This window comes from Coregonus lavaretus (genome assembly GCF_964263955.1).
Source record: "Coregonus lavaretus genome assembly, chromosome: 8".
Classification (NCBI taxonomy): Eukaryota; Metazoa; Chordata; class Actinopteri; order Salmoniformes; family Salmonidae; genus Coregonus; species Coregonus lavaretus.
The window spans coordinates 19566934-19711112 of record NC_139995.1 but is presented as its reverse complement, the minus strand read 5'-3'; the positions used below and the strand labels follow the sequence as shown (position 1 = coordinate 19711112).

The window sequence follows — 144179 nt, the reverse complement described above, 5'->3', positions numbered from 1 at the left end:
CTTGTTTAAAGTTAATTTGTGGAATTTCTTTCCTTCTTAATGCGTTTTGCTAATCAGTTGTGTTGTGACAATGCATGGGGGGTATACAGAAGATAGCCCTATTTCGTAAAAGACCAAGTCCATATTATGGCAAGAACAACTCAAATAAGCAAAGAGAAACGACAGTCCATCATTACTTTAAGGCATGAAAGTCAGTCAATCCCAGAAAATGTTTGCAGTTGCAAAAACCTTCAAGCGCTATGATGAAACTGGCTCTCATGAGGACCGCCACAGGAATGGAAGACCCAGAGATACCTCCGCTTCAGAGGATAAGTTCAATAGAGTTACCAGCCTTTGAAATTGCAGCCCAAATAAATGGTTCACAGAGTTCAGGTAACAGACACATCTCAACATCAACTGTTCAGAGGAGACTGCGTGAATAAGGCCTTCATGGTCGAATTTCTGCAAAGAAACCACTACTAAAGGACACCAATAATAAGAAGAGACTTGCTTGGGCCAAGAAACACGAGCAATGGACATTAGACCGGTGGAAATCTGTCCTTTGGTCTGAGTCCAAATTTGAGATTGTTGGTTCCAACCGCCATGTCTTTGTAGGTGAATGGATGATATCTGCATGTGTGGTTCCCACCGTGAAGAATGGAGGAGGAGGTGTCATTGTATGGGGGTGCTTTGCTGGTGACACCGTCTGTGATTTGTTTAGAATTCTAGGCACACTTAACCAGCATGGCTACCACAGCATTCGGCAGTGATACGCCATCCCATCTGGTTTGCGCTTAGTGGGACCATCATTTGTTTTTCAACAGGACAATGACCCAACACACCATTAGGCTGTGTAGGGCTATTTGACCAAGAAGGAGATTGATGGAGTGCTGCATCAGATGACCTGGCCTCCACAATCATCCGACCTCAATCCAATTGAGATGGTTTGGGATGAGTTGGACCGCAGAGTGAAGGAAAAGCAGCCAACAAGTGCTCAGCATATGTGGGAACTCCTTTAAGACTGTTGGAGAAGCATTCCAGGGGAAGCTGGTTGAGAGAATGCCAAGAGTGTGCAAAGCTGCCATCAAGGCAAAGGGTGGCTACTTTGAAGAATTTGTTTAACACTGTTTTGGATTCTACATGATTCCATATGTGTTATTTCATAGTTTTGATGTCTTCACTATTATTCTACAATGTAGAAAATAGTAAAAATAAAGAAAAACCCTTGAATAAGTAGGTTTGTCCAAACTTTTGACTGGTACTGTATTTGTGATCATTGTTGAGTGGTCCCTGCAGCGTACCATCGCAAATATGTGGTTGGAACATTATCAACAGAACGTATGATGCAACAAACGCGTCCAAACAGCATTGTTATCTGAAAAGCATCCAAACAATGTTTTGTACTGATGGGAAATAAAGGTCTTTACAACTTTATTCCTCAATTTCATATTTTATTGTAAAAGAGAAATGCAAACACATTCACAGCCAAACTCATTCCATAAACCAGTCTTAATAACAGGTTGCGCTGACAAAAAAAAAAAAAAACATGAGTTAGCGACCTAACAACTAGACAATGTACCACATCTCTGGTGAGCACAAGGGAGAAATGTAATATTATTTAGAAAAGAGATGTGTGTCAGCTAAGCTAACAGCAGCTAAATTCTTTACGATGACAGCCATGTTTGTTTATGTTTGACAAGCAAAAACGTCCTAATGCCATTCACTATAAGACGCAAATAAACAAAGTCAAAGTCAAAGATGGCTGCGCCCATTGCCTGAAAAATATGAACTTAGTTTGGCCACTTTTCAGCATATCACAAATCTTCGATGTACGCGTTACAGTTCATACAATAACCGGAGCCCATTACTTTACAAGTCTTTTAGCGTTTTTGACAAATCACAAAGCAAAGAAAATGTTATCACCTCACAGATCATCACCCCAAATACAAGCCTACTGCCTAGTCTAACTGTAGCATGAAGCTAAACAGGGATAAAACCATTTTAGGGGGGTTTGTGGTAGTGTTCATTTCATTTGTTGGGGGTTTTCAAGTCCATGGGGGGTAGAAATGGGGGAAGGTATCATGGGGGATATGATGACAGATGCTTACGTGACAACCAGAATGCATTGTATGATGTCAACAAACATGGCGCCACACATAGCTGTCAAATAGCTTAGCATTAGCTCATTGTAATCAATACAACCTTCAAAAAAGTATTTTACACAGATCATATGTGTCCATTACAATCTATGCAACAATCAGAATGCATGATTTATCACCAGTACTTGAAAACATGTGAGTAAAACAGTAAATACATTATGATCCTTACATACGGTATGTTACAGTAGAAATGACAACATGATATACAGAAAATAAGGCACTTACCTTGATGGGAACGCACACATGTCCAAAGTTATTATTTGTAAGGCAATGCGAGCGCCAGCTGGATAATGTGCCAGGGGGAAAAGTTTGTGCAAGTTCTGTTCTGACTAGAGATAAACAATGTCTTCATACTTGATCTGGGGAAACACTGGGGAAGTGCTTGGGTTCTTGTTGAAGAGAGAAGTTTGTCCAGCTCACTAAAGCCTCAAACATAAATTGTCCGCAACAGGGAAATGGGCTACTTATGTGAATTAATGAGGAGGCAGAACACAGCTCAATTCAAACTGTTGTTAGAAAATAAAACTTGTTAGAAAATAATTAGAAATTGACAAGTTGAAACATAGCCTATAGATAATTAGCAGGCAGTGTGCCTTGGTTTGAGGGCAGCGTGGGTTAGCTGTCCTGTTGCGTAACAATCACATTTTGGAACAGTGAGTGCATTCTGACATCACTCACATAAAAAATCCGTTAGAGATATTTGGAACTCATGTGAAATGGTTAAAAAACATCAATTTACACATTGAACTGCAAAATGGTTTGGGAAAGTGTGGTGCAACTAGGTGTCAAAACATTGACAGCCCCCTACTTAAATTTCCATTATATTGTTTAACCAAGCTTTAAACTAATTTAAAAAGACGAGCTCCTGTAATTTCAGGGCCATTAGAAGCTTGTTCCAAGCTGAAGGGGAAGAGAACTGGAAAGCTTTTTTCCATAGCTCTGTATGGGCCTTAGGCACAATCAACAAAACACAGTCAGTCATGTGAGCGCAGGCGATAGTTTTAATCTGCTGGACAATGTAGTTACACAAGTATAAATAAAAACGTACCAATGAGTTAATCTCTGAAGAGCTAAGGAAGGCCAGCCCACTCTTGTATAGAGGGTACACTAATGAGTGAGAGCTTTGGAACTAGTGACAAACCTCAACGCCCCATGGTACACAGTGTCCAGCATACGTAATAACGTCACAGGGGCATACATGTACAAGACTTAACATATATAACATTGTCAGGTAGGCCTACCAATGCAATGCTGAACAAAGGGGAACTATTATGGAACAAGCCTATGGATCATAACAGACAGAGGCTCCATTCCATCAACTTTTTCCAATGGGTGAACATGTGTTTGCAGTGGAGAGGCTTTGGACTGGTGCTTCATGTTTGTCTGTTCCCACCCTCAGGTTCATCCCCTAGGGAGTCTTTCAGGCCCACGTTTGTATACCCTCCTATTTTCTCTCTGTACACTGGGCTTAGGCAGGGTGGAGCCATAGGAAGTGGGGTATATCCTTCCTCTCTGCTGTGGACATTACTGAGGAGTGGGTGGCCAAGCTGAGGGAGTGCTGGAGGCCCTGTGCTGGCGATAGGGATACAGATACAGTGTGGGGCCCTCAGCCTGTCTCTCTGCTCTGACAATATACCTTTATTAAACACTTCATAAACCACAGACTTGGCCAATACACTCTTAAAGGAATTGTGGGTTTTGTATCTTTCAAATGTGTGTTTCTGCAATCTAATTTCTCCCCACTTGCAGATCGGCCAAGAGGTACTGTAGCTGTAGATATCCAATTCTGAGATAATTAGTCATTTTATATGCACATATAATGGAATGGAATCCCCAATATGCACTGTAATAAAAAGAGATTTCATGTCCTGGCATTATCACTCAATTTAACAGCAGCACACCATAATCATATAATTGTTACGACTCTTGCCAGTAGTTGAGAGTACAATATGAGCTGTATCGTTCATAATGAGCATTATTTTGAGCATTAACGAATCATAAGATTGTTCACCTGTGTCTTCTCTGTGATTCTTGTTTTCTAAAATGGGATGTCCAGATGTACAGTGGGGAAAAAAAGTATTTAGTCAGCCACCAATTGTGCAAGTTCTCCCACTTAAAAAGTTGAGAGAGGCCTGTAATTTTCATCATAGGTACAAGTCAACTATGACAGACAAAATGAGAGAAAAAAATCCAGAAAATCACATTGTAGGATTTTTAATGAATTTATTTGCAAATTATGGTGGAAAATAAGTATTTGGTCAATAACAAAAGTTTCTCAATACTTTGTTATATACCCTTTGTTGGCAATGACACAGGTCAAACGTTTTCTGTAAGTCTTCACAAGGTTTTCACACACTGTTGCTGGTATTTTGGCCCATTCCTCCATGCAGATCTCCTCTAGAGCAGTGATGTTTTGGGGCTGTCGCTGGGCAACACGGACTTTCAACTCCCTCCAAAGATTTTCTATGGGGTTGAGATCTGGAGACTGGCTAGGCCACTCCAGGACCTTGAAATGCTTCTTACGAAGCCACTCCTTCGTTGCCCGGGCGGTGTGTTTGGGATCATTGTCATGCTGAAAGACCCAGCCACGTTTCATCTTCAATGCCCTTGCTGATGGAAGGAGGTTTTCACTCAAAATCTCACGATACATGGCCCCATTCATTCTTTCCTTTACACGGATCAGTCGTCCTGGTCCCTTTGCAGAAAAACAGCCCCAAAGCATAATGTTTCCACCCCCATGCTTCACAGTAGGTATGGTGTTCTTTGGATGCAACTCAGCATTCTTTGTCCTCCAAACACGACGAGTTGAGTTTTTACCAAAAAGTTATATTTTGGTTTCATCTGACCATCTGACATTCTCCCAATCATCTTCTGGATCATCCAAATGCACTCTAGCAAACTTCAGACGGGCCTGGACATGTACTGGCTTAAGCAGGGGGACACGTCTGGCACTGCAGGATTTGAGTCCCTGGCGGCGTAGTGTGTTACTGATGGTAGGCTTTGTTACTTTGGTCCCAGCTCTCTGCAGGTCATTCACTAGGTCCCCCCGTGTGGTTCTGGGATTTTTGCTCACCGTTCTTGTGATCATTTTGACCCCACGGGGTGAGATCTTGCATGGAGCCCCAGATCGAGGGAGATTATCAGTGGTCTTGTATGTCTTCCATTTCCTAATAATTGCTCCCACAGTTGATTTCTTCAAACCAAGCTGCTTACCTATTGCAGATTCAGTCTTCCCATTCTGGTGCAGGTCTACAATTTTGTTTCTGGTGTCCTTTGACAGCTCTTTGGTCTTGGCCATAGTGGAGTTTGGAGTGTGACTGTTTGAGGTTGTGGACATGTGTCTTTTATACTGATAACAAGTTCAAACAGGTGCCATTAATACAGGTAACGAGTGGAGGACAGAGGAGCCTCTTAAAGAAGAAGTTACAGGTCTGTGAGAGCCAGATATCTTGCTTGTTTGTAGGTGACCAAATACTTATTTTCCACCATAATTTGCAAATAAATTCATAAAAAATCCTACAATGTGATTTTCTGGATTTTCTTTTCTCAATTTGTCTGTCATAGTTGACGTGTACCTATGATGGAAATTACAGGCCTCTCTCATCTTTTTAAGTGGGAGAACTTGCACAATTGGTGGCTGACTAAATACTTTTTTTCCCCACTGTACATTCAGTACGTACCTACAGAAGTAGGCATAATGTATACACCTGTTTCTTTCTAGTCACACAATGACATTTACATTTGAGTCATTTAGCAGACACTTTCATCCAGTTGATTCATTCATAAGATAGCTAGGTGAGGCAACCACATATCACAGTCATGTTTCCTCAATAAAGTAGTTATCAGCAAAGTCAGTGCATTTTTAAAAAATGGTATAGTAAACACAAGGGCAGTGGGGACAGAGTTCCATGACAGTAACTTAGAATGACTCTCCTCATCCTTCAGGCACCCAGAGAGAAGACACATTATCAAATGTCTTATTTATAATGATCCTGTTGTACTTGGCCAAATGGGGAATCACAGTAACAGACTACCCACAAGAATGGAAGAACACATTTATTGTTAAATATGCTAAGTATTTTCCATAACCTATGATATTGTGTTGTGTTCATTAGCGCACAACTGAGATGGGATCTTGATTAAAAACCTGTTCTGTAACAATGTGTTCATCATTGCACACACACACACATACATACACAAACACACACACTAGTATCCTCTCTCCAACCCAGCCAGTTCGGCCTGGTCCTAATTATGTGTAGCCAGTACCGGGTGGCGGGAGGGGCAGTCTGTCTCCTGCCTGTGGTAATGATGCTGCTGTGTGTCACTGTCTCCCAGCATCGCCCTGAGTGATTGCCAATACTGACACATGCCTGCTTGTACCGCTAACAGAACCAAATGGCCAGGAAATGAAACGCTCTGCTGAGGTAATAAAGAGAGTAAATCCTGTGCCTGTGTCTACTGAGGGGGTGGGCCGTGCTGGGCCTGATATTACCACATTAGCTGGACTAGAGCAGGGGAGGTCCCATCTGTACAGCCACTCATTTGAAATCATCTAGAGGCGGTACACTGTGGATTAACTGCTACTTACATTTACATTTACGTCATTTAGCAGACGCTCTTATCCAGAGCGACTTACAAATGGAACTTCAACATAACACCTGTGGTAGTATACCTGTAGAGCTCTGAAGCGTTCCAATAATGTTGCAAAATATCCAACTAGGTACTAGATGCTCCTTGAGTATTTCTCTGTGTGTTGTATCGCAACCAATCAATCAAAGTAAGAACATTTACCCTTTGGGCTTCAACAAAAGATGGGCTATATTTACTCAGTATTCTCATTTCCTCATCTCCTCTCCCTGTGCCGCCAATGTGACAGACATCTACCAAAAACTCTTAATCTGCCCATCCACACTGCCATACGTCTACGAGCTAACTTCAAAGTATGTGATAAAACAATCCATCACTATAAGAGTGTGGAAATTAGACAATATGGAAGACAAAGCCTAATCATACTTACAGTATCTTTTCCCACTGAATGTGGCTATGACACTCCAGTGAATAGATAGTCGTCATTGCTTTTTGTGATGTGACATTTTCTTGATGCCATCATACTGATGAAAAATAATGGTACTGGTCACACTGCCAGCAGGTGTTGATCAAGCAAATAGCCTCTCAACAACAGAAGAGAGCAGAGAAGACCATTCACTTGTTCTGCACCCTTGGTCTTCTTCATAATAACAACTGCAAAGAATGGAAGGAATCACAGAGAACGAGAGATCAGATTAAGCTGAATCATTTAGTTCTCTTTAGCAGATAATGGCTCTTTAAGTGATCATAACTAACACAACAAAGTAACCAACTCATAAATTAAATTATAAAGTTGCTTTACCTGTGGAAAGAAAGTGGTTTTTCACTAATATGCTTCTAAGGCCACAACTGCATAACTCCTCAGCACCATCCAACATTTCCTATATCCAATGTGCATTGTGGTCCCATTCCACATGGGATTCAGTGTGTGAAGCTTTCAATCACCACTTGAAAGCTCAGGATTTAACATTGGTCTGGATGGAAGGTAGGTCAATATGACACCCTCACCTCAATGATCCTCTCAGCCATCTCACAAAACAATCAATTCACCGTTTCTATGATGGTATTGATGTCCAGTCCCAGTCTGAACCCAGTTTCACAGTCCAGCCAGATCGTTATAATATAGGTGATGGACAAATAGGGGAGCTATGGCAGCTCATACATTTCAGTGGGATTACTAGGATGCTAGAGCTAGAGTAGCCTTCGTTTAAGTGTTTGTTGCTCATGTTCCAAAATAGCACCACTGTTTGATGTATTGCCCAGAGCTATTCCCATTAGCTCAATTTCAATGACGTGCATCCAGTGTTTTACTGGGGTTTTGTTTTCTGTTCTGTATGTCTGTGGCTGAACTCACGTGTAACCTCTTGGCTGCGGTAACAATAAAAAAATTCCCTGTTATTATTTGATATCCTAGTAAATTAGATTGGTGGCTTTATTTGGCTGAGGGCAAGTTCCTCAGGAGCAATTTGTATCATGTACGAGAGTTCAGGCCCACATTTTGAATTATAACCAACCCTTAAGATATTGTTTGATATCAACAACATATTTTTCACAGAAATATGATTCCCTTGGTGATACTTCAGCAGAATGTTTTTGTCATATGTCATGAAAAAATGATAAATAGCAACAATTGAGGTACATATAACAACAACATAACATCTTGTATGATCTTTTTTTAAATCTTCATTTTGTCAAAGCCCATTTTGTACTATAAGTATTGGTCCCCAAGGCACAGTGGAGATGTGGTAGTTCATATAATAGACTCTCCTGTGACCCACTCTAGATTTGGTGGATTTAACCCAGTGTTTTTTTATTTTCAGAATGACGCTGCCTGTAGGTCCAGCCCCCTGGTAGATTAGAACCAGACAGGTGAAATCTACTCCTGCCCACCTGTTTCAATCCCTGCACCAGTCCATCACAACACCACAAATACAGCTCTTCCACAGCTATAGAACAAAAACAGCTTCACAGTGCTCCCCAAGAAGCCCTCTAACCAATTGTACTGTTATGTGTGTTTTTTCGCGTTATTTGTAATTTATTCTGTACATAATGTTTCCGCCACCTTATTACCAAAAAGAGCTTCTGGATATCAGGACAGCGATTACTCACCTCGTATTGGACGAAGATTTTTTATTCAACGAGTCGGACGCGAAGGATATCCTACAGACACCCGACAAGGCCCAAATCCCCGTCATTCGCATGAGAAAGAGACAGAGATATCGTGGACGTAGGTCGTGGTGCCTTGTAAGGATCCGACGGCGAGCGAGTAAATTGCCTCTTCCATCAATCCTATTAGTTCAATCATTTGAAAACAAATTGGACGACCTACGATTAAGGTTATCCTACCAACGGGACATTAAAAACTGTAATATCTTATGTTTCACCGAGTCGTGGCTGAACGACGACATTGATAACATACAGCTGGCGGGATATACGCTACATCGTCAGGATAGAACGGCTGACTCCGGTAAGACAAGGGTTGGCGGTCTGTGTATATTTGTAAACAACAGCTGGTGCATAAAATCTAATACTAAGGAAGTCTCGATGTTTTGCTCCCCGGAGGTAGAGTATATCATGATAAGCTGTACACCACACTATTTACCAAGAGAGTTTTCATAGCTGTCTATCTACCGCCACAAACCGATGCTGGAACTAAGATTGCACTCAATGAGCTGTATAAGGCCATAAGTAAACAGGAAAATGCTCATCCAGAGGCAGTGCTAGTGGCCGGGGACTTTAATGCAGGGAAACTTAAATCTGTTCTACCTCATTTCTACCAGCATGTTAAATGTGCAACCAGAGGGGAAAGAAATCTAGACCACCTTTACTCCACACACAGAGACGCATACAAAGCTCTCCCTCGCCCTCCATTTGGCAAATCTGACCATAACTCTATCCTCCTGATTCCTGCTTATAAGCAAAAACTAAAGCAGGAAGCACCAGTGACTCGGTTAATAAAAAAGTGGTCAGATTTTGCAGATGCTAAGCCACAGGACTGTTTTGCTAGCACAGACTGGAATATGTTCCGGGATTCTTCAGATAGCATTGAGGAGTACACCACATCAGTCAATGGCTTCATCAATAAGTGCATTGATGACGTCATCCCCACAGTGACCGTTTGTACATACCCCAACCAGAAGCCATGGATTACAGGCAACATCCGCACTGAGCTAAAGGGTAGAGTTGCCGCTTTCAAGGAGCGGGACTCTAACCCGGAAGCTTATAAGAAATCCCGCTATGCCCTCCGACGAACCATCAAACAGTGTCACGATCGCTGAGAGACGGGTCAGACCAAGGTGCAGTGTGGAATGCATACATGTTTATTAATAAGAATGAACACTTGACAAAATAACAAACGCAACGAACCGTGAAGTCCTATGGGCTATACTCACAACAAGCCAAACAGTAACACAAACAAGAGCCCACAACTAAGGTAGGCAACCAGGCTACTTAAGTATGATCCCCAATCAGAGACAACGAGCGACAGCTGCCTCTGATTGGGAATCACACCTAGCCAAACATAGAAATGCAATGACATAGAATGTCCACACAGAAATTCCCACACATATAATATTCACACCCTGACTCACCAACTAGCCAACTCTATGTCAAGGCGTGACAAACAGGCAAAGAGTCAAAACAGGTCTTAGATTGAATTGTACTACACCGGCTCTGACGCTCGTCGGATGTGGCAGGGCTTGAAAACTATTACAGACTACAAAGGGAAGCAAAGCCGCGAACTGCCCAGTGACACAAGCCTACCAGACGAGCCAGAGCATGTGAGCAGAGTGGAGCAGGAGCGAGCGTGGAGCGCGAGCGGGTGGATTTTGGACAAAGCGCAGACGGCATTTTTAAAAGGACGGAGTGTTTCCCTATGTCCCGCTCCAATTTCGCTCCGCTCACACCACGAGTCTGAAGCATGCTCAAGCCTGACCCAGAATCCATCTGTCTCTTGCACAGTCATCAACAGTAGACTATTTTCTGTCAAAACTCGGCTCAATAATGGAGTTCACCAAGTACTTCAAAAAGGAAAATGAGAAGTCATACAGGTGTACTATTAATATAAAACTAACTAACAATGATAATGTGGTACAAGAAAAAGAATGTGGTGACATTGTTTCAGTCAGTAAAGATTCATTTTGGAATCTAAAAAGACACATCTCTCGAAAACACGAAAGTGTGCTACGTGAACACGCTGGGAAGAAAGCAAAAGGTTAGCAAGTTGTATACGGTAACTTGTAACAAAAGTGTAAAGTAAATATAGCCTAATGTTCAAACAAATTAGTTTTGTCATTAAAAGTAGGCCTAATATATGGTTTGTTTAATTTAATTTGTGTCGTCTATGAATTTGTATTTTATAGAGCAAGAGGAGCAGCAGCAGCAACAAGAGAAAAGGGTTGAGGAATTCAAAAGTTTCTTCACTGCACACAAAGGCCCAACCATAACAAGGGAGAGAAAAAGAGAGCTGGATGTAGCATTTTTTTAAATTATTTACATGGATTATGAACCGCTGAGTAAAGGAGAACGCGAAGGGATGTAACACTTCGCCAGCGCAGCTCAACCGGGCTACACCCCCCATGCTACAACACCGTATGGGACACATGCCCTGGAAGAGATGGAAGCCAAACTGCAAGACCTACTGCAAAATGGTGATGGGCTCGTTCTGTCAGCGGACATTTGGACCAGTAGAAGAGGGCACAGCTTCCTTGGCATCGTGGCCAGTTTCATTGATGGGACGTTCCGGGGGCACACGGTTTTGTTGGGCTGTGAGCACATACAGGGGCACCATACCGCAGATCGTATTTACCAAAATAATGAAAGTGTACAGAAATATCGGAACGTGCAACGACGTGTGATTCGGGTCGTCACTGACAGTGCCAGCAACATGATCAAGGCGTTTAACCTCCTCCCTGGCACTGAAGAGGAGGCGGAGGGTGAAGTGACCGCGGATGCCAGCAGCAGCGCAGAACATGAAGATGAGGATGAGGGACCACCTGCGCCCTCGCAAGTCCATGTGGAAGTGATAACCACTAATGTAGAAACTATGATAAATCAATACTTTACTGTGTCAAATTTACATCTGAGATGCCCCATTCACATGTTTCAGCTGGCGATCAAAGACGACGTTAACGTGCACGACAACATTAATAGGCTGTTAGTGAAAGTTGGGCACCTGGTGAAAAGTGTACGCAAGAGCACCCTGAACACAGAGGAAACCGAGCAAATAGGTGTCCGCCCCACAAATGCCTGCGCCACTCGATGGAGCAGCCAGCTGCGGATGATTCAGTCGTTCATCCGGTTGTTCCAAAAATACCCGTTATGGCAAAACAAGCTCAAGTCTAATGTTGCTAACATCACCCTGAATCAAGTACGGCAGCTGACGCACCTTGTCAGTGTGCTGACACCACTGGCAGACCTCACAGACAAAATGCAGAAGGAGCTGGGGAACCTGGGGATGATCCTCCCTGCTGTCACAGAAATCAAATCCCTGCTCACCGATGACACTCATGCTGCACTTCCAATGGGCATCACTGCTTTTGCAGAAACATTGGCAAACAACGTGTCAATTTGCTATGGAATATACTATACTGATAAACATCTAATTTTAGCATCAGTGTTAGATCCCCGTTTCAAGACAGAATGGATAATCCGAGATGAGTCTGTATGCAACAAACTCGGGGAGATCCGCGACCTCCTCATAAAAGAAGCTGAGGAAATGAATGCTCCCAGCGGGACACCCGAGACCGACACCCCACCCGCCGCTGACCTGAATCCCGAGCCTGAACCAAAAAGAGCTTGCCTGTTCGGGTCATACTTCAGCGAGCAGCTGCGCATAACCGGAGACGCCAAAGGTGAAGTCGAAAATTACCTCTCATCCCCGAGACAGAACCCGGACGCAGATGTTATTCGATTTTGGAAAGAAAACTCCACGTCTTTTCCCCGCCTGGCTAAAGTAGCTCGCACTGTGTTCAGCATCCCAAGCGGGTCTGCGAGCGCAGAGAGGGTTTTCTCCGCTGCTGGCCTGCTGTCAAGAAACCACCGCATGAGTCTGAAGCCTCAGACATTGGCCAAACTTGTGTTCTTGAAGGTGAACTCAAAAGAACTGTAGATAAGGAAAGCAATTCATTTTTTAAATTTTATTTTAAAGTTTGACAATGGATATAAGCCAATTTAAATTTTAATCCACGTGCACGCTGCGCAAAAGTTCAGTTATCAGAATTTTGGCCTAATAGTTAATTTACTTTTAAAACTTTGATGTATAGCCTGTATATTTTTATTTATATATTTAGGCCCATTGATTCGTTTAATTTTACAGGACTTTTTGTGTATATTCCTTCTTACATAGGCTAGGCCTAATTTGTAATTTGAAATAAAACATTTATATTTGGAAAATGTTGTCGTTGCTCTTTAGTTCTTTGGGAGGTAAGGCTGTGGTTTAATCTAAAAGTGAAATATATGCAGATGTTTTTAATTTTTTGGAGCGAGCGGAGGGGCCATTTGAGTGGAGCGCGATGCAAACTGCGTTGAGCGCTGAGCGATAATGAGCGGACTGGCCTGATGTGGCTTTGAGCGGGGAGAGCGGAGGGGTGAACAGCTCCGTGAGCGAGGAGCTGAGATTCTCACCGCTCCACTCCGCTCATATGCTCTGAGATGAGCTAAATCACTTCCATGCTCGCTTTGAGGCAAGCAACACTGAAGCATGCATGAGAGCATCAGCTATTCCGGATGGTTATGTGTGGGCCAGACGGATTACCAGGACATGTACTCCGAGCATGTGCTGACCAACTGGCAAGACGTCTTCACTGACATTTTCAACATGTCCCTGACTAAGTCTGTAATACCGACATGTTTCAAGTAGACCACCATAGTCCCTGTGCCCAAGGACACTAAGATAACCTGCCTAAATGACTACCGACCTGTAGCACTCACGTTTGTAGCCATGCAGCACTTTGAAAGGCTGGTCATGGCTCACATTAATACCATTATCCCAGAAACCCACTCCAATTTGCATACCGCCCCAACAGATCCACAAATGATGCAATTTCTATTGCACTCCACACTGCCCTTTCCCACCTGGACAAGAGGAACACCTACGTGAGAATGCCATTCATTGACTACAGCTCAGCGTTCAACACCATAGTGCCCTCAAAGCTCATCACTAAGCTAAGAATCCTGGGACTAAACACCTCCCTCTGCAACTGGATCCTGGACTTCCTGACGGGCCGCCCCCAGGTGGTAAGGGTAGGTAACAAAACGTCTGCCACGCTGATCGTCAACACGGGGGCCCCTCAGGGGTGCGTGCTCAGTCCCCTCCTGTACTCCCTGTTCACCCATCACTGCATGGCCAGGCACGACTCCAACACTCCAGGATAACAACCTCTCCCTCAACGTGATCAAGACAAAGGAGATGATTGTGGACTACAGGAAAAAAAAAAGGACTGAGCACGCCCCCATTCTCATCGACGGGGCTGTAGTGGAACAGGTTGAGAGCTTCAAGTTCCTTGGTGTCCACATCACCAACGAACTATCATGGTCCAAACACACCAAGACAGTCGTGAAGAGGGCACGTCAAAACCTATTCCCCCTCAGGAGACTGAAAAGATTTGGCATGGGTCCTCAGATCCTCAAAAACTTATACAGCTGCACCATCGAGAGCATCCTGACTGGTTGCATCACCGCCTGGTATGGCAACTGCTCGGCCTCCGACCACAAGGCACTACAGAGGGTAGTGCGTACGGCCCAGTACATCACTGGGGCCAAGCTTCCTGCCATCCAGGACCTCTATACCAGGCGGTGTCAGAGGAAGGCCCTAAAAATTGTCAAAGACTCAAGCCACCCTAGTCATAGACTGTTCTCTCTGCTACCGCACGGCAAGCGGTACCAGAGCGCCACGTCTTTGACTCTGTACCGGTACCCCTCTGTATATAGCCTCCCTACTGTTATTTTATTTTACTGCTGCTCTTTAGTTATTTGCTTTTATTTTACATTTTTCTTAACAAAACTGCATTGTTTGTTAAGGGCTTGTAAGTAAGCATTTCACTGTAATGTGTACACCTGTTGTATTCGGCGCATGTGGCAAATAAAATTTGATTTCATTTGATTTGATTTGAGGTACAATGAGCTGTACAACACTAATGCAGAACCAGTGTGAGATGTGGTAGCTACTGTGCAGCACTTCCATTGTTCTTTAAATGTTATTTCAGAAAAGATGGCATGGTAGGTGTGTAAAGAGGTAGCTGGGCCTATATGTAGAGGGAAGAATAGGATGAAAGAGTAGCAAGAGATGGGAGGAGGAGAGAGAGATAGAGAGAGCGTTGCTAATCAGGGCAGAACATAAATCAAATATTTTCTCTGAGCTCCGCCACAGAGGGATACACTAAGTCTCAGGGGACACTGTATCACTGAACGCATACATTTTAACATATGCTCCGCTGATCACACACACATTAGATCACTTAGCCTTATGTGCTGAGACTGGATGTTCACATTAAAACCTGATGACTCAAAGGAGAGGTTGGGATTTATGCCTGTTGTGGCTGGCAGCCTGGCGCTGTCTTCAGCATTAAAGGACACAAGCACATTTAATGGCCTTCAATAGGATGCCAACCAGCCCTTCGTTATAATATAGCTTCCCTCATTCATCCTGCTTATCTCAACACACTGCCTTTATTACCATCAAGTCTGACCGTAAAACTTCATTATTTTATATGAATAATAGAGTACATACTGGGTCTTTGTAATAAACAAGTATTATTTCAGGAAGTGATATCATCAGGGAAAGAAAGAGATCAAAGGATAAGGTATAATGGTATAATGTCATAAGAGAGTGTTTTAAGTAGAAAACAGATATTAGCCGTACTAAGGCAGTGAAACATTTTAATCACAGTATTACTCTATTTATTAAGTGGTGTTCAGGGAGGTGCCGGTGTCACTTTGAATGGCGGCACAATTAAATTAACCTGCCTAGAGAATGATGTGTAAAATATGTACTGCAGGTAGATGTTTAGCTAAATATTCTGTTAATTGCATTGGTTTACAAGAAAAGCGCTGAGGGAGAATAAGTAGTGTGTCTCTAAGTTGACACATACACTATGAATCAGAGGATGGACCTTTTATATCAGCACAGTCAACATATCTGTTCCTTCCAGTGAGTATAAGTTGATTTACATTTTAGTCATTTAGCAGACGCTCTTATCCAGAGCGACTTACAGTTAGTGAATACATATTTTTATTGTTTTTATACTGGCCCCCCATGGGAATCAAACCCACAACCCTGGCGTTGCAAACACCATGCTCTATCAACTGAGCTACATCCCTGCCGGCCATTCCCTCCCCTACCCTGGGCCAATTGTGCGCCGCCCATGAGTCTCTGGATTCGAACCAGGATCTCTAGTGGCACAGTTAGCACTGCGATGCAGTGCCTTAGACCACTGCGCCACTCAGGAGCTTCTGATCTTATGATTTCTATACATTTTTATTGCTTAGTTGTTTGGCGCGTTGAGAAAGTTGCTTCAATTGAACATGCTATGGAACATGTCATTATGAAATCAAATCCAATTTTATTGGTCGTGTACACATATTTTGCAGATGTATCACAAGTGCAGCGAAATGCTCATGTTTCTAGCTCCAACAGTGCAGTAATCAGGTTGGGCTGGATATGTTTCTGTGGGTGCCCTTGCAGTGGATGATCTCTCCCATTATTCCTTGCAGTAAGTGATGCACATATCAGATGAGACGAGGCGACTAAGGCGGCTCTGTCCTTTAAGAGAGAAAAAGCAGGTTTGATCGGTCGGAAGGTCCAGGTCAACAGGTCAGGTTCCGTCTGGACTGAAGGTTCTTTTATCAAACATCTCAGAAATGTGGTTTTCATCATGTCTAATCAGACTGTCGCTATGTTTTGTTATAGGATTGATGAATAACGTAGCCTTGATTGGAATTCCTATCAAAGCTCTGCAATACATTTAGAGGTTTAGATTGTACAATGATTCTCTACACACTATACATTGTTTGTTTTGAATGTTAGCAACCAGACATATTGCACCTTAAAGGCTATTTTAGTCTCTGCTGCGTGTACTGTGGAGTCTGCTGTGCTTTTGCCCATGGAGGCCTTAATTAGCCCTCTACTGTAGTATCTGAGTGAGACATCTCCTGTTCCATCTCACCACCCACCACCGCTTCATTTCCCTGTCTGTCACATCTCACTGTCTGCTGAGGACAGAGCCACTTTAATAAAAGCGACTCCACACATGTTTCTTCTCATTTCTCCTCAGCTATAGCAGCACCATGGAAGTGTGTTCCCTCACCTCTGTTGCTCCCAACCTCTTCACCTTACCTTAGTAAGGTAATGAAAAGTGCAGTTGTGCATAAGCACAGGCCATCCCCCCATTGGCAAGAGGGGGGAACTGCTGAAACTATATAACAACCAGAGCAAAAATGTATACAGCAGAATAAGCACATATCATATTATGTCCAACCTGAAGAGAATATTTCAATAGTGAGTTTGCCCTGAGGATGATGTTTTACATGTTATGGCCCATTCACGTCTGTGTTAGCACAAATTCATAATAGGACTCATCAAATCTGCTGTAGTAGAAAGGACAGCATTCCCTCCTGTGAGAACCTTTATCAGCTGGAGTAGCACAATCGCTGAAGCTTGTCAATGCCTGCTCTTTGTTTTATTATCACTCATAGCATAGAGATCTCTACATCCTCACACTGCACCTTCAAACATAAGCGGTCAGTGGTTGTTATAAGTGCAACATAAATCACAAGCAGACATTCTGGTGGAGAGGTTGAGAAATGATGGGGTTCAATCCAATGCAGCAAGCTGCTGAAACATTGAAAATGTGTACCTGTTCTTTATACAATTTCCCAAGAGCCCTCAGAAACAGAGTAAATGTTTGATAATGGCATACACTCGACTCCACCCTCACATGGAGTGTGTGCGTGTGTGCATGCTTGTGTGAGTGTGTGTCTGTTCGGTCTACCTTGTGAATCTGTCTGCTCCGCTTCAGTGGAATCTGAGAATTTGTGTGTGTCTTGCCACAACGTTGAGATCTTATGCTAACAATGTCAAGGTCAATCCACCATGGCTTTATCAAGACTGTTAATGCCACTCGAAAAGAGAGGCGGCTGCCATAACAATTACGCTACTTAATACCACAGCTCATGAATCGGGATGCAATTTGAGTAAATCTCGTATATCTAATCAATTGTATTTGATTATGATTGAGTGAATTGTTCTCGAGTTATCACCACATCTACTGCTCATTAATAGTCAGATACATTTCAACAGTGCTCAGTGGTCTGAGGGAATTGGGCTTTACTGGAGGTGTGACAAATGGGATCTGAATGAAATAGGGTGTAAAAGCCAATTAAGGCTGTATATTAGTTTATGAGGTAAACGATAAGGACATCTGTCTGCTGCTCCAGCATCGACCCCAGCTGGGTCTCACCTTTATGTGCCACAACCTTGTTACAGGGAAATGAAACGCTACTCAAAACACACACCCACACAAACACACACACAAACACACACACAGACAGACTATACACACTTTGCACTTTCCAAAACACTTTATCAAGAGCTATTCCTTTTTATTGCCCAGTTAGTTAAAGTGGCCCGGTTAGTTGAGGTTTAATCTCTCATTTACTGCAATGGTGCCTCAACAGTGGATCCATATAATGACGACGAATGACACAACATATCCCTAATCCTTGTCAACAGACGAGCCCCTGTCTGGGCAATAACGACTGGGATCACAAAAAGACAATTGAGGGAGGGAAGTTTAACCCTAGAGAAAAGGAGAGATAATGGTTTCATTTTAAAACTGATAATAAAGGGACAAACAATATCAGTCGTCAACTGTTTACACAAGACAGTGATTAGTGACATTCAGAGGGGGGATTGTTGTGTCAAAAACAGACCTCTTTGACCCCAGTGGCAACAGCAAATTCATCACAATTCAGGTGCCCAGAGTGATAGACATCAGTTGATATGGAGGTTGGCAGGACAAAACCCAAAGTTGCAGAGAAATAATGTCACCAAACATATCCATTTGAAAAGTCCCCCTTTCATCGAATGTCCTTTTTGCTGATGTCCCATACAGCCTACGTTTATTGCGGACATGCTGATTCAAACATGCAATCACGCACAAAACCTTCCAAACATATTTTGCACTTAATAACATTGCTATTGTACTGCCATAAATGAAAATTGACTTTGCCATTTGTGCTGATCTGGTGAGAAAGGCAATAGCCTGTGCATGGAGCATCCTCCCTCCATCCCATGGGGCTTCTTGTGCATGTGAATAAAGGAGAGCTCCTGCTAAGACCACCACAGCAGAACCCTGACCAAAAACAACTCTCACAAAAGATATGTGAATGTGTGGGTTTGTGTGTGTGGAGGACACAACAGACACACAGAGATCTGACAGGAGTTAATTTAATTTAATCCTAGCTGTACCTCAGAGGACCTCAGCAGAGAATACCATTGGGTGGTATGTCCTGCTTATATCAGGAGATCGTGACAGGAGTTACCTTGAGTACACCTGAGCATCCCTGGACATAAGGTTAGACATTGGGCAGCAGGTAGTCTAGCAGTTACAGTGGGGAAAAAAAGTATTTAGTCAGCCACCAATTGTGCAAGTTCTCCCACTTAAAAAGATGAGAGAGGCCTGTAATTTTCATCATAGGTACACGTCAACTATGACAGACAAATTGAGAGAAAACAAATCCAGAAAATCACATTGTAGGATTTTTTATGAATTTATTTGCCAATTATGGTGGAAAATAAGTATTTGGTCACCTACAAACAAGCCAGATTTCTGGCTCTCACAGACCTGTAACTTCTTCTTTAAGAGGCTCCTCTGTCCTCCACTCGTTACCTGTATTAATGGCACCTGTTTGAAATTGTTATCAGTATAAAAGACACCTGTCCACAACCTCAAACAGTCACACTCCAAACTCCACTATGGCCAAGACCAAAGAGCTGTCAAAGGACACCAGAAACAAAATTGTAGACCTGCACCAGGCTGGGAAGACTGAATCTGCAATAGGTAAGCAGCTTGGTTTGAAGAAATCAACTGTGGGAGCAATTATTAGGAAATGGAAGACATACAAGACCACTGATAATCTCCCTCGATCTGGGGCTCCACGCAAGATCTCACCCCGTGGGGTCAAAATGATCACAAGAACGGTGAGCAAAAATCCCAGAACCACACAGGGGGACCTAGTGAATGACCTGCAGAGAGCTGGGACCAAAGTAACAAAGCCTACCATCAGTAACACACTACGCCGCCAGGGACTCAAATCCTGCAGTGCGAGACGTGTCCCCCTGCTTAAGCCAGTACATGTCCAGGCCCGTCTGAAGTTTGCTAGAGTGCATTTGGATGATCCAGAAGAGGATTGGGAGAATGTCATATGGTCAGATGAAACCAAAATATAACTTTTTGGTAAAAACTCAACTCGTCATGTTTGGAGGACAAAGAATGCTGAGTTGCATCCAAAGAACACCATACCTACTGTGAAGCATGGGGGTGGAAACATCATGCTTTGGGGCTGTTTTTCTGCAAAGGGACCAGGACGACTGATCCGTGTAAAGGAAAGAATGAATGGGGCCATGTATCGTGAGATTTTGAGTGAAAACCTCCTTCCATCAGCAAGGGCATTGAAGATGAAACGTGGCTGGGTCTTTCAGCATGACAATGATCCCAAACACACCGCCCGGGCAACGAAGGAGTGGCTTCGTAAGAAGCATTTCAAGGTCCTGGAGTGGCCTAGCCAGTCTCCAGATCTCAACCCCATAGAAAATCTTTGGAGGGAGTTGAAAGTCTGTGTTGCCCAGCGACAGCCCCAAAACATCACTGCTCTAGAGGAGATCTGCATGGAGGAATGGGCCAAAATACCAGCAACAGTGTGTGAAAACCTTGTGAAGACTTACAGAAAACGTTTGACCTGTGTCATTGCCAACAAAGGGTATATAACAAGGTATTGAGAAACTTTTGTTATTGACCAAATACTTATTTTCCACCATAATTTGCAAATAAATTCATTACAAATCCTACAATGTGATTTTCTGGAAAAAATGTTCTCATTTTGTCTGTCATAGTTGACGTGTAGCTATGATGAAAATTACAGGCCTCTCTCATCTTTTTAAGTGGGAGAACTTGCACAATTGGTGGCTGACTAAATACTTTTTTTCCCCACTGTAAGACATTGGGCCAGTAACTGAAAAGTTGCTGGATCGAATCCCAGAGCCGACTAGGTGAAAAACAATGTTGATGTGCCCTTGAGCAAGGCACTTAACCCTAATTGATCCTACAAGTCGCTCTAGATAAGAGCGTCTGCTAAATTACTTAAATGTAAATAAGGGATAAAGACATGAGGACAAAACTTTAAAGGCACTTCCTGTACTGTACAGGAGACGACACAACAGTGGTAGGCCTGATCACTGATGACGATGAGACCGCCTATAGCGAGGAGGTCAGTGACATGGCAGTGTGGTGACAGGACAACAACCTCTCCCTCAACGTCAGCAAGACAATGGTGCTGATCGTGGTCTACAGGAAACGGAGGGCCGAGCACGGCCCCATTCACATCGATGGGGCTGTAGTGGAGCGGGTTGAGAGCTTCAAATTTGTTGGTGTCCACATCCCTAAGGAATCACTAAGGAATTAACATGGTCCAAACACACCAACACAGTTGTGAAGAGGTCACGACAACACCTCTTCCTCCTCAGGAGGCTGAAAAGATTTGGCATGGGCCCTCAGATCTTCAAAAAGTTCTACAGCTGCACCATTAAGAGCATCTTGACTGGCTGCATCACCACTTGGTATGGCAACTGCTTGGCATCCGACCGCAAGGCGCTACAGAGGGTAATGCGTACGGCCCAGTATATCACTGGGGCTGAGCTCCCTGTCATACAGGACCTCTATACCAGGCGGGGTCAGAGGAAGGCCCTAAACATTTTACCGATGCACCAAGTCTGGAACCAACAGGACCCTGAACAGCTTCTATCCCCAAGCCATAAGACTACTAAATAGCTAACCAAATTGACCCTTTGCATTGACCCTTTTTGCCCTAACTCTTTCGACTCCACACATACGCTGCTGCTTGTGTTTATTATGTATCCTGTTTCCAAATCACTTTAACCTCATCTACAGTGCATTCGGAAAGTATTCAGACCCCTTGACTTTTTCCACATTTTGTTACGTTACAGCCTTATTCTAATGGATTAAAAAATATAAATAAAAATCTACACACAATACCCCATAATGACAAAGCGAAAACAGGTTTTTAGAAATGTTATGCAAATGTATTAAAAATAAAAAACTGAAATACCTTATTTGCGTAAGTATTCAGTCCCTTTGCTATGAGACTCAAAATTGACCTCAGGTGCATCCTGTTTCCATTGATCATCCTTGAGATATTTATACAACTTGATTGGAGTCCAACTGTGGTAAGTTCAATTGATTGGACATGATTTGGAAAGGCACACACCTGTCTATATAAGGTCCCACAGTTGACAGTGCATGTCAGAGCAAAAACCAAGCAATGAGGTTGAAGGAATTGTCGGTAGAGCTCCGAGACAGGATTGTGTCGAGGCACAGATCTGGGGAAGGGTACCAAAAAATTTCTGCAGCATTGAAGGTCCCCAAGAACACAGTGGCCTCCATCATTCTTAAATGGAAGAAGTTTGGAACCACCAAGACCTAGAGCTCACCGCCCGGCCAAACTGAGCAATCGGGGGAGAAGGGCCTTTGTCAGGGAGGTGACCAAGAACCCGATGGTTACTCTGACAGAGCTCCAGAGTTCCTCTGTGGAGATGGGAGAATCTTCCAGAAGGAAAACCATCTCTGCAGCACTCCACCAATCATGACTTTATGGTAGAGTGGCCAGACGGAAGCCACTCCTCAGTAAAAGGCACATGACAGCCTGCTTGGAGTTTGCCAAAAGGCACCTAAATACTCTCAGACCATGAGAAACAAGATTATCTGGTCTGATGAAACCAAGATTGAACTCTTTAGCCTGAATGCCAAGCGTCACGTCTGGAGGAAACCTGGCACCATCCCTACGGTGAAGCATGGTGGGGGCAGCATCATGCTGTGGAGATGTTTTTCAGCTGCAAGGACTGAGAGACTAGTCAGGGTCGAGGGAAAGATGAACGGAACAAAATACAGAGAGATCTTTTATGAAAACCTACTCCAGAGTGCTCATGACCTCAGACTGGGGCAAGGTTCACCTTCCAACAGGACAACAACCGTAAGCACACAGCCAAGACAATGCAGGAGTGGCTTCGGGACAAGTCTCTGAATGTCGTTGAGTGGCCCAGCCAGAGCCCGGACTTGAACCCCATCGAACATCTCTGGAGAGACCTGAAAATATCTGTGCAGCGACGCTCCCCATCCAACCTGACAGAGCTTGAGAGGATCTGCAGAGAAGAATGGGAGAAACTCACCAAATGCAGGTGTGCCAAGCTTATAGCGTCATTCCTAAGAAGACTCGAGGCTGTAATCGCTGCCAAAGGTGCTTCAACAAAGTACTGAGTAAAGGGTCTGAATACTTATGTAAATGTGGTATTTAAGTTTTTTTTAAATTGATAAATTAGCAAACATTTTTAATAATCTGTTTTTGCTTTGTCATTATGGGGTATTGTGTGTAGATTGATGAGGAAAACAAACAATTTAATCAATTTTATAATAAGGCTGTAACAAAACAAAATGTGGAAAAAGTCAAGGGGCCTGAATAATTTCCGAATGCACTGTATATGTACATATCTACCTCAATTATCTCGTACCCCTGCACATCGACTCGGTACTGGTACCCTGTGTATATAGCCAAGTTATCTTTACTCATTGTGTATTTATTCCTAGTGTTATTTTTTTCCTATATTTTTCTCTCTGCATTGTTGGGAAGGGCCGTTAAGTAAGCACTTAATTGATAGTCTACACCTGTTGTTTATTAAACATGTGTCAGCTGTGAATGCTAAATATGCATAGCTCATAGGCTGGTGCTCCCATATTACTTAATAACTATAATGTTATTTTGACCTAGATTTCTCATTTCCTGTCCGTCAGTAATTAGAAAATACTTAATTAATCAACAACAAAAAATGGAAGAGGAGAAAAAGTGGCGCTACTGATATTGTCCCGTCAGACAGCCCTGAGCAAGAAGGAAGTGCTCTGAGCTGCCAAGAAGCAGTGTTTTTGGGACGGTGGTGGAGATAAGAGACCACCCTGTTATCTTTGTGTAAACGTCAAACAGGTCTGGCGGAAGAACCAAAAACAACGACCTTCTGTGTTTTCCCTACTTCTGTAGTGGGCTATCTTTGACCAAACCAGTATCCAGATGTCACATTACTCACTCATATATAAACACAGGCAGCATGATGAAAGATGCATTGTCAATGCATTGTGAGAACCCCCCACATATGTTTTCATTCTTATGGTTGCGTCTGTGTGAATGCACTCCATCTTTTTTGCTGTAAAGGTTAGATGACATAGCCTCGGCCTACAAAATGACCACCGAGTTATAGTTTGTGTTGGAGTTATTGTTTCTTTTGCATAAACGTCTGAATGGACTTTCCACTTCTTGTGCAAAAATATCCACTATTGCTGTCATTTTTTGTGTGAAATCCTGGTGCAATGTAATTACATAACTTATTCCTATATAGTTACACTGGAATAATGCCTATGCAATGTATTTTTTGGGCTACATTAGTATCTGCATCTTCCCAGTCTCCTTTGGCTGAAAGATCACAGTCCACAGGAAGAGTACATTTTTTTCATTATCCTATTATTTCCTTCAGACAAAGACCTGCCCCTTAGTACCACATGCTATACTGAGCCTGATAACACAACTAGGGATTTCACATTATATCATGGGCAGAACCATGAGACATACCGTAACTGTTCAGTCCTATTACGACGATAAACAGAAACATGTTGCAGAGAATGAGGAAATATAATGCCATATACAGTATGTGCACAACCACTCTCAAAAGGATAGACCTTTACTTTACCTTTATTTTAAAGGCCATGCACAACTCTTTTTACTATGCTTCTTGAGGGGTTGTATTTCGAGCCTATAAATTGTTGTTTTTACAGTAAAGCTTGGAGGATTGTCTCTCTATGAATAGAGACAGTCGAATAACAAAGTGGTCTGTTATCAGAAGCTGACATCTTATTCTCCAGGCTTTCGGCTAATTAACAGGGATTCGACAGCCATTGTACAGTGGCACTGCTCTTTAGACAGACAGGAATAATACCTTGTTATTAACTCGGGAAACACAGCTAGAGGCATTTAATTCTTATGGAGGCTATACCTTTTTCATTGTACACAAAGATCATTACAGAGATTATAAAGAAGTGCCACATAATGAGATGTAATGTACAAACCTCTCAAGCACGGCACATCTGAGGAAAAACTCTACAATTATTATATACAGTACTAACACAAATATTACAGTGCAGTAAATAAAAGAACCAGACATACGGCTGTTGCAATATGTATTATGGAATCTGGGTTGGTTTCGGTGGCTGTGGTGATACAGGCCGGCTGTATTGATTGGTTGGAGGTTCCTGGGCCTGTGGGGAATAAAGCCTTTATTTGCTGTTTTTTGATAAAGTGCTGACTTCCCATGTCTACCTGTTTACTGCAATACTGTGCTCCAGGCTGTGTCACTGGGGGAGGTGTGAGTAGTGGTCCTTAGTTTATGCTGTTGGGAGAGCATACTGTAGTATATGCATGTTGCTGACACCAAGGTTTTTTTATTTTACTTTTGTTATAGAGAAAAATACATATGCTTCTTTGGCCAGGTCAAACAAGCAAGTCTCTAAAGGCTTTATTGGTTATCCAGGTTTGTGATCAATAAAATGTGTCAATACTCTTTCAGTGTTTCAGACGTGTGTCAAACTTAAGGATTTCTCCTTGATTGCTCTCTGAAATCACACGCATCAGTACACTACAACCCTTTCCAACTAAAGCGTAATCAAGGCTAATAATTCAATTTTATTGAACTTTACAGGTAATACATCAATGACGCACAGTAAGGACGCATTGTGCAATGTTTGGCAATGAGAATTCATACCTACCAAAACAGTGGTTTCCAGTAATTGGCTGCATTACAGAAATAATGTCTCACAACTTAAACTGGGGACAAAAACATTGAGCACATCCAGGTCCAGTGTGTAGCAGAGCAGGTGTTACGAAACATCTAGATATGTCTAGAAGGTTAGGAACAAGTTGCTGACCTCTTTCCCTGATCTCTTTCCTGTTTGGGGCAGCAGAAGGAATGGAGAGGAGGGGGGCAAGGGGGTCGGTTTGCTCTCTCGTTCTTTGACATGTTTTTCCTGATGTCTCCACTCCCTCCCTCTCCCTCTCTCTCTCTCTCTCTCTCTCTCTCTCTCTCTCTCTCTCTCTCTCGCTTTCTCTCTCTCTCTCTCTCTCTCTCTCTCTCTCTCTCTCTCTCTCTCTCTCTCTCTCTCTCTCTCTCTCTCTCTCTCTCTCTCTCTCTCTCTCTCTCTCTCTCTCTCTCTCTCTCTCTCTCTCTCTCTCTCTCTCTCTCTCTCTCTCTCTCTCTCTCTCTCTCTCTCTCTCTCTCTCTCTCTCTGTCTCTCTCTTTGCCTGTGTTCCAGGTGGTGGGACAGAGCACTGCACACACACAGACACTTATAGTCCAGGAAGTGTGTGTCCTCAATTCAAAACATGTATTTTTATGGTCTGTGCTACATCTGGAGGGCTATTTACCCCCAAACCCATTATCTTTTCTGTCCACATCTATCATGACATTACACAAGACCCGTCCTCCAGTGGCAAATCATATTTGTGAAATAATACTGAAACCAAAAAAGGTCAGATTTAGCTAGGCTGAATACAGCACACTCCAAAGAGAAACACAACCGGCAGTGTCAAAGACCAGGCCAGTGCTATCTTTCGAGTTACTTTTCCATTTGGATAACAAAAGGGCAGGCACTGCAACTGTGAATGTGATACTGACATTTAACATTGACCTGGCTGGCTTGAATAGTATGCTAATATTCCATGAAAACATTAACAAGCTCAAGCAAAACTCCACTGTGTGTAATGATTCATGTTATCATTTGAGGCTTTGCACAAGTTAATCAGCCTATGTAATACAATACAAACTCCACATACAGTAGCAGGTGCAAAACATATTTCAGGATCACCTACTGTGACCTAATAGATCTGCAACATAGAGTGCTTTCTGCACCAAGCCATCTGGATGGGGAGTTTGCTATGTGTAACACATAGCATACCGTCTGCAGTCCACAGGCCAAGTGCCCTCCAGCGATTCAAGGTGATTATTCTATTGTACTTTTCTCCATCGACTTCTGTTTTATCCCCGGGAGGATCAGCTGCGGTGTCTGACCTTCAAGTGTGAAGAAGAAAATAATAGAGAGGTAAGATTGTTCCCTCCCAACGTGTGGCCGTTTAACCAGAGATGCGAGCTGCCAAAACAGGGGCCCCAGGTGGTTGACGATCCCAGTCTCCCCATGTGTTTCAGGACATCGCTGTGTCCTTGAACAGCCCCAGTTTGAGTCTCAGTTGGAGATTACTGAAAGTTCGGCTTTCCTTGAGCCACAGCACCACTCAATCATCCAACATTAGCCTTCCTAAGGGGTTAATGTTGCCAACCTTCTCCATCTGTTGCTAGGGAAGTGTTGCCTGTAGTGCAGGAAACAGGGAGAGAGGTTTCCTGTTATGAAGAGAGGTTTTTAAAGGGTTGCTTTCCTCCAATCATTCAACCGATGCCGAGCCAGGAAGCCGGGCCAATAGCAAAAGCTTTTGGTGTCCTAAAGAAACTGTTTTTAGAAACTGTTTTGGGGGACTTTAGAGTTCATAGTATTCTGGAAATGTTTTAGGGACAAATATGTTCTGGAATATTATATTTAGGTATTACAACACAAGTTTATCATGACTCAAACATATTGGAAAATGATTAAGCTGACAGAGTTCTCAGTCCTATCTCAGATTCAAATTGTATTCATTCTATATCAATAAATATATCAATAATTAAAAGGAAAGCTAATGTTCTTATTTAAATTGACATTTGTTTTAGTCATATGTGAATAATTAGAGACACTGAAACCAGAGCTTTAAAAACTACCCTCATAATGTGAACAATGCCTCATTATGCTTATAGCCTTGGATACTTACACATCCAATGCATCCAACTCTGTACTGACGTGTCAAATACATCAAAGCTCTATCAAATCCAAATAAATCAATTTCAGGTAGGCCAATAGGTCACAAGTAATCTGTATATTTTCTTAAACTATTTGCTCATTTGAAATACATTCATTTATGGTGTAAATATATAGCTATTGTAATTCGAAATGTAACACTTTTATTGAGCTGAATGTGGATGAAGTGGGTTTGGTCAGTGTTCCTTGTCCGCGAGACAGATCTTCCTTCTCAGGATTCGCGAGAGAGCACCTCCCTTATACTTCGCGAGCGCACCAGTCGCGCATCCGCTAAACAAAAGGGATGCCGGCTCTGTGGACAAACAGCTACTACCTTGACAGAGTAATAGCCAGTACTTGGATAAACAACGAGAGCAAACGGTGAAATGTTGAATTTAGACCACTTGAATACTTTCAACATGAATTTGGGATAAGTTTCCAGAACCTGTGGACATATTGTAGCGGTTGTTTCCTGCATGTGAAAAAAATATGTGGATAACTCTCGGTTGCTATAGCGGATGATGTCCCAAAATGAACACAGGTATGTGGACTAATATTCAAGTGGCGATGCATATTCAAGAAAATAAATTGGGAGCCTGATATATGTATTTACATAAAGGATGCTCCAAGTGTGTGTGTGTGCGTGTGTGTGTGTGTGTGTGTGAGAGAGAGAGAGAGAGAGAGAGAGAGAGAGAGAGAGAGAGAGAGAGAGATAGCATTTCTCAATTTTGTGTTAAACAAATTTACTTTTTTCCTACACCACTTGAAATATCATTGGAGAACAAATTGAATATCTAAAATCACTGCAGGATCAGAGACCAAACAGGTGTAGGCTATTCGATTAGTTTGTTTCGATTCGTTTTTCTTTTTTTTAAAGGACATTTCCTTTTCTTTGATAGATAGACTAATAGCGGGTCAAATCTCACTTTGAGTGAGATAACAACTATTGCAGAATGAAAGTCAATTAACCATAATAGGTTAACCAGTTTGTGCAGTTCTGTCCTTGAGCTGTTCTTGTCTATTATTGTTCTGTATTATGTCAAGTTTTATGATCCCCCAGCTAATGGTGATCCTAATAAAATAACAAAATAACAAATTAATGATGGGTAGTGAAGGCTGTCATCAGTGTCATAACTGATGTCCTGCAGCAGCCTATATGGGGCGATTGATGTGGCATGTTATTAAGCACAATCCATACAGAAAAAGGTATATTTTGAATTCCAGCTATAGTAATCCAAATAGCGGCCGATATATTGGTTATCTGTGAATATTTCCACTCTAAAATCGAAATCCTTATCGGATTGAAAAATCCTATATCGGTCGGGCTCTAGTTGTACTGTATGATGTGAAGGTAGCTCTACTGCATTTCTACTGCACTGTGATGATTGGCCTATTCACTGAGTATTTTATAGAATTGTTGTTATTACGTGATGGGGGATATTTCGTGATTCCCTCACAGTCTGAGATCATATCCTGTGAGCTTGGCACAGTCATGGTCCTATTTTTCTACCTTTCCTTTGTTTTTCAAACTTTTGTTTTAATTGAATTCTTGTTGCATAATTCATATCCTGTTGTTTGCAGAGGGACTTTGTGGGACTGGACGTTTGTTTTTTCTCCGTTTTATTGTTATTTGACACACTGAAAGGACCTTTTCAGCAAAAGTGTGTGTGTGCGTGTGTATATGTGTGTGTGTGTGTGTCAGGGGAAGAATGACAAGAAGGAAGTCCATTTGTGTTGTGAGAATTTGTACTCCTAGAAGGGTTCATGGAGGAGTGAGGGCACGCTGTTAATGTCCTTCCCTCGTGGACTTCCTGCGTCAAGTCCTTCAATGGGAGTCTGCTGGAATAGTTCATTAGTGGTGTTGGAAAACAACAGGGAGAGAGTGAGACACATAGACAGATGGACAGTCAGGTAGAGACAGACAGACATTCAGACAGGCAGTCAGATAAGACAGACAGACAGCAGCACTGACATACAGATAAGACAGACAGAAAGAGAGGCAGAGACAAACAGACAAGACAGACAGACTGATAAGACAGGCTGATCAGACAGACAGATAAGACGTACAGAAAAGACAGATAAGACAGACAGCCAGAGAGGTGGAGACAGACAGATAAGACAGACAGACAGCTAAGACAGACAGATCAGACAGACAGATAAGACAGACAGACAGCCAGTTAAGACAGACAACCAGACACACACAGAGAGACAGAGAGAGGCAGACAGATTGACATGGAGGGAGAGTACAGAGTGCACGCAAAGTTTAATAGGATGTGCGTCAGGGCAGGTACTAAATAACAGGAAGAGACCAGTGGTGTATAAGTTTTGTTAAGTAAGGGTGTGTTTCACCAAAAGACTTGTGCCAGTCAGCTATCTTTGACAGGTTTTCCACCCTTAAATTGTACTAGTTATTCAAAGCAAGTTGGTAGAAAACACTGGACTTGACTGTAAGATACATCCTGCATACAGTATCTGATTTCCAAAACAGGGGACTTGACATAGGTGAAATACAATAAAAGTGTGTTTGTGTCTGTCTCCGCATGTAATTTTTTTATCAGTTGATTAATTGATTATCATGTCATTTAATTATGATCATGCCCTATAAGCTGTAAAGTGTAGAGCATGCAATCCGTCTCTGTATTCCAGTCAGGTAGATGTTATTATTCCTACAGTATGTTCCCTATAGATTTGTTGTTTTTCCTGTAGATACGTCCCCTCTAGCCATCTGCATGTCACAGAGTTTGAGACAAATCTGCATCCTTCCTCTTTACAAATAAAAACAAGGCTAAGGGATTGCTTGTTTTATATCCATACAACCAAAAGCCAACCAAATGTATAAAAGGTTAATGAAAGATTATTCTAGGTAGAATATTGCACCTTCAACTACTACTTCAACTACTTTTGAGGTTGAACATTGTATTTGAACTGAAATGAATCACACTTTCTCTCATTTTCTTTCCAGATTTACAGAAGCAACTCCAAGTTCCCCGACCAAAGATCCGGAGTCACTTAACGATCAAGGTGCAGTCCAAACTGATGTCAAAGCCTTGTCCCTCTACCCGGGGTCCCAAACCTCCCACCGCTCCAAAGCCCAGACCCTCCTCATCTGAGACAGAGGCAGAGGAGGAGCAATGCCCCCCTCACTGTCTGAGAAATGGAGACTTGACCTCCTCAGAGGGGGAACCTGAGGACCACCAGGAAGGGTCAGAGGACCCCATACCCCACTCCACAGATCACAGCCAGGAGGAAGCAGCACCAGAGGAAATCCTTAATGACAATGACATCACAGATTATAGTGAGAAGGAGAATGAGCAGGAGGAGAAGGGGGATGAGGTAGAGCGAGCGAGAGAGACGTTGAGCAATGCATCCGAAATGGAAAACACTAGTGCATCTGACACTCAAATTGCTGTAGAGGAGCAAAAATGTACAGCAATAGATGACTTGAACCCACCTGAGAGTGACAATGATGGCACATCTGTGGACCCTGAAAATCATCCAGAGTGTGAAAATGTGTTTCTGTGTGAGAGAGGAGATGAGGAAGGAGGGGGAATCAAAGAGGAGGAGGAAGATAATCAGAGTTTAACTGAGGAGACTGAAACATCTGAGGAACCTATAGTGTACCCAGAAGAAGATGTTGAAGAACCAGAAGATCATGGTACCACCCCTAGTCAGCCTGCTGCAGACACTGACAGTGGGCTTGAAAAGGAAGTCAGCGCCCCTGGTGGTGAATATTTGCAGTGCAAGTTACCCACTGATGAGGCTGAAGAGGAAGCCGAGGATCTCTTACTGGGAGCACGATGCTGTACACTCCCACCCGTCGGCGAGGAGTATCCCTATGATGTGATTGGCCCCTCAGATGAGCCTGTTTACACATGTGACACTGGTGAGGCCGGTGACACAGGTGTGTGGCAGCCTGAGCGTGCCACCAAGGACCCCTCTGGCCATTTCCGTTTCTCTGGCAGCACTGAGGATGTGTTTGGGCCTTACTCCGTCATCGAGGCAGTGCCTGCTAATAGGATGAGCACCGCTGACCCTGAGGTGAATCACGATGGTACATGCTGTGGTGACAAACCACAAACTGCAAAGGAGATGGACACAGCAGGCACCTCTAACCAAGAGCCTTATTATGTGTCATCGGACGATGTGGCAGAGCTAGAGGATAAACGGAGAGAGAGTGAGGTCCAGGACAGTCCTGAACAGTCCAGCCAATACAGAGAAACAGCCAAGGAGGATGTGGATGAATACGCAGACATCGATGACTCCCTCTGCCCCGAGGCCCATGACTTTCAGCAGCTGGAGGGTGCCTCATCAGAAGACTATGTGGAGATTGGGGACGATGATGAGACGGATGACACGGAGAGGAAGCAGATCAGAGGGAGGAGTGTGAAAAAGAGAACAGCCAAGCGGGAGCAGGCTTTCTTCAGCCAGCGGAACAGCTGCCAGCCCCGTCTCAGGCTGTGTAACATCACAGTGCCAGCAGACCTGGACCGGACACGGACCCCAGAGCTCACCAACAGGGTGGTGTTCGCCCACACCACAGAGGCCTTCGAGGAGGACATTGAGGAGATGGACTGCCACATCGTACCTTATCACGAGGACTCAGACTCAGACAGCGAGGAGCACATCTATGAGGAGGCCGGCTTTGACTCTGAGGGAGAGAACTTTATCTCTCTGGACCGGAAGAGCATTGTGACACGGTCACGCTCTTACTCTGGGAAGATTTCGGGTTATGTCCCTGAGACGGTTCCTGAGGAGACATCAGAGTACCAGAGTACTTATGACTACTGTACTGTGGCCTTAGACCAGAACGGAGAACCTCTGCGACGTCCTGAGCAGCCTGAGGTCAACAGACTCATCCCCTCGCTGAAGCCACGCCACTTCCTACTATACCCACACTCGTACTCCGCAGAGGGTCGAGAACTGTCATTGGGAGCTCACACAGAGGCCAACCAATCACTGAAGGAGGATCGTAGGATGAAAAGGACAGATGACACCCTCTCTCTGCCATGTGTTATCACTTCTTCCGGAAGCTTCTCTAAGCGGAGCCACCAGTCGTCCAGCGACGTTTCCACGCCAACCTCTCTGGTGGACATCCCACCTCCCTTTGAGCTGGCTTACATCACCAAGAGACCGGTCACTAAGAGCTCCCCATCCCTCCTGATCAGCGTCTCTCCTGAGTCCACAGACAACAAGCACAAGAAGAAAAAGTCCTCATTCAAGCGCTTCCTGGCCCTGAAGTTCAAGAGGAAGACGGACACTAAAGGCTTTGGTGACGGGAGCATACGCTCCTCGCGCTCCTCCTCTGAGTCCAGCCACCATGGCCCAACGAGAATCCTGGAACTGGAGCGCAGGAGCACTGGCTCCCCTCAGCCCCAGTCCCAGTCCCGTATGGTGAAGCCCCAGCAGCGCCCTCCAGACCTTCCCTCCACCTTCCTGCTCTACAAAGACCTCAGGAAAGAAGACCCTAAAGCCTATGGTAGCAGGGGCGTGTCCAGGGTGGAGTCCTTCGAGGAGCGCTCCCGCCGCCCCCTCATGCCTCTCCCCCTGACCAAACCTCGCTCAATCTCCTTCCCCAGTGCAGACACTTCTGACTATGAGAACATCCCAGCTATGAGCTCTGACTATGAGAACATCCAGATCCATCCTGGAGGGAGACCCACCAGATCCATGAAAGTCACAGATTTCTTTGAGGACCCCAAACGCATGGCGGCACCCTCCAATGAGACCGATGGCTATGTGGATATGAACAGCTTCCCTGGGATCGACAGCAAACCCCAGTCACCTGAGCAGGAGCCTGAAAGGTACATTCATTTATTATACTGTGGAACAAATTCATGATCATGGATGTTGGGCCTCTTCAGTGGTTGTCTGAACTGAAAAATAAGCCCATAGATAGTATACAGTCTGCAGTAGGGTTGCAACATTCTGGTAACTTTCCCAAAATTCCCTCGTTTTACAGAAATCCCAGTTGGATAATTCCTAGAATTCAGAGGGAATAAGCATGAAATCCTAAAATACTCTTACAGGGATTTCTGAAAACCTTGTAATTTTGATAAGTTTTGCAACCCTAGTCTGCAGAGAGGGCTCTTCCCCATAAACACTCTCCACACACTGTTCTCCAGTGGACTGGTTTGGCCAGGCTCCATCACTTCAACATTGCAATCTCCAGACCAGCTAATAGATAACTGTATCTCAAATGAACAGCGGCTCCTGGCTGTCCAGACTTCTCTTTCTTGGAGATTGTTGTGTTCTGTGAGAGATGAGCAGCCTGATTTGATGAGGCTCGTTCGGTTTGGGAAGATGGACAATGCTTGTGGAAGAGCTTATCCCACTTTCTAATTTTCTGGATTTCAAGGTCGCATCTGGTGTTAGCTTCATAGTGTGCCTGAGGGGATGGAATAGCTCACAGACACTGAACACTGTAGACAGAGCTCAGGTTTATTCACAATAGAAGTAATTATGGGTTACAATTAAAAGTGAAAGAGAGTGTGTGGGTGGGTGGGAGAGAGAGAGAGGGAGAAAGAGAGAGAGAGGGTGAGAGAGGGAGAGGTACTGTAGAAAGCAGGACAAGGAGACTGAGATTACGAAAGATGAGAGAGAAGGAGGGAAAGGTGTGATGAGCAACAGAAAGTGGATGAAGAAAGAGAGGGAGAGCCATGGAAATGAGACAGAGATGGCAGAAAACGAGAAAGAAGGGGGAAGAGTAAGAGTGGGTTGGTTTAATTGCTCTCCTGTTCCTGACATTTGTGGTTAAGTTTAGGATCGCTTTTATTAGTGCCTCTCTTTCATTGAGCCCTGGAGGGATGGAAAGATTTACAGCAGAGAGAGATAGAGATAGGAGGAGCAATCACTGGGACCTGCTAGGACCAAATGACCCTCTCTCTGGTCTCTGCCACCACTCTCTACAGCCAGCCCAGGCCACCCGCAGTCACAGTTAGACACCTGTTTGATGGCTGGTGTGTGTTCATAGGGACAGGCCATTACTACAGGCCTCTTAACAGCTTTTTAAAGAATTTTCACACCAGTTCCTGGGAAATTGCCACAGCTGCCATTTATGGTTGCTTCATGCAAAGTTGCTTATTTCCCATGCATATTTGACCCATAGTCCCGTGTAAGTGCTCTTTTAGAAGAGGCTACAGTAAGCCAGTATGTTTTCTCAGAGGGAAGCCTTTCTCACAAAACCAGGCTTATTGTCGACTTCAGAGGCACTGCGAGTCTCTGTGGATGAATTCCATTCCCTATCATGATCAATGACCTCACTGTTTATTTTGGAGTTTGTTGGAAACCAATGTGCCACACGTTTGAATCTCCTCCATTTCTCAGACAATAGACCCCCAGAGCAGGATCTTTTTCTGCTGCTGACGTTATCTATTGGGCTCATTGTTTGGTGGAGGTCTGAAATCTAACTGATCTATAGAGCCCTATATGTCCTGTCGCCTCGCCTCGGCTGCATTCTCCCTGGAGAGACTTCTGTTGCCGGGGATGCTGTGTCTGTTTTGTGTCTGTGCTGTGCATTCGTGTGTATGTGTGTGTGTTTTCCTGCTAAGCTCTTGCTGAAGGGTTGACATTGCCACTGTCCTAGCCCGGCAGACCGATGATGGCAGGGTGATTTATTGAGCATGTATTCAGAAGTTAACACTCTTCTCTCACCACCCAACAGAGAGGATCGGGACTGTTGAGGAAAGAGGGACCAAGGGACAGTGGGCTGACGTGAGACAAGGGGATAATACCCACAAAAGAAGGAAAATAGTTACCACAAAGTTAGAATGTTTCTACAGCATACAATATTTTACACCAGGTTTGATTAATGTACAGTTCAAACACTGTTTAGCAGAGAAAGGCAAAGAAAATCACATTTTATTTGTAAGTGTAAACATAGGCAGGGTAAAGAAATGCAAAGTAAGAATATATGCAGCTATTAATTAATGTGTGTGCCTGCCTGTTTAAACTAGGGTTCTGCTGGTTCAGAGCTGGAACTCATTGAGTCTGACTGAGACTGTCTTGCTAACCTAGCTGGCAAGGAAGGCGTCTTGGCGGTACTTGTGTTCGTTTCAGGGGGCAGTCAATGTGCTCTGTGATGACTCTGTATCATGCAGTACCAGTCAGATCAACAGCACCAATTAACCAATGTCATCCCACTGGAATAACCCCACAACAGACCAAACCACAATAGTCAAGACTGCCATTGTATATAATTTTGCTGCTCTTGTTATAGATATATGTAGTCATTTAACTTAGACCTGGCAATTATTCTTATTTCTTATGGTAAAAGACTTCAACTGGACCTTGGGATACAGCAGTATGATGGGTAATTCCCTACTGCAGCCTCTAGTGTATCCTCTGGTTTGTAGTTCCTCTCTGCCTCTGTGCTGTGTTGTCTTAGTTCTGCACAGAGATGTCCTGAGTGCATTGTTGTAGAGGGCGGTGGCTGTCCACTGTGGCGTGGTGGCTGGGTGGGCTCTGGGGCGGCAGGGCTGTGGGGCGGCAGGGCAGGACGTGGGGTACAGCAGGAGCCAGGCCCTCTGAGGTCATTGCCAGGTAATCCCCAGGGAGGAAGAGTCCTGCCTTATAGGCTTCCACTCCACCCTGCTGTTTACAGGAAATGCAGGACAAGGGCGGAGGGAGCGAGGGAGACAGGACTGAGGGGAAGGGGGAAGATGGAGGCGATGGGGGTCACCATGGTGGGGTGAGGTGTGAGGGGGAGGCAGGGTGGATGTTCCCATACTCCCCCAGGACTGGAACAACAAGACGAGGTGTGGTGTTGTCAGGAATGTCAGGTCCGACCTAGAACTAGAATGTGCTGTTGTTGTCTTCACTAGTAGAACAGAGGAGTGGTTACTGTAAAGAGTCAGTGGGACCCAGTCTTGACAATTTCAGCAGGATTCCTACAGTATGACAAAACCAGGCCCCACTCAATAGAGAAATAGCCTGTCAGATGCTTTCCTGTTGTTTGTGTTGATGCTCTATCATGGCAGTCACAGTCAGGGGCCAGGCTCTTAGCATTCTACCTCATACAACACTGTCAGACAACTAGCAGCACAACAGCCATAGATCACACATAATGATCAACATAAGCAGCTCAAAACAATTTAAAACAGTTCTTATGTTTTTAAATCCCCATCTGCGTTTACATTTCCCATGTCGAGTCAACTAACGACCGTATTTCAGCTTTTCCTATTTTCTTTAATAGTACTATTACAAAGACAGAAAATACCCTCCTGATTGCATCTAATACATATTTTAATACTCAATGTTTTACATATTACATGCCCCAACTAATCCTTGGAAAAGGGGGACATGTAGGTATTTTAATAGAAAATCACTTTTGAATTTGTCACAGTAGATTTAACTCCCAGGTATTAAAAAAGACACTGGTTGCAAAGGCAAAGAGATTGCTGGCATAATTATATTTCTGTGTAATGAGCATTTTAAAGTCTTTCAAGTATTGTTCGTATGAAGCAGTTTTGCTGATGGCTAAATTATATAGTGTGATTGAGGACAGATATTACATATGGAACCAGGGAAACATTTTAGAATTTTAAATGTGGTATAAATCATGATAATAAACCATTACATTTCGGCTTCCTATTATAACAGAGGTTGAGCAGGAAATCACTCTTGGTGACTCTGGTGAGAAATGACCCTCAGTGGGCACTAAAATGCTAATATTTCAATCTAACTGTTCAGTGATGGTTTATACATATTGTCACTAATGTAGCTCTCTACTACTGTATTCCTACAGTGAGGGAAAAAAATATTTGATCCCTTGCTGATTTTATATGTTTGCCCACTGACAAAGAAATGATCAGTCTATAATTTTAATGGTAGGTTTATTTGAACAGTGAGAGACAGAATAACAACAAAAAAATCCAGAAAAACGCACGTCAAAAATGTTAGAAATTGATTTGCATTTTAATGAGGGAAATAAGTATTTGACCCCCTCTCAATCAGAAAGATTTCTGGCTCCCAGGTGTCTTTTATACAGGTAACGAGCTGATTAGGAGCACACTCTTAAAGGGAGTGCTCCTAATCTCAACTTGTTACCTGTATAAAAGACACCTGTCCACAGAAGCAATCAATCAATCAGGTTCCAAACTCTCCACCATGGCCAAGCCCAAAGAGCTCTCCAAGGATGTCAGGGACAAGATTGTAGACCTACACAAGGCTGGAATGGGCTACAAGACCATCGGCAAGCAGCTTGGTGAGAAGGTGACAACAGTTGGTGCGATTATTTGCAAATGGAAGAAACACAAAATAATTGTCAATCTCCCTCGGCCTGGGGCTCCATGCAAGATCTCACCTCGTGGAGTTGTAATGATCATGAGAACGGTGAGGAATCAGCCCAGAACTACACGGGAGGATCTTGTCAATGATCTCAAGGCAGCTGGGACCATAGTCACCAAGAAAACAATTGGTAACACACTACGCCGTGAAGGACTGAAATCCTGCAGCGCCCGCAAGGTCCTCCTGCTCAAGAAAGCACATATACAGGGCCGTCTGAAGTTTGCCAATGAACATCTGAATGATTCAGAGGAGAACTGGGTGCTGTATGATCAGATGAGATCAGATGAGACCAAAATGGAGCTCTTTGGCATCAACTCAACTCGCCGTGTTTGGAGGAGGAGGAATGCTGCCTATGACGCCAAGAACACCATCCCCATTGTCAAACATGGAGGTGGAAACATTATGCTTTGGGGACAGGACAACTTCACCGCATCAAAGGGACGATGGACGGGGCCATGTACCGTCAAATCTTGGGTGAGAACCTCCTTCCCTCAGCCAGGGCATTGAAAATGGGTTGAGGAATGGTATTCCAGCATGACAATGTCCCAAAACACACGGCCAAGGCAACAAAGGAGTGGCTCAAGAAGAAGCACATTAAGGTCCTGGAGTGGCCTAGCCAGTCTCCAGACCTTAATCACATAGAAAATCTGTGGAGGGAGCTGAAGGTTCGAGTTGCCAAACGTCAGCCTCGAAACCTTTATGACTTGGAGAAGATCAGCAAAGAGGAGTGGAACAAAATCCCTCCTGAGATGTGTGCAAACCAGGTGACCAACTACAAGAAACATCTGACCTCTGTGATTGCCAACAAGGGTTTTGCCACCAAGTACTAAGTCATGTTTTGCAGAGGGGTCAAATACTTATTTCCCTCATTAAAATGCAAATACATTTATAACATTTTTGACATGCGTTTTTCTGGATTTTTTTGTTGTTATTCTGTCTCTCACTGTTCAAATAAACCTATCATTAAAATTATAGACTGATCATGTCTTTGTCAGTGGGCAAACGTACAAAATCAGCAGGGGATCAAATACTTTTTTCCCTCACTGTATATGAGACCAATTATGTCCTGTGTGCCTAGACACTGGTAGAGAAAGGATAGTACTATGAGATATTATTGGAGAAGCTGAGCATTTTGATACAGGATCAGGTGCAGAAGTTAAGCTTTTACTTATAGATGAATATGATGGTCCACATGTACAATTGGCAATATTTACAAATAATCACAAATATTTCAAACTGCTCAATAATACTTAAATGAAAAGGAAATTACTTGGAGCAGGCAAACCTGTCTATTCCATTGAGACTCAGGTTGGGGTATACCATGCTCACGTCAGCCTCCCCTCACATTTACCACACCGAATTTGCCGAAGATCAAAACAGGCGCTTATGCCCCTGCCTGGGACATACCACTGTCAAAATTACAATGAATCACTTAACTGTGGTCCTCTGTAGCTTAATTGGTAGAGCATGGCGCTTGTAATGCCAGGGTAGTGGGTTCGATCCCCGGGACCACCCATACGTAAAAAAATGTATGCACGCATGACTGTAAGTCGCTTTGGATAAAAGCGTCTGCTAAATGGCATATTTTTATATTAACTGGTAATCAATGTAAAAGGCATGTTAAAAAATCCTTCATTACATTGTATAATAATAAGCAGACATAATCTTCATCGGAACCCGTTCATAAAATAAATGTAATTTAATTCACTATTCACAGTTGACTCCTTTATAATATTGGCACCCTTTCAGGATGGCGACATGACTACAGGAATGCGCTCGCTCCCATAACTTTTTACATGTACCGGACATTTGAAACAGACAAGAGCTCCTCCAAGGACTAAACACCAAACAAGTTTCCTACACATGGGAAACTATTGAGCATGAAAATAACACAAACCGGTGCACCTACTACCATACCTGTTCAAAGGCACTTAAATACTTTGTCTTACCCATTCACCCTCTGAATGGCACACATACACTATCGGTCAAAAGTTTTAGAACACCTACTCATTCAAGGTCTTTTCTTCATTTTTACTATTTTCTACATTGTAGAATAATAGTGAAGACATCAAAACTATGAAATAACACATATGGAATCATGTAGTACCCAAAAAAGGGTTAAACAAATCAAATTATAGATTCTTCAAATAGCCACCCTTTGCCTTGATGACAGCTTTGCACACTCTTGGCATTCTCTCAACCAGCTTCCCCTGGAATGCTTCTCCAACAGTCTTAAAGGAGTTCCCACATATGCTGAGCACTTGTTGGCTGCTTTTCCTTCACTCTGCGGTCTGACTCATCCCAAGCCATCTCAATTTGGTTAAGGTCGGAGGAATGTGGAGGCCAGGTCATCTGATGCAGCACTCCATCACTCTCCTTCTTGGTAAAATAGCCCTTACACAGCCTGGAGGAGTGTTGGATCATTGTCCTGTTGAAAAACAAATGATAGTCCCACTAAGCCCAAACCAGATGGGATGGCGTATCGCTGCAGAATGCTGTGGTAGCCATGCTGGTTAAGCGTGCCTTGAATTCTAAATAAATCACAGACAGTGTCACCAGCAAAGCACCCCCACACCATAACACCTCCTCCTCAATGCTTTACGGTGGGAAAAACACATGCGGAGATCATCCGTTCACCAACACCGCGTCTCATAAAGACACGGCGGTTGGAACCAAAAATCTCAAATTTGGACTCCAGACCAAAGGACAGATTTCCACCGGTCTAATGTCCATTGCTCGTGTTTCTTGGCCCAAGCAAGTCTCTTCTTATTATTGGTGTACTTTAGTAGTGGTATCTTTGCAGCAATTCGACCATGAAGGCCTGATTCACACAGTCTCATCTGAACAGTTGATGTTGAGATGTGTCTGTTACTTGAACTCTGTGAAGCATTTATTTGGGCTGCAATTTCTGAGGCTGGTAACTCTAATGAACTTATAATATAATATAATATATTATGCCATTTAGCAGACGCTTTTATCCAAAGCGACTTACAGTCATGTGTGCATACATTTTTACGTATGGGTGGTCCTGGGGATCAAACCCACTACCCTGGCGTTACAAGTGCCATGCTCTACCAATTGAGCTACAGAGGACCACCTCTGCAGCAGAGGTAACTCAGGGTCTTCCATTCCTGTGGCGGTCCTCATGAGAGCCAGTTTCATCATAGCGCTTTATGTTTTTTGCGACTGCACTTGAAGAAACGTTCGAATTTCTTGAAATGTTCCGTACTGACTGACCTTCATGTCTTAAAGTAATGATGGACTGTCGTTTCGCTTTGCTTAATATGGACTTGGTCTTTTACCAAATAGGGCTATCTTCAGTATACCCCCCCTACCTTGTCACAACACAACTGATTGGCTCAAACACATTAAGAAGGAAAGAAATTCCACAAATTGACTTTTAAGAATTCACACCTGTTAATTGAAATGAATTCCAGGTGACTACCTCATCAAGCTGGTTGAGAGAATGCCAAGAGTGTGCAAAGCTGTCATCAAGGCAAAGGGTGGCTATTTGAAGAATCTCAAATATAAAATATATTTTGATTTGTTTAACACTTTTTTGGTTACTACATGATTCCATATGTGTTATTTCATAGTTTTGATGTCTTCACTATTATTCTGCAGTGTAGAAAATAGTACAAATAAAGATAAACCCTTGAATGAGTAGGTGTTCTAAAACTTTTGACTGGTAGTGTACACAATCCATGTCTCAATTGTTTCAAGACTTCTTTAACCTGTCTCCTCCCCTTCATCTACACTGATTGAAGTGGATTTGATAAGTGACATCAATAAGGGATCATAGCTTTCACCTGGATTCACCTGGTCAGTCTATGTCATGGAAAGAGTTCCTAATGTTTTGTACACTCAATGTATATGCCTAGCACATACTGTATGGAACCAACAAAACATATTTACACTTTAAATGTGGAATTAGATTATGAAAGGAAATCCTTTGGGTTTCCCATTATAACAGAGGTTGAGCAATAGATTACTCCTGTGCCCAGACACTGGGGGATAGAGAGGATGCCTTTAGTAGCCTAGGCCTACTATTTAAAGAGCACAATATTATTGGAGAAGCTGAGAATGGTGATGAACTATGGCGCAATGAAAAGCTGAAGCAGTTTTGATCGCAAGAAAATGTATAACTCCCTCTATTTTAGATAGCCTAGCTATACATTAACTATGAGCTCACAGGATTCAAAGGTTCATAGACCCTCCCCTCTCTGGCCCTCTCACCATCACCTGGGACCCCCAGTGTGACCTGGCCCCTCAAGAGGATAAAGGGAGGTCACAGATGAGTAATGCTCCTCCAGCCCAGCCAATAGCACCAGGGCCTGTGTGAGAGCCTACAGTGTGGTAAGGGCAAGATGAAGGATGACTGTGTCTCTGTGAATATGAAGTCCAGCTGGGAACTCCTTTAACCTTTGGTACTCAGGAGCTGAGAGGGTAGAGATGCAGTACAGGCCTGTAATAACCTCAGTCTCTACAGAGTGATCTGTTATAGTCGTCATTACAAACTGGGTGGTTTGAGCCCTGAATGCTGATTGGCTGACAGCCATGGTATATCAGACAGTATATCAGGGGATGACAAAACATTTATTTTTACTGCTCTAATTACGTTGGTAACCAGTTTATAATAGCAATAAGGTACCTCAGGGGGTTGTGGTATATTGTAAATATACCACTGCTAAGGGCTGTATTCAGGCACTCCGCATTGCGTCGTGCTTAAGAACAGCCCTTAGCCGTGGTATATTGGCCATATACCACACCCCCTCGGGCCTTATTTCTTAAATATAACATACTCATTATATCCTCTACCGCAATGTGTGTGTGTGTTTCCATCACACTGTATATGTGTGTATATTGGTACAGCACAGTACTTCAAACAGTATGTGTGTGTGTCCCTTTGGTCTGTCTTGCTGTGATGAACTTGTTCACAGCAAGACCCCAAACAAACGCTTCTACTCATGCTGTTAATGTCCCTGCAATCTGGCTCCAGTCATCCATGTTACTACTGTAGGACACACACACAGCGGAGTGGATAATACATGCAAGGGCAGGGGGATAGGTGAATCGAAAAATGAGCAGCAGGCTTGTAAGTGTATTTTTTGCACTGCAGCGTCTATAGTAAAACCTTTGCCAGTGAATGTAATGTCCCTCTTCTCTCCCTGATGTTGCAGTGCCTACACTGAGCCTTTCCCATTGAATGATACTCCAGCAGGGCTTTCAGCTGAAGAGGACCATGGACGCACCTCAGAGGAGGAGGAGGAGGAGGGAGGAGTGGAGCATGGCTTTGACAAACAGGTGATACACACAGCCAGCAGGAAACACATTAGACTATGTAACTCTATGAGCATGTATTAAGTCACAGTTTTTACAGATCTTCAAAGATTTTGGAATGAAATGCTTGTGATTAAGTATTTCTAAGATGGATGACCTTTACTTGTAATATTCACAACATAATATTTCACTTGGCTAACACATTCAATGGTGGGTATCACTTGCTGTTCAAACTCTTGGTTCATCCTTCTTTCTATTCAAGCAGCCATTTTACAGTAGCCTAGAGATGGACCCCACCCAATCCCACTGCCACAATAATATCAGCCGGGCTCCGGCCACGTGACTCACACTTCCTTGCTTTCTTCTTCTTCAAAAGAAAAACACAATAAGGAGAAAAATAGTTGAGCCATTCCCAGAAACAGCCAGTCAGCCTCTCATACATAATGCATTTGAATTTAAACCTGTGTATTTGAAAAAGCTTTCAGGTCTATGCTCCACTCTAATGAAATAATCAGTCTTATTTTGACAGTGGAGAATCAAGAACATCAGAATTTGCTTTTCCTCAATCTCCTCTTCCTGTGTAGCTGTTGCTATCAATGTTTCACAGGAATAAGTACCTAAACAGAGCATTTTAACATTAGCTCTGTTCATTCATCTCTTGCTGCTTTCGCTTCTGTCACCCAGATTGATGGACGATCCAGAGCCTTCTACGTCGCCAAAGAGCTGGTGGATTCTGAGAGACTGTGAGTATCTCTTTTAATTTATTCAGTAGCCTCCCTGCTTTAGTCAGGCCATTCTCCCTCCCTCCCTCTCTTGTTCTCGCTATCTCGCTCTCTCTCCCTCTCTTTCTCCTTCTCTCTCTCTTTCTCTCTCTCTCTCTCTCTGTCCTCTTCATCACTGCCTTCACTAATTCATTGAGTAGCATCCACAGCAACCCAAACTGACAGCCAATTAAATGAGTGTCTAGTGTAAGTTATTGAATATCAGCACAGCCTCACCAGACTATGAACTGTTCTTCTGATATACTTCGGAGAGTAAATATGACTTGTTGGAGAATGTTTTTCTATGTAAATCATGTGAGACACGTTTTGCATCTTGTTATTTTATATCTTGTAATAATCTGCTAAAGTATTTACCTGTCTGAATGGATTTGTGAATGGATTCCCGTTAAAGCTGACAATATCACTAACCTATCACTCTCTCGTTGTTTTTTAGACATGTAAAGGCCCTTAAGCTCCTTCAAGAGGTAAGATAAACAAACAGAGCAACATCACTCTCATTGAACAGAGTAGAATATATTCTGGTAAAAGCCCTCTGAATACTCAAATTATTCACCTCATAATGCCCTGTGTCACGATCGTCGTTAAGAGAGGAGGACCAAGGCGCAGCGTGATGAACGAACATGTTTATTTATCTATAGTGATAAATACTGACAATGAACAAAACAACAAACGACTCGTAACGTCCTAGGTAACATAGACCAACACGGAACAAGAACCCACAAACACAAAGGGAAAACAGACAGTTTAAATATGGCTCCCAATCAGAGACAACCAGCCACAGCTGACACTCGTTGCCTCTGATTGGGAGTCACTCAGGCCAACCTCGAAATAAACAAACTAGAACTCCCAACATAGAAATATAACACATAGAATGAACACACCCTGGCTCAACATATATAGTCCCAGAGCCAGGGTGTGACACCCTGCCCACTTGATCCAGTTCCTGATGGAACGTGACCATTTTCCTCCATTCACAAACAAGCAAAACTTTGTTTGTTAAATATGAATAAAATGTGTCTACATAACGTTCACAGAATTTGAAAGATATGTTCATTCTATGTTGATGAAAATTATTTTTCACGTAGTACAGCTCCATTCCGTTTCTTTTTTATCCTGAAAAACTCCCCAGTCCTTAATGATTACAAGCATACCCATAACATGATGCAGCCACCACTATGCTTGAAAATATGGAGAGTGGTGCTCAGTAATGGGTTGAATTGGATTTGCCCCAAACAACACACTTTGTATTCAGGACAAAAAGTGAATTGCTTTGCCACATTTTTTGTAGTATTACTTTAGTTGTTGCCAACAGGATGCATGTTTTGGAATATTTTTTATTCCCTACAGGCTTCCTTCTTTTCACTATGTCAATTAGGTTAGTATTGTGGAGTAACTACAATGATGTTGCTCAATCCTCAGTGTTCTCCTATCACAGCCATTAAACTCTGTTACTGTTTTAAAGTCACCATTGGCCTCATGGTGAAATCCCTGAGTGATTTCCTTCCTCTCCGGCAACTGAGTTAGGAAGGACGCCTCTATCTTTGTAGGGACTGGGTGTATTGATACACCATCCAAAGTGTAATGAATAACTTCACCATGCTCAAAGGGTATATTCAATGTCTGCTTTTTAAATTTTTAACCATCTACCAATAGGTGCCATTCTTTGCGAGGCAATGGAAACCTCCCTGGACTTTGTGGTTGAATATGTGTTCACTGCTCGACTGAAGGACCCTACAGATAATTGTATGTGTGGGGTACAGAGATGAGGAAGTCATTCAAAAATCATGTTAAACACTATTAATGCACACAGAGTGAGTCCATGCAATTTATTATGTGACTTGTTAAACACATTTTTACTCTTGAACTTATTTAGGCTTGCCATAACAAAGGGGTTGAATACTTATTGACTCAAGACATTTCAGCTTTTCATTAATAAATATTTTGTAAAAATTTCGAAAAACATAATTCCACTTTTACATTATGGGGAATTATGTTTACGCCAGTGACAAAATATCTCAATTTAATCCATTATACATTCAGGCTGTAACACAACAAAATGTGGAAAAAGTCAAAGGGTGTAAATACTGTATAAGCACTTGGAAGCTGACGTTCGTTAGCATTAGCATTCCCAAAGAGAATGACTGGTGGTGTTAGCTAGTTAGCATTTCAGACTATCTGATGGTCATGATCCATACCGGTTGTATCCCTTTTCAATCAAAGAACAATACTTGAAATGGCAAAAAAAAAATACACTGAATATCAATGACAAAAGACAGGAACCGTACCAAAATATTTTATGTAGATCAGTGGAAGCTGCTGAGGGGAAGAAGGCTCATAATAATGACTGGAACGGAGCAAATGGAATAGCATAAAACACATAGAAACCATGAGTTTGATACCATTCCACCTATTCCTCTCCAGCCATTACCAGGAGCCCATCCTCCCCAGTTAAGGTGTCACCAACCTCCTGTGATGTAGATTACACTGGGATATTTGCAATCTGTTGTGCCACAAAGCTAACTAGCTAACACCACACGTCATTCTATATGAGACTGGCCACCCCTCAAAGCCTGGTTCCTAGGTTTCTTCCTAAGTTCCTGCCTTTTGTAGGGAGTGCTTCTTCATCTGCATTGCTTTCCTTTGGGGTTTTAGGCTGGGTACAGTTGAAGTCGGGAGTTTACATACACCTTAGCCAAATACATTTAAACTCAGTTTTTCACAATTCCTAACATTTAAATGCCCTGTCTTAGGTCAGTTAGGATCACCACTTTATTTTAAGAATGTGAAATGTCAGAATAATAGTAGAGAGAATGATTTATTTCAGCTTTTATTTCTTTCATCACATCCCCAGTGGGTCAGAAGTTTACATACACTCAATTAGTATTTGGTAGCATTGCCTTTAAATTGTTTAACTTGGGTCAAACGTTTTGGGTAGCCTTCCACAAGCTTCCCACAATAAGTTGGGTGAATTTTGGCCCATTCCTCCTGACAGAGCTGGTGTAACTGAGTCAGGATTGTAGGCCTCCTTGCTCGCACACGCTTTTTCAGATCTGCCTACACATTTTCTATAGGATTGAGGTCAGGGCTTTGTGATGGCCACTCCAATACCTTGACTTTGTTGTCCTTAAGCCATTTTGCCACAACTTTGGAAGTATGCTTGGGGTCATTGTCCATTTGGAAGACCAATTTGCGACCAAGCTTTAACTTCCTGACTGATGTCTTGAGATCTTGCTTCAATATATCCACATAATTTTCCTTCCTCATGATGCCATCTATTTTGTGAAGTGCACCAGTCCCTCCTGCAGCAAAGCACCCCCACAGCATGATGCTGCCACCGCCGTGCTTCACGGTTGGGATGGTGTTCTTCGGCTTGCAAGAACACCCTTTTTCCTCCAAACATAACAATGGTCATTATGGCCGAACAGTTCTATTTTTGTTTCATCAGACCAGAGGACATTTCCCCAAAACGTACGATCTTTGTCCCCATGTGCAGTTGCAAACCGTAGTCTGGCTTTTTTATGGCGGTTTTGGAGCAGTGGCTTCTTCCTTGCTGAGCGGCCTTTCAGGTTATGTCGATATAGGACTCGTTTTACTGTGGATATAGATACTTTTGTACCTGTTTCCTCCAGCATCTTCACAAGGTCCTTTGCTGTTGTTCTGGGATTGATTTGCACTTTTCGCACCAAAGTACGTTCATCTCTAGGAGAAAGAACGCGTCTCCTTCCTGAGCGGTAAGACGGCTGTGTGGTCCCATGGTGTTTATACTTGAATACTATTGTTTGTACAGATGAACGTGGTACCTTCAGGTGTTTGGAAATTGCTCCCAAGGATGAACCAGACTTGTGGAGGTCTCTGGATAAGAGCGTCTGCTAAATGATGTAAATGTCTACAATTTCTTGGCTGATTTCTATTTATTTTCCCATGATGTCAAGCAAAGAGTCACTGAGTTTGAAGGTAGGCCTTGAAATACATCCACAGGTACATCTCCAATTCACTCAAATTATGTCAATTAGCCTATCAGAAGCTTCTAAAGCCATGACATCATTTTCTGGAATTTTCCAAGCTGTTTAAAGGCACAGTCATCTTAGTGTATGTAAACTTCTGACCCACTGGAATTGCGATACAGTGAATTAGAAGTGAAATAATCTGTCTGTAAACAATTGTTGGAAAAATTACTTGTGTCATGCACAAAGTAGATGTCCTAACCGACTTGCCAAAACGATAGTTTGTTAACAAGAAATTTGTGGAGTGGTATGTATACTTCCGACTTCAACTGTATCTGTGCAGCACTTTGTGACAACTGCTGATGTAAAAAGGGCTTTATAAAATACATTTGATTGATTAATTGATTAATGCTAATGAACGTTGGCTTCCGAGTGCTTATGGAGGAAGACAGGTTTAAACATTTGGTTGTGTCCCTGCCAACAGCTTCGATGCTGCCCACAAGGGGTAAAGAAAAGTGAATCTCTCATTGAAATGCATTCATTCATTTAAGTGCTGCATTAAATGGCTTAAAATATTATATTTTCATATAATCATGTATTCTATCTTTAACTGAGTTGATGTCAGACTTGTGATGTGCAAGCCATCAAGTCGAGAAATAAAAGAAGATAAAAAACTTGTACCACATATTTCAAGCTATGAAGCCATGGTGGTGAAACGTTAATTCAATAGGCTACAACAGGGATGGGCAACTGGCGTCCCTCCCCCTTTTTGTAGGCCTGTGGACCAATAAAAAAATTACATTTTTTGGGGAACTCCGTCGGGGTCTCAACTTACTGTTAATAATAGAATACACTAGGTGCAATTTCGAAATTTGATTGTGCATCAGCAGTCACTCAATTAGCCAGTGTCAGCCAAAAAAAAATAGATTGGTAAGTTAGTTTCACGGCCAGCTATCTAAACTTGTAGTAAGCATGGTCAAATTACCGACCGGGGTGGGGCCCATTGATCATTAGTCATCATATTAAAAACTGCAAACATTTGCCTCAACCCTATGACAAAACAGGTATAATTGCATAAAATTTGTTATAAAATTGCAAGATCTTCTCTCCGCCCCATGGCAAAATGTGTAGAATTGCAGCAAACTTGCTTTAGAACGGCAACATTTTCTCTATGCCCCAATAATTTGCATCTCTGTAATTTATTTGAGATAGCTAAACTAAAAAGAGGAACTTGCATGTAATGTCAAACCAGAAGCAGTCACTCTTCATCAGCATAAATCCAAAATATTGATGAGAAAATGACATCACCACATTGTGCAATTAAAAGATCCAAGCCAGCTAGTTGTCGTGGATGACAGATCAGGTTTGAATAACCTAAAATGTGTTTTGCGGTTGGGACAGACTGCAAGCCCGAATGTGAGTGATCAAGCTACTGAGCTAGCTGTTGAGCATTTAAAGCTTTAAAGCAAACCAAAGACAGCAAGCAAGCTAGTTAGCGAACTATTTTCCAATAAGGCATTAGTTTCATAACCCATCTAGCTAAGGTTGCAAGTAGCTTTCTAGCCTGCATAATACTTTTCACCTTGTTTGTCGATCTGTACTGCTAGCTAGCTATGCAGTTCCAACCTGCCTAGCTAGCTGCCTATCCAATCAGCTAGCAATGGGCAGCTAGCTAGTTAAATATTTATAGTACAGAAGAGACATTCATCAAGTCGAAGTTGGATATTAGTAGCGCTGTAGCTAGTAAAGGATATATTATACAGCCAGTTAAGATGGCATGCATACGATTTAAACCCCCAAAATAAAGCATGTTAATTTCAAGCAAAACACATTCTGAAGCTTTCTTTACCCTTTGTGGTCATTGCTAAGTTAAACAATAGCCTCACATCATCGATGACACAAACCTGTCTTCCTCCATACTACATGAAAACTAATGTTTTCATTTTTTAAATTATTTTCCTCAACATAAAATGAACATATCTTTCAAATCCTGTGCACGTTATTTAATAGTTTTGACAAATTTAATTCATATTTAGCAATGTTTTGCTTGTTTGTGAATGGGCCAGAAGGACAAAAACAATCACAACAAATTGGATGTGCTCTTGTTGTCAGGCGTCATAAAGTGAATATGTTCCAGAAGCCATTGATGACATCACTTCCTGTGTGTCAGCTCCTTGGTTTGTGGTGGTTCTCTCCAGTCGTCAGCCAGCCCTGTGCTCAGGTTTATCAGTGTTGTTCCAGCTAGGTTGACTTCCTCGCATTGACAACGTGGGCTCGTCAGCCCAGGGGTAGTCAGTCAGAGGATACGCAGAAACGTACGCACCAGGCTTTGTTTGAGGTGAATTTACACAAGCGCTGGGGCACATTGGTGCTCGTTCACACCATGGTACCTGACACAGAGAAATGTCAAGAATAGGTCAGTGTTACCTTCATTCAACATTACCAACTCAGTGGCCTTGTGGTTAGTGTCCACCCTGAGATTGGAAGGTTGTGAGTTTGATCTCCGGCCGAGTCAAACCAAAGACTGTAAAAATGGGACCTGATGCATCTCAGCATTAAGGAGATAGATTGGGGGTAAGCCCCTGTGATAGACTAGCATCCTGTCCAGGGGGAGTACTTGTACATCAAGTTGCTACAGGAGATCGGCTCCTGCCATAGGAGCTGTTTTGGCTCGTGCAAGGCTACTTACTTAGCTTTATTCAGTTATGTCCACTGTAACTTCACCTCTTCAAAAATAGATAGAGTATAAGATAGCAATGGGATTGGTTTTTTGTACAAGTTACCTTAGGCAGGAAATACAGTAAAGCAGAAGTGGACATTCTGAATGAGGGCAGTGAGGAGAACCAACTGTTGATTCCCAGAGGTCAGTGATGCATCAAATCCAGCTGTTGTCATTCCTCTCCATTATTTCTCATTTACTGCCTGTCAGAGTAAGTGTACAGTCCAGATCCCAGCAGGTTTGACTGAAAAATTGACATTTACCAGTTAGGCACCGGAGCTCGACCTTCCCATATAGGATAGATTGAATGCGGTACCCTGAGTAATTCATTTGATCCCATTTTGATCTCAGAAGAATGTTGTATGTAGAGCCCATGCACTTGAAGTAGGGAAACCCCTGACCCAGAATGTTGTGGATGGAACAAAAGCTGAATGAGAGTCTAGCCTTGAGGCCGTCATTGCAAATAAGAATGTGTTCTTAATTGACCTGCTTGGTTAAATAAAGCTAAAATAAAAAAATGTTTTGCTGAATCTGTAAACTGTTTATATTTTGTCATAGAGCTGGTGTGTGTGGTTGCTTGGATAGTTGGAACCTGACAGCTTGAATCAAGGGAACCTCATCATTCATACAGGATACCATTGAGCAAGGGCACAACCTGAATTAGGTAGTGTACACCCATGATTTATGATTGGTTCATTTGAATATAAAAGCTGTAGTCTATGCACTTTGATCCCATTAAACAAGCTGAGTAATGCAAATATTATAGTCCACTCTAATGATCGTACTATATATCATCATTATACTAGGTTTCTTATTTAGAATCTGTAGACATATCGATAGAAATGGCCTTCTTTTTGTTGCTTTGTTACTGAGTCTTTCATGTAAAGCTTATGAACATTCTTATTCATTACCTTTGTACAGTGTGTTCTTTTATGAATGTTTTATGAATTTTCTCAATCCTGCACGTTTGCCATGTTTTTGAATACTGAACGCAGGTTGTTTAACCTTGGGTTTTTTCCTTCTGAATAAGGTTATTATATCAGCTACTTGTCCCTCATACCTACCTTTCAGGCATGACATTTAACAATATTTCATTATTTTGTTGCATAATGCATAAATGCAACACTGGTTTCTTATAATTCTTAAAGCTATAACAGCAGTAGAGAGTCATCTTTAGATTGGTGTGGGATGTTCCAAAGTGGGTTCCCTCTCCAACAGACCTAACTCAGCAATCCATGATTGGAACAGACCAGACAATTCTAGACTGACACTCCTCCCTCTCTCACACACACACACAGCTGGGGGAAAAGACCACCGTCAGTGAGAGTTGGGAGAAAACACACTAGCTATTGTTTCATTGTTTGATAAGGAATAACAAAAAATAACACATTTCCAGACCCTGTCCCCAAATGGGAAGTGAAGTTCTGCTTCTGAGTGTTCTTCTCCAGGACTTTCCCAATAACAGGTTGAACATATGATACTCAGACCTAGCTTTTGATCTATTTATACGTTTGTCTCTCAGGTTTGACTAAGCTTCACTGGCTGTTCAACCAACTGTCTAATGTTGTCATTTGACCTGGTATGCTTTGATTCAATACACTGAGGGTGAATTATACACTAGATGAGAGAAGTAGAGGGTAAAGCTGCTGTACTGTGTAGGGGGGCTTAGTGAGCCGTGTGTAGGACAACAGTGTCTTTCCCAGGGGAGGGAGCTACCAGGACATAAAGTGGCAGCCAGGTCTGCTCCACAGCAGCAGTGATGAATGCTAACTCAGATGGGATCGATAGCACATGATGAACGGGAGGCGCTAAAGCACACAGTGTCACAGTATTATCTCACTGTGGTGTGTATTTCTCTACTTGTTTTGTGTATGCTGTGTTCTAAAACTGAAATTGATGAGGTCCAGACGCTTGTCCTTGTAGACACATAATGGATTTATAGTATAGATGGTATTAGCTACCAGACAGACATACCAGGAGGGACAATTGATATTGTTTAAGCATTTTGACACCTTCAATCAATTAGTGAACTTTCATATGTTTTCCCCAATTCTTGGAATAGATAAATTACCCTTCTCAAGAGCATTCCTTCTTAGAGAAGTGCCATAACTCCACTGAAGTTTTAGCCTGTGTGGTCACACTGACACAACCACATTTTAAAGTAGTTATGTGCAGTACGCGAATTATTCGTTCTTTTTTTGAATTACTTTTTACTGACTCGAGAGTCATGATTAATTTTTCTGAGTGACTTGTTCATTTTAGTCGTTTGTTTTAACTTCTGGCTGGCCACAATGAATTCTACTGCAGGATTAATACGGAATCCTCCGGCTCAGCGGCTCCGGAGACATGCGCCGACCAACAGCTGTCTCATACACTCACCGGCCAGCTTATTAGGTACACCCATCTAGTACCGGGTCGGACCCCCCATTTGCCTCCAGAATAGCCTGAATTCTTTGGGGCATTCTACAAGGTGTCGTAAATGTTCCACAGGGATGTTGGTCCATGCTGACGCTATGGCTTCACGCAGTTGCTGTAGATTGGATGGTGGTACATTCATGCTGCGAACAGCCTGTTCCATTTCATCCCAAAGATGCTGTTTTGGGTTGAGATCTGGGGACTGCGCAGGCCACTCAAGTAAACTGAACTTGCTGTAATGTTGTAGGCAATGTTTTTCCACTCCTCAATTGTCCAGTGTTGGTGATCGCGTGCCTACTGGAGCTGCTTCTTCTTGTTTTTAGCTGACAGGAGTGGAACCCGGTGTGTTCGTCTGCTTCAGTAGCCCATCTGTTACAAGGACGATGAGTTGTGCGTTCCCAGATGCCGTTCTGCACACCGCTGTTGTACTTCACCGTTATTTGCCTGTTTGTGGCCTGCCTGTTAGCTTGCATGGTTCTTGCCATTCTCCTTTGACCTCTCTGATCAACGGGCTGTTTTCGCTCACAGAACTGGATGTTTTTTGTTTGTCGCACCATTCTCAGTAAACCCTAGACACCTTTGTGTATGAAAAGCCCAGGAGGGCGGCCGTTTATGAGATACTGGATCCAGCGCGCCTGGCACCGACGATCATGCCACGCTCAAAGTCGCTTAGGTCACTCATTTTGCCCATTCTAACGTTCAATCGAACGGTAACTGAATGCCTCGATGCCTGTCTGCCTGCTTTATATTGCAAGCCACGGCCACGTGACTCACTGTCTGTAGGAGATAACCATTTTCGTGAATGGGGTGGTGTACCTAATAAACTGGCTGGTGAGTATATATGTGAGCAGGAACATAAAGCATTCTGCAGGCAGCATAGAGAAGAGAAATACATGTTTAGAACTGATAATTGATCGCATGGTGCCCCCGCACATTGACTCTGCACCGGTACCCCCATTGTATATAGCCTCCCTACTGTTATTTTATTTTACTGCTGCTCTTTAGTTATTTGCTTAAATTTTTTTTGCTTAACACTTTTTTTATTTGTTTTACTTTGCATTGTTGGTTAATTGCTTGTAAGTAAGCATTTCACTGTAATGTCTACACCTGTTGTATTCGGCGCATGTGGCAAATACAATGTTATTTTATTTTATTTTATTTAATACAAGTAATTGATTATTGAATGTTATGATGGACACAGCTTTGTAGAACCAAAACATACACACATACCCCTTTGTAGAACCAAAACATACACACATACCACTTTATGGTAAATGACATGTGAACGAGAGGCTTGTGGAATCATGACTCTTTTGAGTTTTCAGTTCATCGTTCACCGGTAGGTGGTCCTGTGTGCTCTGGGCATTACTGTCTCAAATTAACGAAATTAGTCGAAAGATTTGTTCTTTTGACAGAACGAGTAAAAAGAGCCGAACCTACCATCACTATTTTAAAGGCCTACTATGGTTATTTAAGTGATAATTCCCTCGAAGCAAGTGTTTAAATGATATCATAAGTAGGACTGGTGGAGTTATGTCGCACATGCAGCTAACAAAAACATATGGAAATGTCTGCTCTACCCAAAATTACAACCAAATAATTGCAGCATTACCGCAAAAATGGAAGAGGAAAGTGGAAGGGGGAAAAAGTAAGGAACTTGTCTGTCGGCCCTGCATTAAAGACCATAATTGGTTAAAGAAAATTGTGATAAATAAAAAAGTATACCAGTTTAATTTAAGGACCAAAGGATTGACAGCCGTCCCATATAGATTGCAAAATAGTTGGGAAGAGATTTTTGATGTACTGATTCCATGACACATGGTTTATGAACTGATACGCAAAACGACGCGGGATTCAAAACTTATAATTTTTCATTTTAAATTATTATACAAAATTCTTGCAACCAATAGAATGTTATTTATGTGGGGATACAATCTTCCCAGCTCTGCAGATTTTGCTGCGAAGAGAAATAATCATTAGATCATTTGTTTTGGTACTGTCCATTTGTAGCTTGTTTTTGGTCACAGGTCCAGGAATGGCTGAAGAATTGCAATGTTTACCTGGAGCTAACCCTGCAGATAGCACTACTGGGTGATCTGAAAAGTCATAGTCAATCGATCAATAGTATAATAATACTTTTAGCAAAAATGTTTATTTTCAATTTACAATCTATAGAAACAATGAGAATAGAAAGGTTCAGAACTTTTGTGAAACATCACAGTACAGTTGAAAAATATATGGCAAATAGAACTCCAATATGGATGGTGTTAAGAGATAGATGGGAAGGGTTGAATGGAGCTGAAGGTTGGGACTAATAACAAATAATAACTACAAAATACATGTAAAACATACTGTGTCCGTAATACGTATATAGGTTATAGGTTAAGAACTTTTGTGAAAGAGCTCAGTTTGAAAGATATGGAATATAGAAGCAAACCGGACGGACATCATGAAAATGATCGGAGAGGTTGAGGGTAGAGGAAGTTCAGGAGTAAAAACAAACAAAATAGAACTATTGTAAAATTGACTGTGTCCATAAAATGTATATAGTACAGTGGGGAAAAAAAGTATTTAGTCAGACACCAATTGTGCAAGTTCTCCCACTTAAAAAGATGAGAGAGGCCTGTAATTTTCATCATAGGTACACGTCAACTATGACAGACAAATTGAGAAAAAAAAATCCAGAAAATCACACTGTAGGATTTTTTATGAATTTATTTGCAAATTATGGTGGAAAATAAGTATTTGGTCACCTACAAAGAAGCAAGATTTCTGGCTCTCACAGACCTGTAACTTCTTGTTTAAGAGGCTCCTCTGTCCTCCACTCGTTACCTGTATTAATGGCACCAGTTTGAACTTGTTATCAGTATAAAAGACACCTGTCCACAACCTCAAACAGTCACACTCCAAACTCCACTATGGCCAAGACCAAAGAGCTGTCAAAGGACACCAGAAACAAAATTGTAGACCTGCACCAGGCTGGGAAGACTGAATCTGCAATAGGTAAGCAGCTTGGTTTGAAGAAATCAACTGTGGGAGCAATTATTAGGAAATGGAAGACATACAAGACCACTGATAATCTCCCTCGATCTGGGGCTCCACGCAAGATCTCACCCCGTGGGGTCAAAATGATCACAAGAACGGTGGGCAAAAATCCCAGAACCACATGGGGGGACCTAGTGAATGACCTGCAGAGAGCTGGGACCAAAGTAACAAAGCCTACCATCAGTAACACACTACGCCGCCAGGGACTCAAATCCTGCAGTGCCAGATGTGTCCCCCTGCTTAAGCCAGTACATGTCCAGGCCCGTCTGAAGTTTGCTAGAGTGCATTTGGATGATCCAGAAGAGGATTGGGAGAATGTCATATGGTCAGATGAAACCAAAATAGAACTTTCTGGTAAAAACTCAACTCGTCGTGTTTGGAGGACAAAGAATGCTGAGTTGCATCCAAAGAACACCATACCTACTGTGAAGCATGGGGGTGGAAACATCATGCTTTGGGGCTGTTTTTCTGCAAAGGGACCAGGACAACTGATCCGTGTAAAGGAAAGAATGAATGGGGCCATGTATCGTGAGATTTTGAGTGAAAACCTCCTTCCATCAGCAAGTTAAGAGCATGGCGTTAGAGCATGGCGTTTGCAACGCCAGGGTTGTGGGTTCGATTCCCACGGGGGGCCAGTATAAAAAATATATGTATTCACTAACTATAAGTCGCTCTGGATAAGAGCGTCTGCTAAATGACTAAAATGTAAAATGTAAATCATAGCGCTTGATGGTTTTTGCGATTGCACTTGAAGAAACGTTCAAAGTTCTTGACATTTTCAGGATTGACTGACCTTCATGTCTTAAAGTAATGATGGACTGTCATTTCTCTTTGCTTATTTGAGCTGTTCTTGCCATAATATGGACTTGGTCTTTTACCAAATAGGGCTATCTTCTGTATACCACCCCTACCTTGTCACAACACAACTGATTGGCCCACAAATTAACTTTTAACAAGGCACACCTGTTAATTGAAATGCATTCCAGGTGACTACCTCATGAAGCTGGTTGAGAGAATGCAAAGGGTGTGCAAAGCTGTCATCAAGGCAAAGGGTGGCTACTTTGAAGAATCAAAAATATTAAATATATTTTGATTTGTTTAACACTTATTTGGGTACTACATGATTCCATATGTGTTATTTCATAGTTTTGATTTCTTCATTATTATTCTACAATGTAGAAAATTGTAAAAATAAAGAAAAACCATCTGACTGCTTTCTTACAGTTTATAAATTACCTGGTTGGGCTGATGAGTCCCCTGTAGCTCAGTTGGTAGAGCATGGCGCTTGCAACGCCAGGGTTGTGGGTTTGTTTCCCATGGGGGGCCAGTTTGAAAATGTGTGCACTCACTAACTGTAAGTTGCTCTGGATAAGAGCGTCTGCTAAATGACTAAAATTTAAATTTAAATGAGACAGTGGATTGCGCAGTCAGATGGAACAGGAAATAGGCATTTCAACGTCATAGCCTTACTTGTGTAACTTGTGCAATAGACACCGGTTGGAATGTGGTTTTAACCAATCAACATCCAGGATTAGACCCATCCGTTGTATAAGAACATATAGTTCATGTCAGTATGTTGATAAATGGTAGGGTTGTGGTCAACAATGTATCAGTGACCAAGGTCATTATGCAACCCAACAGCTGGTACAGTGCCTTGCAAAAGTATTCATCCCCCTTGGCGTTTTTCCTATTTTGTTGCATTACAACCTGTAATTTGAATGGATTTTTATTTGGATTTCATGTAATGGACATATACAAAATAGTCCAAATTGGTGAAGTGAAATTAAAAAAATAACTTGTTTAAATTTATTTTATTTATTTTATAACGGAAATGTGGTGCGTGCATATGTATTCACCCCCTTTGCTATGAAGCCCCTAAATAAGATCTGGTGCAACCAATTACCTTCAGAAGTCACATAATTAGTTAAATAAAGTCCACCTGTGTGCAATCTAAGTGTCACGTGATCTGTCACATGATCTCAGTATATATACACCTTTTCTGAAAGGCCCCAGAGTCTGCAACACCACTAAGCAAGGGGCACCACCAAGCAAGCGGCATCATGAAGACCAAGGAGCTCTCCAAACAGGTCAGGGACAAAGTTGTGGAGAAGTACAGATCAGGGTTGTGTTATAAAACAATATCCAAAACTTTGAACATCCCACGGAGCACCATTAAATCCATTATTAAAAAATGGAAAGAATATGGCACCACAACAAACCTGCCAAGAGAGGGCCGCCCACCAAAACTCACAGACCAGGCAAGGAGGGCATTAATCAGAGAGGCAACAAAGAGACCAAAGATAACCCTGAAGGAGCTGCAAAGCTCCACAGCGGAGATTGGAGTACCTGTCCATAGGACCACTTTAAGCCGTACACTCCACAGAGCTGGGCTTTACAGAAGAGTGGCCAGAAAAAAAGCCATTGCTTAAAGAAAAAAATAAGCAAACACGTTTTCATCAAAAGGCATGTGGGAGACACCCAAACATATGGAAGAAGGTACTCTGGTCAGATGAGACTAAAATTGGCTTTTTGGCCATCAAGGAAAACGCTATGTCTGGCGCAAACCCAACACCTCTCATCACCCCGAGAACACCATCCCCACAGTGAAGCATGGTGGTGGCAGCATCATGCTGTAGGGATGTTTTTCATCAGCAGGGACTGGGAAACTGGTCAAAATTGAAGGAATGATGGATGGCGCTAAATACAGGGAAATTCTTGAGGGAAACCTGTTTCAGTCTTCCAGAGATTTGAGACTGGGACGGAGGTTCACCTTCCAGCAGGACAATGACCCTAAGCATACTGCTAAAGCAACACTCAAGTGGTTTAAGGGGAAACATTTAAATGTCTTGGAATGGCCTAGTCAAAGCCCAGACCTCAATCCAATTGAGAATCTGTGGGATGACTTAAAGATTGCTGTACACCAGCGGACCCATCCAACTTGAAGGAGCTGGAGCAGTTTTGCCTTGAAGTATGGGCAAAAATCCCAGTGGCTAGATATGCCAAGCTTATAGAGACATACCCCAAGAGACTTGCAGCTGTAATTGCTGCAAAAGGTGGCGCTACAAAGTATTGACTTTGGGATGAATAGTTATGCATGCTCAAAAAATTTGTTTTTGTCTTATTTCTTGTTTATTTCACAATAAAAATTATTTTGCATCTTCAAAGTGGTAGGCATGTTGTGTAAATCAAATGATACAAACCCCCCCAAAATCAATTTTAATTCCAGGTTGTAAGGCAACAAAATAAGAAAAATGCCAAGGGGGGTGAATACTTTCGCAAGCCACTGTATGTAACCCAGGTCCAGAACCCCTTTTCCTGAGTGGTTAGACAAGCAGAGACCAGGGAAGAGGAAGACAGACTGAGATGATACTGGGTTAGGGGAACAGGAAGGATGTTAAGTTCTAGGAGGATCTGACCCATCCCCCCTGTAACTCTCTCCCTCCTTCACCCTTTCCCCCTTATTCTTTTCCTCCCCTTCACCCTCTTCCCCCTCTCTTCTCTCCCCTTCTCCCTGCGTTCTTCATCCCTCTCCTGCAGGACTTCAGGGCAGCAGTGTCGGAGGCGGTGGGGGAGGATGGGGAACCTGTGGTGGAGGAACAGAGGCTGGGGGAGATACTGGGCATGCTCCCTGAGGTCTACACACTCCACAGCAACATCCTCACTGAGCTGGACTCACGCATCAGACAGTGGTGAGACATTCAGTACATTAAACACAGTGGGCATATTTATATATGCAGATTCAGTGCCTCTTTTTATATCCCTGCTGAAGACACCATTTTATAAAGATGCTTTTAATGTATGATTTCAATGTATGATTTAATTAGCTATTTTTTTTTAAATTTCTCTTTCCTCTTGTCTTTTAAAAATGATTTTATTTTATTATTTTATGATGTGAAGCACTTTGTTACTTGTATTAAAAAGTGCTATAGAAATAAAAGTATTATTATTATTATTATTATTATTATTATTATTATATGCACTCATAAATAAATCCCCACAGACTTGTAAACTCCATAGAAATGAAAAAGAATAGACAGTTCTGCATTTTAAACGCATCAAGTAGAATGATTGTAAATAGGATCCAACTGTATATTTTTGTATGCTTATTCATTCAGGAGCTCAGGAGGTATCGACAGGTTTCTCTGTCCGTAATTCAATAACTTACCTGTCAACTGTTATTCAATAACATACACTGTCTACCAATCCTCCAAACCTCAACATGATTCTATTCCCCATCACCAGGGAGGAGAGCCAGCGGGTGGTGGATGTGATCCTGTCTCGTCGGGAGGAGTTTGCTGGGTTTGCTACCTACATATCTGAGTATGACCGGAGCATGTCCCTACTGGCAGAGAGCTGCAAACTCAACCCTGCCTTTCATGACATTGTCAAGCAGTTTGAGGTAAGAGGCTATACTTAGTCTAAGCTTAGAAACTACTTATAAATGTGGAAGTCCTTTACCTAAAAACCCTATGTGAGTTTAGAGTGTGTTGATTTAAACTAACCTCTGGATATGCATGCTCAGAAGAATCAGTCCTGAGGTCATAGCCACTGTACCTGCCAGTCTGTAACAATGTCTTTATTCAGCCAGGAGTTCCCCGTTCCCTTTATATAGCAGCTTTAGTTTGTCAACCAGACTCCACTGGGAGTCAATGACCTTTCCAAACTCCTTCTATTCTGCTCTGCTCTCCTCTATGGGACTGACCTTTTCAACGTGCTACTCTCATGTTTTATACCTCTCAAAGACCAAACACAAACCTTTTTTGTAGTGTGGATCCTTTTATCTTGGCTGTCCACAGAAAGTAGTATCTGAGAGGATGTCATCCCTGGTTAAGGGGAATTGATGATGTGATCACCATATCCATCATGAAGAATACGTTACACAAACTTGTTTTGCACTACTCCATAGTAAGCAAAGGTCCCTATTGATGGTGATAGGAACCATTATTAACCAAGACAGATGATATAAAACATGCTCCTAGATAAGACCATCTGGATTCAGCCATGGATTTCTTATTTCCTCTCCAGGCCTGACTGGCCTATAGAATTGATTCAGTGCTCATTGCTCATATAGTGGAAGTCTCTCACATGCTCCAGGTCACCTTGCTTACCCTGTTAAGTCCTATTGATTGGTAATGATAGAGTTAGCAGTTTGACTTGGAAAATGATCGATAAATGCAGTATTTTAATATTAGAGTGGCCTTTGTGTTAAGTTTTTCCAATTAATCTACCAATTAGTTTCGGCTCTCATTGCTACTAAGATTGTACCCAAGACCACCCACAAATATGCATAGCACACCGTTTCTTGCATAGTCATGAGTTAGTGGTTCCTAGCCATATTTTGATGCGTAGTGATTGGTAGACAATGATTCTATGCATCTCAATAGTGATTAGGATTGCAACTGGACAAGGAAGGAACTGTCTCAGCTTATGAATATTCAGGAGCAGCTGCCCTCACCAGAGATACTGCGGCTCTACAGGACTATGATAGCACAGGCAATGTAGGTATCGCAGAGAGAAAGAGGGAGGGAGAGAGAGAGAGAGAGCAAGAGAGAGAGCAAGAGAGAGAGAGAGAGAGAGAGAGAGAGAGAGAGAGAGAGAGAGAGAGAGAGAGAGAGAGGAAGGACAAGAGAGACATTTGACTTTTATTTCAACCACTCTATAGATAAAAATTAAACATTATCACTAAATGTATTCAATTCCAGTGTGTAGCTCGAAGTTGAACACTTTGGGGAATGTTATGAATATGAATGTTATTTCTAGTTAAAAGCTTTTAACTAGGAAAAACATCCCCTCGTCCTGGCTTTGTAGTGGTTACATCAGAGACAGTAAGAGGTAATAAAGGTGTGATGTCTGCTGTGTGGTGTGAGAGGACTGCCAGGGGACTCCTTCTGTGTGACCTCCCTGTAATGAGACAGACAGGGCTCTCTGGGACAGCAGTTGGAACTCACGGGTCACAGCCAGAGTCACAGCCACACAGCTGAGAGGTACAGAAGTTTATCCTGCTATGGCAGTTTAGCCAATGATCAGTGCAGAAAGTGTTTTCCATAATGTCAGGTGACCATTTAGATGATTTCGTGACCTTGGTACTATAAGGTTCTATCTGCTCACCGTTCTGAGATATTGAACATCAAAGATCTTAGAACTGTTTTGTAGTGAATTCTTATTTCATAACCCATTAAGTTCCTCACCTTAAAGATACCTAAAAATTCGAAGTCAATTGTAAATCAGTTTTTTTAGGGGTTGCAATCGCAGCTAGAACCTTATAGTTCTGAAATGTCAATCTGGGTTTACTAATAAGGTTCTATCTGGCACAGAATGTTACAATTATTTCAATTTCAATGGAAAAGTACAGGTATTTAATTATTAAATAAAGAGAATACCTTTCCTTCTTTCTAATCACATCATCAAATCTATTAATTCATGTTCATCACACATTTGTTGAAGTGATAGTTCACTAAAATGACAAATACACTATATCCTATGGAGAACTAGCAACATTACTAAAGCTTAGCTCTGGATGACTAAACTTATATTTTTGTCTGGTCTCTGACATCCAAAGTCAGTAAACGACTTACTAGTTATCAATAAAATGTGGTACGTTTGTAATTGTAATGAAATACCACTTCTATGGAGGTTTTCTTATTGATATAGAATAAGACAAAAACAGTAATGCCTCTAAACATGTTATTTTTTACCCCTTTTCATGATACCCAATTGGTAGTTACAGCCTTGTCCCATCGCTGCAACTCCCGTGCAGACTCGGGAGAGGTGAAGTTCGAGAGCCATGCGTCCTCTGAAACATGACCCCGCCAAGCCGCACTGCTTCCTTAACCCGGAAGCCAGCCAAACCAATGTGTCGGAGGAAACACTGTACAGCTGGCGATTGAAGCCAGCATGCATGCGCCTGCCCGCCACAAGGAGTCGCTATAGCACGATGGGACAAGGACATCCCAGCCGGCCAAACCCTCCCCTAACCCGGACGATGCTGGGCCAATTGTGCGCCGCCTCATTGGTCTCCCGGTCCCGGCCGGCTGTGACACAGCCCAGGATCGAACCCAGATCTGTAGTGACGCCTCTAGCACTGATCAGTGCTTTAGACCACTGCACCACTCGGGAGGCCCTTAAACATGTTTTAAGGCACCTGTATTTATTTATTTTTACCATACGTTATGGCCATTCTTCTGAAAAAGTGGTGAAACAAATTAATGTAATTGCAAAAGAGGACCAGAACCGATATGAATAATCAAGGAGATGAGAAATGAATCGTTTTGAGAGAATTAGTATTTTTCAAGTCCTAGATCTCAGAACTATTTTGTGATGTCTTTCTCTTTCATGACTCAGTAAGTACAATACCTTACATACACATTTTATTTTATTGACCACCCAGCATTGTGTTATTGGACTGCAGATAAACCTTATAGCACCAAGTTCAAAAGTTTTTGCGCAGATAGAATTTTCTAATTTTCATTTTTTTTCATCGTGAAATGTACTTTTTCAAAAACCTGACATATCTCACATGTAAAGGACCACCTAAAGAGCAACTCTATGTGAATAACTAATTGCAGATATAACCTTATAGTACCAAGGTCTCGTACATTTTCGTATACTTTATATCTCTTCGTTAATGGTTAGATTTTTGTTCATTTTGTAAACTTAAAGGAGTTTGTCCTTAATCTTTTCCCTCTGCTCTCTTCTCTCTCTCTCTCTCTCTCTCTCTCTCTCTCTCTCTCTCTCTCTCTCTCTCTCTCTCTCTCTCTCTCTCTCTCTCTCTTTCTGTCTGTGAGGTAAGTGGAGGGTTAAGCTCTTTAAGCGTTGGTCCAGCAGTGTTGTATTGTGGGGTGTAATTTCATTGTGGATGTGGTGATGACAGTGATGAAGTAGCTATGCACTGTGATCAGATCACCATAGGACCTTAAAGGATAAAAGCCCCTCTTCAGCCAATTTGTTGTTTACTGTGCTGCTATATAGAGCGGCCAATGGTGTGTGTGTGTGTGTGTGTGTGTGTGTGTGTGTGTGTGTGTGTGTGTGTGTGTGTGTGTGTGTGTGTGTGTTTGAATGCTTGTGTGTGCCTGTGTGTGCCTGTGTGTGCCTGTGCGTGTGCCTGTGATGTTGATGTGATATTGAATGCTTGTGTTGGTGTTTGTGCCTAGGTGTTTGTGTTCCCTTGAGAAGGAAACACAGCAGGAGGAGAGTGTGTGTGTGTGTGAGATGCAGCAGGTGCACAGAGAGAGATAAAGACAGTGTGATAAATCCCAGTATAGGCAGCTGAGTAATGAGGCAGACACAAGCTAATTGGAGATGCAGCCTCCTTTACAACTGCCCAATTAGATCAGCTGTGTGTGCAGCTAGCGAATCAGCTCGCCTTGTGTGTGTGTGTGTGTGTGTGTGTGTGTGTGTGTGTGTGTGTGTGTGTGTGTGTATGCTGGCATGTGCAGGCACTGGATCACAATTTACATGAACAAGCGACACTTGAGGAGCTGGTGTTCTGTCAGGGAGAGGTTTTAATGATGGGATGTTTTTATTGAAAAGGGAGGGGAAAACTGAAGGGTAATCCAAAGCAAGAGAGAGGAAACCACACAGAGCTAATGTAAGGTGCCTTTAGAGAGACCCTTATGGAAAAACCACATGAATTTCACATGTGATTACATGTGATTTTATGTGAAGTTAATGTGATAACATGTGACATCATATAAAGCAACATGTGATAACATGAAACTACACGTGATAACATTTGAGCACATGTGAAAGCATGAGTTGCCTGTCTTACAGAACACAGAGGGTGTTCTTTAACGGAAGCCTCTCCAACATAATCCAGGTAGAATCAGGAATTCCCCAGGGCAGCTGTCTAGGCCCCTTACTTTTTTCAATCTTTACTAATGACATGCCACTGGCCTTGAGTAAAGCCAGTGTGGCTCTGTATGTGGATGACTCAACAGTATGCACGTCAGCTACTACAGCGAGTGAAATCACTGCAACACTTAACAAAGAGCTGCAATTAGTTTCAGAATGGGTGGCAAGGAAAAAATTTGTCCTAAGTATTTCAAAAACTAAGAGCATTGTATTTGGGACAAATCATTCACTAAACCCTAAACCTCAACTGAGTGTTGTAATAAATTATGTGGAAATTGAGCAAATTGAGGTGACTAAACTGCTTGGAGTAACCCTGGATTGTAAACTGTCATGGTCAAAACATGTTGATACAACAGTAGCGAAGACGGGGAGAGGTCTGTCTGTAATAAAGCGCAGCTCTGCCTTTTTAACAACACTATTAACAAGGCAGGTCCTACAGGCTCTATTTTTGTCGCACCTGGACTACTGTTCAGTCGTGTGGTCAAGTGCCACAAAGACGGACCTCTGAAAATTACAATTGGCTCAGAACAGGGCAGCACGGCTGGCCCTTAAATGTACACAGAGAGCTAACATGAATAATATGCATGTAAGTCTCTCATGGCTTAAAGTGGAGGAGAGATTGACTTCATCATTACTAGTTTTTGTAAGAAGTGTTGACGTAATGAATGCACCGAGGTTTCTGTTTAAACTACTAGCACACATCTCGGGCACCCATGTATACCCCCACAAGACATGCTACCAAATGTCTCTTCACAATACCCAAGTCAAGAACAGACTATGGGAGGCGCACAGTACTACAGTGGGGGAAAAAAGTATTTAGTCAGCCACCAATTGTGCAAGTTCTCGCACTTAAAAAGATGAGAGAGGCCTGTAATTTTCATCATAGGTACATGTCAACTATGACAGACAAATTGAGAAATAAAATTCCAGAAAATCACATTGTAGGATTTTTAATGAATTTATTTGCAAATTATGGTGGAAAATAAGTATTTGGTCACCTACAAACAAGCAAGATTTCTGGCTCTCACAGACCTGTAACTTCTTCTTTAAGAGGCTCCTCTGTCCTCCACTCGTTACCTGTATTAATGGCACCTGTTTGAACTTGTTATCAGTATAAAAGACACCTGTCCACAACCTCAAACAGTCACACTCCAAACTCCACTATGGCCAAGACCAAAGAGCTGTCAAAGGACACCAGAAACAAAATTGTAGACCTGCACCAGGCTGGGAAGACTGAATCTGCAATATGTAAGCAGCTTGGTTTGAAGAAATCAACTGTGGGAGCAATTATTAGGAAATGGAAGACATACAAGACCACTGATAATCTCCCTCGATCTGGGGCTCCACGTAAGATCTCACCCCGTGGGGTCAAAATGATCACAAGAACGGTGAGCAAAAATCCCAGAACCACACAGGGGGACCTAGTGAATGACCTGCAGAGAGCTGGGACCAAAGTAACAAAGCCTACCATCAGTAACACACTACGCCGCCAGGGACTCAAATCCTGCAGTGCCAGACGTGTCCCCCTGCTTAAGCCAGTACATGTCCAGGCCCGTCTGAAGTTTGCTAGAGTGCATTTGGATGATCCAGAAGAGGATTGGGAGAATGTCATATGGTCAGATGAAACCAAAATAGAACTTTTTGGTAAAAACTCAACTCGTCGTGTTTGGAGGACAAAGAATGCTGAGTTGCATCCAAAGAACACCATACCTACTGTGAAGCATGGGGGTGGAAACATCATGCTTTGGGGCTGTTTTTCTGCAGAGGGACCAGGACGACTGATCCGTGTAAAGGAAAGAATGAATGGGGCCATGTATCGTGAGATTTTGAGTGAAAACCTCCTTCCATCAGCAAGGGCATTGAAGATGAAACGTGGCTGGGTCTTTCAGCATGACAATGATCCCAAACACACCGCCCGGGCAACGAAGGAGTGGCTTCGTAAGAAGCATTTCAAGGTCCTGGAGTGGCCTAGCCAGTCTCCAGATCTCAACCCCATAGAAAATCTTTGGAGGGAGTTGAAAGTCCGTGTTGCCCAGCGACAGCCCCAAAACATCACTGCTCTAGAGGAGATCTGCATGGAGGAATGGGCCAAAATACCAGCAACAGTGTGTGAAAACCTTATGAAGACTTACAGAAAACGTTTGACCTGTGTCATTGCCAACAAAGGGTATATAACAAAGTATTGAGCAACTTTTGCTATTGACCAAATACTTATTTTCCACCATAATTTGCAAATAAATTCATAAAAAATCCTACAATGTGATTTTCTGGAATAAAATGTATCATTTTGTCTGTCATAGTTGACGTGTACCTATGATGAAAATTACAGGTCTCTCTCATCTTTTTAAGTGGGAGAACTTGCACAATTGGTGGCTGACTAAATACTTTTTCCCCCCACTTTATATAGAGCTATGGCTACATGGAACTCATTTCCACACCAGGTAACTGATGCAAGCAGTAGAATCAAATTTTAAAAAATGAATAAAAATACACCTTATGGAACAGTGGGGACTGTGAAGAGACACGTGCAGGCACAGACACACATACACATGATAAGACACGCACTCTACACACGTACACATGGATGTTGTATTGTAAATATGTGATAGTGTAGTAGTGGCCTGAGGGAACACACTAAATGTATTGGGTAAATTGTTATGAAATGTAATGCCATGTAATATTTTAAACTGTATATAACTGCCTTAATGTTGCTGGACCCTAGGAAGAGTAGCTGCTGCAAAATTATTATCTCATGTGAAATAAATGTGACAACATGGGGTTGCAAAATTGCAACATATGTCAAGGCGTCAGTGTAATGCGGTAGGCGAAGTCAGGCGCAGGACACAGAGCTAATCAAAAGGTGTACTTTACTCGTAGGTAAAAGAATGAACAACAACCTCCACGCAGGGAGGGAATAGGGGCAGCCTCGGCTGAATCCATGACAGTACCCCCCCCCTTGACGCGCGGCTCCAACCGTGCGCCGACCCCGGCCTCGGGGACGGCCAGGAGGACGCGGAGCAGGGCGGGTCGGATGACTCTGGTGGAAATCCCTCTAAATGGAGGGATCGAGGATGTCTCTCCTAGGGACCCAGCACCGTTCCTCCGGACCGTACCCCTCCCACTCCACGAGATACTGCAGGCCCCCCACCCGACGCCTCGAATCCAAGATGGAACGGACCGAGTACGCCGGAGCCCCCTCGATGTCCAGTGGGGGCGGAGGAACCTCCCGTACCTCAGACTCCTGGAGTGGACCAGCTGACCACTCCCCCTGCTGGTCCTGGCAATAGGACCTCAGAAACCTACCCACATCCTGGTTAACTCTTTCCACCTGCCCATTACTCTCGGGGTGAAAACCTGAGGTAAGGCTAATCGAGACCCCCAGACGTTCCATGAATGTCCTCCAGACCCTTGAGGTGAACTGGGGACCCGGATCCGACACAATATCCTCAGGTACCCCGTAGTGCCGGAAGACGTGTGTAAACAGGGGCTCAGCAGTTTGTAGGGCTGTAGGGAGACCTGGCATAGGAATGAGACGGCAGGACTTCGAAAAGCGATCCACAACGACCAGGATCGTGGTGTTCCCTTGTGAGGGGGGAAGGTCCGTCACAAAATCCACCGATAGGTGGGACCACGGCCGTTGTGGAACGGGTAGGGTTTGTAATTTCCCTCTGGGCAGGTGTCTAGGTGCCTTACACTGGGCACACACCGAGCAGGAGGAAACATAAACTCTCACGTCCTTGGCTAAAGTGGGCCACCAGTACTTCCCACTAAGACAGTGCACTGTCCGACCGATGCCAGGATGACCAGAGGAGGGTGACGTGTGAGCCCAATAGATAAATCGATCACGAACCCCGAGCGGCACGTACATCCGACCCTCTGGACACTGGGGGGGAGTGGGCTCGGTACGTAACGCCCGCTCGATGTCCGCGTCAACCTCCCACACCACCGGTGCCACCAGACACGACGCCGGGAGTATGGGAGTGGGCTCAATGGACCTCTCCTCTGTGTCATACAGTCGGGACAGGGCGTCTGCCTTAGCGTTCTGGGAACCTGGTCTGTAAGTGAGAGTAAACACAAAACGAGTGAAGAACATGGCCCACCTTGCCTGACGAGGGTTCAGCCTCCTCGCTGCCTGGATGTACTCCAGATTACGATGGTCAGTCAAAATTAGAAAAGGGTGTTTAGCCCCCTCAAGCCAATGCCTCCACACTTTCAGAGCTTGAACCACAGCTAACAGCTCCCGGTCCCCCACATCATAATTGCGCTCCGCCGGACTGAGCTTCATAGAAAAGAAAGCACAGGGGCGGAGTTTTGGTGGCGTACCCGAGCGCTGAGACAGTACAGCTCCAATCTCAGCCTCGGATGCATCCACCTCAACCTGGAATGCCAAGGAAGGATCCGGATGAGCCAGCACCGGAGCCAAAGTAAACAGGTCCTTCAGATGCCCAAAAGCCCTGTCCGCCTCAGCTGACCACTGTAGACACACCGGTCCTCCCTTTAGCAAGGAGGTAATGGGAGCTGCTACCTGACCAAAGCCCCGGATAAACCTCCGGTAGTAATTGGCAAATCCCAAGAATCGCTGCACCTCCTTCACCGTGGTTGGAGTCGGCCAATTACGCACGGCCGAAATGCGGTCAATCTCCATCTCCACACCTGACACGGACAGGCGGTGTCCGAGGAAGGAGATGGACTCTTGGAAGAACAGACATTTCTCCGCCTTCACATACAGATCATGCTCCAACAGTCTACCAAGCACCTGACACACCAGGGACACATGCTCGGCCCGTGTAGCGGAGTATATGAGAATGTCATCAATATACACCACTACACCCTGTCCATGCAGGTCCTTGAAAATCTCATCAACAAAAGATTGGAAGACTGAAGGAGCATTCATCAAACCGTATGGCATGACGAGGTACTCATAGTGCCCCGAGGTGGTACTAAATGACGTCTTCCACTCATCTCCCTCCCGGATACGCACCTGGATCTACGCGCTCCTGAGATCCAATTTCATGAAGAAGCGCGCCCCGTGCAATGACTCCATCATACTCGCAATCAGAGGTAATGGATAGCTGGATTTTACAGTGATCTGATTTAGACCACGGTAGTCAATGCACGGGCGTAAGCCACCATCCTTTTTTTGTTGTTGGGGCATATTATTCTGTTTTACTGTTACTCCTTAATCACTATAATAAATATAGTAGCTTTCTTGAGTGTATTTTTATCAAAGCTGAGATTTACTTTGAAGTCCAAAGTGTAGGCATAGCAGGAAGCTCGGAATGCCGTTAACCAACAGGTTGTGTGTTCAAATCCTGGTGAGAGATGTTAAATAATAGTTACTGTGTATATATCAACATGCACAATGTAATCATGTGTGTCAAATATGTCAGTTGAAAAAACTGCGACTGCGTGATATTCTGGGGACATCCTAACAGCTCATTTTTGTTTGCAGGGCACCACCTGGGAAATCTTGTGTGAGAAATATCCACGTGAAACTTCATGTGAAATATCATCACATGTGAAGTATTCCTAAACCACATGATTTCACATGTGAAATCATGTGGTTTTTCCATAAGAGGAGAAAATGGAATAAGAGAAAAGGAGAGTGAAACAGAGACAAAGAGAGAAAGAGAATTTAGGGAGCTGAGTTAGCTGATTAGAGGTGGGGGGGGGTTGACACTAGAATCCTGGTTCCAAGTCGTTGCTCTATTTTTACTCTGTTCCTCAAGGCTCCATCTCTGATAATGAAGACAAAGGTTGGTGTGTGTTGGCTCTTAATCCTCCCCTTTATAGGGCCAGCAATATTATCTCACCAGCCATGTGTGTGTGTCCGTACATTTGTGAGTGTGCATGCATGTGTGTGTGTGCTTGCATGCGTGTTTGAGTGTTTGTTTGCATGTGAGTGTTTGCGTGCGTACGTGTGTGTGTGCGTTCCACAGTAACCCAGTGTAAATGAAGGGATGGTTCTTTCAGTCCCGCGGGGTGTTATCTCTTCCTCTCTAATGAGGAATGGGGCTAAATTGGATTAGGAGACTCCTCAGTCAGAGCTGATGTGTGGATCTGCTCTGGTCCCTTTGTATTATAGACCCTCTCTGGGACTGGGAATACATGTCCGTCAGACACAATTAGCCCGTGATAGATTTCTTTTAGATATCGCTCTTATCCTCTTTCTCGTTTTAAGGGATTCCATAAGGCAGAAGAATAGAGACAGTTCAGGGTTTGTGTGGTGAGGAGATTTGGAGTGGTCAGGTTGGTGGTCAAACGTTCTGCCAAGGTTATCTCATTATTCCTTTTGTCATCTATGACTTTGAATTGCACAATTTCAACAGAGGTCACTCAGGTTGAGAGTGTGTATTTTCCACAGTCATGCATGCAAGTGTGTATTAACCTGACAATGTGTTTATGTGTGCAGAAGCAAGGTCCAGATGGAGTTCAGGTCCAATTGAAGCACCAGCTGCTGCAGGTCATTGTGAGAGTCCTCCAGTACCGCATGTTGCTCACAGGTATCCGACACACACCTCATAATGTACTATTACAGTATTGTAATACTAACTTTAATGTGTGTACCCTATCTTGGCTCTTGACCTTGAATAGTGTTATTTGGCATTCTACACATTATGAATCTGTTTATGTTTTTGACTAATTTGTCTGTTTGTGCCATTATTTTTTTTCTAGATTACTTAAACAACCTCTCCCCTGATTCTACAGAATATGAGGATACACAAGGTATAGTCTTTCTCTGCTTTATAAGAATTGCTGTAGTTTCTTCTATACACGCCAACAGTTGTTTCTTCAGCAGTCACACACACACACACACACACACACACACACACACACACACACACACACACACACACACACACACACACACACACACACACATACACACACGCACACACACACTGACTTAGATACAATATCATAGGTTAGTTGTTTAGGCCCAAACATGGCAGTGTTTAAACCCTGCATATTCATGGATATTAACCCTTTATATCTCTCCCTCTGTGTTCCAGCTGCCTTAGTCATCGTTTCAGAGGTGGCAGACCAGGCTAATGAAAATCTCAAGCAAGGGGTAAATCGGTGTGTCTGTATGGGTGTTTCTGTGTTTATTTCAGACTACTGTGTACATGTGCTCATACACGTGTTTGCTAGAGGTATGCATGTGCAGTATGTACAAACTTGGAGTGTGAACTTGCAAGTGTGGAGACAGCTCACATTTTCCCTGTGTAAATCCTTCTTGGTTCCGGATGACAACACTATTGGGAGTGAAACCACATCAGTGATCTTGGAGAGGCCTGTCTCTCTGCTCTCACTGGGCTCTGTTGCCTATTGATTAATGTTAGGGCGAGGAAACATGATGTCATCGAAAGAAAGGACATTACTTACATTGTAGAGCACACACACACCCTCACACAGATCATCCTAAAATACAGCATCTATCCCCTGTCTCTCACAGCCACACAGATCATCCTAAGATACAGCATCTATCCCCTGTCTCTCACAGCCACACAGATCATCCTAAGATACAGCATCTATCCCTGTCTCTCACAGCCACACAGATCATCCTAAGATACAGCATCTATCCCCTGTCTCTCACAGCCACACAGATCATCCTAAGATATAGCATCTATCCCCTGTCTCTCACAGCCACACAGATCATCCTAAAATAGAGCATATATCCCCTGTCTCTCACAGCCACACAGATCATCCTAAAATAGAGCATATATCCCCTGTCTCTCACAGCCACACAGATCATCCTAAGATATAGCATCTATCCCCTGTCTCTCACAGCCACACAGATCATCCTAAAATATAGCATATATCCCCTGTCTCTCACAGCCACACAGATCATCCTAAGATAGAGCATATATCCCCTGTCTCTCACAGCCACACAGATCATCCTAAAATAACTATAATTTATACAGTCATTTGGGGTATTATCAACAGTAAAATACTCTGAGATGTTTTACTGCAGCAAACTGTAAATTATGGTGCATTGTGGGAAAATGTTGTGGGCTCCTTTCGAAATTGCTGTATTTCGAAAGGAAAACCTTTTGACCGCTAGTGGATGCATGGTATTGTTGTTTCTGGCTCATTAACATATTTGAGGATTACCTTGTTAGAGGCTATATTTGTTGCACCTGTGAGTGAGAATGCTCTACCAATTTAACTCCTATGTGGTTATAATGCTTAATCAATAAAACATTTATAGGGGACAGATTGGAGTGGCAGAAAGTCTTAAACCTTAAATGGTTGAGCATTTTGCCATGTCTGTTTTGGTCTGTAGTCGCTGACAGTTTGGAAGCCTTTGTTAAGGCCTCTAGAAGTGCCATCAAATATTAATTAATATGCTGTAATGTGTAAACACTTTACCTAGCAGCCAACCTCCTTGCACCAATCCCTTGTAATTACAGCAAAATACTGTGAAATACAAATGCCTCCCCTCAATTAATTTTAATTAATTCATCCATTCATTCCGATTACGGTAGCATTGACCTTTTTACAGTATTATAAAGTCCATTTTAGGGTATTGTACTGTGTGTCTTTACACTGTACTTTCTTTGATACTGTATTTATATTACAGTAGTTGTACTGTAATATGAAATACAGAATTTTACTTGCCACCGAACTGCCTGTAAGCTACTGTCATACAGTCAATTTCAGGGTAACCCCTTCACACACACACACACACACAAACACACACACACTATCTCTTCCACTCCTATTCAGTTTCCAGCAGCACATCCAATTCCTCCGCCATCCCTCTCATTCACAAGAACAGTTTCTCTCTTTACCCATCTCTCATAAGAAAATCCCTCCCTTTCTCACTCTCCTCTCTTGTCCCTCTCTCTCCCTGTCTCTCTGGCACACAGGAGAACTTGCTGCGGCTGGTCCACATTGAGTACAGTGTCAGAGGCAAGAGAGATCTACTCAAGCCAGGAAGGGTGAGACCAGTCTGCCTCTCTCTCTCTCTCTCTCTCTCTCTCTCTCTCTCTCTCTCTCTCTCTCTCTCTCTCTCTCTCTCTCTCTCCCTCTCTCTTTCTCTCTCTCTCTCTCTCTCTCTCTCTCGCTCGCTCGCTCGCTCTCTCTCTCTCTCTCAACAGTGTTACTCTGTTCAACAAACATAACATCAACACTGAATAATACCAATCTCAGACCGTGGCCTTCTAGAAATCCCACACGGGATCTAAAAGCCCACTGCTAGTACAGTACAGGCAGTCCTCTTGCTAACATGTTCTCTATTTCTGTGTGTTTGCAGGTGTTTGTGAAGGAAGGCACTCTAATGAAAGTTTCGAGGAAAAGTAGACAGCCCAGACACCTGTTTCTGGTAACTATTACCTGTCTACTAACTACTATCCTCTTCTTGTGCCATTCAAACTTTCACTATCTAATATTTCAGTATCACACATGGTGGTTATTCTGATCATGGAAGGGTGGGGTCTCATCCAAGTTCTCTGGATACTGTTGTGGCTGGTAGAGGCAATCAGATGTAGATGGAAACAGGACGAGGCAGAGAGTCAAAGGGAGGAGGCAGAGGGCGGCAGAATGTAGAGGCAGGCAGAGGAAGGAGGACAAGGCCACAGGGCCACACCTAGGGTTGCAAAATTCCAGGAACTTTAAATAAATTCCCTGGTTTTCCCAAAATAACAGTTGGAGGATTCCGGATTTACTGCTTATTCCCTCCTGAGAAAACCAGGGAATGTATTAAAAGTTCAGAGAAATTGACAACCCTACCCCCACCATACACAGCCAGGTGCCTCCCTCTCTCAGGGCTTGTTTTCGAGGGCCCTGCTTCCTCACAGGATGTTTGGTGTGGGTCACTGGATGCTGGCTTCCTGTGCAGTGAGGGTACTGACATGGCTGCAAAGGCCAGACACTCTGTAGACTGGGGGAGGGACATAAAAACAAAGTCTTAAGGAAGTAGATGGTAGAAAGAAGAAAAGGGTATCATATATTATTGTGACATTTACTAGTATGTACTTTGTATTAAGTAAGTAAAACAACGTGTGTTCATTTTAGAATCTGCATTATATGAACACAACCCAGCTAGCACATTTCGTTCCTTGGAAGTTGTGGGAATGTATGTTTTTGGTTTCACATGGGTTGTGGGAACGACGCCATATGTTTCTTGGAACATTCTGAAAATATGAATTTAAATAGAACCATAAGGAAACCTGTAGGAAACTTGTGTTGAAATTCCCACAGAAGAACATTGTTTCTTAACGTTCTCTGAACTAATTGAGAACATTCCCAATGTGAAACCAGTTGGAGAATGTTCCTAGAACATTACCAACATTTTTATTAAATGTAACCATGTTTGAAATTTTAGGAAACGTTCTGTTAAAGTAATGAAATACCAAGAAAATAACATTATTTTGTCAAGTTCCTTAAATGTGCTGAGAATGTTCTAAAGCCAAGCAACTATCCTGCACTATTCCCAGAAAGTTGTGGGAAGGTTGTATGCAAAATAACCATAGGACAACCACGCTCTCACCAAGCTATAAGAAACATGGTTCTCAGAACGTTATGTGCTAGCTGGGAACACTCTCTTTGAGGAGCCATTCTCTTTCTCTGCTTCCTTTTCCAACCAGTGTCTTATCGTCTTCATGTCTCTCTCTCCCTGTGTCTCTCAACTGGGTTGTATATGAGTGATGGTTGAGAGACTGATGTGTGTGAGTAACTGGGTAGCTCCTCTGGAGTAGATGGCTGGAGAGGGGCAGCAGGTATAATGTATGGCCTTTAAGGAAAATGAGTCCAAACAGAGATGATGAAAGCCATCACTCACTTAGTGACACTGAGGAGCAGCGCTCAACAACCGTCAAAGCACTGTCATGCTAACCAGAGGAAAGTCTTAGAGAGGAGAGAGCCGTGAGTGAAGGGATTAGGGGAGGATGGAGAAGAGAGAGGGACTGTCACAGGAGGGAAGAAACAGGTTAAGTACTTGAAGCAGAAGAGAGGAAGAGAAACGTGTTGGGAAATTGAATGTGCAGTAGTTGGGCATCTAATGCATGGTTAAAATGGACTTTCTAGGTTGTACTTGGTAGACATCTCTTAGTCTGTAATGTGTGCTGCTGAGAGTGAGTGTGTGAGCCTGGGGCAGGGTGGGGTGGGCCTGCAGTGTGAACACCACTAAATCAAATCAAATCAAATTTGATTGGTCACATACACATATTTAGCAGATGTTATTGCGGTTGTAGCGAAATGCTTGTGTTCCTAGCTCCAACAGTGCAGTAGTATCTAACAATTCACAACAATACACACAAATCTAAAAGTAAAAGAATGGAATTAAGAAATACATCATTAGGACGAGCAATGTCGGAGTGGCATTGACTAGAATACAGTAGATTACAGGATATACATATGAAATTAGTAAAACAGTATGTAAACATTATTAAAGTGACTGGTGTTCCATTATTGAAGTGGCCAGTGATTATATGTCTATGTACATAGGGCAGCAGCCTCTAAGTGCAGGATTGAGTAACCGGGTGGTAGCCGGTTTAACAGTCTGATGGCCTTGAGATCGAAGCTGTTTTTCAGTCTCTCGGTCCCAGCTTTGATGCACCTGTACTGACCTCGCCTTCTGGATGATAGCGGGGTGAACAGGCCGTGACTCGGGTGGTTGATGTCCTTGATTATCTTTTTGGCCTTCCTGTAACATCGGGTGCTGTAGGTGTCCTGGAGGGCAGGCAGTGTGTCCCCGGTGATGCATTGGGCAGACCGCACCACTCTCTGGAGAGCCATGCGGTTGCGGGTGGTGCAGTTGCCATACCAGGCGGTGATACAGCCCGACAGGATGCTCTCAATTGTGCATTTGTAAAAGTTTGTGAGGGTCTTAGGGGCCAAGCCAAATTTCTTCAGCCTCTTGAGGCTGTTGCGCCTTCTTCACCACACTGTCTGTGTGGGTGGACCATTTCAGATTGTCATTGATGTGTTAGACGAGGAACTTAAAGCTTTTCATCTTCTCCACTGCGGTCCCGTCGATGTAGATGGGGGCGAGCTCCCTCTGCTGTCTCCTGAAGTCCACGATCAGCTCCTTCTTTTTGTTGATGTTGAGGGAGAGGTTATTTTCCTGGCACCACTCCGCCAGGGCCCTCACCTCCTCCCTGTAGGCTGTCTCGTTACAGTCAGGACTGGAGGGTCACATGCTGTTTTGTCCCTGTTGAGCTTGTTTTGTTGTTGTGGTGGTGGCTGGTTCCAGGGCCTCCACCCAGACCAGGCAGTTTCTCAGAGCAGCTGGGAGCTGGAAGGGACCAATGGAGAATTCCTGGATGCTGCCTTATGGGCCACGGATGTTTAGAGCACACATGATGTGTGACCAATGATGTCACTGCTTTTGTCCCACTCTAAATAAGGCCCTCCAACACAATAGGCTGAAGTATGTTCTGAGGATTACAATACATTGGGTGTGATAAGCAGATAAACTATCATATAGCCTTTGTTGTGTGTTACATGGGAATGGCTGGTTTGAGGCGTTAACGTTTGAATGTGTGAATAATATGAAACGAAATCAAAATATTTTTTGGGCGATCCAGGAGGTTCCACATTAATTGCTATAAAGTCCTCCTCCAGTCTCCTTTTCACCTCATTTAACACCTGATTTTCTTAACAAAAGGCACATCTCAATAGGTGGTCCAGGTATCCTCATGACATGGCACAAGTTCCTCATTTGTTCTCTATTACTCCTCTATTGTTTGCAGTTGTGGCTAAAAAACACTATTTTGCTTAAAACATATTTTGTTTACCCTTTAGTGTGTGTACTTTACTGTATTTATACTTGGGATGTCACTTTTCAACAGGAAAAGTTCAAAAATCACTAGAGGACGTCTTTAAGTTTATAGTGCCCCCTTGTGGCAGTTGTGTTATTCTAATGTGAAATTCCCTTTGAAGGAGATGAGGGCTGTGTTTCCAATCTCTACCCTTCTCCAGAAGTGTGTTCTTGTTCACTCCCCCTCATGCATTTAAAAGCATTGGATTGGATGCAAGCATGGCTGGAGGGAGTATTCCTCACACCAGTCCATTCCTTTCAAATCCATTAAGGAATTTATACGAGCACACACTTCAGGAGAAGGGTAGAGAACCGGAATGTAGCCATACATTTCAGGCTGGCAGTCAGGCTGTACATTCACACATACGGCTATGAGAGTAACCATACCCTTGTCCCTCTGTTTCTGTCTCCACCAGATGAATGATGTGATGTTGTACACCTATCCTCAGCAAGATGGTAAATACAGGCTGAAGAACACTCTCTATCTGTCTGGGATGAAGGTGAGTCTCTCCCTCTCCCACTGAGATGACCTTCCATGACCACCCCTCACCCCTGACCTATGGCTTTGTCAACACGTCTGTCTGTCTGTCTGTCTGTCTGTCTGTCTGTCTGTCTGTCTGTATGTCTGTCTGTATGTCTGTCTGTGTGCTGACTGCTGTGCTGTGTGTCCTGTTCTCCCAGGTCAGTATACCCGTCATAGACAACATGCTCAATGCCCTGAGGATCGAGGTATCTGATGTCAGCATCACCTTGTCAGCCAGGTAAGTCAGAGCAGAGGACATCTGTCTGGGGCTTTGTACCAGTCTTGTCCATTGGTTACATACAATATATGTATTTGAATACAGTACATATACTGCATGTGTATGTACACATGTATATGTCTAATAATGTGTACAGCCTTAACACATCTGTTTCTGTATCCCTAGCTCCTGTGGTGAGAGGGAGGACTGGTTCCACACGCTGAGTCGGGCCATAGCAGACCATGCTGCAGGCCTGTGTACCTTCGGTGGCCCCTGCAGTGAGGTAATGAGTTAACCACTGAATGACACTCATGACAGGACATACCATTAAAGCTCACTTGTATACAATTTAACATATTACATTTATAAAATGCAAAATAGGTTGTTAACGTTGTTGTAACATTGTTGTTGTGTAGTTGTAACATTGTTGTAACGTTGTAACGTTGATGTATTGTTTTATAATGTTGTTGTAACGTTGTTGTGACGTTGTGTTCCCATGCAGGCACGTGAGAAGCTGTGGATGGCCCTGGGGGAGGCTGCTCCAGTGCTGGTGCCCGTGACTCATGTGATGATGTGTATGAGCTGTACCTCCGACTTCAGCCTAACCCTGAGACGCCACCACTGCAACGCCTGTGGGAAGGTGAGACACACACACAGGCCTTACTGTAGGAGTCCGTCAATCATACTGCTGTCATAGGAGCCTCTCACTCATACTGACCCCAGCCCAACCCACTGTTTTACATTATCCTGGCTGAAAAAAAGAAGAGTAGCCCTTTTAGTATTTTGACTACTTGATCTCCAATACTCCTTAAATCAGAGGTCCTCTCGCTCCACCTTCACACCTGTTCTCTCTCTCTCCACACCCAGGTGGTGTGTCGTGCCTGCTCCAGGAACAGGTATCCTCTGAAATACCTCAAAGACAGGATGGCCAAAGTGTGTGACCACTGCTACACTGAGCTCAGGAAGAGAGGTGGCAGTATCTCAGGGGCGTGTGGCAACTCCAGCCCCTGCCCCCAGCGGGCCAGCCGGCCCCTCTCAGCTGTTTTCCAGAGCTTCCAGCCCCCAAGCCTGTGGAGGAGCAGGAAGAGCACCTCTTCACTCAACCAGGTCCGCAATATTCATCACCTTTGACCTTTATCAGTGTAGTTTTGTAGTTCTGCTCTGATGCAGGATTCTATGGTATGCCCTGCTAACTCCCTGATGTTGACCTCTGACCTATGTTGCAGGTAGAGTTGGGGGCTGAGGGCTCGGCTGTGAGTGGCAGCCTGCAGCGCCGTAAGAAGAGCAAGAGGAAGTGGAAGAGGCTGTGGTTTCTCCTCAAAGACAAGGTGCTCTACACCTTCACAGCACGTGAGGTGAGGGGGCACAGAGTCTCCCACACCAGCCCCAAACACACACACACACACACACACACACACACACACACACACACACACACACACACACACATACGTACACACACGTGAGCACGCACCCTCAATATACTCACAATATGCCCCTACTGTACTCGACTCTTTTAAAAGCTTCTACATAGTCTCTCCTGATCCTGAGAAATTATGTGCTCTCTCTCTCTCTCTCTCTCTCTCTCTCTCTCTCTCTCTCTCTCTCTCTCTCTCTCTCTCTCTCTCTCTCTCTCTCTCTCTCTCTCTCTCTCTCTCTCTCTCTCTCTCTCTCTCTCTCTCTCTCTCTCTCTCTCTCTCTCTCTCTCTCTCTCTCTCTCTCTTTGTACTGTTTATTGTGTTTTTTTTAGCTTTGTAGCTAGCTACCATTTAGAATATGCAGTATCATTAACTTAAATCATAAATACAAGTGTGTGTTAGGTTCCTTGCTTCTCAAAATTCTGTAGAAACATCATTGGTATATACAGCTGAGTATGTGACTTGTCCCTTATACATTTTCTTACCTCACTCTCTTCTGTCTATCTCTCTCTCTCTCTCTCTGTCTCTCAACACAGGACAAGATGGCATCTGAGAGTCTGCCCCTGCAGGGTTTCACAGTGAAGCTGACAGAGAGGCCGGAGGGAGAGGAGAGCTCCAACGTGTTTCAGCTCTACCACAACAAGACACTATACTACACTTTTAGAGCAGACGATCAGCATACTGCCCGCAGGTCAGGCTACACACACACACACACAGACAGACACACACACACACACACGCACACACATCTACAGTGTTCATGTTATTCACTTTTGTTTTGCAGGTGGGTCAATGCCATGGAGGAGGCCACAGTGTTATAACACCTACCTGTCTGCACAGACCGACCCTGCTGTGCATTGCCTATCAACCCACTCTCTCTTTCCTGGTTTATAGCTGTCCCTCACCATGCCTAAATGGAATTAATATGAAGACTTATTTTCTCTTGAAGGAAATTGAATATCATTCATCCTTTTGCTACACTGGATAAATTCTCACTCTGGGAAAATGAGTGTCTCTGCGCAAACGCATCCTTGACAAGGCTGCCATCTACAGGCAGAAAGGCGTACATGCAGACTCTGTGTGGCGCAAACGTCCAAGAGTGAGTCTCTTAAGGTGAAAACCTCTCAGTCAAGGATACTCAGACTGGGTCAGTTCCAAACTCATTGCAGGACTTTGTTTGGGTCAGCAGTGGCGACTTGAACAGGACCCTGAAGTTGGCACTGCGTGCCGAAACGTTGGTTACTAGACCCGTTAAATGTTTGGGAGCATAATTAAAGTGTGCGACTTTCTTTCTTTATTTTTAAACAAATCTTCTGAGGAAATAGACAGAACCAGCTCAAAACACACAGGTCCCCGTGTCAACAGACCACAACTGCATGCCACAACATGCCACAACTGAAAACTCATAGACAATGTATATCAACATTTTTCATTGACAGCCTCCAGTGCCCATTCACACACTTATCTTTTCAGACACTCTTTTTCTACCATGAACTTGTACATGGAACAACTTTGTATGGGTTCTGTTTTGGATAGTGCAGACTGCTGTACAAACAATACCAAATCAGTATGCTGCCCTACAGAGGCAAAACGCTGTAACTACGTAATTTAAAAAAAGGCAAAATCAGACTTCAAAGTCATTTTCTGTCTAGACAGACTGCAATTTCTGATAGTCCATGATATATTCTGATCAACTGGCTTGTTCTTGTGTCAGGAAACGAAATAACACCTTCATCAGATAATATACCTGGTCATTAAAACAGATCAAAGATTTTTGAACAAAATTCGTAGTTACTGTGTTTTGCATTTGTAGGGCAGTATGAACAGCTTTGGTATTGTATGGAGACGTTTATGTGCTGTAAGAGATGCCTCATATTTTAAATATAGTGTAATATTCAATTCACACATTTTGAAGTGAGGTATAAGAAGTATTTGTACAGAAATGTTATTATATGTTGTTACAGGCGAAAGCCATTTTATTCATTATATCTTGTCCAATGTACTCTCTGTAAACATACTTATTTTACACCACAGGTTTACTCCTGTGTGTAATAACAATGACAGAATGTGAAATGTTACAGACAGTTTTAGTATTATTCAACAAAAGATCTGCTTGAAGTATATTTCATAGCTGAATGTATAGTTTTAAACCTTTTTGAAAGGGTGGTTACATTTTTGAAGTGCCAACAGTTTCCATTTGAATGCCGTGCCATGTGTTATGGATAAGATAATGTGCATATATAAAATGATAGTCTTTATGGCAATGGCTGAAAAATAAATGGTAAAACAAATAAATAAATATAAGTTTTAGCACCAATTGAGACCTTTTTTAGGTGCTGATGATATTTTTAGATGCTGATGATGTCACTCTTTTCTAATTCTTCTTTGAGAACATCAGATGTTAACAGACTATCCTATCAGACTTGTCAGACTACATTTTATTCTAGTCAAAATGCAGCTAGTCATGCACATCATGAGTATATGTATCTACGCTCAGTCGATACGTTTGGTCTTCATACCTGGGATTATGGGTTATATCAATAGTGTTATGAGATTGTACCTCTAACATGGCTTTGCATATAGCACAATGTAAATGTTGATGGACAGTATACAGTTAAACAATACAGTAAATAAACTCATCAGAAAAGGCTGCTTCCTCTGTGCTTCCATAAGGACAAACAGAGAAAGAATGTACATTTCATCAGAAACAATAATGGTGCAGTTGATATGGCACAGTTACTAGGACTATGTAAATCAAATCAAATCAAATTGTATTGGCTGCATACACATATTTAGCAGATGTTATTGCGGGTGTAGCGAAATAGTCAGTGGGTTATGTCCAGGTGAACATCCTAGTGAAGATAATTTCACAAACAGACAAACTCATCATAAACAAGCTGATACCTGTGCAGGTCATGGCCCTCTGTTTCTCTCTAGCTTTGAGCCTGGGGCAGATACCCGTAGAATGTTAAAAAGTCACTTGAAATTGAGTTTAAACAAACATGTATCTCCTCTCTGCTATGCAGGTGAATTTGTAGATCAAGCGGTGGTTAGGCACACAATACCGTTGGAGCTTGAGCCTGGTCTAGTCCTAGAAATACAGCCTCAGACTAGACTACTTAACATTTAAAAATAGAACTATCAAGAAAATAACATATTGCCTTGGAAGGTCACTTTTGTCACTGGCTTGTTGACAAAATTGTAGTTTATTCTACGTCAGTCTAATTTCTTGGTGACTCTTAAATAGCCTACTTTACTGAGATCAGAATACCTGTTTTAACTTATCATAACCAAAAATGTTATACATGTTTTTGTTACATTTGAGTCATTTAGCAGACACTCTTATCCAGAGCAACTTACAGAAGCAAATAGCATTAAGTGCCTTGCTCAAAGAGTACATCGACAGATTTTTCACCTAGTCGGCTCAGGGATTCAAACCAGCGTCCTTTTGGTTACTGGCCCAATGCGCTTAACCGCTGGGCAACCTGCATCATTATTTATATTTTTGTATAAGGTGGCCTTTTCATTGATGGTATGTACATCGTACAGAGTGTTATTTACACTCGTATCTTATCTTATCCCCCTACACTATGTAAACTATACAAATGAATAAGTATTGGACCATATAGTTTATGTGTGTGCTCTCCCCTTTTGAAGACTATGCAATACAGTTTTTGACCGTAGGCTATTTATCAAATACCTCAAAAGAAAAACTGGTTTTGGACATGCTTTCTTGGTGTCATGTTGCTTCACATGTTAGCTACCACAGTCTCTGTGACGATGTCTGTATCTTTATCACACAGGTGGTATTGTTACACTACTTCACATCAGGAATAAGTGCCCTTTATTAAGCCTGCTCGTGCTGTTCCCACTCAACCACTATGTTAGTTTAAAGATATTCTTTGAAGATATGTATGACGATAATGATGAAGGTGTAGCTCAGTTGGTAGAGCATGGCGCTTGCAACGCCAGGGTTGTGGGTTTGTTTCCCACGGGGGGCCAGTATGAAAATGTATGCACTCACTAACTGTAAGTCGCTCTGGATAAGAGCGTCTGCTAAATGACTAAAATGTAAAATGATGATGATGATTGGTGATGAAACACTTATTTACCTCTGATTATTTTGCGGCGAATGGGCTATCTGATCAATATAGTTAGCCTGATATTCTGTGGTCACCTGGAGTAAAACAGAGCTGGCAGGAGCTGGTATGGCCATAGTGGTGAGAGAACCTCAGACACTGCTGCAGAGGATACGTTCATTAGAGTTACCAGCCTCAGAAATTGCAGCCCAAATAAATGCTTCACAGAGTTCAAGTAACAGACACATCTCAACATCAACTGTTCAGAGGAGACTGCGTGAATCAGGCCTTCATGGTCGAATTGCTGCAAAGAAACCACTACTAAAGGACACCAATAAGAAAAAGAGACTCGCTTGTGCCAAGAAACACGAGCAATAGACATTAGACCGGTGGAAATCTGTCCTTTGGTCTGATGAGTCCAAATTTGAGATTTTTGATTCCAACTGCCGTGTCTTTGTGTGACGCAGTGTAGGGGAACGGATGATCTCTGCATGTGTAGTTCCCACCGTGAAGCATGGAGGAGAAGGTGTGATGGTGTGGGGTTAATAAAACACTGTCAGTGATTTATTTAGAATTCAAGGCACACATAACCAGCATGGCTACCACAGCATTCTACAGCGATAGGCCATCCTATCTGGTTGGCACGTAGTGGGACTATCATCTGTTTTTCAACAGGACAATGACCCAACACACCTCCAGGCTGTGAAAGGGCTATTTGACCAAAAAGGAGAGTGATGGAGTGCTGCATCAGATGACCTAACCTCCACAATCACCCGACCTCAACCCAATTGACATGATTTGGGATGACTTGGACCGCAGAATGAAGGAAAAGCAGCCAACAAGTGCTCAGCATATGTTTTGTATTTTATTTCACCTTTATTTAACCAGGTAAGCCAGTTGAGAACAAGTTCTCATTTACAACTGCGACCTGGCCAAGATAAAGCAAAGCAGTGTGATAAAAAGAACAACACAGAGTTACATATGGGGTAAACAAAACATAAAGTCAAAAATACAACAGAAAATATATATGTGGGAACTCCTTCAAAACTGTTGGAAAAGCATTCCAGGTGAAGCTGGTTGAGAGAATGCCAAGAGTGTGCAAAGTTGTCATCAAGGCAAAGGGTGGCTACTTTGAAGAATCTCAAATATAAAATATATTTTCATTTGTTTAGCACTTTTTTGGTTACTACATGATTCCATATGGGTTATTTCATAGTTTTGATGTCTTCACTATTATTCTACAATGTAGAAAATAGTAAAAATTAAGAAAAACCCTTGAATGAGTAGGTGTGTCCAAACTTTTGACTGGTACTGTATGTTTACTGTATATATGTGTGAAGTCATTTGGGAGCAGTAATCTAAGTGCATGGGTGTTGTGTTGAGTCTTGAGAACAGTAATTGTGAAGGGTTTTGATACGGACTCTACCTCAAGTCTAATGTAGCTTCAGGTTCTATCTCTACAGGTGCATTCATCCCATACTGTCTTTGTGCCTACCCTGCTTCCCTGCTAGGACTGAACTGACGGTAATACAACACAAATAAGATAAGCTAATTAGCCATATCAAAGAGTTCTACTGAGCCCCAACCGACCAGCAGACCAAGGAAAGTAACGCAGCAGCTGGTATGAATAATTAAAGTTAAGAAACAGCACAAAACATTTTGTCCTACTTCTTTTCAAAGCCTGCAATATTAATGGCACAAGTTAAACAGAACACTGAAGGCCAACAGCAAGAGCTTTCCAGCAAAACAAGACCTTGTTTTCACTTTAATGGCTGATCCAGCCAGATCCCCTGAAACCACCTGAAAGCCTGGGTTTGATCTCAGACTACACAAACTAACAGAACCTTATTCAGGTCAGTGAGGAGAGAAGAAACAACGGGAACATGATAAAGGACAGAAGACTGGAAGAAGTAAGGTACAGGGGTTGGGGGGAAATGAGGAAATAGCAGGGTTCAAGACTGAAGTAGAGGTATGTTTGGATATGTTAGATAAAGATAGAAAGATGGAGTGAGTGAGATCAGAGAGAACAGTGAAGGAGGGATGAAGAAAGAAATGGGGTTGCTCTAGTTACCACCATCCCTGGAGTCACTGTGACCCAATACTAAGTCAGCGCTGAGAAGGAGAGGGAGAGAAACAGAGAGAGAGATGACAGGGGAAAAAATCCCTCTCTAAAGAACCTGAAAGACACTTTGCTCTACCTTTCACTAATCCGTCATGTCCTTTCCCACTGAGCACAGATGTCAGTTCAACGTTTAGTTTTGATTTACATTTGGTTGAATTGTCAACTAATGTGAATTCAACGTGAAATCAAATGTCACCATGTCTTTGCATTTTGGTTAAATGTTGGGTGAAAAAAAAATGAAATGCCCTTATGTTGATGACGTTTTGCATATACAATTAGTTTTCCACGTTGATTCAACGTTGATTCAATTAGTTGAAATTACTTGGAAACAACATTGATTCAACCAGTTTTTGCCCAGTGGGTTGTGCTCTCCCTCTACCTGAGCCTGTCTCCCCTTGTTCTCAGTCTCTCTCTCTCTCTCGCTCGCTCTCTCTCTGTGGGAACCAAGGAGAGAGGAATGTGAGACGGGTCACTGTGAGCATGCTCAGATCGATGGAGTCGGTCTGTATTCTGTAGAGCCCTCAAGGTGAGAGTGGAGCTCTGAAGATAATAATGATAGTTCCTCTCTGTCCTTCCTTGGAACATTTCGGATCCACATTCAGGAGGGTTACGATGTGTCATTCATTGAGCTCAGCACAATCAGAGGGAGTGTAGACTGGTGGAGGGGTGTAGAAAAAGAGCGAGAGACAGAGAGAAATAGAGTGTCAGAGAGACAGAGAGATAAAGAGTAAGAGAGACATAGAGAGATAAATGTTTAATTGGACTAATTGAGGCATGTTTAATTAAAAGGGCTTATCTCTCCAGTGGTTCCTATATTAGAGAGTCAGTGTGACCTGTCCTCCTTGTCAGCATTCCAGGGATGGTCCATCCTCTACACTGCAGACAGGAAACACCTGACCAGGCTTCAGGGTCAGGGATCAGTTATTTGAAAATAAAGAATAATAATCGTTTTAAATAGAAGCAGGGCGTTTGATTTCTGTGTAAGTCCAAAGTAAGAAATGGAGAGTACAGTATACAGGAAGGGATAATGTGTTTACCAATAGGACAAATCTAGTTCAGATTTGGTACAGAACGTATTTTGTGCTTCAGATCAGAATGTAGCAGTGTCCATTTGATGATTAGGCCATCTATGTTATCTACAGTATAGGCTATCATGGCATGTAAAGCATATAAAACAGATGGACAAGCCTCTAGATGTTTCTATTTTCTTCAAACCTTTCAAGTTTTCAAGATACAAAAAATCAGTCAGTGGCTAAAATAGGAAAGTGAAGTTTTGCTGCTTTTAGAGAGTGATAAGTGTTCAATAAAGTGCTTCAATGTTTGATACTCACACTGTCTCCATGTATGGGTAAAACAACTGTGTTGGCCAGAGGAAAATGGCCTGGTTTACCACATGCTTGTGTGTAAGCCAATTTAATGGGAGTCTGATATCTTACTCTCCTCTCCTTTTCACGTGTGTGCACACACTCACACACGCACACACACTCACACACGCGCACACACACACACACACAAACAGTAGTCTATTCATACAGAAGGCCACTGTGACAGTTTAAGAGCAATGTTATGATTTGATGAAGCTCACATGAACAAAGACAGGCTTTAGGACGTGTGAAGGAACACGACAAGAGGAAGCAAAGAATGACAGGAGGAGACGAAGAAGAGAGAATGGATGGATAGTAAGAGAGGAAGGACATATAGAGAAAGGTTTGCTTCTTTAGCAGAGGTCATGATGAAAGGACAATTCTCTCCTTTTTTGCTTTGCCCTCTCGCCATCCCTTCTCCTCATTACTCACCCTGATGTTTTTCCCTGGCACCATAGGGACAACAGCAGCAGGCATCACCGCAGGAAACGTCTGTGTTCCCTGCCCTAAAGACCAGTGCCAATATGAAAACAAAGTTACACACTGTCTGGGGCAGGACACACTCTAAAAAGTAAAGTTTCCTGGGGGATCCTTTAGGGGTTCATCAAATTGAAACTGTGGGGGAACCTATAAATTCTTTGAAGAACGCCTTTTAATGGATCCTCAAATAACCTTTTGGGGTACCCCCCCTATTATTATTATTATTATTATTATTATTATTAATGATACACATAACAATAACAACAATAACACAATATTTTACTTGTCAGTGTTTATTATGATTTTAGTGGCAAAGCAGAATAGAAAAATCTGAATATGAGGTAAACTCCCAGCAGAGCCCCAAGTCCAATGGGTATATCCTCTGGCATGTTGATGTTAATTTGTTGATGTTCTCCTTATCCATAGCCAGAATGATTTTGCAGTGCATGGTGATCAACCAGGTTCCCTGTTATATTCATCAGAGGTGTAGGGAGGGTGAAGTCTGTGAATTCCCAAAAAGTTAATTATACAGATGTTTAACAAAACATGCACACAACAGTATTCATACCTTGGTTTTTGTGGTAAATGTGAATGAAAAAACTGTTTTGATATTGGTTTTCATATACATACCTTGTCCATAATGTAGAGGCCTACGGGATTTTCATTGTAGAGGTAAGGGAGGAGGATGGTACAGATTAGCTAAATTTAGCAGCTTCTTGTCTCTTATAGCCAGAGAGGCGGGCGGGTAGGGTGGGTGGGGTATGATGACTCAGCAGCACGTGATTCACTGCCTTGTGTGGGTGAGGAGGATGGATGGCTGGGAGCATGTCAGTGGGACTGGATGGTTTAGCCAAGCTTCCAAAGGCAGTTTCTGGCTGCTCTAACCTATGGAGTGAGGGACTACACTTTCTCTCTCTCTCTCTCTCTCTCTCTCTCTCTCTGTGTGTGTGTGTGTGTGTGTGTGTGTGTGTGTGTGTGTGTGTGTGTGTGTGTGTGTGTGTGTGTGTGTGTGTGTGTGTGTGTGTGTGTGTGTGTGTGTGTGTATCTGACCTCTGCCAAAAACATGTTTTCCTGGAAAGAAAGTTACAGACACAGCCTAGAATTCTGTAGCCTATTTTTGAACTTTACTGAGTTTTATTTTCAACATATAAAGATTGGCTAAAAATCTATTGGAGGATTTAGAGGACTGCATCTTGGGCACAATTGTTGATACTGTTTGTTACAAAAACAAAAAAACTACCTGAATATTATTATTTGAGGCATGTCTCCAAGCAGTGAAAAGGTCAAATGTGGTAAAACTAGATTCTCAAGGGCAGACATCACAGGAGGCTGCTGAGGGGGCGGCTCATAATAATGGCTGGAATGGAGTATGGCATGTGTTTGATACCATTCCATCAATTCCGTTCCAGTGATTACTATGAGCCCATCCTCCCCAATTAAGGTGCCACTGGCCACCTGTGGCAGACATTTAGAGGACTGCATATTGGGTACCATTGTTGATACTGTTTGTTACAACAATAAAAACCTGAATATCTTCTTCGAGGCATGTCTCCAAGCAGTTAAATTGATTACATCTCTCTCCAATTGATTGTACACACATATATTTTCAGTTTGTGAGTGTGTGATATGGAGGTTGGAGACAACCTCCCGAGTGGCGCAGTGGTCTAAACTGTGCCACTAGAGATCCTGGTTCGAATCCAGGCTCTGTTGTAGCCGGCCGCGACCGGGAGAGGCCCAACATCGTCCAGGGTAGGGGAGGGAATGGCCGGCAGGGATGTAGCTCAGTTGGTAGAGCATGGCGTTTGCAACGCCAGGGTTGTGGGTTCGTTTCCCACGGGGGGGGGGCAGTATGAAAAAAATTATGTATGTACTCACTAACTGTAAGTCGCTCTGGATAAGAGAGTCTGGTAAATGTAATGTTTATTTTGACAATATAAAGAACAACTTCTATAAACAATGGCAACACTGCCATGTTGCACTAAGCCTTGCCGTTATAAAAACACATTAGTGTGCACCTCCCCCGAAATCACTCCTCGACTTTCGTCTACAGTCGGTTGCTTTAGCTTTACCACTCAAACGAAACCACTCTCTCTCTCTCTCTCTCTCTTGGGAATGCACCTGGCGACGTCACCAATGACAAGCCTGCGAGAGTGAACGGTCGAATACTTCGTCAAACGCTGAAGATTTCCAGTGTAGCTACCTGCCAGTCTAGGTGCCGAGCACAGGGGAAAGCAAACTTGATCAGGAACACGAAGGTAAGTCGACTCCCTAACATTTTAATAATTGCAACAGCATTGGAAGAAATCTTCAATAGTTGACAGAAGTAGGATACTTGACAAAAACAGACAGTATAACTGCACATTGACATCACCACGGGAGGACTTACTTTCGATATATTCACAAAAGTGCATTATATATATTTAACAATATAGTTTTAGAGTAGTTTAAAGTTTCTTGAGTGATACTTTGTGGCACTACCACATCTGCTGATTGTTGAAAATGAGCAAGTTTGTTGGCTACAAAATAATCACTGCGGTAAAGTGTTCGGTAAACCTATGCGGGCTTCAAAGCACAAAAACCGATGCAAGAACCCTCCATCTCTGTTGATGTTAGGTAACCCATGTTCTGTAGGAATCCTTACACAAACTTTCCTCGCTTGCTCGTGGTAGTTTAACTGTCTGTCAAATGTATTTTGGTTAGTAATTCAAGACGCATTACTCACACTCAGTTTTTGTGAGAATTAAGTTGAGCAAAAAGAAGCATCAAGCAACATTTGATCATCCTAGTCCAGTCTTTGTTTCCATGGGTCTTAACGCTATCATGGTATTTAGAATGGATTGTTATTTGCGCAGAGGGATCTGGCCCATTTCCACCACCAGTCCTTGGTGTGTGTGATGTTTCACTTTCATTTTTCTCCACACATGTCACAATATTCTTCTAATTCTATGTTACCATGGTTGCCACACACTTATGAGTCACTCCTGTTTGCTAGTGCCACTTGTAATCTAGGAATGCTGCACCACAAGTCCACAACCCCAATGGTGTAATTTGCTGTCCTTGGTGCTAATCACTAAGTAGTACAGTGGGTTTATACAGTATATGACCTAGAAATGAAATATTTGTAGACACTGGCCCAGCTGTTTTTCCTACTGAGAGGAAAATTATATGAGAAACAGTGACATGTACTCTGAATGACCTAAAAGGATAAATCCCATGTTGGTCTTTCACAGTCAGACCCAATTTAAGCTGTATTGTGCACATAGGCTAATAGTAGGGATACTATTGAAATTGATAAATGAGGCTGTCAACTGAGTCAGAAATTCACAGGTTTCAGATTTATGTGTGTGCTTTTCACACCTTTTTTAAAAATAGAAAAACAACAACATTGGATGTTTTAAGTCCACAACAATGCTTAAACCACATCAGGAGACCACTTTTGAGGTCTGGGAAAAATCTAAGAAATTATGATTTTTGAGTGTAGTTACCCTTCAATTCAAGTGGCAAGCACCTAGCACTGTTGTTTGGTTACTGGTGTTTCTGTAGCTCAAATGAGTTGGAGTTTGCAAAATAGATGGCCACTTGATTGATGCATGTAATCATAATATGGTAGGCATAAGCTACTTTGTAGCTAGTTAACATTTAATAGAGAAGGTTTTTGCGAACGCCTTTCCATCTACGGTCTACCAGAAGACGGTAAGGCCTATCATTAACGTCACTATATTTTCCCTGTTCCTTAATTGTTTGAAACCTGGACGTTTTACTTTATATTATGAAGCATGTCTTACCTTGCTTTGAAGTAGCCAAGCCAAAATTTGACCATAGATATGTTGAGGGAAATATTTTATAAACACTTCCTCATATGCGCTCTCCTGTTCTATGGATTTTCAAAGAAACTTTCTTTCATTGTCTTGCAGCCAGAGGCATTATTTCCTAGTCATATTAGCAAACCATGATGATAGTTGTTGCATCTTTGATCTCCCCTCTTTCAACATTTCTCTGGCCAGGACACCGCTGGCAAGTGCAGTGCACATTTTAGAACGCACAAATTGCATTTTGGAACATTTGCGTGTGAGCGTACCGCCGTGTGCACATTGCTGCACTTAATCTACTATTTCTTCACATTTTATCAACATTTGAAGCTAAACATTCTGATCTGTTCCATCAGCCGTATTCATTGATATGGTGTATACCTCCACTACACTTTGATATGCATCAGTGGGGATTAACAAGTGATTATACGCAATACCCACTGAAAAAAAGTGGGTATACGGCATATACCGGCGTAGAGCCTGCACTGCACCACTGATTGTACATCTGCTAGTTTGTCCCCAGTCCCCTGTAGAATGTGAAGAAGGAGAGAGACAGTAGTGTTTCCTGTCCCATTACTCCCTGTAGGGCAGTAGAATAGAGAACAATAGTAATGGTGTATGTTTGTAGGCACTAACGGAGGCTAATTCCACCATGGCTCGTTGGCTAAAGCCTATGGGGAAATTAATGTTTTTTTGGAATAAACGGCAAAACTAAGGTCTGTGGTAAACACAGGTTTAGGAGATCTTATAAATTCTATGAGATAATCTCATCAGCTAACAACTTTTTGTGAATTTTGAAGAATTGATGTAATCAAAACAGGTAAAAAGCTAACATGCAAAACATTAAACTATACCTTAGGTTGCATGCCTTCTACGTCTAGCTAACAGGCTTAAGCCGGGTGTACACTATTGTTAAGCTGAGGCTAAAGACCACTAATAACACTCCACACTAGCATCTTTTGGTAGTGCAACTGACTTTTTGTCCCTTGTCTCTGAAAGGGGAGAGATTGTGGTAGAGCAGGGTATCCCAAGCATTTTTGGCCAGTGAGCCCATTTTTATATAAAAATAATAATAAAGACCCCACCATGTAAAAAAGTGATACAATCAACGGACAATGTTGACTTTTTTAATTGGGACTATGACAGTCTATTACTAATCCGTCGGACAGTAATTTTGACTATTTCAATCTGAAGGAAGTATGGTATGAAGTGACTGAAATATATCAGAAAGTTATTGGGAAGTTCAGAAGATCATCAGGCAATAATTTTGTATGATCTTCTGTGTAGAAAAGAACATCATCATTAATGATGATCTTTTTCCCCCAGTCTGATTTAGTCAGTGCCTGGTCTTGTCCACCCTGTTCTAATGAGTTGTGCGCAGCTTGTGGGCATTGTATGTGTCCGTGTCCCTCTGTGTTTCTGAAAGTCTTATCTTTCAGTTATGGAGTCATAATATTTTGTAGCTTAAACGGTTTAAAAGATAGAGCCACATTTGTTGGAAGAAAACCAAAACCCCTCTGTTTATTACAACCGCATCTAACAGCTACCGGAGGTTACTGACGTATCCCCGGTTCTGTTATATCCCCGGTTCTATCAACCAAGCATTTATTTTGTTGTTTTTCTCGCGACCCCATTTTGGGAAATGACCCCACATTTTGGGAAACGCTGTGGTAGAGGAAGTGGATCAGAATATACTGTCCTTTTGCCATTGCTGTGTTTTTCTGACCAAAAAGCTAAATGTACTACTGCAATAGTGGGAAGTTTCTGTAACAGTAAAATGTGACAGACAGGGTGGCAAACAGAACTATAAAACACACAAACACACACACAGACCTTTGTTGTTTGCTCTGTTGTGGTTTAGGCCTACATGGCAAACTTATATTATTTATTCATTTTGACCATAACTGCTGCCAGGCATTGGCTTTCAGCGCATCACACACAGCTAGAGTGAGTGAAAGAGAAACACGGGTAAATGGGCTGAATCTACAACATGCTCCCATACTCCATTATTTATCCCAGCAGTTAGAGAGGTGAAGTGTTTTGCTTTTTTACACGTTCTGCTACTTATAGTGACACTCTCTAAACATGTTATCTCTGTCACACACCTTGGATGACAGCAGTCTAGTAGCACCCAATGTTGTCTTCTCACATAGTTTAGCATCTCTCTCACCACCATGATTCTCTCCATCCTACCCTGTAGTGTATTGTTTGTCGGTCTACCTCAGTCCCCCCTGTGCTCTCTGTTATCTGCCTGCTAGTCTGGCCATTGCACAGTGCTGTCTGCAGCTTGTGGTAATCAAGACCTTGTCAACTGTGAGCGAAGCAGAAATGGATACCTTAATGCACAGAGAGAGACGACTACACACACACAATGATTAGCAGCATTCCTGTAATACTGAGTGTGGATTAGCAGGTTTAAGGCATGCAGTACGAACTAGTTTTTTATTTCGAAATTTCTTTGGGACATTAAATACACTATGCATTATCTGGGTTGAATGCTGTGACAACACAGAATAAAACAATTAATAAAGGTCCCATGATGGTAGTGACTTCCCATTACTGCTTATCATCTTATTAACTGTCATTTATTCACATTAATTTACTTTAATAAAATATGTATTTTATTTGATAACTTTATTATTTTGTTCCAAATCATAATCTCATCTCTATAGAGCTGCTGCCTATGCTGTCTGACAAAAACACTATTTTAGTAGTTCTTCAAAGTAAACGGGAAGCCTGGGGAAGTCCAATGCACAAAATCTAAATCAGTGGCGCCTCGCAACACGTCAAACCAATCAAATGCCTTGTTTGGGCGGAGGTGCTCACTAGATTAGTGTCGCAGGTTCAACAGTGCGTGAGGATGGCTGTGAAATCGCAGATTAAAACCCCATCAAAATATGTTGATGTAGTCTATACCTTGTTTGTGGTGAACCGTACGACTGTAACAGGAGCAAACATAACCTTTTGCAAAGTAAATCTTCTTTATTGCGACTTGACTACACACTGGCTTTAGAAGAGATAACGGGACCTGTCACGCTGAGTGATGGGTTTTCAAAAGCAGAATGTGGCTCCTGTCGCAATCTTCTACTCAAATATAAAAGTATATACAGTGCATTCGGAAAGTATTCAGACCCCTTGACTTTTTCCGCATTTTGTTACGTTACAGCCTTATTCTAAAATGTATTAAATTGTTTTTTTCACTCATCAGTCAACACACAATACCCCATAATGACAAAGCAAAAACTGAAATATCACATTTACATAGGTATTCAGACCCTTTACTCAGTACTTTGTTGAAGCACCTTTGGCAGCGATTACAGGCTTGAATCTTCTTGGGTATGACGCTACAAGCTTGGCACACCTGTATTTGGGGAGTTTCTCCCATTCTTCTCTGCAGATCCTCTCAAGTTCTGTCAGGTTGGATGGGGAGCGTCGCTGCACAGCTATTTTCAGGTCTCTCCAGAGATGTTCGATGGGGTTCAAGTCCGGGCTCTGGCTGGGCCACTCAAGGACATTCAGAGACTTGTCCCGAAGCCTCTCCTGCATTGTCTTGGCTGTGTGCTTAGGGTCGTTGTCCTGTTGGAAGGTGACCCTTCGCCCCAGTCTGAGGTCCTGAGCACTCTGGAGCAGGTTTTCATCAAGGATCTCTCTGTACTTTGCTCCGTTCATCTTTCCCTCGATCCTAACTAGTCTCCCAGTCCCTGCCACTGAAAAACATCCCCACAGCATGATGCTGCCACCACCATGCTTCACCGTAGGGATGGTGCCAGGTTTCCTCCAGACGTGACGCTTGGCAAACTGGCCAAAGAGTTCAATCTTGGTTTCATCAGACCAGAGAATCTTGTTTCTCATAGTCTGAGACTATTTCGGTGCCTTTTGGCAAACTCCAAGCAGGCTGTCATGTGCCTTTTACTGAGGAGTTGCTTCCGTCTGGCCGCTCTACCATAAAGGCCTTAGTGGTGGAGTGCTGCAGAGATGTCCTCCCATCTCCACAGACGAACTCTGGAGCTCTGTCCAGAGTGACCATCAGGTTCTTGGGAGCCTTCCTGACCAAGGCCCTTCTCCCCCGATTGCTCAGTATGGACGGGTGGCCAGCTCTAGGAACAGTCTTAGTGGTTCCAAACTTCTTCCATTTAAGAATGCTGGAGGTCACTGTGTTCTTGGGGACCCTTAATGCTGAAAAAGAAAATATTATCCTTCCCCAGATCTGTGTCTCAACACAAACCTGTCTTGGAGCTCTATGGACAATTCCTTTGACCTCATGGCTTGGTTTTTGCTCTGACATGCGCTGCCAACTGTGGGACCTTATGTAGACAAGTGTCTGCCTTTCCAAATCATGTCCAATCAATTGAATTTACCACAGGTGGACTCCAATCAAGTTGTAGAAACATTTCAAGGATGATCAATGGAAACAGGATGCACCTGAGCTAAATTTCAAGTCTCATAGCAAAGGGTCTGAATACTTATGTAAATAAGGTATTTCTGTTAATTATTTATACATTTACAAAAATTGTCATTATGGGGTATAAGGCTGTAACGTAACAATGTGGAAAAAGTCAAGGGGTTTTAATACTTTCCGAGTGCACTGTATATAAATGTGCCAATGACGTGGAAAGAATCGGCTGTTTTGTGAGGGAAAGAGCAAATTCTAGAGTTAGAATGAAAAGATGTGCCACGGCTGTCTCAAACCCCAGAAGTAACAAAAGACTGTCTGCTCAGGAAAGCACTGAGAGTCCGGCGAGACGTGGCCTATTCAGGGACCCAGCACCAGCAACAGATGACCAGCCGCCAGATATAGGAATTCAGCCTCTACAAGCACCGGTTTTTGGTGCAACATCGGCTGTAAGTGACAACAACTAAAGTGATCACAGCATAGTTAAAGGGAAATTCCACCCAAAAACTATATTTTGGTATTTGTTTCATTAGTCCATTGTTGACGTAGTCCCAAAATGTTTTCAAATTATGTAACTTTCAAAATACAGAAATCATCCCCGTATGATGCATTTTGCATCATGATGCAATGGTAGATGTCTTCAAGGTAATCATCCCAGAGCAATACCAAAGTATTTGATGCAAGAACTGCGAACATCATGTGCGCCTCACAAAAGACCTCATCCAACATCCAGGGGCCCATGTCCAGTTTGACACTGCACAGAAAGACAGCAGGACCATTGCAGAGCAGACAGACCTCATGCAGTGATTTGATAGACTGTGAGCTGAAGCCAGAGTTTGGAAAGCACTCAATCTCAAGTAGATCTGAGGACATCAACCATATAGTAAGTGTGCTTCTTGATCAGAAGGTATTTGCTTTGACAACTGGCAGGTTCTACCCAAGCTTCCAGAACTTCCAAATAAATCTGTTGCACAAATTGGACTATGAGGAACTAGTGTCATGCTCTACAACATTCGGAGAGTACGACCCTGCCTTACACAGGAAGCGGCACAGGTCCTAATCCAGGCACTTGTCATCTCCCGTCTGGATTACTGCAACTCGCTGTTGGCTGGGCTCCCTGCCTGTGCCATTAAACCCCTACAACTCATCCAGAATGCCGCAGCCCGTCTGGTGTTCAACCTTCCCAAGTTCTCTCACGTCACCCCGCTCCTCCGCACACTCCACTGGCTTCCAGTTGAAGCTCACATCTGTTACAAGACCATGGTGCTTGCCTATGGTGCTGTGAGGGGAACGGCACCTCCGTACCTTCAGGCTCTGATCAGTCCCTACACCCAAACGAGGGCATTGCGTTCATCCACCTCTGGCCTGCTGGCTCCCCTTCCTCTGTGGAAGCATAGTTCCCGCTCAGCCCAGTCAAAACTGTTCGCTGCTCTGGCACCCCAATGGTGGAACAAGCTCCCTCACGACGCCAGGACAGCGGAGTCACTCACCACCTTCCGGAGACATTTGAAACCTCACCTCTTTAAGGAATACCTGGGATAGGATAAAGTAATCCTAAATAAAATAAAATAAATACATTGTAAAGTGGTTATCCCACTGGTTATAGGGTGAATGCACCAATTTTAAGTCGCTCTGGATAAGAGCGTCTGCTAAATGACGTAAATGTAAATGTAGTGTGGTGGATCAGCAACCACAAACTGAACTTACACCCTGAGAAGAACAAACGTTGAAAGTTGATTTCAGCTGTAGTTTTGAGATCCTAGAATGGAAATGAGAAGTAAAGTAAGAAAGAGGAAAGAAGTCATAGTACTGAAACCAATGACAATGTAGACTCACAAAACATGTGTATTTACTTCTATAACATTACAGTATTTATTGCATTTATTTGTGTAATTATTTGAACAGAAAATATTCTGTGTACCTTTTTACTTACAATGTTATATACTGTTAACATTCTTCCTGTTGTTGCTGTCTGAAACTTTTATATAGGAATATGTTTTATAGGCTGTGATGTGTACACCATGTAACACAATTGCTATAGCCTTTTCCCAGTTCTCTGAGCCAACACTGGGGGAGGAAAGCCCATACTTTTTCTGCTTTTAAAGTTGTGTAGTACACTTTGTTACTTGTTTCATCCAGAAATGGCAACTACAAGTTCATTTACAATAAAGTCATACAATCCACTGAACATAGATGTTTCTAAATCAGGATTATGTATTGGACAAGTGAAGGAGAAAAGTGAAAGATTAAAAATGCACTTTATGAACAAGTAACTATGGGTGACAGGGCACATCACTCTATACTTTAGAACAGTGGTTCCCAACCGGGGGTACTTGGCCTATCCACAGGGGGTACTTGAGAAGATTCATGAGACCATAGTCTTACTGGTAAAATGCACATGAGGAGGTACTTCAGTTGGTGGTACAGTAACCGAAAAAGGTTAGGAACCACTGCTTTAGATAACTGAAAATTAGTATTAGAACACATTTTTAAGCTAAATTATTTATTTACAGTGTTTGTATGGCATACATTCTACTATTCCATACAGTTCAATGGTGAAAAGGCCTGTTTCCACAACAATAATATCCTAGACTACATACTGTAAGCCTTTTGAAGTGTTAAGCAGATGACACAAAACCTACAGTATTAATCAACACAGCATGTAAAAGTCCTTGTGTGTGTGTGTATATATACACAGTCATGTTTACAAAAGCCCCAATTTGTCCCAACAATGAATCATGATCATCATCACTCAAGTGTTCATCATCCCCCAAAACCTCAGTGATGATAGACAGTAAGGTTATGACATGTCCCATGTCAGTAATGGGCAGAGCAGAAAAAAATTGCCTCAATTCAGAAAAGGGAATTGCGCTCAGAATGTTGATGATTTTGTCAGGGTTACCCTCACTGGCTGATGTGCAATAAACAGAGACACTCCCATGAACACCTGTGTGTGCCATCTCAAGGTGCAAGGTCATGTAATTTCTCTCTCAGGTATTGCCTATGCTCTTCACTGACCAGCCTATGTCTTGGTTGTAATTGTTGTCCTGCATGCCTCCAAAGGACTTTAATTGCCCTCACATACGTCCTTGCAGTTGCTTGAGGTAGCACAATTGTCACAGCAGTCATGTTTGGTGATATTGGTTGCATGACCTCCTCATCAAAGAGCTGTAACAGTTTCACCCGCCTGCAGCTGGTACTGTTTGACACATACGGTCTCATCTTATCTGAAACTCCAACAAGCTGTCTTCCATGGTACAGGTTAAGTGAATGTGAGCTTGTGCCGGACCTCCTGCTCTTCCATATGCCTGCATGTAGGACTCAAGGTGGTCCATAGTTGACTACATGCAGTAACCCCCAGTGCTGAGGTAACCATCACAACTCGGAGATTAGATGACTCATCTTTCAAAGCTGCGATGATGTGCAGTTTTATGTGCTTGGGTGTCTGAGTGTTTTCCAGTGTGTCCTCTGCTCCTGCTGAATGCACAGATTTTCCCCCAAGGAAATGCTGAAAAACCTTGTTGTACAGCAAAGAACAATTCTCTTAAAGTATATGACAGTCCTTGGGGTCTCAGGGCCCTTTGACTCCAACTCTGTGAGCAACCATGAAAATGTCTCAACAGGGTCAGACAACACCTTCTTCACTGCCAGTCTGGTGTTGTCCTTGTCAGGACTTTTCACCACCTCAACACATTGCTGCATGCCCAGGTGCTTCATTATGCTCTTCCTTGTAGCCTTGGAAGCTGTAGCTGTGACGGCCAATACTTGAACTGGTAGGAGTGACCGCAGACAATCGTGTATTCACCCTTGCCAATTTTCTCGTCCTCCTTCTCACTTTGACCCGTGTATGTGCCGGCAATTCCTTCAGAACATGAACCTGATCCTTGATTATTGTGAAACTACTATTACCATCTATTTCTCCACTTTCAATTTCAATAAATCGCAGACTGTCGTCCACACTTGATACACTACACTTTTACCATAGCCTGTAGGTAGACTCACCAAAACATTTATTTTCTTTTAGTAGAGTGTTCAAGCAGAGGAGGTAGGGTTCTTGAAATGTAACAACCAATCAAAATGTTGCCGCTCATTCAAATCGTTTTTGCAATACAGAATTCTCCAAACAACAATGTGATTTTGGAGGTATGGCAAAGTGAGACTACCCCCTCCCTTTCTAATTTATGCTTGCTCTATTGCTCTAGTTGTGTGTAAGGACGTGGAGTTATCTTGCACAAGCAGCTGCCATATAGTTTAACCATATTAACACATGAAGAGATTATTAACAGACATACAGTAGTAAATTACACTCTGATGCCCTTTTTTCCAAAGTCAAAATGGCCATTTCAGTCCTCATAATGAGCAATAACTTCAGTAGAAAACGTTCTTCTTTGAGTTGACACACACAGTAGCTATAATCTAGTCCAGGCTGACACAGGTTCAGGTTCATTATTGCGTGGAGGCTGTTTGCTTAACTCTAATAGCTAGGGCTGAGCCTGGCCCTGCTCTATAGACCCTCCTTGTTCTCTGGCTGGAGAAGTCCCCCCCATCTCTCCTCGCTCTCACATCTCAGGTTACGGTCACTCTGGCCCTCTAGGTCTATGAAAGTAGAACTTTGTCAAAAGCACAGAGAGCCTTTTACCATTCAGAGGACACAGTCTTCGCTGCTCAGTCTTGGAGTTATAGTGACAAAATGCTGTTTGGACTGAATTGAGCTTGGCCTGGAATAGCCTGGGTTCTAATCTCATAATCATGGTGCTAGAGGAATCCGACTGCCTGGAAAATGGTTTGTGTAAGATTGATTCTTAACATTGTGCACCAGCTGTGTTTATGACATATTTCCCTGTTGAGTGCAGATTTGGTTGTGATGGGGCCTGTGCACATACTGTACACACTCAATGTGAACCCAGACAGATTGACGGATCCATATTCTCTGGTTGAACAGAGAACTCACATCAAGGCACTTTGATTAAAGGACTGACCCTGTGCCAGCCCAGCAGCAGACAGTGTACAGTGTACAGTGTACAGTGAGTGAGTGAGTGAGTGAGTGAGTGAGTGAGTGAGTGAGTGAGTGAGTGAGTGAGTGAGTGAGTGAGAGGTATTTTCAGGGATAGTTCTTGGAATCCTTTCTGACCAATCTTAGCATGGCATCCACAGGGCATGATTAGAGAACCAGGAAAACCTGTCACACCTGTTCAAACCCAATGCTCTGACAACTATCTCCCATAGCATCCATTAGAATATGTGTAATAAAATTAGAACAGCAAGGGGTTTGAACAGGTGTATAAACATTTAGTTTTAAATAATGAAAGGTCCAATGCAGTCATTTTTATCTCAATATCACATACTTTCTGGGTAACAATTTAGTACTTTACTGTTTTAAATTAAAATGGTCAAAACAAAAATAGCTTCATAGCAAAATGCTATGTTTGAAGCAAGAATTTTGCTAAGACTGTCTGGGAGTGGTCTGAGTGAGGGGCCTAATGGGAGGGATGTGTAACCTGAACTAGCTGTTATTGGCAGAGAGGAGGGCAAACTCTCTTTGTTATTGGTTTATTTACTTATAGGTCTAAAAACCTCACCTAGCCAAAGAAGGTGAAATTTCAGCCGGTCTTTTCAAACAGTTCTTACACTAAAAGTGCATTATCATAATTTTCACAGTATTCTTCCAACCTCCATATTGTGGACATACAGTGAGGGGAAAAAAGTATTTGATCCCCTGCTGATTTTGTACGTTTGCCCACTGACAAAGAAATTATCAGTCTATAATTTTAATGGTAGGTTTATTTGAACAGTGAGAGACAGAATAACAACAAAAAAATCCAGAAAAACACATGTCAAAAATGTTATAAATTGATTTGCATTTTAATGAGGGAAATAAGTATTTGACCCCCTCTCAATCAGAAAGATTTCTGGCTCCCAGGTGTCTTTTATACAGGTAACGAGCTGAGATTAGGAGCACACTCTTAAAGGGAGTGCTCCTAATCTCAGCTTGTTACCTGTATAAAAGATACCTGTCCACAGAAGCAATCAATCAATCAGATTCCAAACTCTCCACCATGGCCAAGACCAAAGAGCTCTCCAAGGATGTCAGGGACAAGATTGTAGACCTACACAAGGCTGGAATGGGCTACAAGACCATCGCCAAGCAGCTTGGTGAGAAGGTGACAACAGTTGGTGCGATTATTTGCAAATGGAAGAAACACAAAATAACTGTCAATCTCCCTCGGCCTGGGGCTCCATGCAAGATCTCACCTCGTGGAGTTGCAATGATCATGAGAACGGTGAGGAATCAGCCCAGAACTACACGGGAGGATCTTGTCAATGATCTCAAGGCAGCTGGTACCATAGTCACCAAGAAAACAATTGGTAACACACTACGCCGTGAAGGACTGAAATCCTGCAGCGCCCGCAAGGTCCTCCTGCTCAAGAAAGCACATATACAGGGCCGTCTGAAGTTTGCCAATGAACATCTGAATGATTCAGATGAGATCAGATGAGACCAAAATGGAGCTCTTTGGCATCAACTCAACTCGCCATGTTTGGAGGAGGAGGAATGCTGCCTATGACCCCAAGAACACCATCCCCACCGTCAAACATGGAGGTCAAAACATTATGCTTTGGGGGTGTTTTTCTGCTAAGGGGACAGGACAACTTCACCGCATCAAAGGGACGATGGACGGGGCCATGTACCGTCAAATCTTGGGTGAGAACCTCCTTCCCTCAGCCAGGGCATTGAAAATGGGTCGTGGATGGGTATTCCAGCATAACAATGTCCCAAAACACACGGCCAAGGCAACAAAGGAGTGGCTCAAGAAGAAGCACATTAAGGTCCTGGAGTGGCCTAGCCAGTCTCCAGACCTTAACCCCATAGAAAATCTGTGGAGGGAGCTGAAGGTTCGAGTTGCCAAACGTCAGCCTCGAAACCTTAATGACTTGGAGAAGATCTGCAAAGAGGAGTGGAACAAAATCCCTCCTGAGATGTGTGCAAACCTGATGGCCAACTACAAGAAACGACTGATCTCTGTGATTGCCAACAAGGGTTTTGCCACCAAGTACTAAGTCATGTTTTGCAGAGGGGTCAAATACTTATTTCCCTCATTAAAATGCAAATCAATTTATAACATTTTTGACATGCGTTTTTCTGGATTTTTTGGTTGTTATTCTGTCTCTCACTGTTCAAATAAACCTACCATTAAAATTATAGACTGATCATGTCTTTGTCAGTGGGCAAACGTACAAAATCAGCAGGGGATCAAATACTTTTTTCCCTCACTGTATATATAAAACACAGAAAAATCCACATTTTCATTGCCCTGCCCCTTTTTAAAGCAGGTCTTTCCGCCCACCTAGTCTCACCTTTCACCTGTATCTATATAATAAGAGCAGAAAACTAGTCTTTGGTCTAGGGTGTTTTTAAAGAAGCTCCAACGGTGTTGGCACAGCCTCTACCTCTCGTGACAGTATTCTATACAGTAACATTATATACAGTGGGGGAAAAAAGTATTTAGTCAGCCACCAATTGTGCAAGTTCTCCCACTTAAAAAGATGAGAGAGGCCTGTAATTTTCATCATAGGTACACGACAACTATGACAGACAAAATGAGAAAAAATAATCCAGAAAATCACATTGTAGGATTTTTCATGAATTAATTTGCAAATTATGGTGAAAATAAGGATTTGGTCAATAACAAAAGTTTCTCAATACTTTGTTATATACCCTTTGTTGGCAATGACACAGGTCAAACATTTTCTGTAAGTCTTCACAAGGTTTTCACACACTGTTGCTGGTATTTTGGCCCATTCCTCCATGCAGATCTCCTCTAGAGCAGTGATGTTTTGGGGCTGTTGCTGGGCAACACGGACTTTCAACTCCCTCCAAAGATTTTCTATGGGGTTGAGATCTGGAGACTGGCTAGGCCACTCCAGGACCATGAAATGCTTCTTACGAAGCCACTCCTTCGTTGCCCGGGCGGTGTGTTTGGGATCATTGTCATGCTGAAAGACCCAGCCACGTTTCATCTTCAATGCCCTTGCTGATGGAAGGAAGTTTTCACTCAAAATCTCACGATACATGGCCCCATTCATTCTTTCCTTTACACGGATCAGTCGTCCTGGTCCCTTTGCAGAAAAACAGCCCCAAAGCATGATCTTTCCACCCCCATGCTTCACAGTAGGTATGGTGTTCTTTGGATGCAACTCAGCATTCTTTGTCCTCCAAACACGACGAGTTGAGTTTTTACCAAAAAGTTCTATTTTGGTTTCATCTGACCATATGACATTCTCCCAATCCTCTTCTGGATCATCCAAATGCACTCTAGCAAACTTCAGACGGGCCTGGACATGTACTGGCTTAAGCGGGGGGACACGTCTGGCACTGCAGGATTTGAGTCCCTGGCGGCGTAGTGTGTTACTGATGGTAGGCTTTGTTACTTTGGTCCCAGCTCTCTGCAGGTCATTCACTAGGTCCCCCCGTGTGGTTCTGGGATTTTTGCTCACCGTTCTTGTGATCATTTTGACCCCACGGGGTGAGATCTTGCGTGGAGCCCCAGATCGAGGGAGATTATCAGTGGTCTTGTATGTCTTTCATTTCCTAATAATTGCTCCCACAGTTGATTTCTTCAAACCAAGCTGCTTACCTATTGCAGATTCAGTCTTCCCAGCCTGGTGCAGGTCTACAATTTTGTTTCTGGTGTCCTTTGACAGCTCTTTGGTCTTGGCCATAGTGGAGTTTGGAGTGTGACTGTTTGAGGTTGTGGACAGGTGTCTTTTATACTGATAACAAGTTCAAACAGGTGCCATTAATACAGGTAACGAGTGGAGGACAGAGGAGCCTCTTAAAGAAGAAGTTACAGGTCTGTGAGAGCCAGAAATCTTGCTTGTTTGTAGGTGACCAAATACTTATTTTCCACCATCATTTGCAAATAAATTCATTAAAAATCCTACAATGTGATTTTCTGCGGAAAAAAATCTCAATTTGTCTGTCATAGTTGACGTGTACCTATGATGAAAATTACAGGCCTCTCTCATCTTTTTAAGTTGGAGAACTTGTACAATTGGTGGCTGACTAAATACTTTTAGCCCCCACTGTAAGGCTTTACTGCCAAAAGCTCTTGTTGGTATCGGTGGGAAATCTCTTCTTGTTTGTTTCCAGTCATCATCAGAACATATTGGTCAATTCCACGGTAACAGAATGACACTGAGACTCCAATTTTTCACTTTAAAAGTATACCAAACTAAAACCATTGATTGAAAAGTTAAACAAACCATACAACTCTATGCACAAGGACTACCTTTAACAACTTCCACTGAACATTTTACAAAAACACATTAACTTAAAGAACAGTGCAGATGTAAAGTTTGGTAACAGAATGACGGTAAAATCTCCCTCAGTTTATGTGTCCACATTTTCCAAAAACACTGTTAAATTAAGATTCAAATATTCTGCAGAAAGAATGGGGTGTCAGCTATGATATAACCCCTTGAGTTTGCGAAAAACTTGTTTGGTTATTGAACTACCCATTACTACTTGGTTATTACTACTTGTAAGCGAAGTGGATTAACACCCGGTAACAGAATGATTGTAACAGAATTACATAATGTGTCCCTGATCTGTACTATACAGAAATGCATAATGTCATTCTCTTCATGGTGATGTATCCTGAACAGGTACACAAATCTGAACCAATCATAGACGTCTGTTTCACAAGTTTGGACAGCTCAGAAGTGTACTGTACAGTAAATTATACTGTACTCTACTTTTCTTTACTGTGCTGTCCAAACTTGTGAAACAGACGTCTATGATTGGTTCAGATTTCGTCTGACCAAATTTCAACTACTTTTCAACGTCCATGGACGTCCAGTGTCAGTTGGTGCTCAGTGGGTGAGAGGGCTGTTTACAGTAAATGGGAAGAGGGGGCTCATGGGTAGGTGTCAGTAAGAGCCAGGAGAGATTACATTAACTGGAGAGAGAAGAGGGAGAGAGTGGGAGGAGTTGTCCAGACTGTTTTCACACTTGCTTTGATCACCAGATGACAGAAAGAGAAAGAAAACAGTTATGAGCTGAACATGACAATATGCCAGTAGAAGGGAGGACAGTAGCAGGTAACCCAACTGTGGTTTGTGATGGGGATGTGCACTGTTATTCAAATTTTCGAACGAGCGTTAGTATTCAAATACTTGTGTGTGTATTACGTTTTGCAACCCCAAAAAATATAGCCTAATATATAGGCCTATTTTGACCTGATTTTAACACTGAAAAGGCTTTTTGTAAATTAAATTAAAATATCCATGTGACATTGGTGCATACAAGGATATACCATGACATTTCAAATAATTAATTTAATAAAACTGAACATTTTTCAATGTAGTTTTTATGATGTGCATGATGCGCCCCTTTAAAAAGGCCGGTAGCCTTCATGTGTAGCTTGTTGTTTATGTTGGCAAATCAAAGCGGTAAAGAGAGGCTCAATGTGTAGCAAATGGAGTGAGAGTTCACTAATGCAATGCAATATAACATTTAGCGAAATGAGAAGGAGTAGGCTACAACGAGCAACCAACCGGTAGGCTGTTGTTTTATCGGAATGGGGTTGGGGAGAAAGCGCAGCATGTGGCCTCAAGCTAGTCTTTACTGTAGCAGAGTTGCCTTGGTGTCTCTCTCTCTCTCCCTCCGTCTGCTCGCCCCACATGTCCCTCACGCAGCAGTGCTCAGAAAAAAAATAATAAAATGTATTCCGGATATCCGACAAAAATGAATGATACTATTCGAATAATGAAATTATTTTCAACCCCCATCGCTAGTTTGTGACTTTGAATTCCCATTGTAGCCAATTCAGTTGCAGTCATTCTATTACACATGTTTTGGTCATTCTGTTACCGATTTGGTAACAGAATGACACATTTTAGTCATTCTATGAGTAAAAAAACAAACTAATTGGTAGGTCTACCTTTCCTTGTTACTTCTGTGAACTTTCATTTTCCTGCCTCCTCATGAAGGACAGAAATTTGAAAATATCTTAAAGATATGTGGGGTTTTGGTAACAGAATGACAAGATACGAGGTAATATTTCTTAAACTTACAGAAAGCAAATGAGTTCTGCTAAACTAAATATAAATGATTATATTAGTTGGCAGGGTTCTTCAACTTTGTGTTTTGATGTATTTCTAATACTTTTTAAATACATTTTCTGCAAGATGTTTTCTAAGACCCCATGCTTAGACATAATTTTCAGGATGGAAAATGGTTGAAACATTTATATATGCCTTAATTTCCCATAAAATTAACACCAAATATGATGTGCTCCTATGAACTTCACGTTAGAGCTCATGGGGCTTTTTACAAGGAAATGCCCTCAGCTATTCACCTTATCAACCCAGTCATCTGTATTCTTCTGGACCTCCTTATCGGCCTCATCCTCCTCCACTCTTAAATATGGCATCCGCAGTAGAGGTAAACAGCGCCACTGTCATCCCCACTGACGTTTTTATTGGGTTTTCTTTGTTTGCAGTAACTTCTTTGTTATTGTAATATCGCAAACGGACGTGCCACCACCCCAACATCAACATGTAAAAGTTGCAGGTTTCTGTGCTTTGTAGTAAAAGAGGAAGATAAGTGTTTCCGATGACATCATCTGGAGACATTGATAACGTCTGGTGTACATCATGTGATTTTAACCAACTATGAGCAGGCAAAGATTACTTTACTTACCTTTGGCATGAATACTATGTAGGCAGCAGCCAGGAGTCTGAACAGACACTGAAATACATTGAAACAGTGCATGATGACATGATGGAAACGCGCTGTCATTGTCCCTGTCCCATACTGTAGATAGCAGGGCAGCTGATAATAATGATGATAGAGCCAAATAGAAGCTCCCAGTCTAAACCTGCCTGTCCTGCTTGGGCAGGGCCCTGTGCTTAGGGCCACTGCCTCCCTCTCTAATGACATCTCTCCTGCATGCCAACCTTTCTACGAATGTACACCTGTCTGTGTTGTTCCACTGAATATTCCTTCCCTAAAGAAATATATACAGTGAGGGAAAAAAGTATTTGATCCCCTGCTGATTTTGTTTGTTTGCCCACTGACAAAGACATGATCAGTCTATAATTTTAATGGTAGGTTTATTTGAACAGTGAGAGACAGAATAACAACAACAAAATCCAGAAATACGCATGTCAGAAATGTTATAAATTGATTTGCATTTTAATGAGGGAAATAAGTATTTGACCCCTCTGCAAAACATGACTTAGTACTTGGTGGCAAAACCCCTGGTGGCCAACCCCCAGACGTTTCTTGTAGTTGGCCACCAGGTTTGCACACATCTCAGGAGGGATTTTGTTCCACTCCTCTTTGCAGATCTTCTCCAAGTCATTAAGGTTTTGAGGCTGACGTTTGGCAACTCGAACCTTCGGCTCCCTCCACAGATTTTCTATGGGGTTAAGGTCTGGAGACTGGCTAGGCCACTCCAGGACCTTAATGTGCTTCTTCTTGAGCCACTCCTTTGTTGCCTTGGCCGTGTGTTTTGGGACATTGTTATGCTGGAATACCCATCCACGACCCATTTTCAATGCCCTGGCTGAGGGAAGGAGGTTCTCACCCAAGATTTGACGGTACATGGCCCCGTCCATCATCCCTTTGATGCGGTGAAGTTGTCCTGTCCCCTTAGCAGAAAAACACCCCCCAAAGCATAATGTTTCCACCTCCATGTTTGACGGTGGGGATGGTGTTCTGGTCATAGGCAGCATTCCTCCTCCTCCAAACACGGCGAGTTGAGTTGATGCCAAAGAGCTCAATTTTGGTCTCATCTGACCACAACAGTTTCACCCAGTTCTCCTCTGATTCATTCAGATGTTCATTGGCAAACTTCAGACGGCCCTGTGTGAGCAGGGGGGCCTTGCGGGCGCTGCAGGATTTCAGTCCTTCACGGCGTAGTGTGTTACCAATTTTCTTGGTGACTATGGTCCCAGCTGCCTTGAGATCATTGACAAGATCCTCCCATGTAGTTCTGGGCTGATTCCTCACCGTTCTCATGATCATTGCAACTCCACAAGGTGAGATCTTGCATGGAGCCCCAGGCCGAGGGAGATTGACAGTTATTTTGTGTTTCTTCCATTTGCAAATAATCGCACCAACTGTTGTCACCTTCTCACCAAGCTGCTTGCCGATGGTCTTGTAGCCCATTCCAGCCTTGTGTAGGTCTACAATCTTGTCCCTGACATCCTTGGAGAGCTCTTTGGTCTTGGCCATGGTGGAGAGTTTGGAATCTGATTGATTGATTGCTTCTGTGGACAGGTGACTTTTATACAGGTAACAAACTGAGATTAGGAGCACTCCCTTTAAGAGTGTGCTCCTAATCTCAGCTCGTTACCTGTATAAAAGACACCTGGGAGCCAGAAATCTTTCTGATTGAGAGGGGGTTTAAAATGCAAATCAATTTATAACATTTTTGACATGCGTTTTTCAGGATTTTTTTGTTGTTATTCTGTCTCTCACTGTTCAAATAAACCTACCATTAAAATTATAGACTGATCATTTCTTTGTCAGTGGGCAAACGTACAAAATCAGCAGGGGATCAAATACTTTTTTCCCTCACTGTACACTTAGTCAAATTGGCTGGATGTCCTTTGGGTGGTGGTGGACCATTCTTGATACACACGGGAAACGGTTGAGTGTGAATAACCCAGCAGCATTGCAGTTCTTGACACACTCAAACTGGTGCGCCTGGCACCTACTACCATACCCCATTTAAAGGCACTTAAATATTTTGTCTTGCCCATTCACCCTCTGAATGGCACACATACACAATCCATGTCTCAATTGTCTCAAGGCTTAAAAATCATTATTTAACCTGTCTCCTCCCCTTCATCTACACTGATTTGAAGTGGATTTTAAAAGTGACATCATTAAGGGATAATCACGTTCAACTGGATTCACCTGGTCAGTCTGTCATTGAAAGAGCAGGTGTTCTTAATGTTTTGTACCCTGTATATATTATTAAGACGTACTGTACCTAAATGTGATATTCAAGTTTTATATTTATGGTTTCTCTGGCCCTTTAATTTCAGCACAACTGCTAAATAATTACTTGAGAGCCTAATCTAAATAGCACAGTTGAGGCCCTCTGGCTCCAAGTCATATTCCCTAAAGAAAACACTTGCGCACACACACACACACACACACACACAGCGCACACACACACACACACACACACACCACACACACACAGAGAGAGAATCCTATTCGACCCACGGCCTCTTCAAGTGGGCGTCTCTGTGACTCCGCTCTCGAGAGGTCTGAAGACTTTATATGTCGGTAATGTTAGATTTTTACTACTCCTGTCCAGTAGCCTGCCTGCCTTCCAGTATGCTGCCCACCTTCACTGTTTCCCTCTCTATCCTTCCTCTCTTTTTTTTTTTCTTTTTTTTTGCACACTCCCTCCCCAGTGGCTTGTGCAAAAGAAAATTCCACTCTCTCTGGGGAGACAACAGCTCTCTCTTTTACAGCATTGTGTGCATATGGCTGCCAGTCTACAAGAGAGCGCAAATGTATTTACTATGTGTATGGTATTTATCCATGTTATGCAATGTACTGTAGCTGTTTCAGACCTCTGGCACACAGTCTCTAGTTGCTTTTTGGGCTTGTTTCCAGGTCGACTCCAAAGTCTACTTCCTGGATCAGGGATTCCCAATTTCCCATGCAACCATATCTTTTGTGTTTATCTACATGGGTAGTGTAGTGTGTGGGCGGAGGAAGACAGTGGGAGAGTTTCACTTAACTGTTTCACCCCTCTTGACCTCAGGCCACTCCAACTACTAGGCTTGGGTGATATACCGTATTCCGGGGTATTTCGAAATACCGACGGTATGATATTCAATACGTGCTACGCCACTGCTTATAACTATAAGTTAAGTATAACTATAAGAAATCTAAGATGTGTCAAATACATGATATCCACCTCAGGGTTCCACCTATGCATTTGGTTTGCTAACTTGCTAGCTAAGTGGCTAGATGTCAAAATCAAGCTTCTTGGTTACAGCAGATGCATTCAATCCCCTCCTGGATCAAGATCCCTGTTGCCTAAATTGTTTTGTGTGCACATTTGGTAATACCGTATACCCCGGTATGTTACAGAAACGGTTTGAAAATCGGGATATCACCCAACCCTACTAACTACTATCCCTCAATGGGATCAGATTCACATGTCACATTAAGTCCCAGAGAGGGAGATGGAGAGGGAGTGAGTGAGGGAATGCAATATTACAGATTCTCACAGTTTGTTAACCTAATGAAACCAGAACCAGTTCTGACTTCAGACACATGTACAGTACCAGTAACTGTGAGCTGAATGCTCCTGAAAGCCACAAGGTGTTCCAGTCTACCTATCTAACCCAGATGATGACTGACATGCGATAATGTGAAAATGAGCATGAACACAAAGCAGTGTCTGAATGATTTAACTCCTTACACACAAGGACACGTGTATCACTACATTGGCAGTACATACAGTATGCTATGTTTGCAGAGAAGTTAAAGGATAAGACCATATCATATCCTTAGCTAATACCACATGTGAACACGGAGTACTACACTGTACCAACACTATAGAGCTTTGATAAGAACAGCCACAGGACTTCTAAGTGGCTTTAGTCACGAGATGTCACATTATTCGGGTTACAGGGGAATTGTACTTCTCTGAAATCACTGTTTGGTAATCCACATGATTATTACAACAGACTGAAAAGCAGAAAGTGGGGTAGTTACGATACAAAGCTCACAAGAAAATGGCTGTGTGGAAATTCTTGAAGGATGTGACGAGGTGTGAATGTCAGGCGCAGGAGGTAAAATACCAAAGTCCAGAGTTTATTCCGTTTACATAAATCAAACGCCCAAAGCGTCAAACGAAACTATTACAAGGGAAACATCCACCTTGGCATAAACACAGTGAATAGTAGCTCAACCGAGCTACACGCTCTCACAACAAACAATCACTCACAAAGACAAGGGGAACAGAGGGAACACTTATACACATACTAATTAGGGGAATGAGCACCAGGTGTGTGTGATTGACAAGACAAGACATGACAAGTGGAGTGATGAGAATGGGATCGGCAGTAACTAGTACTCCGGTGACGACGAATGCCAAAGCCTTCCCGAACCAGGAGGGGGGACAGCATCGGCGGAAGTCGTGACAAAGGAATTCTGTAGGATTTCATGGCTGCTTGCGGAATTATGATGTAGGCTAACGCTTACACCCTCTTTGGCATGCTAGCTCTGTGACGAACTGTAGCTTCGCTGCTCAAATTTATTGGTCTAAAGGAGCCTTTCTGATGTAAGAAGGTAGTTCACCACTCACTCACTTACCATTAGCCTTAGTGATGGGGGAAAAAATTGAATCATGTAGTAACCAAAAAAGTGTTAAACAAATCAAAATATATTTTATATTTGAGATTCTTCAAATAGCCACCCTTTGCCTTGATGACTGCTTTGCACGCTCTTGGCATTCTCTCAACCAGCTTCACCTGGAATGCTTTTCCAACAGTCTTGAAGGAGTTCCCACATATGCTGAGCACTTGGTGGCTGCTTTTCCTTCACTCTGCCGTCCAACTCGTCCCAAATCATCTCAATTGGGTTGAGGTCAGGGGATTGTGGAGGCCAGGTCATCTGATGCAGCACTGCATCACTCTCCTTCTTGGTAAAATAGCCCTTACACAGCCTGGAGGTGTGTTGGGTCATTGTCCTGTTGAAAAACAAATGATAGTCCCACTAAGCCCAAACCAGATGGGATGGCGTATCGCTGCAGAATGCTGTGGTAGCCATGCTGGTTAAGTGTGCCTTGAATTCTAAATAAATCACAGACAGTGTCACCAGCAAAGCACCCCCACACCATAACACCACCTCCTCCATGCTTTACGGTGGGAAATACACATGCAGAGATTATCCGTTCACCCACACCACGTCTCACAAAGACATGGCGGTTGGAACCAAAAATCTCCAATTTGGACATTGCTCGTATTTCTTGGCCCAAGCAGGTCTCTTCTTATTATTGGTGTCCTTTAGTAGTGGTTTCTTTGCAGCAATTCGACCATGAAGGCCTGATTCAGTGTCCTCTGAACAGTTCATGTTGAGATGTATCTGTTACTTGAACTCTGCAAAGCATTTATTTGGGCTGCAATTTCTGAGGCTGGTAACTCTATTGAACTTATCCTCTGCAGCAGAGGTAACTCTGGGTCTTCCATTCCTGTGGCGGTCCTCATGAGAGCCAGTTTCATCATACCGCTTGATGGTTTTTGTGACTGCACTTGAAGAAACGTTGAAGGTTCTTGACATTTTCTGAATTGACTGACCTTCATGTCTTAAAGTAATGATGGACTGTTGTTTCTCTTTGCTTATTTGAGCTGTTCTTGCCATAATATGGACTTGGTCTTTTACCAAATAGGGCTATCTTTTGTATACCCCCCCTACCTTGTCACAACACAACTGATTGGCTCAAACGCATTAAGAAGGATATAAATTCCACAAATTTACTTTTAACAAGGCACACCTGTTAATTGAAATGCATTCCAGGTGACTACCTCATGAAGCTCGTTGAGAGAATGCCAAGAATGTGCAAAGTTGTTATCAAGGAAAAAGGTGGCTATTTGAAGAATAACATATATTTGGTTTGTTTTAACACTTTTTTTTTGGTTACTACATGATTCCATATGTGTTATTTCATAGTTTTGATGTCTTCACTATTATTCTACAATATAGAAAATAGTATAAATAAAGAAAAATCCTTGAATGAGTAGGTGTGTCCAAACTTTTGACTGGTAGTGTATATAGAGTGTGCGACTCTTTTTATTTTAATAGAGCAATATATTTGGTACATCGAATCGCAATAAAATCATAGTATAGAATCGGGCGAATCTCAATACATATTGTATCGGCTCCTAAATATCGTGATAATATTGTATCGTAAGGTCCCTGGCAATTCCCAGCCCTAATTAGACCTGTTGCATTATGAAAAACATGGATTCCTGGAAATTATGTGGAGGAACAAAAGGTGTCATAATCCGGGAAACTACATGGCATTCTTTAAAAATTATTGGTAGCAGTAAGCTGAGGAGTTACCAGTCTTACTGGACTTACTAGTTCACGTTTAGCCAGCCAACGTCATAGATCCTTTGACAATGTGTGCAGCCTGTCATTAAAAAATGTAGTTTGTTTAGCTTTGAAGCTGTATGGGCAACATTGTCAGGCTTTTTGTGGTTTGTAAGATTGTGGAGGCCATAAAAGCATGCTGGCCACAGTCCTCTGTGTTGCTGTGCTGTGTATCCAATCAGCAGTCTCACAGCCTAGACTGCCTTATAATAATAATAATAATAATAATAATAATAATATGCCATTTAGCAGACGCTTTTATCCAAAGCGACTTACAGTCATGTGTGCATACATTTTTATGTATGGGTGGTCCCGGGGATCGAACCCACTACACTGGCGTTACAAGCGCCATGCTCTACCAATTGAGCTACAGAGGACCACTGTCTCCTCTTTCCTCTATGCTCCTGGTCTCCCCTCTGGTAGGGGTTTTAGTCACTATATCGTCAAAACCGACATCCTTTCTGGGTCAGATAGGGAAGGTTTTTGCAGGTGCAGGGATATGGTTGGCCTCATGACCCAGGGAAGGACCCCTAGAGGACTACATCTCAATGGCCTGTCTAAATCAGCCAAAAAATACTATTGGCGGAGGGGAAGGCAATGCCAGCGGACCAGAATTAGAGCACTCTCCCTCTCTGTGACTTAATGTGCCGTGTGAATCGATCCCATTGATTTTCTGTCTGATTCTCTCTTTTTCTCCCGCTGTCTTGTATTGCGCTCTCTCACTCTCTCACACAGTCCCGGGGACAAATCAAATCAAATCAAATCAAATTTTATTGGTCACATGCGCCGAATACAACAGGTGCAGACATTACAGTGAAATGCTTACTTACAGCCCTTAACCAACAGTGCATTTATTTTAAACAAAAAAAGTAAGAATAAAACAACAACAAAAAAAGTGTTGAGAAAAAAAGAGCAGAAGTAAAATAAAGTGACAGTAGGGAGGCTATATATACAGGGGGGTACCGTTGCAGAGTCAATGTGCGGGGGCACCGGCTAGTTGAGGTAGTTGAGGTAATATGTACATGTGGGTAGAGTTAAAGTGACTATGCATAAATACTTAACAGAGTAGCAGCAGCGTAAAAAGGATGGGGTGGGGGGCAGTGCAAATAGTCCGGGTAGCCATGATTAGCTGTTCAGGAGTCTTATGGCTTGGGGGTAGAAGCTGTTGAGAAGTCTTTTGGACCTAGACTTGGCACTCCGGTACCGCTTGCCGTGCGGTAGCAGAGAGAACAGTCTATGACTAGGGTGGCTGGAGTCTTTGACAATTTTGAGGGCCTTCCTCTGACACCGCCTGGTATAGAGGTCCTGGATGGCAGGAAGCTTTGCCCCAGTGATGTACTGGGCCGTACGCACTACCCTCTGTAGTGCCTTGCGGTCAGAGGCCAAGCAGTTGCCATACCAGGCGGTGATGCAACCAGTCAGGATGCTCTCGATGGTGCAGCTGTAGAATTTTTTGAGGATCTGAGGACCCATGCCAAATCTTTTTAGTCTCCTGAGGGGGAATAGGCTTTGTCGTGCCCTCTTCACGACTGTCTTGGTGTGTTTGGACCATGATAGTTCGTTGGTGATGTGGACACCAAGGAACTTGAAGCTCTCAACCTGTTCCACTACAGCCCCATCGATGAGAATGGGGGCGTGCTCAGTCCTCTTTTTTTTCCTGTAGTCCACAATCATCTCCTTTGTCTTGGTCACGTTGAGGGAGAGGTTGTTGTCCTGGCACCACACGGCCAGATCTCTGACCTCCTCCCTATAGGCTGTCTCATCGTTGTCGGTGATCAGGCCTACCACTGTTGTGTCGTCGGCAAACTTAATGATGGTGTTGGAGTCGTGCCTGGCCATGCAGTCATGGGTGAACAGAGAGTACAGGAGGGGACTGAGCACGCACCCCTGAGGGGCCCCCGTGTTGAGGATCAGTGTGGCAGATGTGTTGTTACCTACCCTTACCACCTGGGGGCGGCCCGTCAGGAAGTCCAGGATCCAGTTGCAGAGGGAGGTGTTTAGTCCCAGGATCCTTAGCTTAGTGATGAGCTTAGAGGGCACTATGGTGTTGAATGCTGAGCTGTAGTCAATGAATAGCATTCTCACATAGGTGTTCCTCTTGTCCAGGTGGGAAAGGGCAGTGTGGAGTGCGATAGAGATTGCATCATCTGTGGATCTGTTGGGGCGGTATGCAAATTGGAGTGGGTCTAGGGTTTCTGGGATTATGCTGTTGATGTGAGCCATGACCAGTCTTTCAAAGCACTTCATGGCTACAGACGTCAGTGCTACGGGTCGGTAGTCATTTAGGCAGGTTATCTTAGAGTTCTTGGGCACGGGGACTATGGTGGTCTGCTTGAAACATGTTGGTATTACAGACTCAGTCAGGGACATGTTGAAAATGTCAGTGAAGACACTTGCCAGTTGGTCAGCACATGCTCGGAGAACACGTCCTGGTAATCCGTCTGGCCCTGCGGCCTTGTGAATGTTGACCTGCTTAAAAGTCTTACTCACATCGGCTACGGAGAGCGTGATCACATAGTCATCCGGAACAGCTGGTGCTCTCATGCATGCTTCAGTGTTGCTTGCCTCGAAGCGAGCATAGAAGTGGTTTAGCTCGTCTGGTAGGCTTGTGTCAGGAGAGGGATTTCTTGTTCTTATGAGTCTTTCACAACGGTCTCTTTCCCTTTCTGTGATGTCGTAATGGTGGGGTTTATTTCAGCATTAGCATGGTACATGACTGTTGGTAGCTTCCACTTCCTCTGTATTTCCAGTCTCTTTGGTGGCCAACAGCTGTGTCTACAGCTAGACTACTTCTTGTTTTTAGGATATGTGTTGAGTAAGAGTGTGCGACCTTATGTCTATTTCATAATCGTAACCCTGACTGTGTCTGTTTTACAGGAGGCTGCTGGCTGAGTGGTCACCATGGAGCCCTTCCTGCGCATAGCCTTTAATGCATTTGATGTGGGGGTCCTGCCCCCCCTGACTAACACTCCCTTCTGTGCCATTAAGATGAAGGAGTCCTTCATAACTGGTCAGTAGCACTACCCATGGGGTACTACCAAACTGTATACACACACACACACACACACACATACCACTCCCCCTCTTTTCTCTCTCTCCCTCCCTTTCACATGTACACAACCACACTTTATGACATGCACATGTGTAATCTGTATGTAGTAGTGTAACCCATCTCCCTCCTCTCTCCTCTCGCTCTCAAGAGCGGGGGAAGACCCTGGTCCAGAGGAAACCCACTATGTACCCAGCCTGGAAGTCCAGTTTTGACGCCCACATCTTGGAGGGCCGTGTCCTGCAGGTGGTTCTGATGAAGACCACAGAGGAGCCATTGGCCGAGGCCACGGTGGGCATGTCCGTGCTGGCCGAGCGCTGTAAGAAGGGCAACGGCTGTGCTGAATTCTGGGTAGACCTGCAGCCTTCTGGGAAGGTTCAAATGGCCGTCCAGTTCTTTGTGGAGGACACAGACACAGCAGGTAGTAGGCGAAACATACATGCTCTCAATCTAGCATTTACTGTATATCTCTCTGTTTCTCTCGCACTCATACACACTGGTTAGACAGTAAACAGTGGGCTCTAGTGGTAGTGGTATATGGATAATGGCACTGGAGGGGATGCTGTGCCTTAGACCGCTGCCCCACTCGGAAGGCCCCTGCTCCTGACCAATTGTGCTATTTTGTGTGTTTTTCTTTTGCGCTGATCCGAATTAGTTTTTTACATAATGTTTCGTCCATTGTTTCATGTGATCGAAAAGAGCTTCTGGACATCAAACAGAGATTAATAACCTCGATTTGGATGAGGCCTTTTTCAAAGAATCGGAGACAAAGGACATAATGCTCATCCCAAACTAGGCCCAAATCCCCGTCACTCGGAGGAGGCGGTGCTATAGAGGTCGGCGTGCCGGAACTCTAACGAGACTGCGACGGCGAGTGGATAAGTCGCCATTACCCTCCGTTCTATTGGCGAATATGCAATCATTGGAAAAGAAACTGGATGAGCTCCGTTCGAGACCATCCTATCAAAGTGATCTGAAGAACTGTTGGTGCACAATCTCTAATATTAAGGACATTTCGAGGTTCTGCTCGCCTGAGTTAGAATACCTCATGATAAGCTGTAGACCATACTATTTACCAAGAGAGTTTGCATCCATATTTTTTATTTACCACCACAAACCGATGCTGGCACTTAGACTGCACTCAACGAGCTGTATAAGGCCATAAGCAAACAAGAAAATGCTCACCCTGGACCCACTCCAATTCGCATACCGCCCCAACAGATCCACAGATGACGCCATCTCTACTGTACTCCACACTGCCCTTTCCCAACTGGACAAAAGGAAGACCTATGTGAGAATGCGGTTCATTGACTACAGCTCTGCGTTCAACACCATAGTTCCCTCCAAGCTCATCACTAAGCTAAGGACCCTGGGATTAAACACCTCCCTCTGCAATTGGATATTCGACTTTATGACGGGACACCCCCAGGTGGTGAGGCTAGGCAACAGGGGTAGGCTTGACTGGCTGCATCACCGCTTGGTATGCATCCGACCGCAGGGCTCTACAAGAGTGTAGTGCGTACGGCCCAGTACATCACTGGGGCTGAGCTCCCTGCCATCCAGGACCTCTATACCAGGTGGTGTCAGAGGAAGGCCCTACAAATTGTCAAAGACTCCAGCCACCCTACTCAGTCTGTTCTCTCTGTTTCCGCACGGCAAGTGGTACCGAGGCGCTAAGTCTGGGACCAAAAGGCTCCTGAACAGCTTCTACCCCAAAGTTATAAGACTGCTGAACAGTTAATTAAACGGACTACCCAGATTTTTGGCTTTTCATCCCCTACCTACATGTACATATTATCTCAATCAATCACCCAACTACCTCATACCCCAGTACACTGACTCTATCGGTACTCCTTGTATATAGCCTGTATATAGCCTCGTTGTTGTTATTTTATTATGATACTATTTTATTTTTATCTATTTGTTAATTTTCTTACATTGAAACTGCATTATTGGGAAAGGGCTCGTAAGTAAGTATTTCACGTTAAAGTCTGCATGTGACAAATACATTTTATTTGATTTAGAGAAATATGCTACTGTACAAGGCTGCCAGGCCAGCTCGTCACATGGAGCTCAGCCTAGCCCAGAAGCCATGCAGGCCCTGGAAGGGGGAGTGTGTGTATCTACAACTGGCATATGACCCAGGCCTAGGGGGAGGCTGTATGTGGGAGTGTCCCAGTCAGGCTGAACCTGCTCTGGGTAGGCTGGAGCAGCATCCATCATACCCCTTTCTCTCTGCAGGTTTCTTGAAATGCAGCCCAGACTGTGGTATGTTTAGGCCTGTGTGTCTGAGTAGCCCTCTCTGCCTGACTCTGTCACCAGCCTGTATCCAGAGTTGGCAGGCAGGAGCAACTCCTCTCTAAACATACACCAGTCAATGGAATGAGATGGCACAGAGGAAATGTGTGTATTTTTTTTCTCTCTCTATCTATTCAGCTTCCCGTCTGTCTGTGTCCTCTTCCCTCACTCTCTTTTGTGTCTTCTCACAGTCCTCATATCAGTTGTATTTTCTTTGTTTACCTCTCTCACGCCTCTCTCATTTTCTTTCCATGACCTTTGACCCAGTCCCCTTGGCTTCCGTCAGCTGCAGCTACATTTCCCAGAAGGTTGTTCTCACTGTTTACTCTGGAAGTCAAACATGTGGGACCTGACCTCAGTCTTTAGATCTCTTTTCCTTAATCAATCCCATTTTGATGATTCATGTTTAATAAACTCTATTTCTATAGCAAATAGATCATCTCTAACTCTGAGACTGTGTAGACTCAATTTATGCAGGTTTAGAATATAACAATGTAGGTACAAGGTTCATGAATTCCATTTTTTTTTTACCAAGGTGCCATTTTTACGTTTCCATCCAACTGTTTCATGTGGATTACTTACCTGACACATGAAAAAAGTCATGACCAGGCTGATGGAAGCATGAAATGCCGGCACAGTTTTATAAATGCCAACAGACAATTTGTTCTTCGACATGGTGGGATCTTTTTGTGTCTGTAAAATGTATTAAGCGAGAAATGGCGATGGAAACGCCTTAATGCGCGAATATTGAAATAATAACCATCATATCGAAGTAAACTTGGAGTCAAGCGATGATATGTTGTGTGGTCCTCCCACTACGACTCGGGAAAGCATGCCGTTTATTAAGCTACAGATTAAATAAATGATGATGAACTTCACAGGGTGATGAATGTGCAAGGTGATGAGCTTGATGCTCCTTTCCAATAAGTATCGAGGGTCTTATTCTGGTGACATGATGATCTTGGCTGCCGTTTGACAAATACAAATAATATCACTGTTAACCATAATAATCTCATAATGTAGGTAGCCTACCCAATGCGATCTGTTGGTTAAAGTGCATGTGCCAAGACCAGAGTGGGCACATTTGCTACACAGCAGAATGATTGAGTACATAGAATAATTAACTTTAAAATTGTCATGTGTCCCCAGCAGCGTTTAAATCGACAGTGAAGGGGCGTGAAGAGGAGGACGGGGCGAGAACACTGTACCGAAGGAAAGCCATTAAACAGGCCAAGGTCCACTACATCAAGAACCATGAATTCACTGCCACCTTCTTTGGACAGCCCACCTTCTGCTCTGTCTGCAGGGAGTTTGTCTGGTGAGAGATGGAGACCACCTATCCTAACACTGACCATGACCATGAAAAAAGACCATTACTTTCTCACACGTCATTACTGCATCAAACAGTGGGCTTTCAACCTGGTTTACTTGTGTAGTTGTATGTTTGTTTTACACACAAACAGTATTATGCCTTGGCCTAGCAGTAAACCAGAGTACAGAGAGAGTTGACTGATTACCCCAAAACCAGCCCCCCATGGGGTCTCTAAGTAGACCCATTAGCAGCCCTAATTGTTCCCTCACTGGAGTAGTCAGGCCAATAATAACAATAAGACTGGCTGGCATGACCTGTAATGGGAGCTGTGTAAGTCACTTTCTTGGGAAAACCCACAGGGTGTTCCTGCAATGTTTCACCAACGTCAGCTGCTCAGTACAATCCCCAGGGCAGGGCTGTCCCCTTCCTGCCAGAGAAGAAAACTGTTATTGGTTACCAATGGCGACAGGTTGAGGAATGTCCCTTTTAGCCTTATAAGTGTGTGTGGATGGTGTTTGTGCAAAATATGAATGAATGTCTCTCCTCTCTTTCATACTGTTAAGCTACCATTGTTTATTGTCACTGTCAATACTTTTCATGAGATTTTCTCATCAACTGGGAAAATGGCAACAAAGATTGGGAAAAGTCCACAAAGATTAGCAATGTATTGTATGACTCTTAAACCCTGGTTTCTTTTCAAACAGGGGACTCAACAAGCAAGGCTACAAGTGCCGACGTGAGTGTCTCTGACCTCTTGCTGTTTAGATTTTTCCACTATATGGACATTGTTTTGTAGCTTGGAGTGAAGCATCCTAAGCGTTCACTGTGCAATCATACACTCCCAAAAATATACAAATTTCTCATATCAATAAGTGAATGTCTTAACTATGAGCTTGCCCTAATGTGGCTTTATCTCTGTCTCAGAATGCAATGCGGCTATCCACAAGAAATGCATCGACAAAATCATTGGGAGATGCACCGGAACAGCAGCCAACAGTAGAGACACTATGGTAAGCGTTATGACCACCTATCCTAATATATTGCAAATAGTAGTGGGTGTTTGAAGATCAGTTTTCTATGGAGCAATTCCCTTGATCAATATGTTTACTTAAATCGTAATTTTTCCACGTCATTTTCTCTGATTGCATCGCGGTCATGCAGCTGTGAGGGAACTGTCACGTTTATCTGCATCCCTCAAAGGGCAAGATGAGACACATTCAGGGAGGTCAACAGCTATCAGAGACCAGGCAAATCAATAGGCTTGTGTTTAAAACTGAACAGTGGTGCTCCATTCCAGTTGTAATTTAGCTATCACAGGACCAAAGTAGCCAGTATAGTGCCAGTGGATTCAGCATAAGACTGTTATTACCAGTAGTGGAGCACTTTTAACTAGTGTTGCAGTGTTGCTTATGAAGTATACAGCCAGGGAGATAGTAAGGCTGATAGTCTCTGCAGCAGTAGGATCAGCTCTTCATCACCTGAGGCAGTTAGGATAGAGAGGCCTTCTCTTCAGTGGTTAGTGGTCAGAGGTGAATCTGTCCCCTGTCTGCAGCCTGTATGGGAGCTCCCCTGGGGGTGTAGGTGGAATTGTAGGCCAGTCAGTGCTGTGAGGGTGGAGTCAGTGCTGTGAGGGTGGAGTCAGTCCACCAGTTAAAGGTGTAGGTGTGTGCCCCCTGTCCCTTCTCCCTTTGGGGCACCATGAGGAGCTTCAGAACAGCCATGAGGCCCCACAGACACCCAGGTCTTTGGGCAGTGCCCATGGGTACTATGGACTGGCTCTTTGATGACGGGAGCTCTGTGTCCACAGTTCCAGAAGGAGCGCTTTAAGATTGACATGCCGCATCGCTTCAAGAGCCACAACTACATGAGCCCCACCTTCTGTGACCACTGTGGCAGTATGCTGTGGGGAATGGTCAAGCAGGGCATCAAGTGTGAAGGTAGGTGTGAGGCCCCCTCTCACTCATTCCCTCTCCCTCTGTCTCTTTCCATTTATCTTCAATAGAACCAATCTGTTAGCTCTGGCCCTCTATCTCTTTCATTTACATTTTAGTCATTTAGCAGAGTGACTCTTTCATTAAAATTTTAGTCATCTTATCCAGAGCGACTTACATGAGCAATTAGGGTTAAGTGCCTTGCTCAAGGGCACATCGACAGATTTTTCACCTAGTCGGCTCGGGGATTAGAACCAGCGACCTTTCGGTTACTGGCACAACGCTCTTAACCACTAAGCTACCTGCCGCCTCTTTCCCTCTCTATCTTCTCACAACCAGTGTCTTATGCTTCTCCCCTTTCTCCTGTCAGATTGTTCCATGAACATCCATCACAAGTGTCAGAAGAAAGTGGGCAATCTCTGTGGAATCAACCAGAAACTTCTGTCTGAGGCCCTCAACCAAGTTAGCCAGGTGTGAAAGGCAGGGACATGCACTTGGTCATACCCACATTCACACATATTAATGTATTTTGTAGAATCATTAATGCACATTCATAAACCTATTGTAATGGCATTTTTACCCTCTCAGAAATCCATAAGTAGGTCTGAATCCAACAACTCCAAGTCAACAGACACTGGAATCTACCAGGACTTCAACAAAAGCCCAGGAGTGGACCCTAGTGGTGAGTAGCTGTCACTGTTGCAGCTGAGAGCACATTATTCTGCATTATAAACTGGGTGGTTCTAGCCTTGAATGCTGATTGGCTGAAAACTGTGGTATATCAGACCTTATTCCAGGAAATGACCAAACATTTATTTTTACTGCTTTAATTATGTTGGTAACAAGTTTATAATAGTAATAAGGCTCCTCAGGGGTTTGTGATATATGGCCAATATACCACGGCTAAGGGCTGTATCCAGAACAGCCCTTAGCCGAGGTATATTGGCCATATACAACACCCCCTCAGGCCTTATTGCTTAAGTAAACCACACTTTTTGTTTTTTGTTATCCATCTTTTTTTGTTGTTGTGTTTTTACATGTGTGAATGCATCTATTGACATTATGCCCCTCTCTTTGTGTGTGTGTTCAAAAGAAGCCAATGAGAACCTGTGGGAAGGTGGTAAGGTCCCTGCCCCCACCAGCATCGCTCCCAAGATCCACCTCACCATCGACAACTTTGTGTTCCACAAGGTGCTGGGCAAGGGCAGCTTTGGCAAGGTAATGTAGGCCCCAGTCCAACCACTCTGGTACATTTCCCGTCACACCACTGACACACATGCACACACACTAAATGGCCTTCACACAAGTGTCACATGCTAATACTGCTTTGTCCAAAAGGTTCCAAGGCACTCTTCAACTGCTGCAAACTAACCTACTTTAGTGGTTTAGTTAGTATGTTATTATCTATTGTCGGAGTAGCAATAGCAACCCAGTGGCCTGCTATAGTAGTTAGTTGTTCAACATGTGTTTTCTCTCTGTGGGAGTATGCGGCCTAACAGTATCACCTCTCCTGTCTGGCGCTCCAGGTCCTGCTGGCTGAGCTGAAGGGGCGAGGGGAATACTTTGCTGTGAAGGCCCTGAAGAAAGATGTGGTTCTGATGGATGATGATGTAGAGTGTACCTTGGTGGAGAAGAGAGTCCTGGCCCTGGCCTGGGACAACCCCTTCCTCACACACCTTTACTCCACCTTCCAGACTAGGGTGAGACCCCTTTATCTTTCATTATGAGAACAATTTTCCCTCAGACTGATTTGTGTCACTATACTTACAGTTGAAGTCAGAAGTTTACATACACTTAGGTTGGAGCCATTACAACTTGTTTTTCAACCACTCCACAAATTTCTTGTTAACAAACTATAGTTTTGGCAAGTCAGTTAGGACATCTACTTTGTGCATGACACAAGTAATTTTTCCAACAATTGTTTATAGACATATTATTTCACTTATAATTCACTGTATCACAATTTCAGTGGTTCAGAAGTTTACATACACTAAGTTGACTGTGCCTTTAAACAGCTTGGAAAATTCCAGAAAATGATGTCATGCCTTTAGAAGCTTCTGATAGGCTAATTGACATCATTTGAATCAATTGGAGGTGTACCTGTGATGGATTTCAAGGCCTACCTTCAAACTCAGTGCCTCTTTGCTTGACATCATGGGGAAATCAAAAGAAATCAGCCAAGCCCTCAGAAAAAACATTGTAGACCTCCACAAGTCTGGTTCATCCTTGGGAGCAATTTCCAAACGCCTGAAGGTACCACGTTCATCTGTACAAACAATAGTACGCAAGTATAAACACCATGGAACCACGCAGCTGTCATACCGTTCAGAAAGGCGATGCGTTCTGTCTCCTCAAGATTAACGTACTTTGGTGCGAGAAGTGTAAATCAATCCCAGAACAACAGCAAAGGACCTTGTGAAGATGCTGGAGGAAACGGGTACAAAGGTACCTATATCCACAATAAAACGAGTCCTATATCAACATAACCTGAAAGGCCGCTCAGCAAGGAAGAAGCCACTGCTCCAAAACCGCCATAAAAAAGCCAGACTACGGTTTGCAACTGCACATGGGGACAAAGATCGTACTTTTTGGAGAAATGTCCCTGGTCTGATGAAACAAAAATAGAACTGTTCGGCCATAATGACCATCGTTATGTTTGGAGAAAAAAGGGGGTTGCTTGCAAGCCGAAGAACACCATCCCAACCGTGAAGCACGGGGGTGGCAGAATCATGCTGTGGGGGTGAATTATGTGGATATATTGAAACAACATCTCAAGACATCAATCAGGAAGTTAAAGCTTGGTCGCAAATGGGTCTTCCAAATGGACAATGACCCCAAGCATACTTCCAAAGTTGTGGCAAAATGGCTTAAGGACAACAAAGTCAAGGTATTGGAGTGGCCATCACAAAGCCCTGAACGCAATCCTATTGAAAATGTGTGGACAGAACTGAAAAAGCGTGTACGAGCAAGGAGGCCTACAAAAATGACTCAGTTACACCAGCTCTGTCAGGAGGAATGGGCCAAAATTCACCCAACTTATTGTGGGAAGCTTGTGGAAGGCACCCGAAATGTTTGACCCAAGTTAAACAATTTAAAGGCAATGCTACCAAATACTAATTGAGTGTATGTAATCCTCTGACCCACTGGGAATGTGATGAAATAAATAAAAGCTGAAATAAATCATTCTCTCTAATATTATTCTGACATTTCACATTCTTAAAATAAAGTGGTGTTCCTAACTGACCTAAGACAGGGCATTTTTACTAGGATTAAATGTCAGGAATTGTGAAGAACTGAGTTTAAATGTATTTGGCTAAGGTGTATGTAAACTTCCGACAGTAGCTTAAATGATAGGATAATGTGCATGTGTGTGTTTTCGCAGGAACACCTGTTTTTCGTGATGGAGTACCTGAATGGAGGAGACCTGATGTTCCACATACAGGATAAGGGTCGCTTTGACCTCTACAGAGCCACGTGAGTGACAGACTACAGTGATATGTAGGCTCTATCTCACCATCCACCAGCCACTAAGTAGTTATGTTACTTTAAAACTCATCCAAGAGGGTTTCATAGCAGGTTAAGGGCAGACTGTAGGTCTTTCATAATGATGATACACACAGAAGTAATTTGGACTCTACCACTCTTCTCCCCCAGGTTCTACTCAGCAGAGATCGTAATTGGACTGCAGTTTCTCCATTCCAAAGGAATTATTTACAGGTGAGATCCATGAACTGCAATGGCCTGATCTGGTCGTGCACATGATTCACCCCTGTATTAGTGCTTAATAGTTGGACTTAATTCCCTTTAATTAGGGAGCTGATTTAACCCCTCTCCCCCCTGCCCTCCCCTTCCCTGCTACAGGGACCTGAAGCTGGACAATGTGATGCTGGACAGGGACGGCCACATTAAGATTGCTGACTTTGGAATGTGCAAGGAGAACATGTTTGGAGCGAATCGGGCCACCACTTTCTGTGGGACGCCGGACTACATCGCACCAGAGGTGTGTGTGACTGTCTACGTCTATGCGGGATAGGGTTTTGTAGGATTCTGTTTGTAAAGTAATTTACTCTCTGTCCTGTATTTGTTAGCCTATGTTTTGATCCTAACTGTAGATTACTCTTTACATAGTCCATGGGTCTCTCTGTCTGTCTGCCCGTCCATCCTCAGATCCTGCTGGGACAGAAGTACACCTTCTCCGTGGACTGGTGGTCGTTTGGGGTGCTGGTGTATGAGATGCTGATTGGCCAGTCGCCGTTCCAGGGTGATGACGAGGAAGAGCTGTTTGAGTCCATCAGGATGGACGTGCCTCACTACCCTGGCTGGATCACCAAGGAGGCCAAGGACCTGCTGGAGAAGGTGCGGCTGCTGCTCATCCTCTTCTCTCACATACATTTACACACTGACCTCCTTTTCACAATGTTGTATGTCTGTGACAGTGGATGGCAGATGGGGGTCCACTAGTAAACATTGTAATCAGTCTTGCAATCTCCCCTGACTTTCATCAACACTAACCATGCACACACAGACATTCACCCATAGTCACACCCAGACATACAGAGAAAGACAGGCATCAGAATGTCACAACGTTGGCCGTGAATAAAATGTTATTTTTCCTTACATATGCAAGCAATGTTTCCACACCCATTTTACCTTGCTATTACAGCATATCCCTCTCGACCCCTCCCATTTACACACTCACAAGCTCATGCTCTGCACACACACACACCTTACATCTCAGATGGGATGCCTGTTCCTAAGCTCTTGTGCGTCTCTGTGCTCGATCCCCAGCTGTTTGAACGAGACCCCAGTCACAGACTAGGGGTGGTGGGGAACATCCATGGACACTCCTTCTTCAAGACCCTCAATTGGCCTGCCCTGGAGAAGAGAGAGGTGGAACCCCCCTTCAAACCTAAAGTGGTAAGATCTGGTTCTCTGAATTATGATGTGGATAGTGAAACTCACACACTGATTTGATTTGTTTACACCATATGAATTACTTATTTGGAGTTGTGGTGTGAATGTTTCTATTGGTAACTTGTTGAACTGACATCCCTTCTCTGCCAAGCACAGAAAGCCCCGAATGACTGCAGCAACTTTGACCGGGAGTTCCTGCGTGAGAAGCCCCGCCTGTCCCACACAGACAAGAACCTGATTGACTCTATGGACCAGGCTGTCTTTGCAGGCTTCTCTTTCATCAACCCCAAGATGGAATGCATTATGGACAGTTGAAGGCACAACATAATTCCTCCATCTCTCCATTATAAACATATAAACACACACGGAAGGAAGGAAGGAAGGAAGGAAGGAAGGAAGGAAGGAAGGAAGGAAGGAAGGAAGGAAGGAAGGAAGGAAGGAAGGAAGGAAGGAAGGAAGGAAGGAAGGAGAGACTAGTGTAGCATTTATCACTGTGGTGGGTCCAATCAAAAGTGATGTATTTTCTTTCCTTGTGATCAAACCTAGAATCAATATCAATCAGTCCAGATACTGTACTTTATCCCCCAATAGCACTTGCACACTCCATAGCTCAGACTGTTGTTTAATATTTTGCATGCTGGGAAGTCAGGGATCAAATGTGGCTCTATTATCACACACATGTGTGCCCTACCTACTGTATGTCACTCTTTCCTGTCCTGATCATTCACATGGTATTTTATAGTATGTGTGCGTGCGTGTGTGTGTCTGTGTGTGTCAGCACTTGCTGTGCATAAATGCATAAATGAATGTGTCTTTGTGAGTGACAGCATGAATGTCTAGTATTTCCCCCTAGCTATAGCAGTTACTCTGATTTGGAGTCACTTTCTGGTGCCAGTTATGAATTGTCTATAATGAAAAGAAAGTTTGTACTTTTTCAGGTGCAAATTGAAAGGGTGCTGCAGATAAAAACTTGTTGTAGAATACCCAAGAAACAGGACCAGTAGAGAACTCACAGATTTATGCAGGCATGGACAGTCTCACTCCCCTCTCACTGTGTGGATTTATCTGCCCATCCACATGGTATAAAACTAAGGGTTTGCAACCAGTACGGCAGCTTTCCTACTTTCCTGAACCAACTGCAGCTACTCTGATTCAGACCTGACTGAGTGGGACATCTTACTGAAGGGAGTAAATTTAACGGTACTATACGGTGATTCGTTTTGAAGGATATAGGTGTGTTGGGGGTATTCCTTTAGTAAAATGATGGATAATTGGGTCTTGTGTTACTTGGGCACGTGCCCCCTCAGATGTTAAATTAATTACTAAACATAATTTTTAAGCCCACATTTTATCATAATTATTTATAAAAATATCTGTCAGCTGTATGTTGTGGAGGGGCCACACAGACTGGACCAGTAAGTGGTTCCTTCCAAGGTGCATCGTGGAGCCAACAAATGCGCGCAGACAGTATTGTCAGTGGAGGAGGTGAGTGTCGTGTGAAACACAGAGTTTTGTATTGATTTTAACTGCCGGTTATGGGCAGGTCTCGCAGGAGGTATGTTTGAAAATAAATTTGATCAAGCTATATAGCCTAAGGATTCATTCTTGATAAGTACATAAAACCAAAATGTTTTGTTTCTCTGTAATATTAGCCACCTAGCAGTTTTCTGAAGTTGACTTTAGCTAGCCAGCCACAGTGCCCTTCATAATAATTGGGACAGTGAAGCATATTTTCTTCTTTTGGCTCTATACTCTAAACACTTCTACATGAATGTGGATGCTACCATGATTATGGATAATCCTGAATGAATAGTGAATAATAATGAGTGAGAAAGTTAGACGCACAAGACACGCTATCCTCTCACAATTACAATAACAGAAGGTTAGCATTTGGGGGGTATGATATTTTGCGTTTGTAACTATCTCACTCATCATTAATAACGATTCATTCCGGACTATCCATAATCATGGTAGCATCCACATTCATGTAGAAGTGTTTAGAAACATATTCTACTCTTATTTACAATAAAGGTGACTCCAAAATGACACAATACATTATTTACCATTCATTTCTATTAGGCACAAAATAATCTGAAACACAATCAAAACAAAGAGCAAATGCATCCAACAAATTTGTAGTCACAAGATAGCTGGCATGCCTACTGGCAAGGTTGCTAGACTTTAGAAAATACCAAAATTGCTTTTAATTCTTGGGTTATGAGACTATATACCAGTGTGGCAGTTGTACTAAACTCTTAAGATATAAAAGTTCTTAAAGAATCAATGTGCATCATTCATTAAAATAACATTTCAACAGGTATAGGTACGCTTAGATAACCTATGCAGAAAAATATAATATTTTTACATAGAATTAGGCATAATGATTATGGCTCTAGATTGCAGGAAAAGGCTGTTTCAGGTGTTTGAAAAATGCTAAACTCTCCATCTTCTCAGACCATCCCCCCTCCATCCTCACATACTTTATGCCCCCTCTAAAATAATGGATGCATGAGGCCCCTGGGTATTGTAACAAGAAAATAATAATAATATGCTGTATATGAAATGAAAATGTATATTGCCCTAAACAGACAATATTTATAAAGGATGTACTTTTTTTACAGTCTTCATATTTTACATCTGATTATAAATAAACACGTATTTTTATTTATGATGTGTTTTCCATCACGTTTTGATTGCCTCCATATTTGCAAAATGTGACATTTTCTGATAAATGTGTTGTCACCACTTTGCTCCTCAGGAGGGTGGCCTTTTGACCATCGGTGTCAATAGGGGTGGGCTTTATTTTATTTTATTTATTAGGATCCCCATTAACTGACGCCAATGGCGACATCTAGTCTATTTTATTTAATTTTTTATTTCACCTTTATTTAACCAGGTAAGCCAGTTGAGAACAAGTTCTCATTTACAACTGCAACCTGACCAAGATAAAGCAAAGCAGTGCGATTAAAAACAACAACACAGAGTTACATATGGAATAAACAAAACGTACAGTCAATAACACAATAGAAAATCTATAGTGTGTGCAAATGTAGTAAGTTATGGAGGTAAGGCAATAAATAGGCCATAGTGCAAAATAATTACAATTTAGTATTATGACTGGAGTGATAGATGTGCAGAAGATGATGTGCAAATAGAGATACTGGGGTGCAAATGAGCAAAATAAATAATGTAAATAACAATATGGGGATGAGGTAGTTGGGTGGGCTAATTACAGATGGGCTGTGTACAGGTGCAGTGATCGGTAAGCTGCACTGACAACTGATGCTTAAAGTTAGTGAGGGAGATAAGTGTCTCCAGCTTCAGAGATTTTTGCAGTTCGTTCCAGTCATTTGCAGCAGAGAACTGGAAGGAATGGCGGCCAAAGGAGGTGTTGGCTTTGGGGATGACCAGTGAGATATACCTGCTGGAACGCATACTACGGGTGGGTGTTGCTATGGTGACCAATGATTTTTACATTTGACATTTTAGTCATTTAGCAGACGCTCTTATCCAGAGCGACTTACAGTTAGTGAGTGCATACATTTTTCATGCTGGCCCCCCGTGGGAAACAAACCCACAACCCTGGCGTTGCAAGCGCCATGCTCTACCAACTGAGCTACAGGTAAGGCAGGGATTTGCCTAGAAGTGATTTCTAGATGACCTGGAGCCAGTGGGTTTGGCGATGAATATGTAGTGCGGGCCAGCCAACGAGAGCATACAGGTCACAATGGTGGGTAGTATATGGGGCTTTGGTGACAAAACGGATGGCACTGTGATAGACTACATCCAATTTGCTGAGTAGAGTGTTGGAAGCTATTTTGTAAATGACATCGCCGAAGTCAAGGATCGGTAGGATAGTCAGTTTTACGAGGGCATGTTTAGCAGCATGAGTGAAGGAGGCTTTGTTGCGAAATAGGAAGCCGATTCTAGATTTAACTTTGGATTGGAGATGCTTAATGTGAGTCTGGAAGGAGAGTTTACGGTCTAACCAGACACCTAGGTATTTGTAGTTGTCCACATATTTTAAGTCAGACCCGCCGAGAGTAGTGATTCTAGTCTGGCGGGCTATCGATCGCGGTTATTATATCGTTTAGGACCTTGAGCGTGGCTGAGGTTGACCCATGACCAGCTCGGAAACCAGATTACATAGCGGAGAAGGTACGGTGGGATTCAAAATGGTCGGTGATCTGTTTGTTAACTTGGCTTTCAAATACTTTCGAAAGGCAGGGCAGGATGGTCTGTAACAGTTTGGATCTAGAGTGTCACCCCCTTTGAAGAGGGGGATGACTGCGGCAGCTTTCCAATCTCTGGGGATCTCAGACGATACGAAAGAGAGGTTGAACAGGCTAGTAATAGGGGTTGCGACAATTTCGGTGGCTAATTTTAGAAAGAAAGGGTCCAGATTGTCTAGCCCAGCTGATTTGTAGGGGTCCAGATTTAGTAGCTCTTTCAGGACATCAGCTATCTGAATTTGGGTGAAGGAGAAGCGGGGGGGGGGGGACATGGGCAAGTTGCAGCGGAGGATGCAGAGCTGGTGGCCGGGGTAAGGGTAGCCAGGTGGAAAGCATGGCCAGCCGTAGCAAAATGCTTGTTGAAATTCTCGATTATCGTAGATTTATCGGTGGTGACAGTGTTTCCTAGCCTCAGTGCAGTGGGTAGCTGGGAGGAGGTGCTCTTATTCTCCATGGACTTTACAGTGTCCCAAAACCTTTTGGAGTTAGTGCTACAGGATGCAAATTTCTGTTTGAAAAAGCTAGCCTTTGCTTTCCTAACTGCTTGTGTATATTGGTTCCTGACTTCCCTGAAAAGTTGCATATCGCGGGGGCTGTTCGATGCTAATGCAGTACACCACAGGATGTTTTTGTGCTGGTCAAGGGCAGTCAAGTCTGGGGTGAACCAGGGGCTATATCTGTTCTTAGTTTTGAATTTTTTGAATGGGGCATGCTTATTTAAGATGGAGAGGAAAGCACTTTTGAAGAACATCCAGGCATCCTCTACTGATGGAATGAGGTCAATATCCATCCAGGATACCCGGGCCAGGTCAATTAGAAAGGCCTGCTCGCTGAAGTGTTTTAGGGAGCGTTTGACAGTGATGAGGGGTGGTCGTTTGACCGCGGACCCATTACGGACGCAGGCAATGAGGCAGTGATCGCTGAGTTCCTGGTTGAAGACAGCGGAGGTGTATTTAGAGGGTAAATTAGTCAGGATGATATCTATGAGGGTGCCCATGTTTACGGATTTAGGGTTGTATCTGGTACCGGGCATCTAGTTTAGATTGTAGGACGGCCGGGGTGTTAAGCATATCCCAGTTTAGGTCACCAAGTAGTACGAACTCTGAGGATAGATGGGGGGCAAGCAATTCACATATGGTGTCCAGGGCACAACTGGGGGCTGAGGGGGGTTTGTAGCAACAGTGAGAGACTTATTTCTGGAAAGGTGGATTTTTAGAAGTAGAAGCTCAAACTGTTTGGGCACAGACCTGGATAGTACGATAGAGCTCTACAGGCTCTCTCTACAGTAGATTGCAACTCCGCCCCCTTTGGCAGTTCTATCTAGACGGAAAATGTTGTAGTTCGGAATGGACATTTCTGAATTTTTGGTGGCCTTCCTAAGCCAAGATTCAGACACTGCTAGAACATCAGGGTTGGCAGAGTGTGCTAACGCAGTGAATAACTCAAACTTGGGGAGGAGACTTCTGATGTTAACATGCAAGAAACCAAGGCTTTTACGGTTACAGAAGTCAACAAATGATAGCGCCTGGTGGGTAGGAGTGATACTGGGGGCTACAGGGCCTGGGTTAACCTCTACATCACCAGAGGAACAGAGGAGGAATAGAATAAGGATACGGCTAAAGGTCTTCTAGTGCGTTGGGTACAGAGAAGAGGGGCAGATTTCCGGGCGTTGTAGAATTGATTCAGGGCATTATGTACAGACAAGGATATGGAAGGATATGAGTACAGTGGAGGTACACCTAGGCATTGGGTAACTATGAAAGAGATAGCATCACTGGAGGTACCTATTGAGCCGGTCTCCGCGTGTATGTGAGGTGGGACAAAGGAGCTCTCTGAGGCTGGTTGAGCTGAACTTGGGGCTCTACAGTGAAATTGTATAATAAGAACTAACCCAAACAGCAAATGGCTGGGCATATTGACATGGGAGAGAGGTATAACGCAATCACAGGTGTTATTCGAGAGGGCTAAGACAACAACTGGTAATGGCGACGAAAGTTTGGGCTAACTGGGGCTAGCTTCGGACAGTGGTGATTAGTAAATGTAAACGTAATTAGCCAACAACAACAACAGCCACTCGGTTGCAGCTAGCTAGTTGCGATGATCCGGCGTTAATGTCCAGTGATTCCGGCAGAAAATCCGATATGCTCTGGCTCGATAGCGCGATGTGCAGACTGTGCAGACTGGCCGATAATTGTCCAGGCTAGAGCTGGCTGGTAGGTAGTGCAGGCCACAGACAATGGTGAAGACCGCTAACGGTGGCTAATAGCAAGTAGCTAGTTAGCTGGCTAGCTGGCTACTTTCAGCCAGAGGTTCTGGATAAAAATAAATAATATAATCCATTCCACATTGGGTGAGGCGGGTTGCAGGAAAGTATATTTAGTTAACGGATGGAAAGTAAGATAGAGAAATATATACGAAAAACTGGCTATTTACATGAGGACACTATAGAAAACACGAACGCACTGCTATGCCATCTTGGATCTAAATGTCTAACTGGGGTCCAACATATAACGAAAAACACATTACTGTCACGCCCTGACTCAGGGGACGCTCATATGTTGAGTCAGGGTGTGTATATTCCTTGTTGTGTTTTTTCTATGTTTGTGATCTAGTATGTTTAGTTCTATGTTGGCCGGTGTGGTTCCCAACCTCTCCAGGTTCGGGGTCTCCCACACCAGGGTCCAGACAGGGCCTGGCGTATCGTGGGAGGAAGGAGAGGGGAAGCAGCGTGCCGAGGTCCAGACCAGACCAGGGGCGCAACAAGGAGGCGGAGAGTGAGAGGCCGTCACGCACCGAGGCGGAATGCCCACCCGGCCCCTACCCTGTTATGTTTATGTTGTGCGGTTATATGTTAAGTCAGGGTGTGTATATTCCTTGTTGTGTTTTTTCTATGTTTGTGATCTAGTATGTATAGTTCTATGTTGGCCGGTGTGGTTCCCAATCAGAGGCAGCTGTCGCTCGTTGTCTCTGATTGGGGACAATACTTAGGCAGCCTATGGGCACTATTGAGTTGTGGGATCTTGTTCCTTGTAAGGTATGTTGTGTGTTCTACCTTGGACTTCACGTTTCGTTTCCTTTGTTGTTTTGTCATGTGTTTATCAAGTTTAATAAACATGTACGCATATCACGCTGCGCCTTGGTCTGACCCGTCCTTCAACGTACGTGACAATTACAGACAAAATACTTTACAATTTACATACATTTTTTTAATTTAACATGTAGTGTGTGTGCATCTATCAGTTACACATACTGTCAGTACATACACACAACAAGTAGGTCCGATGGGGGAGAGGTGTTTTGCTGTGAGGTGTTGCTTTTTTAGTTTTTTGCAACCAGGTTTGCTTTTCACTTGCGCTATATAAGATGGAAGGGAGTTCCATGCACTCATGGTGCTGTATAATACTATACGTTTCCTTGAATTTGTTCTGGACCTGGGAACTGTGAAAAGACCCCTGGTGGCATGTCTGGTGGAGTAAGTGTTTGTGTCAGTGCTGTGTGTAAGTTGACTATGCAAACAATTTGGAATTTCCAACACATTCATATTTCTTATAAAAACAAGAAGTGAGTCAGTCTTTCCTCAACTCTTAGCCAAGAGAGACTGTCATGCAGAGTATTAATATTAGCCCTCTGATTACAATGAAGAGCAAGAGGTGCCACTCCGTTCTGGGCCAGCTGCAGCTTAACTAGGTCTTTCTTTGCAGCACTTGACCATATGACTGGACAATAATCAAGACAAGATAAAACTAGAGCCTGCAGGACTTGCTTTGTGGAGTGTGGTGTCAAAAAAGCAGAACATCTCTTTATTACGGACAGACCTCTCCTCATCTTTACAACCATTGAATCTATATGTTTTGACCATGACCATTTACAATCTAAGGTATCACCAAGTAATTTAGTCTTCTCAACTTGTTCAAAAGCCACACCATTCATTACCAGATTCAGCTGAGGTCTACAACTTAGGGAATTATTTGTACCAAATACAATGCTCTTAGTTTTAGAAATGTTCAGGACTAGTTTATTACTGGCCACCCATTCCAAAACAGACTGCTACTCTTTGTTATGGGTTTCAGTGATTTCATTAGCTGTGGTTGCTGATGTGTATATGGTTGAAGCATCAGCATACATGCTTTGTTTAATGCCAGTGGCAGGTCATTGGTAAAAATAGAAAAGAGTAGAGGGCCTAGAGAGCTGCCCTGTGGTACACCACACTTTACATGTTTGACATTAGAGAAAACCCTCTGAGTTCTATTAGATCAGAGCTCTGAAGCCACGATATGGCAGAGGTTGAAAAGCCATAACACATACGTTTTCTCAACAACAGGTTATGGTCAATAATATCAATGGCTGCACTTAATCTAACAGTACAGCTCCCACAATCTTCTTCTTATCAATTTATTTCAACCAATCATCAGTCATTTGTGTCAGTGCAGTACATGTTGAGTGCCCTTCTCTATAAGCATGCTGAAAGTCTGTTGTTAATTTGTTTACAGAGAAGTAGCATTGTATTTGGTCAAACACCATTTTTTTCAGCAGCTTGCTAAGAGCTGGCAGCGAGCTGATAGGTCTGCTGTTAGAACCAGTAAATGCTGCTTTACTACTCTTGGGTAGCGGAATGACTTTGGCTTCTCTCCAGGCCTGAGGACAAAGACATTCCTCTAGGCTCAGATTAAAGATATGACAGATAGGAGTGGCTATAGAGTCAGCTACTATCCTCAGTAGCTTTCCATCTAAGTTGTCAATGCCAGGAGGTTTGTCATTATTGATCGATAACAATAATTTTCCCATCTCTCCCACACTAACTTTACAAAATTCTAACTTGCAATGCTTTTCTTTCATTATTATAATTTTTTATACATGTGTACGATGACTCACTGTTCATTGTTGGCATTTCCTGCCTAAGTTTGCCCACTTTGCCAATGAAGTAATCATTAAAATAATTGGCAACATCAAATGGTTTTGTGATGAATAAGCCATCTGATTAGATGAAAGATGGAGTGGAATTTGTCTTTCTGCCCATAATTTCATTTAAAGTACTCCAAAGTTTTTGTTCCATCATTCGTTATATCATTGATCTTGGCTTCATAATACAGTTTCTCCTTTTTGTTGAGTTTAGTCACATAATTTCTCAATTTGCAGTAAGTCAGCCAGTCAGATGTGCAGCCAGACTTATTAGCCACTCCTTTTCCCCCATCTCTTTCAGCCATACAGTTTTTCAATTCCTCAACAATCCATGGAGCCTTAACAGTTCTAACAGTCAGTTTCTTAACAGGTACATGTTTATCAATAATTGGAAGAAGCAATTTTATAAATTCATCAAGTGCAGCATCTGGATGCTCCTTATTAATCACATCAGACCACCAAATATGTGTAACATCATCCACATAAGAGTCAGAGCAAAATCTTTTGCATGATGTCTTATACACTATTCTTTTGGAACTTTGGCTTTCCTGGATATAGCCACTATATTGTGATCACTGCATCCAATGGGTACGGATACAGCTTTAGAACAAAGTTCTACAGTATTAGTAAAAATGTGATCAATACATGTGGATGATCTTGTTCCTGTAGTGTTTGTAAACACCTTGGTAGGTTAATTAATAAAATGAACCAGATTACAGGCACTGGTTACAGTGAGAAGCTTCCTCTTGAGCAGACAGCTTGATGAAAACCAGTCAATATTCAGGTCCCCAAGAAAGTAGACCTCTCTGTTTACATCACATATACTATCAAGCATTTCAAACATTTAGATACTGACTGTTAGCACTTGGTGGCCTATAGCACACCCTAAAAGAAAAGGCTTTAGATGTGTCAGGTAAAGCTGCAACCACAACACTTCAATAACACTTGACATAAGATCTTCCCTAAGCATTACAGGGATCTGGCTCTGAATATATTGCAACACCTCTCCCATAAGCATTCCTGTCTCTTCTATAGATGTTATATCCTTGTATCGCTACTGCTGTATCATCAAATCAATTATCTAAGTGAGTCTCAGAAATGGCTAATATATGAATGTTATCTGATGTGTTAGCAAGTTATTTCTATGGCTACATATGTTAAAATGGCCTATTTTGAGCCCTTTCCTGGGTAGCTTATCAGAGATAGACATCATATGGAAAAGAGCAAACAAAGCAAGAGAAAAAAATATACATTCAGCAGTCCATTCATCAGTTAGTACAGTGGGGGAAAAAGTATTTAGTCAGCCACCAATTGTGCAAGTTCTCCCACTTAAAAAGATGAGAGAGGCCTGTAATTTTCATCATAGGTACACGTCAACTATGACAGACAAAATGAGAAAAAGAATTCCAGAAAATCACATTGTAGGATTTTTAATGAATTTATTTGCAAATTATGGTGGAAAATAAGTATTTGGTCAATAACAAAAGTTTCTCAATACTTTGTTATATACCCTTTGTTGGCAATGACACAGGTCAAACGTTTTCTGTAAGTCTTCACAAGGTTTTCACACACTGTTGCTGGTATTTTGGCCCATTCCTCCATGCAGATCTCCTCTAGAGCAGTGATGTTTTGGGGCTGTCGCTGGGCAACACAGACTTTCAACTCCCTCCAAAGATTTTCTATGGGGTTGAGATCTGGAGACTGGCTAGGCCACTCCAGGACCTTGAAATGCTTCTTACGAAGCCACTCCTTCGTTGCCCGGGCGGTGTGTTTGGGATCATTGTCATGCTGAAAGACCCAGCCACGTTTCATCTTCAATGCCCTTGCTGATGGAAGGAGGTTTTCACTCAAAATCTCACGATACATGGCCCCATTCATTCTTTCCTTTACACGGATCAGTCGTCCTGGTCCCTTTGCAGAAAAACAGCCCCAAAGCATGATGTTTCCACCCCCATGCTTCACAGTAGGTATGGTGTTCTTTGGATGCAACTCAGCATTCTTTGTCCTCCAAACACGACGAGTTGAGTTTTTACCAAAAAGTTCTATTTTGGTTTCATCTGACCATATGACATTCTCCCAATCCTCTTCTGGATCATCCAAATGCACTCTAGCAAACTTCAGACGGACCTGGACATGTACTGGCTTAAGCAGGGGGACACGTCTGGCACTGCAGGATTTGAGTCCCTGGCGGCGTAGTGTGTTACTGATGGTAGGCTTTGTTACTTTGGTCCCAGCTCTCTGCAGGTCATTCACTAGGTCCCCCCGTGTGGTTCTGGGATTTTTGCTCACCGTTCTTGTGATCATTTTGACCCCACGAGGTGAGATCTTGCGTGGAGCCCCAGATCGAGGGAGATTATCAGTGGTCTTGTATGTCTTTCATTTCCTAATAATTGCTCCCACAGTTGATTTCTTCAAACCAAGCTGCTTACCTATTGCAGATTCAGTCTTCCCAGCCTGGTGCAGGTCTACAATTTTGTTTCTGGTGTCCTTTGACAGCTCTTTGGTCTTGGCCATAGTGAAGTTTGGAGTGTGACTGTTTGAGGTTGTGGACAGGTGTCTTTTATACTGATAACAAGTTCAAACAGGTGCCATTAATACAGGTAACGAGTGGAGGACAGAGGAGCCTCTTAAAGAAGAAGTTACAGGTCTGTGAGAGCCAGAAATCTTGCTTGTTTGTAGGTGACCAAATACTTATTTTCCACCATAATTTGCAAATAAATTCATTAAAAATCCTACAATGTGATTTTCTGGATTTGTTTTTCTCATTTTGTCTGTCATAGTTGACGTGTACCTATGACGAGAATTACAGGCCTCTCTCATCTTTTTAAGTGGGAGAACTTGCACAATTGGTGGCTGACTAAATACTTTTTTCCCCCACTGTATGTGTAAGTGTGTACTGCAGGGTTGAAGCTAACCTATAGGCTCAGCTCTCTCATCCCTTCCAGGCTTTTGGGAGGGAGGGTGGACAATGAGCCTGTCATGGCAGATGTAAGCAATGTCCCCACGCACTCTGGCAGCTTTCATGGCTGGGGTAAGTTCTTTCCTCTTCTGGTGCACAGCTTCAGGATAGTCCTCGTTGAGGAAGATATACGTTCCTCTCAAGTTGTTGGCTCTTTCCAGAACAGCTACCTTGTCCTTGAATCTCAGGAACTTGACCACTATTGGCCTGGGCTTGTCACCTGGGCCGGTGGTGGGTTTTCCAGTCCTGTGGCCGTGCTTCAGTTTCTCCAAGCACATTTCCCTCACTTTGTCCTCAGACTCCGTCCAGGTCTCATGTGGAGAATCTGCAATTCCGTCCACAACCATGTTGTTCCGCCTTGATTGTCCCTTGAGATAATCTGATTTCTCTGTCATTGTTATCATGGATTCACATACAGAACTGACGTCCTCTCTCAATGACTTACAGATTGCTGTCATCTTGCCTTTCTCCTGTCTAAACTCATCGAGCTGACCCTGGGAGAACTGCAAACTGTTTTTCAGGTCCTGGACCTCTCTGGTCAGGTCGTCCAGTATTTTATTAGTTGACTCCACCAGTATCTGGACAAAACACTTGAAGCTATTTTCTTGTTGTTGTAACAACTGCTTGTAGAACTCTGCGTTCGGGCTGCGTTCAAGCCTTCAAGAAAACCCCACTAGCTTGATAGGCAGCTACCTTGCAGCTAGGCTAGCTGCTACACCAAACAGCTCCTCAGACCCGGCCTTGGTCGGCGGGATCACTGGACAGATAGTAGCGGTCCAAGCAACTGATGCCAACCACGTTGCGGGATCCAAACTCAAAAGGTAGCTAGCTTGTAACTAAACTTTTTCAATAGACTTTCAAAACAAGCAGGGTTAGATGGGTTCGAATAAACAGGGTTAATCAAGTTCAAACGACCAGAGTGGAGATGCCCACGATTGGTCTACGAATGGGGAGTTGTAGCAATTTTGCTTTGTTTTTGGTCCAGCCCCAAACCTTTTGATTGTCGACGAATTGCGAAATTGCAGGCTGCAAAAAAAAAATGAAACAAAATAATTCCAATACCTGTATGATACATCTCAATCACTTGAAAGCATACTTAATTCAGATTTACATTTGGCATTACCTGATTTGACATATCTTTGTGTTAGTTATAAGGCTAGATTCAAAAACGTAATCAAATAATTTTTACTGATTTGTTTCAGATACACCCAAAATAGAAAATAAAATAGAAAATAAAATAGAAAATAAAATAAAATAAAATAGCGTGATGGTCCATGTTATCACTATAATAAAACAAATATGTGTTAATAGGGCACTAAATATAGTACAGAAAATCAATGTCTCTTTATAAGAAGAGATCTCAGTGACTTTGAAAGTGGGGTCTCAAAGGAGCATAGGGGGTTTAAAATGTGAGTGTGTGTGTGTGTGTGTGTGTGTGTGTGTGTGTGTGTACCAGATCTCAACCTAATTGAACACTTATGGGACATTCTGAAGCGGCGCCTGAGACAGCGTTTTCCACCACCATCAACAAAACACCAACTTATGGAATTTCTTGTGGAGGAATGGTGTTGCATTTCTCCAATAGAGTTCCAGACACTTATAGAATCTATGATTAGGCGCATTGAAGCTGTTCTGGCGGCTTGTGGTGGCCCAACGCCATTCTATAGCTAGAGGACTCCGGATATCTCCAGGAGGGATAAGTATACATTTGTATCTTTATCTGTTGTGGTCTAGTACTGTCTTTTTGCTAGCTAGGGCCATCTACTTTAAGTGCTGCCTGTCTTCCCACTTGCCTACTTGATGTGTGAACCGCTGACTGCTCATTATTTGCAGATAGCTGTTGAAACATCAACCAGGATCAAGGGGCAGGGCAATTTGTGACTGTTATTGTTTTGGTAATCAGTGGCTGTATTGGAGGGGGAGTGGTTTCTCATCTATCGCCAACCAGGAGAGTTCCTCAATGAGCTTGACTTTGTAAGCCTTGCAGCTAGCTGTTTTATGAACCGGTTACTTTCACATTGACATCGGCATAGGCAGCGGGTCCAATAGGCTAGGGGAAAATGAGCTTCCCCTAAAGTAAATATAATTACATTTGGAAGAACTGGGACATTTTCAGCTTACATGAATTGTGTACAGATCCTTGCGACATGGGGCCATGCATTATCGTGCTGAAACGTGATGGCGGCAGATGAATGGCACGACGATGGGCCTCAGGATCTCGTCACGGTATCTCTGTGCATTCAAATTGCCATCTATAAAATGCAATTGTGTTCGTTTTCTGTAGCTTATGCCTGCCCATACCATAACCCCAACGCCACCATGGGGCACTGCCAAATTCTCTAACATGACAGAGGCAGCTTATGGTAGTGAAATGAACATTAAATTATCTGGCAACAGCTCTGATGGACATTCCTGCGGTCAGCATATCAATTGCACGCTCCCTCAACTTGAGACATCTGTGGCATTGTGTTGTGTGACAAAACTGCACATTTTAGAGTGGCCTTCGTTTTCTGTAGCTTATGCCTGCCCATACCATAACCCCACCGCCACCATGGGGCACTCTGTTCACAACGTTGACATCAGCAAAGAACTCGCCCACGCGATGCCATACACATGGTCTGCGGTTGTGAGGACAGTTGGACATACTGCCAAATTCTCTAAAACGACATTGGAGGCTGCTTATGGTTGAGAAATTAACATTAAATTATCTGGCAACAGCTCTGGTGGACATTCCTGCAGTCACATCCCAATTGCACGCTCCCTCAAAACTTGAGACATCTGTGGCATTGTGTTGTGTGACAAAACTGCACATTTTAGAGTGGCCTTTTGTTGTCCAAAGCACAAGGTGCACTTGTGTATTTTCGCATACTGAGAATGTGTTATGCGCGATTGCGTTGTTTCCCGCTATTCGTTCATTTCAGTAGCGCGTCCCTATATCTAATTGATCAGCTGTTGTCAAAGCCGAAATGAGTATGACATCCAGGCATTTAAAGTATACTTGATTTTCGAAATGTCTCATACTATTAAACATTATTTTTTCACATACTCAAACGGCCTACTATTAAGGATGCAAGTATGGGTATTAGGACACAGCCACTGTCTTTATCATTGGATCAGTACCACTTGAACGTTTTTTGGGGGACAATAATTTCCTCCTCCAGGCTAGATGGCCGTCATATTGTACAATTTGTGTCTCCCCTTTTCGTCGGCCTAGATTAGATGGAGTAGGCTACAATTTATTCAGCGCAGTAGGCTACTAATTTGTGTCATATTAAAAATTATGTTGCTTATGTCTCCAGTCATATAAAGTGTAGTAGAATTGCATTAAATATTTTTATAAAAGGTCTAATTTTTCCTGTGCAAAGAAAGAAGAAACATCTCTGATTAGGCCTACCCTGTCATTTACATTACATTTACATTTTAGTCATTTAGCAGACGCTCTTATCCAGAGCGACTTACAGGAGCAATTAGGGTTAAGTGCCTTGCTTAAGGGCACATCGACAGATTTTTCACCTAGTCGGCTCGGGGATTAGAACCAGCGACCTTTCGGTTACTGGCACAACGCTCTTACCCACTAAGCTACCTGCCGCCCTGTCACTATGCATTGTTCAGAACTGTCTGTTTAGCTTACAGTGATTGAGTTGTATTATTAGCCTAAACTATGACTATGCAATCTATTCGTCACATTAGGAAAAGTAGCCTATCTTACAAAATTAGTCTGCAAATGTGATGATAGATGCATGCAATCCTTTATTATGAACATGCAATTTTATGGTAAACAAATAGCTTCCCCAAACTTGAAACTCACGCGCCACGTATGGATGTTGGCATTTGAAGTCGGCCTTGTTCTGACTTGATAGCGTATTTTATGCATCTATTTCATGTTGCACTGTATGTGCTCCGTCCACAAGTAAATTAGTCAATTTATGAGGTTGAGTAGTGGTTGACATTGTACACGCCGTTCCATAGACCTTTAAACCTAATATTGCGGTGATAATTAATGGCTGGGGTCATTTTTGTTTGTT

The 144179-nt window shown here is 43.0% G+C and overlaps 2 protein-coding genes across 2 annotated transcripts; both read left to right on the top strand.

Moving 5' to 3' along the window:
• The first annotated feature begins 28221 nt into the window (after nt 1–28221).
• Nucleotides 28222–82826, top strand: LOC311133933 (FYVE, RhoGEF and PH domain-containing protein 5-like). The gene is made up of 20 exons (XM_084167555.1): nt 28222–28475; nt 30897–33735; nt 43399–43522; nt 44183–44241; nt 44714–44744; nt 59941–60092; nt 60646–60802; nt 71666–71756; nt 71929–71979; nt 72267–72325; nt 74127–74198; nt 74513–74581; nt 78436–78519; nt 78701–78780; nt 78946–79042; nt 79262–79399; nt 79627–79866; nt 79986–80114; nt 80714–80868; nt 80962–82826. Exons 1-20 carry the CDS (start codon nt 28466–28468, stop codon nt 80996–80998), a joined length of 4674 nt encoding a protein of 1557 aa, XP_084023681.1. The 5' UTR covers nt 28222–28465; the 3' UTR covers nt 80999–82826.
• A 7573-nt stretch (nt 82827–90399) lies between these two features.
• Nucleotides 90400–129648, top strand: LOC311133607 (protein kinase C delta type-like). The gene is made up of 17 exons (XM_084167126.1): nt 90400–90477; nt 117438–117570; nt 117761–118030; nt 121057–121225; nt 121924–121955; nt 122144–122229; nt 123027–123156; nt 123521–123621; nt 123739–123832; nt 124244–124368; nt 124677–124850; nt 126533–126624; nt 126805–126867; nt 127012–127150; nt 127318–127506; nt 127939–128067; nt 128221–129648. Exons 2-17 carry the CDS (start codon nt 117462–117464, stop codon nt 128377–128379), a joined length of 2061 nt encoding a protein of 686 aa, XP_084023252.1. The 5' UTR covers nt 90400–90477; nt 117438–117461; the 3' UTR covers nt 128380–129648.
• Nucleotides 129649–144179: the final 14531 nt, after the last annotated feature.

Excerpts from the sequence above, each read along its gene's own strand:
- LOC311133933 (XM_084167555.1), top strand. Across the intron at positions 60,093-60,645 it reads GACTCACGCATCAGACAGTG|GGAGGAGAGCCAGCGGGTGG; the intron begins GTGAGACATTCA and ends CCCCATCACCAG. Across the intron at positions 79,867-79,985 it reads GCACCTCTTCACTCAACCAG|GTAGAGTTGGGGGCTGAGGG; the intron begins GTCCGCAATATT and ends CCTATGTTGCAG.
- LOC311133607 (XM_084167126.1), top strand. The coding sequence starts at position 117,462 with ATGGAGCCCTTCCTGCGCATAGCCTTTAATGCATTTGATGTGGGGGTC. Across the intron at positions 123,622-123,738 it reads CCCTCAACCAAGTTAGCCAG|AAATCCATAAGTAGGTCTGA; the intron begins GTGTGAAAGGCA and ends TTACCCTCTCAG. Across the intron at positions 124,851-126,532 it reads ACTCCACCTTCCAGACTAGG|GAACACCTGTTTTTCGTGAT; the intron begins GTGAGACCCCTT and ends GTGTTTTCGCAG.